The following is a 144,179-nucleotide window of genomic DNA, read 5'->3' on the forward strand; positions in this document are numbered from 1 at the left end:
ACAACGGACCAGATCTTTACAGTATGGCAAATCCTCCAAAAATGTCGTGAATACCAGGTCCCAACGCATCACCTTTTCATCGATTTCAAGGCGACTCACGATAGTATCAACCGCGTAGAGCTATGGAAAATTATGGACGAGAACAGCTTTCCCGGGAAGCTCACGACGCGACAATGGAAGGTGTGAAAAATTGTGTGAAGGTATCAGGCGAACATTCCAGTTCGTTTGAATCCCGCCGGGGACTACGACAAGGTGGTGGATCTTCGTGCCTGTTGTTCAATATTGCGCTAGAAGGTGTTATGCGGAGAGCCGGGCTTAACAGCCGGGGTACGATTTTTACGAAATCCAGTCAATTTGTTTGCATCGCGGATGATATGGACATTGTCGGACGAACATTTGAAAAGGTGGTAGACCTGCACATCCTGAAACGCGAGGTAGCAAAAGTTGGACTGCTGGTGAATGCGACCAAGACAAAGTACATGCTAGCTGGTGGGGCCGAGCGAGACAGGGCTCGCCTAGGTAGCAGTGTTACGATAGACGGGGACGGGGATACGTTCGAGGTTATCGACCTTGGATTCTTGCTGACGGCTGACAATAACGTTAGCGGTGAAATACGGAGGCGCATCTTCAGTGGAAGTCGGGCCTACTATGGCCTCCACAAAAAGCTGCGTTCAAAAAAGATTCACACCCGCACCAAATGTACCATGTACAAAACGCTCATAAGGCCGGTAGTCCTCTACGGGCATGAAACGTGGACGCTACTCGAGGAGGACTTGCAAGCACTTGGAGTCTTCGAACGTCGGGTGCTTAGGACGATCTTTGGCGGTGTGCAGGAAAACGGTGTTTGGCGACTAATGAAAAACCACGAGCTCGCCCAACTCTGCGGTGAAGGTGACCAAAGCTGGAAGGATACGATGGGCAGGGCATGTTGCAAGAATGCCGGACGGCAACCCTGCAAAGATGGTGTTCGCGTTGGATCCGGTTGGTACAAGAAGGCGTGGAGCGCAGCGGACTAGGTGGGCGGATCAAGTGCGCATCGATTTGGCGAGCGTGGGGCAGTACCGAGGATGGAGAGATGCGGCCACGAACCGAGTATGGCGTGAACCTGTTGATTCAGTGTTATCTGTTTAGATTCTAATTAAATAAATTAAATTGAGGCTTACTGTTTCGTTAGCAGACTGCCTATGTTTCAGGCGTGCTACAGTGATGGAAAAATGGAAGCATAGGGAAACAGTTTTTTTTGTGTCCGTCTCTGGTTCTGCTATGAACTGTGATAGATAAACTGTGTTATATTAAGAGTGGAAGATAGAAGCAAGTGAAAGATCTAACTACAAAGTATGAGGAAAGGGACGGGCCTGATATTGAACCCATGACCTTTTATTTATAAAGCAGAAACGGTAGCCTCCAACCCCGTCAGTTCAAAACGGTGCGCTAATGATAAAAAAAAGGCTATTCTGACGAAATTCAAAATGGCCGCTGAAATTTGTTTAGCTTCAAATGGAAGCTGTATCCTTCCTCTGTACGATGCCACCAAGTTTGTTATGTATTCCAAAGGGAAATATAACACACGTGTAAAAATATCTAATATTTAAAAAAATCAATAAGCTTTTTCGCAAATCGTTTAGCTAGCTGGCCCCAGCTAGAGGTCCATCAATTTGAGAAAACTGAAATGATCACCCTTTAGTTTTACCATATACTAGCATTTCTGTAAGAAATGCTATCAGTATTCATAAGCTGCCACAGGTTACAAAATTCAAATGTATTAGCACAAAAATTGCTGGTACACTTGAATTCAGTATGAATTCATATTTGGATTTTTTTCTTGATTCTAAATACTGAATATTAGCAGTTCCATAATCCATTATATGACAGACAGTGTTTTCAGAATTTGATAAAATAGTTAAAGTTTATGCAATTCTGAATTTATATTACACACAAAATAGTTTACTAATACAAGTTTCAATTTTAAATATTACAATTAACACTTCAGTCGTCGCGCTGTTGTATTTTGTACAACACTTTTAAAAAAACCTCGCTTTGCATACACCACAGCAGCGTGGGGGTTTTACGATGGCAAACTGCGCAACGACCGGAAGGTTAATTGAAATTAATGAGTTGTATTCGACACTAATATATCCATAACTATGGGGTCATGGAATATCATACTTATTTGATATATTAAGCAAATGTTTTCAGTGTGCATATTGCGAGCTATCGTTCAATCATCTTACTTTCTTCTATCATTAAACTTTAAAAAAGTAATTTTGAACAGTATGATGGTTCTATGTCTTAGACATAGAAAAAGCATTCGACAGTGTTCGGCACGAAGGTTTGATCGTGAAATTAAAAAAAAAAACTTTTATTTTCCAACTTTCATTGATAGAATAATTCGAAGTTGTCTATCAAATCGTACACTTTAGGTTAATTATCAGAACTCCACGTCTGCAACACTTCCTGTAAGAGTTGGTTTTCCTAGCAGAGCATTTTGAGACCAATATTGTACAATATTTTCACATCTGACTTACTTGAGCTGAGGTATGTAATTGGATGTCACAACTATTTGTTTGTGTATGACGCAGGACTCTCCGGCATAGGACGAAACCTACGTGTAATCTGTAATACATTGCAAAAAAGTTTGGATATTTTTTCTTCATACTTACTGGAAAAACTGTAAGATTTCTCAACAAATATATAAAATGTATGTATTCACTTATCAACAGAAAATCAAAACTTTGTCTTAAGAATAAGCTTTTGTTCTTCAATAAAATTTTCAGGCTGTTCATGTTGCGTAATATACCTATTTAGACTAGTTGTTGTAATACCAGGAAAAAAGCTCCACAGAGGATTCAGAATAAAATTTTGAAAATGGAGTGGTATAGTACTAATGAGTTTCATAGAATATCCAATGTCGATACATTGGAACAAATGTAGAGCAAAACTATTGATATTTTTAAACAAAAATCATTGCAATGCAATGAATGTAGTGATTAAAAAGTTACTTGTAAGAGAATAAGAAAAAGTGATTAAATATCACACTTCGTTTTGAGATGCCATCAAAGTTGCAGACTGTACTGTATATCTTTGGAGGCCATAGCAGCGACGAATTTTCACGCTTCGAAGGAGGAAGACACAACAGAAAGCACCGAACGATGCTGATGGAATTGGTTGCGTTGCGTGAAAAGGTCTCCCCTTTAGCGATAGTTTAGTGTCAATAGGGAGGCAAGGAAGAAGCATATAAACACACCGTTGAACCTTTTTAAGATTTTACTTTCTTAAAAATCATACTTAGGCTGGTACACTTTAGACTTTTTGTCTCCCTCTATTATTTATTTTTAGACGACCATTACACCCCCTGCACAGTTCAAAAATGTTCAGTAAAAGTTTTCAGTAATTTTTGTTCAAAGCGAAAAAAATATGTGTAAAATAAACCAATATTGAAAAACTATCGAAGAAATTTGCGTGTACTAAATGGCGTCGGAATTTACCTTGAATTTTATTCCAACAATTACTGTAACATCTTCGCTTATTCTAGGCATTACGTCTCCGCTGGGACAGAGCCTGCTTCTTATTTTAGTGTTCTTATGAGCATTTCCACAGTTATTAACTGAGAGCTTTCTTTGCTGAAGTTGTCGTTTTTCGCATGCATATATCATGTGGCAGGTACGATGCAACTAGATTCCCAGTGAAGTCCATTACGAAAAAATCTTGAACCGACTGGGAATCGAACCCAGACACCTTCACTGCGGACTTTATCACTAGGTCAAAGAAGGACCCCAATTACTGTTATAATGGCAATGAATGAAATCATGAGGCAATAAGGTTGGGCAACATCAGAAGACAACATGTTTCATCAACAGGTTTCCAATCACGTGCGTTCAATAAACTTCAATAGGGTCCTAGAGCCCTATCCCAATTTTAGTGCCAAACCCTTAAGTTTAGGCTAAAAACACATCTTCAATCAATTTTTAATGTTTTTCGTATGTTTAAGCCCAAAAATCGTAGTTTACGTGGGCTTTTACTATGTATAGGGCCAAAGAAACGAGCCTTTGTAAGTAGTTAGGGTTAGAGTTAAAAACCGTCAAAAAATTTGAAACGAAACTATTCAATTTATTTATAGAATTCCCTGAAGAAAGTTTAATATAAACCGAAACCGTCGGACATTAAGGCAAAACTGTTTCTCTGCCGTCTAAGACTGCAAAGGCCGAAAGAACCTAAAACCGTTAGGTAGTTCTCCTTTAACACCAGCGAAAAAAACAACTCAGTGCAAAGAAAAAATCTACCCAGCGTTAGCTTTCGAAGTCTCCGTAGTGGGTAAAAACAACTTAACGTTAGGTAAACTCGAAAGAACCCAAATTTGGCTTATTCCATTGAACTTCGACGATGCTTCGGTGCGCCTCTCTCTGTTTTTGACAACATTGCTGTTTCGAGAGAGGCAAAACAACCCAACCGTGGGTAAAAACTAAATGCAGTTTACCCAAATTTGAGTTTAAAGAACTTATTTTTTGGGTAGTCTGATTTCTCCGTGCAGTGTTAAAATTAAAACCCCTGTGGTGTTTTTGTCGACTAAGCGAACGTCAAACATGATCAGAAGTGTCAAGGTTTATTTATGGACCCAATTTTTTAATTTAAGGTTTAAACGTGATATAGGGGTTATTTGAGCGGAAAAATAATGCTATAGTAGTTGCAGTAACATGCTCTTTCGTGTTATTAAATAAAAACAAGATTTCATTAAATATTTTAGGACCCTATTGAAAATCTTGAGTCTATTTCTGTATTATTTCTTCGTTTGATTGATATTTCGGTAGTATAGGACGATATATCTTGAAATTGTTATAAGGGTGAGCAGAGTCATTTGTCTTTTTTATTTTTTCGGATCACCCTATGAAAGGGTATCGGATACATTTATAAATTAATTTGGTGCACTGTTGTTACCTTTGTTTTTACGCTTTATTTCCCCATACCTTCCCGGTTCCGCATTATAAATACACGAGAAGTAGATTTCCATCACTGATGAGATAGTGCTGCAATTTCCATCGAAGTATATATCAGGAGCAAAATAAAGCAGCAGTTGAACTCTGGCGAACCAGAAGAACCACTATGGTTCATGATCAGCGATGGAACATGGTGATATGTTTATTGCACTTATGTTTCTTGTTCTACATTTTACAAAAACCCACTTTTGTGCCGTTTGTCGGATGATGGCAATGAAAAGTGAAGTTTTCGACCCGCAACCAAACGAGTTTTTTTACACTATCAATGCAACAGTAAACAACATGAGTGGAAGGTTCATTTCCCCCTTGCCGATAGAAAGTAGAAGATTTTTCTTCATTTTGCCACCCTTTAGTTATGGAACTAACGATCTATCAGAAACGCGTACTGCCAGTGTGAACAGAACTGGTTACACACGAAGTGATTTCAATGCAATGAAGACAAGGTTCGCTGCCGGTAACCGATAGTAGGTTACTTTCCTTTCTTAAAAACACACGTTGTCATTGAATTAGGGATAGAAGTAGTTCATGTTATAGAACATAAGCATGAATGAACGAAGAATGACCAGATTTGTTTATTTGACATAAAATCATATGAATATCCTTCATAAAAAGTTGTCACTTCATACCACTAGATATAAAAATGTGAAAATAGTCGATTGGCTAAGAAAACTCCCAGACAATAGTTGTGGAAGTGCTCAATCATTAAACTAAAATCAGGCCCTTTCCCAGTTTCAGTTGATACGAAACAGTGAAGGAAAATAAGAAGAAGAGGAAGATAATAAGGAATAATAAGACAAAGAATTAACAATTGAGTTGAGTATATGTACTCCAAAAATAGAAATATTAGTAGTAGAACGCTAATGGCGCTGTTCTCACAAAACTGAATTAGTTTATTATCACCTTTAACTGTATATTTTCATTGTTTGCTCGATGACATGTTGTAGTGGATGATTTTAAAATTTATTTGACACTTTGAGGACCGGTACTCAAGCTGTCAGCGCGTGGCAAACTAGATGTTGGTAACACGAACAGTAGCGACATTAGCATTCTTAGGTTAATGCTTCTACTACTCCAAATCATTCGTTACTTGCCTGTTCATTTCATCAAAATTCAATTGTGAACAATAGTTTGTAGCTTCCTAGTAGTGTCTTATTTTATTGAATAGATTCTGAACGTACTGATTCTCATTGGCATCAACAGTTTCAAAAATAACAGGATCAAGAAGTCATCATTTTTTTTTTCGCTTCCACACTTCCTTGGTTTTTCTTTTTTAGTTCGCTTCCTTTTTTTCATTTCTTTGGTGAAACTTCCATTTGAGTCAACTTCAAGATTCTTGTCCTCTGGGCTATCTGGCTCAACCGGCAAGTGCATGTCATTCTTAGAGTGAAGTGAATTGAAGTTGGAAGATGAAACTGTGGCATTGTCTAGCCTTTAAGACGATGCTTCGTGTTCGATACGGTACCTACGATGTTCGTCCTGAAGAGTAAGTTCTGCCTAGGGTGGAACTTTGTGGGAATCTCAATATTATACAGGCACCAGAGTTTCGTCTTCATTTTCACTATCACTTGGATAGCATGGGAATAATTCAAGCGACATTGCGTCTAGTAATTGGAAACTTATTCCATAATTACAGATTTACGTTACATACGTAGACAACGTTCGGTGGTGTGTACCCAGACAACCAGAAATCGCATGAAAGTTCACGTTACAATTCATACTAATTACATCAAACCCGCAAAACACCGTGGATAAACTCGTCAGATTGATGAGCTTCCTCACATAAAACACTTATTTTCTGAGTTCATTTGTACATTTTGTTTCGTCACGTACACTCGTACAAAGTAAGTCGAATCAATCCGTTGCAGCTGTCAAAGTTGTAGCTGAAAGAATTTCACATGAGAAGAGTGTGTTCACTTTTCCATAAAATATTATGACGAAGAGATAGAGGGCTGAACACAAAAGGTTGGCGTTTTCCATAGTAATCTCCATATAAACTTCAAATGGCGTGTGCACAGTCAAATTTCTTCCAAATTATTTCAAATTTTGGGAGGATGCTTTTTACCATAATTTAAATCGTTTAAGCATAGGGGAGCAAAAATTTCGAAATTTGCATCACTCTAGTGTGACATCCATTGTTACTAGAGACCGAGATCACCTCTACATCTCCATGGTTGTCATGGAAAGGAGTATTGTTAGTGGGAGGGATCATAGCTGCATGATCAGGATTCACCTTGGTAAGTGATGCGATTCATGCAACCTCAGTTCAAAAAAATCACCTATCAGTACTCTAAAGACATTGACAGTAAATTTGGAATTCCAATTGGAACATTTCGTTTCTTTTCTTATAGTTTCTTTAGTACGGACCTGTTTTAATAGTCCTATTCACAAGACGTTACAAAACAGCTGATCGGGAAGCTCTTTGACAGTTCTTCTATAGGCCAGGAGAAGTGGATGAACTTGTCATTCATTTTTCTGTCAATTCTCATACAAAATCTACTTTTTCTCTGACATAAATTCACTCTAGGTGAACCACTTCCCCTGCCTGGCCTATGGAAATGACAGCCTCGTGTTTGCAGCGATCCTCCACCGATGTAAACAAATGCATAGACGGACATGTCACATGAAAAGGTCTATAGGATACCGCGCTTGCAGAGAGCTAGTCAGAATAAGGCTATCCATGAGGACTTTCCGCGATAGGACTGACAGCTCAAAGTGTGAATGCAACCGAAACGAATGAGTAAACAAAGCATGCGAGTGTTGCCGGAGCTTTACATTTTCCTTTGTAATCGAACGGTCACTCCGATCGTGAAACGTCAAAAGCTCTTGGTAAACAAAAAACCAGCTGATCGCAGCTGTCTCATGGGTTGCCTTATGTTTTGCTGTTAGCTCCGATGCACGAGTTCGCTATCTGACGTTTAGGCGGTGCCGTGTTATTTACGTGACCATGACAACGAGTGAATCCGGCACCGCTCAAACGTCAAATTAGTGATCTCGTGCATAGATCAATACGTTGTATTGTCACGCAGTAAGCAGGCTATGAAAACTAACTTAACGCCAAAAGATATCTGTTGGCTTTTCGTTATTATGTTATGATTTTCCATTGCTTAGGTAATCCACTATTGGCACCGGCACCCTGTATATAAACAAAAAATGCACAACTAGAAGTCCAGCAATTCCACTCAATGTTTCATCGCAACGCAATCGTTTGAAGCTTCAGCCCGTTTGTGTCAAGTCACGAATGATTGTATGACACTCTCCATTTTCACATATAATTTTCGGAGCCCATCTACGAGACCGTCTTTCATTAGGCGCCCTTCATGCTTTCATTATCTCAAGCTCAACAACCCGCGCACCATTAGGAATAAAAATCAGTACAAACAAAAATCAGCGCGTTTCTCACATAAATTACATTTAGTGAAAGTGGCTATGTTTTAACCCATGCTTCCATTTTTTAAGGTTTCGGTTGTAGTTGTCTTCTTTTCAAATTTGACTTACGAATTAAATTAGTTATACAGGTAGGTCAGCTCACCATGATATTGCTTAACAGTTTTATAGACAGTCCCTTACAATTTCATGTTTTGAAATTTTTGTTCCAATAAGATTGCCTGTCCACTAAAACTTGCACAGCTTCACAATTACAGACAGCGAGACAGGCGAACTGAATCATGGTTGTTGCGTTGCCTCCACCGACTACCGCGGATTTAGTTCGGGTTGGGTAGTTTTCAATGTAAATCGGAAAGAAGGCATTTGCGGCTTAATTCATTTCTTCAAGCAAGCCTGCACGTATAAATGCAAAATGTTAAATGCGCATTTCTTCATGATGATGAAGAGTCTGGAAACTGGGTGACGGATGACGATTGCTTCAGTTAAAATAAAATCGCAGTGAGATGTATGCTGCTCGGAAACCTAGTTCGTCAATCAGGAACATAAAAGAGCAAACACAATAGGGCTTCACAATATTGGGGACACATTTAGTCGAAAATGAAAAATCAGGGCGATTCACTATTCTTCGAATGCGAATGAGTTGTTTTAGTAGCTGCTTGATTCAAACAAGCATTAGAGGAGGGTGTTTCTTTAGGCTAACCAAGGGGATATTACAGAAATGATATATTCCCTGATAGGTTCTAGCTTAAGGAATTCTCATAACGCTCTTAAGGTACTTTCTTAAAAGGATTTAATAAATGTGGTTAAAATTTCGAATCACCCTCCAACTAAAAGCATACAAAATTCTATTATGTAGTAGGCGACGTATTTCTATTGTATAGCTACAAGGGGGAACCCTGACGGCATCGATTAAGATCACAGACTGTGCTTAAACTGCCGTTAATACGTAAATTCCCCTATATTTGTAGGGTAATTCATTTGTTTGTATTTCTATCTCTGTTATTTTATAAGAGAATAAAAAATCGAATCCACAAAGCTGTAATGCTGCCATCTAAAAATACAATATGACTTGATGGCTTGAACATCGAAAATTTTCCATGGCGAGGTATACTGCCGTTATACGCATAATTGTCCCATGTTGCTTTTTGTGCATTTAGACTTTTTGTCATCAAACAGTTTATTTTTACGCATAGTTTTGGAAAACACTTACCAAAAATTAACTTTGTTCGGAAACTCAATGAAAAGCAAGCCAAGTCAAATTTTCCCATTGTTGAATTTCCACGCATAACTGTCCCACTTCTGTATTTCTACGCATAACTGTCACACTACACAATTCGCTGCGCTGATCTCGAACAAAATATTCAGTAGGCCGTTTTAATTAGCTGGTGTTTGGAAAAATCGTTTTGAACATCTTCTTAAGTTGACTTTACATCCCATGTGGAACACAACCTGTTTTATGTGTTTGTATTTATGTGAACCTGACGTCAAATTTGACAAATTTGATAGAAATTTTCAATATCAAAATATTATTTCCCATCCGTTTTCAATGATTTTCAATTGAATTTTCAGGGTCGATCACAAAATTCTTCTAGTTTTTGAAACCGCAGTCACCGATTAGAACTTTACCGTAATTTTGGATTCATCACTTCAGTACTAAGTAATCCCACTTGAAGAATCAGTAACCACTTTAATTTCGAGTCCATGGCTTGTGACAAATCAACTTCATGATTTAGCAAACCAATTCTAAACAAAAATAGTTCGACCGTTTTTTGATAACTTGGCCACATGCTGGGTTGTTCCGAATGCCGGTTCACTGGTGGAAGTGGCCATTATATTGGCGAATCTGAAACCTGGCTTGCGATATATCAATTTTCATGAATTTACAAATCAAGTCAAAAGGTGGTTCAAATGTATTTGAATGACTTGACCACAAGTCGGATTGTTCCGAATTCTCGGTTCCCTGGGAGAAATGGCCACTAAACTATCAGTTCTGAAACCTAGCTGGCAACATCAAACTTCATAAATTCCCAAATCAAGCCTAAAGAAGGGTAATTCAAACGTTCTTGGATGACTTGATAACATGCCAGGTTGTTTTGGATACCCTGTTCCCCAGAGGAAGTGATCATTATATTGGCGGTTCTGAGATCTATCTTGCGACACATCCAACTTCATGAATTTGCAAATCAAATCAAAAGAAAAATAGTTCAAGAGGTTTTGGATGACCTGGGCACATACTGGGTTATTCTGGATAACTGGTTCTTCTGTGCAAGTGGCGAATATGTTGGCGGTTCAAAAATTTAATTTGCGATGTATCAATTTTGATTTTGTAAACTAAGTCCAAAGAAATATCAAATCGTGTGAAGATTTGTGTAGTGAATTTTGAGTTAAATATTTACTCCGTATAACACCCTTGAGTTCGCAGATGAGTTTCTGACAAGCCTGCAGCTGAAAGAGTCGATATAGGAATTTATTACATCTTATAAACTCTCTACCTTAATCATCCACTCTTTCTTTCACTAAACTCATACATTTTCTCTTTATCACACATACAGAGAACTTTGCTTTCCATCCCAAGCTATAAAATCGTATTTCTTCACTTATTCACACGTGGCTCCGTTTGGCACATGTCACTTGAGCCTTCATTAGGTGCCTTAACATAGTCTTGAGAATATGCGTCCTCTACATTCGGTACAATATATACGTAAGAACGGTTCATCTACAGCCGTATGCTTAGCACACAGTGGGACTGTTATGCGTAGAAATTCATCAAAAACTCCGTATTTCTAGGCATAACAGTCCCACTTTGAAATTCGTAGCTAAATTTACTTTATTCCCATAATACAAAATCTTGACTCAAATGAACACGCTATTCTTTATACTATTGTAAAGATTTCAATTTAATTTACCACACACCTGGTCAATACAAGGCCTAAATGTGTTAAAATCTTTAAACGCGTTTTTCTCGATTGCATATTTTGGAACATGGGACAATTATGCGTATAACGGCAGTATAGTGCGTATAAAAGCATAATTGTCCCATATGGATTTGGTCATCCCAAATTCACGTTTTAATATGTGCTTTACTATGCATATGAGAAATTAACACACTTTGTTTGAAAATGTTGTGGACAAATATAAAGTTGGTGCAGTCCAATTTTGTAAAATAAAGGCATAACATTCTCGATTCATTCAACATTCAACCCAAATAGCAACAGCAAAACGTGAATTCTGTTCAAGTTTATATTTTTTGCTGATCAATAGAAGTAAAATGAGTTACCGTAATTTCGGGTGAAATTTATCATTTTTCACAGTTTTTCTAGTCTATAATGTTAACAATCCCAAACAACTAAATGCAGGAAAACAAGTACGAAGGTGAGCTTCATCGACTTATGTACCGAAATTTTCTAACAAATGTCATTTTAGTATTAACAAATACCTCTAAAATAAAAAATCAGAGGATCTCATTTCGGGGTGAAATTGATCACTTGTCAATGCCATTATTGTTAGTTTCCAAAACAACTCTATATGATAAATTTGAGCACCCTGAATCCGAATATGCTTGTAAAATTCTTAACAATGCAAATTTATATAAATAACGAATAGTTAAATTTCAAGAATTACGCTGAAAACGCCTAAATGTATGCAATTTCCTAAGGAATTCAATGATATCTAACAGAAATTCAATTATTTCAACCATATGAGCCAATTGGTACGAGTTTTGGTGATGAAATCTGGTTTAGGGATCTATCTCAAGCATGTTCACAAACTTTCATGTTTATACCATGTTCAAATCCTTGCTTATAAATAGAAGTTCATAGGTGTTTGTCAATACTGCACCGTGCATGATTTTGAAATTTTACGTTATTTTCATAGTAATAAACATTCTTTAACGCAAAAAACTTCACAACACACAATTTGACAATAGTTACGACAAGCAACGTTCATTTACTGCAGCTTACATCAATATTTGTGCTCCATTATTACGAGTAAATAAAATCGTGTGATGCGATGATTAATTTCACCCTTCTGATCAATTGGCTTGTTTAGGGGTATCAATTTTCTTACATATTCTGAATCTACGTTAAAATTTAAACTAGAATCTAAAGTTTCACAATTTTCCGTTACCTGGAACTATTTTTGAAACACATTTGAAATTAGTATGGAAAACACTTTTGAATCACCCCTCGGCAAATTTTACTTCGGGACGTACTGTCATTGTGTAAATTGAAATGTCATTGATTCGAAGGATTGAAATCTTTTTTAATCATTTATAAAATCAACATTGAGATATAGAAGTGCAATAAAATCGTGTTATACTTAGAAAGATGAGCTCTTTCGATCAAGCTGGAACAAACAGTGAATTTTTCTTCACTAAACAACCCAATTACACCCGATTTTACGGTATCTATACGATGGCGCCAAAAGAATATGGCATGCACAAAAGTATTAGAAAATTATGAACATTTGTATGAGCGGATAAACTTGAAACTTAAAGTGCTTTTTTCTCAATATTCACTTTTTCCATATGGGACACTTATGGGTCAATGGAGCGGAAAATGTGGGAAGTGAACGTTGTTTTAAAATAGCTTTAAAATTTATTTCAAAAGATGAGGCTGATTCAAATATTATTTTTCCTTTATGTCAACACCCCCTTATTAAAAATAGTGACTGTGAGAAAAAAAAGATTAATTTTCTGTTTAAATTCATTAGGGTTCTATGTCAAAGAATTGTGTAGAAAAGAGTTTTGCATACTGTCAATACGTAAAGCTACAGAAGCAGGAAATATATAAAAAGAACTGGTAAGAATCACCTATACGCCTTTTTTAATCTCGGTTCGTGAATTCGCCAACAAATTTCGGGCTTGGCGAATTCAGGAACACATTGACGAAATAATGTGAAGGAGAAACATTTCAAAGAAAAATAAATATTTTCTGTTATTTCTTCAGAAATTTTTAAGTTTCTAAAAATATTGCCACATTATTTTAAAGTGCTTCAATAAACATTAATCGATAATTCGGATGACAAATAGTGACAATATGGCGAATAATGGAACATCTACCATACACTCCCGTGCAAAAGTTTGGGTTTACCGCCTAAAAACATACAATCTCTATGGCGCATTAGGCAATGAGTTCGTCAGATCATAATATTACGATTCTTACGTACCTTAACAGTCAGACTAATATCTGGGTGGCCTGTGCTGTACGTAGGAGATGTCTCCATTCGACTCGGTCCAAGGCTGCCCGTCGCCAGCCACGCAATCTGCGAAAAGTCCGTAGATCGTCCTTAATTTGATCGACATATCTTGGTCGCTGCGCACCACGTCGTCTTGTGCCGGTCGGATTGTTTTCAAGAACCATTTTCACCGGGTTGTTATCCGACATTCTGGTGACATGCCCGGCTCACCGCAACCTGGACGATGGTTCTCCCATCAGCTGGTGCGATTCATGGTTCATTCGCCTTCTCCACGTTCCGTCTTCCATCTGCACTCCGCCGTAGATGGTCCTCAACACCTTCCGTTCGAAAACGCCAAGGGCGCGTTGATCCTCTGCGCATAGGGCCCATGTTTTGTGCCCATAAAGTACCGGTCTAATCAGCGTTTTGTAAATGGTTGACTTCGTGCGATGGCGAACTTTGTTCGATCGGAACGTTCTGTGGAGTTCAAAGTAGGCACGATTCCCAGCAACGATGCCTATCTGGATTTTTCTGCTGGTGTCATTGTCGGCGGTCACCAGTGAGCCCAAGTACACGAATTCTTCGACCACCTCAATTTCATCAGTATGAACTCGAGGTGGGGGGCGTGCCGTGTCTTCTCTTGAGCCCCTCGCTATCATGTACTTCTTCTTCGACACATTGATGTTCAGTCCAATTCGCCTAGCTTCAGCCCTTAAGGCCCAAACGCAATGATAGCGGAACGGCAACGGAATGCGGTACCGGTTCGCCAGGATGAATCACACCATCTCGACTGAGCTGACAACGAATGAAATTGAACTAACACTTAGTCGACAAGCTTGTTGTAGTTCATGCTGGCGAACCGGTTCCGCTTTCCGTTGCCGTTCCGCCATCATTGCGTTTGGGGCTTTAGTCGTTGCGTGCAACAATATCAATGTCGTCGGCGAAACCTACTGCAACCCTCTGCGAGATTCGAAGGGACTCGAGAGTGTCCCTGATACTTGGACTACGCACATCACTCGCTCCATCGTCGCCTTGATCAATCTTATCAGTTTGTCCGGGAAACCGTATTCGTGCATAATCTGTCATAGTGGGTATATTGTATTCGCGGCATCAATATTAACCTTCCTGTTGCATTCAAAAAAAGTTACACTTAAGGCATTCCGGGTCATATTGACCCGGATTTGGCACAGTAATATCGCAGGCATTTTTCAACCAAATTTCAATGTTTTTATACTCAAAATAATCGTTAGTTCATAAATTTTTTGAATCTGGGCCGGACACAAGGATTGACCGGGTTTGGCCGCTCAGAATCGACGCCAAACAGATCAAGGTTTGGCCATTTTTGTAAGGGCATGCTTTTCACGATAGGGGTCGTGAAGTTTATCTGTATTGGTTTACAAATGGATGCATATGTAGAAGCTTCCTATCAGAACTGAAATTATTGCTATTATCAATCATTTGGAGCATCTAAAACTGTCTGGTGGCCACGGAACAGGACTCAGAGCCCCCAGACAGACACCAGAGATATCCGGATATGTGGTCAATTTACACTTACCGCAGAACCCAAACATGCGACATATCAAAATTTGCAGAATTTTATGAATAAAAAACATCTAAGGGAATCTTAGCTGTCATAAGCCATATTGACCACGTTGTGGCCACAGAAACGGTTCCAAAGGCCCCAGCGAAGTGGCCAATTTTCGAATTATGTACAACCCAGCCATGTGACATATCAAAATTTGCAGAATTTCATGAAAAGAAAACTTCAAGCAATAATAGCTATCCTGAGCCAAAATGACCACCCTGTGGCCACGGAATCGGTTCCAGAGGCCCCGGTAAGCTGGCCAGCTTACGGATTATGTACAATCTAGCCATGCGACACATCAAAATTTGCAGATTTTCTTGTAAAATACACTACAGGTAATCCTAGCTGTTTTAAGCCAAAATGGCCACCCTGTAGTCACAGAACCGGTTCCAAAGGTTCCGGTAAAGTGGCCAGTTAACGGTTTATGTACAATCGAGCTATGAGACATATCAAAATTTACAGAATTTGGCAAGTTTGGAACTCGCTTGGCCATGTATATTGGCCAACGAGCGCCGGAGGTGTTCCCGGTTCCCTGAGGTCATTGCCAAATTACATTTTTCATGTCGGTTGTTATTTTTGTGTGGTGTGAAGTTCCCTAGAAACTAGAACTTATAGAAAGTTAAATGCCAGTGGACGCATACGGATTCGTTGGAAATCTTCCGAAATATGACCATTTCCGTAAAACTTGTTCCGGAAAATATGGTCAGTCATGTATATATTATCCGGAGCTTTATCCATGTAAGCATCAAGCTTCAAGATGATGCTCCCAGCAGCATATTCAGAAGTTTTAGACGCACTGACTACTCTATAGTAGGTTCCGGGTGCCCTGGGGGAAGTGGTTAATTAGGAATATGAGCATTAAACTTCCGAAGGTATTTCAGAACCACCAACTGCCATGATCAATATATAGTAGGTTTCATGTACCCCGAGGAATGTGGCCAAATATAAGTATTAGGTATCAATATTTTAGAAGGTAAGGGGGGTCTGTAGCCTTGAGGTTACGCTTTCGCTTCATAGCCTTGAGGTTACGCTTTCGCTTCGGAAGGTCATGGGTTAGATTCCCAGCCTCTCTACAAAAAGACCCGTCCAGCCACCAGAAGACGCCTCACGGAGGATCGTGTTTTGGGGAGCACATTCATCCTCCGTCAGTATCAGATGGTGACTGAGACAAACTGACCCTCTTCGCAGGCAGCAAGCCTCGCTAACAGCAGAGCTCTCTCCTACCTGCTCGGTGTGAGAGTAAAAGAATAGGAGAGAGTGAATCTACTTATCTAAATATAGATAAGTTGAAAATAGATCTGTATCGGTAAAGAACCTACAGATCAGCTGATTCCGGCAATTATAGTTTTTCTGTATTTTAACACTATTTTAACGATTTGTTCATTTCTTGAATAAAGATCACTTATGCGATTCTGGTTTCCACATGGTCCATGTGTACAAATAGTATACATAAAGCTTATAAAACATAATTTAAGATATTTCAGCAATAAAAAGTGTATGGAACGCCTGTCACAATTACCTCTTACGTGACATCGACTTGTGGAGAAATCGATTTATAGAAATATCGACTTTTGGAGAGCACGATGTATGGAAATTTAAAGGGACTGAAAAGTCCATCGAGATAGAGAGGATATCGAGTTAAAGAAAATCGAGTTGTGGAGAGTGGACTGGTTACATCAAGTGACTCTTTCATAAAATCCATCAAATATTGATATATCGCATGGGTGAATTCTATGGAAAGTATAAATTGACTACATTACCGGGACCTCTTGAAAATACGGAACGAATTATATGGCCACAGAATGGCTGATACATGGCACATTACTGCTTAGATTAGCTTAGATGATTTCTTCATAAAATTCTGCTAATTTTGATATGTCGCATGGTTGGACTCTATGGAAATGGAAAATTGGCCACATTACCGGGACCTCTGGAACCTACGGAACCAATTATTTGGCAATCTAGTAGCCAAAACAAGGCCCAGAGCTGCTCAGATTACCTCGGATGTTTTTAACACGAAATTCTGCAAATTTTGATATGTCGCAAGGCAGGATTCTATGGAAATTTCAAATTGGCCACTTTACTGGGAACTCTGGAACCTACGGAACCAATTATTTGGCCACCGAGTAGTCAAATAATGGCCCAGGGCTGCTCAGATTACCTCGGATGTTTTTTGTATGCAATTCTACAAATTTTTATATGTCGCATGGCAGGCTTCTATGGAAATTTCAAAATGCCACTTTACTGGGACCTCTGGAACCTACGGAACCGATTATTTGGCCACCGAGTAGCCAAAACATGGCCCAGGGCTGCTCAGATTACCTCGGATGTTTTTACATGAAATTCTTCAAATTTTTATATGTCGCATGGCAAGCTTCTATGGAAATTTCAAATTGGCCTCTTTAATGGGACCTCTGGAACCCACGGAACCAATTATTTGGCCACCGAGTAGTCAAAACATGGCCCAGGGCTGCTCAGATTACCTCGGATGTTTTTTGTATGAAATTCTGCAAATTTTGATATGTCGCATGGCAGGCTTCTATGGAAATTTCAAATTGGCCACTTTACTGGGACCTCTGGAACCCACGGAACCAATTATTTGGCCACCGAGTAGTCAAAACATGGCCCAGGGCTGCTCAGATTACCTCGGATGTTTTTTGTATGAAATTCTGCAAATTTTGATATGTCGCATGGCAGGCTTCTATGGAAATTTCAAATTGGCCACTTTACTGGGACCTCTGGAACCCATGGAACCAATTATTTGGCCACCGAGTAGTCAAAACATGGCCCAGGGCTGCTCAGATTACCTCGGATGTTTTTTGTATGAAATTCTGCAAATTTTGATATGTCGCATGGCAGGCTTCTATGGAAATTTCAAATTGGCCACTTTACTGGGACCTCTGGAACCCACGGAACCAATTATTTGGCCACCGAGTAGTCAAAACATGGCCCAGGGCTGCTCAGATTACCTCGGATGTTTTTTGTATGAAATTCTGCAAATTTTGATATGTCGCATGGCAGGCTTCTATGGAAATTTCAAATTGGCCACTTTACTGGGACCTCTGGAACCCATGGAACCGATTATTTGGCCACCGAGTTGTCAAAACATGGCCCAGGGCTGCTCAGATTACCTCGGATGTTTTTTGTATGAAATTCTGCTAATTTTGATATGTCGCATGGCAGGCTTTTATGGAAATTTCAAATTGGCCACTTTACTGGGACCTCTGGAACCCACGGAACCAATTATTTGGCCACCGAGTAGTCAAAACATGGCCCAGGGCTGCTCAGATTACCTCGGATGTTTTTTGTATGAAATTCTGCAAATTTTGATATGTCGCATGGCAAGGTTCTATGGAAGTTTCAAATTGGCCACTTTACTGGGACCTCTGGAACCTACGGAACCGATTATTTGGCCACCGAGTTGTCAAAACATGGCCCAGGGCTGCTCAGATTACCTCGGATATTTTTTACATGAAATTCTTCAAATTTTTATATGTCGCATGGCAAGCTTCTATGGAAATTTCAAATTGGCCTCTTTAATGGGACCTCTGGAACCCACGGAACCAATTATTTGGCCACCGAGTAGTCAAAACATGGCCCAGGGCTGCTCAGATTACCTCGGATGTTTTTTGTATGAAATTCTGCAAATTTTGATATGTCGCATGGCAGGCTTCTATGGAAATTTCAAAATGCCACTTTACTGGGACCTCTGGAACCTACGGAACCGATTATTTGGCCACCGAGTAGCCAAAACATGGCCCAGGGCTGCTCAGATTACCTCGGATGTTTTTTACATGAAATTCTTCAAATTTTTATATGTCGCATGGCAAGCTTCTATGGAAATTTCAAATTGGCCTCTTTAATGGGACCTCTGGAACCCACGGAACCAATTATTTGGCCACCGAGTAGTCAAAACATGGCCCAGGGCTGCTCAGATTACCTCGGATGTTTTTTGTATGAAATTCTGCAAATTTTGATATGTCGCATGGCAGGCTTCTATGGAAATTTCAAATTGGCCACTTTACTGGGACCTCTGGAACCCACGGAACCAATTATTTGGCCACCGAGTAGTCAAAACATGGCCCAGGGCTGCTCAGATTACCTCGGATGTTTTTTGTATGAAATTCTGCAAATTTTGATATGTCGCATGGCAGGCTTCTATGGAAATTTCAAATTGGCCACTTTACTGGGACCTCTGGAACCCATGGAACCGATTATTTGGCCACCGAGTTGTCAAAACATGGCCCAGGGCTGCTCAGATTACCTCGGATGTTTTTTGTATGAAATTCTGCTAATTTTGATATGTCGCATGGCAGGCTTCTATGGAAATTTCAAATTGGCCACTTTACTGGGACCTCTGGAACCCACGGAACCAATTATTTGGCCACCGAGTAGTCAAAACATGGCCCAGGGCTGCTCAGATTACCTCGGATGTTTTTTGTATGAAATTCTGCAAATTTTGATATGTCGCATGGCAAGGTTCTATGGAAGTTTCAAATTGGCCACTTTACTGGGACCTCTGGAACCTACGGAACCGATTATTTGGCCACCGAGTTGTCAAAACATGGCCCAGGGCTGCTCAGATTACCTCGGATGTTTTTTGTATGAAATTCTGCTAATTTTGATATGTCGCATGGCAGGCTTCTATGGAAATTTCAAATTGGCCACTTTACTGGGACCTCTGGAACCCACGGAACCAATTATTTGGCCACCGAGTAGTCGAATCATGGCCCAGGGCTGCTCAGATTACCTCGAATGTATTTTACACGAAATTCTGCATATTTTGATATGTCGCGTGGCAGGCTTCTATGGAAATTTCAAATTGGCCACTTTACTGGGACCTCTGGAACCCACGGAACCAATTATTTGGCCACCGAGTAGTCAAAACATGGCCCAGGGCTGCTCAGATTACCTCGGATGTTTTTTGTATGAAATTCTGCAAATTTTGATATATCGCATGGCAAGGTTCTATAGAAATTTCAAATTGGCCACTTTACTGGGACCTCTGGAACCTACGGAACCGATTATTTGGCCACCGAGTTGTCAAAACATGGCCCAGGGCTGCTCAGATTACCTCGGATGTTTTTTGTATGAAATTCTGCAAATTTTGATATGTCGCATGGCAGGCTTCTATGGAAATTTCAAATTGGCCACTTTACTGGGACCTCTGGAACCCACGGAACCAATTATTTGGCCACCGAGTAGTCAAAACATGGCCCAGGGCTGCTCAGATTACCTCGGATGTTTTTTGTATGAAATTCTGCAAATTTTGATATGTCGCATGGCAGGCTTCTATGGAAATTTCAAATTGGCCACTTTACTGGGACCTCTGGAACCCATGGAACCAATTATTTGGCCACCGAGTAGTCAAAACATGGCCCAGGGCTGCTCAGATTACCTCGGATGTTTTTTGTATGAAATTCTGCAAATTTTGATATGTCGCATGGCAGGCTTCTATGGAAGTTTCAAATTGGCCACTTTACTGGGACCTCTGGAACCTACGGAACCGATTATTTGGCCACCGAGTTGTCAAAACATGGCCCAGGGCTGCTCAGATTACCTCGGATGTTTTTTGTATGAAATTCTGCTAATTTTGATATGTCGCATGGCAGGCTTCTATGGAAATTTCAAATTGGCCACTTTACTGGGACCTCTGGAACCCACGGAACCAATTATTTGGCCACCGAGTAGTCAAAACATGGCCCAGGGCTGCTCAGATTACCTCGGATGTTTTTTGTATGAAATTCTGCAAATTTTGATATGTCGCATGGCAAGGTTCTATGGAAGTTTCAAATTGGCCACTTTACTGGGACCTCTGGAACCTACGGAACCGATTATTTGGCCACCGAGTAGTCAAAACATGGCCCAGGGCTGCTCAGATTACCTCGGATGTTTTTTGTATGAAATTCTGCTAATTTTGATATGTCGCATGGCAGGCTTCTATGGAAATTTCAAATTGGCCACTTTACTGGGACCTCTGGAACCCACGGAACCAATTATTTGGCCACCGAGTAGTCAAAACATGGCCCAGGGCTGCTCAGATTACCTCGGATGTTTTTTGTATGAAATTCTGCAAATTTTGATATGTCGCATGGCAAGGTTCTATGGAAGTTTCAAATTGGCCACTTTACTGGGACCTCTGGAACCTACGGAACCGATTATTTGGCCACCGAGTTGTCAAAACATGGCCCAGGGCTGCTCAGATTACCTCGAATGTATTTTACACGAAATTCTGCCAATTTTGATATGTCGCGTGGCAGGCTTCTATGGAAATTTCAAATTGGCCACTTTACTGGGACCTCTGGAACCCACGGAACCAATTATTTGGCCACCGAGTAGTCAAAACATGGCCCAGGGCTGCTCAGATTACCTCGGATGTTTTTTGTATGAAATTCTGCAAATTTTGATATATCGCATGGCAAGGTTCTATAGAAATTTCAAATTGGCCACTTTACTGGGACCTCTGGAACCTACGGAACCGATTATTTGGCCACCGAGTTGTCAAAACATGGCCCAGGGCTGCTCAGATTACCTCGGATGTTTTTTGTATGAAATTCTGCAAATTTTGATATGTCGCATGGCAAGGTTCTATGGAAGTTTCAAATTGGCCACTTTACTGGGACCTCTGGAACCTACGGAACCGATTATTTGGCCACCGAGTTGTCAAAACATGGCCCAGGGCTGCTCAGATTACCTCGGATGTTTTTTGTATGAAATTCTGCTAATTTGGATATGTCGCATGGCAGGCTTCTATGGAAATTTCAAATTGGCCACTTTACTGGGACCTCTGGAACCCACGGAACCAATTATTTGGCCACCGAGTAGTCGAATCATGGCCCAGGGCTGCTCAGATTACCTCGAATGTATTTTACACGAAATTCTGCCAATTTTGATATGTCGCGTGGCAGGCTTCTATGGAAATTTCAAATTGGCCACTTTACTGGGACCTCTGGAACCCACGGAACCAATTATTTGGCCACCGAGTAGTCAAAACATGGCCCAGGGCTGCTCAGATTACCTCGGATGTTTTTTGTATGAAATTCTGCAAATTTTGATATGTCGCATGGCAGGCTTCTATGGAAATTTCAAATTGGCCACTTTACTGGGACCTCTGGAACCCACGGAACCAATTATTTGGCCACCGAGTAGTCAAAACATGGCCCAGGGCTGCTCAGATTACCTCGGATGTTTTTTGTATGAAATTCTGCAAATTTTGATATGTCGCATGGCAGGCTTCTATGGAAATTTCAAATTGGCCACTTTACTGGGACCTCTGGAACCCATGGAACCAATTATTTGGCCACCGAGTAGTCAAAACATGGCCCAGGGCTGCTCAGATTACCTCGGATGTTTTTTGTATGAAATTCTGCAAATTTTGATATGTCGCATGGCAGGCTTCTATGGAAGTTTCAAATTGGCCACTTTACTGGGACCTCTGGAACCTACGGAACCGATTATTTGGCCACCGAGTTGTCAAAACATGGCCCAGGGCTGCTCAGATTACCTCGGATGTTTTTTGTATGAAATTCTGCTAATTTTGATATGTCGCATGGCAGGCTTCTATGGAAATTTCAAATTGGCCACTTTACTGGGACCTCTGGAACCCACGGAACCAATTATTTGGCCACCGAGTAGTCAAAACATGGCCCAGGGCTGCTCAGATTACCTCGGATGTTTTTTGTATGAAATTCTGCAAATTTTGATATGTCGCATGGCAAGGTTCTATGGAAGTTTCAAATTGGCCACTTTACTGGGACCTCTGGAACCTACGGAACCGATTATTTGGCCACCGAGTTGTCAAAACATGGCCCAGGGCTGCTCAGATTACCTCGGATGTTTTTTGTATGAAATTCTGCTAATTTTGATATGTCGCATGGCAGGCTTCTATGGAAATTTCAAATTGGCCACTTTACTGGGACCTCTGGAACCCACGGAACCAATTATTTGGCCACCGAGTTGTCAAAACATGGCCCAGGGCTGCTCAGATTACCTCGGATGTTTTTTGTATGAAATTCTGCAAATTTTGATATGTCGCATGGCAAGGTTCTATGGAAGTTTCAAATTGGCCACTTTACTGGGACCTCTGGAACCTACGGAACCGATTATTTGGCCACCGAGTTGTCAAAACATGGCCCAGGGCTGCTCAGATTACCTCGAATGTATTTTACACGAAATTCTGCCAATTTTGATATGTCGCGTGGCAGGCTTCTATGGAAATTTCAAATTGGCCACTTTACTGGGACCTCTGGAACCCACGGAACCAATTATTTGGCCACCGAGTAGTCAAAACATGGCCCAGGGCTGCTCAGATTACCTAGGATGTTTTTTGTATGAAATTCTGCAAATTTTGATATATCGCATGGCAAGGTTCTATAGAAATTTCAAATTGGCCACTTTACTGGGACCTCTGGAACCTACGGAACCGATTATTTGGCCACCGAGTTGTCAAAACATGGCCCAGGGCTGCTCAGATTACCTCGGATGTTTTTTGTATGAAATTCTGCAAATTTTGATATGTCGCATGGCAAGGTTCTATGGAAGTTTCAAATTGGCCACTTTACTGGGACCTCTGGAACCTACGGAACCGATTATTTGGCCACCGAGTTGTCAAAACATGGCCCAGGGCTGCTCAGATTACCTCGGATGTTTTTTGTATGAAATTCTGCTAATTTTGATATGTCGCATGGCAGGCTTCTATGGAAATTTCAAATTGGCCACTTTACTGGGACCTCTGGAACCCACGGAACCAATTATTTGGCCACCGAGTAGTCGAATCATGGCCCAGGGCTGCTCAGATTACCTCGAATGTATTTTACACGAAATTCTGCCAATTTTGATATGTCGCGTGGCAGGCTTCTATGGAAATTTCAAATTGGCCACTTTACTGGGACCTCTGGAACCCACGGAACCAATTATTTGGCCACCGAGTAGTCAAAACATGGCCCAGGGCTGCTCAGATTACCTCGGATGTTTTTTGTATGAAATTCTGCAAATTTTGATATGTCGCATGGCAAGGTTCTATGGAAATTTCAAATTGGCCACTTTACTGGGACCTCTGGAACCTACGGAACCGATTATTTGGCCACCGAGTTGTCAAAACATGGCCCAGGGCTGCTCAGATTACCTCGGATGTTTTTTGTATGAAATTCTGCAAATTTTGATATGTCGCATGGCAGGCTTCTATGGAAATTTCAAATTGGCCACTTTACTGGGACCTCTGGAACCCACGGAACCAATTATTTGGCCACCGAGTAGTCGAATCATGGCCCAGGGCTGCTCAGATTACCTCGAATGTATTTTACACGAAATTCTGCCAATTTTGATATGTCGCATGGCAGGCTTCTATGGAAATTTCAAATTGGCCACTTTACTGGGACCTCTGGAACCTACGGAACCGATTATTTGGCAACCTAGTAGCCAAAACATGGCCCAGAGCTGCTCAGATTACCTCGGATGTTTTTTGTATGCAATTCTACAAATTTTTATATGTCGCATGGCAGGGTTCTATGGAAATTTCAAATTGGCCACTTTACTGGGACCTCTGGAACCCACGAAACCGATTATTTGGCCACCGAGTAGTCAAATCATGGCCCAGAGCTGCTCAGATTACCTTGGATGTTTTTTTACACGAAATTCTGCAATTTTTGATATGTAGCAAGGCAGGCTTCTATGGAAATTTCAAATTGGCCACTTTACCGGGACCTCTGGAACCCACGGAACCGATTATTTGGCCACCGAGTAGCCAAAACATGGCCCAGGGCTGCTCAGATTACCTCGGATGTGTTTTGTATGAAATTCTGCAAATTTTGATATGTCGCATGGCTGGTTTTAACGGGAATAGCAAATTGGCCACATTTCCGGGGTCTTCCAAGAATGGCTAAACCTTAAAAAGACGGCTCGGTGGCTTAGTTGGTAAAGCGCTCGTCTAGCATACAAGAGTCCTGGGTTCAAATCCCAGCCGAGCACGTGGATTTTTTTCATAATTTCACCCATAATTTGTCCATCTTTACCACGCGTAATGAGTTAATTAATTTAATAACCATGCGGATTGGATTACCGAATAGCTCAATATAAGTGTCAGTTTATATTAGAGTGTACTGCCTCTCTGTAGTAGTCATGTCGTCACTTGAGTGAGAACGACACGTTGATAGCCTTCCCACATCTTTACTCTTCCACAATACAGTTGTTGTGGAAGCGATGTAGGTACGATAGGCAAACAGTTTCAACACTAAACAAATCGCACTCGCTCGCTCCGCGTGTGTAGGAACATGAGATGGATGGATATTGGTTATGAAAGGGGTCCGCGTGGTCTGTAGGGATTTGAATTCTAAACTTGTAACCAACTCAGTTATTGGGTCACCAAGTGGCTCGGTAGCTTAGTTGGTAAAGCGCTCGTCTAGCATACAAGAGTCCTGGGTTCAAATCCCAGCCGAGCACGTGGATTTTTTTCATAATTTCACCCATAATTTGTCCATCTTTACCACGCGTAATGAGTTAATTAATTTAATAACCATGCGGATTGGATTACCGAATAGCTCAATATAAGTGTCAGTTTATATTAGAGTGTACTGCCTCTCTGTAGTAGTCATGTCGTCACTTGAGTGAGAACGACACGTTGATAGCCTTCCCACATCTTTACTCTTCCACAATACAGTTGTTGTGGAAGCGATGTAGGTACGATAGGCAAACAGTTTCAACACTAAACAAATCGCACTCGCTCGCTCCGCGTGTGTAGGAACATGAGATGGATGGATATTGGTTATGAAAGGGGTCCGCGTGGTCTGTAGGGATTTGAATTCTAAACTTGTAACCAACTCAGTTATTGGGTCACCAAGTGGCTCGGTAGCTTAGTTGGTAAAGCGCTCGTCTAGCATACAAGAGTCCTGGGTTCAAATCCCAGCCGAGCACGTGGATTTTTTTCATAATTTCACCCATAATTTGTCCATCTTTACCACGCGTAATGAGTTAATTAATTTAATAACCATGCGGATTGGATTACCGAATAGCTCAATATAAGTGTCAGTTTATATTAGAGTGTACTGCCTCTCTGTAGTAGTCATGTCGTCACTTGAGTGAGAACGACACGTTGATAGCCTTCCCACATCTTTACTCTTCCACAATACAGTTGTTGTGGAAGCGATGTAGGTACGATAGGCAAACAGTTTCAACACTAAACAAATCGCACTCGCTCGCTCCGCGTGTGTAGGAACATGAGATGGATGGATATTGGTTATGAAAGGGGTCCGCGTGGTCTGTAGGGATTTGAATTCTAAACTTGTAACCAACTCAGTTATTGGGTCACCAAGTGGCTCGGTAGCTTAGTTGGTAAAGCGCTCGTCTAGCATACAAGAGTCCTGGGTTCAAATCCCAGCCGAGCACGTGGATTTTTTTCATAATTTCACCCATAATTTGTCCATCTTTACCACGCGTAATGAGTTAATTAATTTAATAACCATGCGGATTGGATTACCGAATAGCTCAATATAAGTGTCAGTTTATATTAGAGTGTACTGCCTCTCTGTAGTAGTCATGTCGTCACTTGAGTGAGAACGACACGTTGATAGCCTTCCCACATCTTTACTCTTCCACAATACAGTTGTTGTGGAAGCGATGTAGGTACGATAGGCAAACAGTTTCAACACTAAACAAATCGCACTCGCTCGCTCCGCGTGTGTAGGAACATGAGATGGATGGATATTGGTTATGAAAGGGGTCCGCGTGGTCTGTAGGGATTTGAATTCTAAACTTGTAACCAACTCAGTTATTGGGTCACCAAGTGGCTCGGTAGCTTAGTTGGTAAAGCGCTCGTCTAGCATACAAGAGTCCTGGGTTCAAATCCCAGCCGAGCACGTGGATTTTTTTCATAATTTCACCCATAATTTGTCCATCTTTACCACGCGTAATGAGTTAATTAATTTAATAACCATGCGGATTGGATTACCGAATAGCTCAATATAAGTGTCAGTTCTTAAAAAGACACTGACACGTTAATGCTTCCAGTGGGCATTTATGCCCTTTGAAGGAAGCACCACACTAGACAACGGACTAGCATGCAACGCCCAGTGGCACAGTCGGAAAACATTCCTCACGAAAAGTTTACCGGCCTGAGGCGGGAATCGAACCCACACTCCCTAGCACGATGCGCCTAAATGCCTGGTGACACTAACCGCACGGCTACGAAGCCCACACCTTGATCCGTTTGTCGCCGATTCTAAGCCGTTAAACCCGGTCATTCTTAGTTTACCGCTCAAATTCATAAAATTCATGAGCTGACGATTCTTTTGAGTATAAAAAGTTTGTAATTTGGCTGAAAAATACCTACAAAATTGCAATGTCAAATCCGGGTCAATATGACCCGAATGCCTTAAGTGTAACTTTTTTTGTGGCGCCCTTCAGAAACATGCTAGAAATTTGATTTTTTGCCAAAACACAGTTTTCCTGAAAATAGGAAAAGTCACAAAGTTTCGAAGCGCTAGGTGATTCCGTTTAAAAGTTACAAGTGCTCAAAAGTCGGTTTCGGGTCATATTGACCCGAATGCAACAGGAAGGTTAAGGTTACGATTGAATTTACGGTTCTAATGACGCATAAATTTAAAATTTTGGTCGATCCAATGGTGAAAATTAGCTATGGTTTTTCAGTATGTTTTTTGAAAAATGTAAACTTTAAGTAAAAATATAGTGAATTTAGAAAAATGTTTTTGGGAAAATACCTACGAAGTAAGAGTGCCTTTCAAATGTGCCATAGCGAGTTTCAATTCGAAGTGTAATCACAGAGATATGGACGGTACACTTTTGTATGATTTTAAGCGGGCGAACCCAAACTTTTGCACGGGAGTGTATACCGGGTACCCCCATTGGTTTGACCTCATTTAATCTGAACACTTTTTAATCTGTACCCCGCTAATTTGCACGTCGTTCAGATTAAAAATGGTTCAAACGTCATTTAGCTCATGGAACGGAGTGAAGTGAGATGGAACACTGTGGAACGGAACGCAGAATCAAAACAAAACAGAGAAAGAGGTAACCAGAAACACGTTTCTAGGGTGACTAGATGTTCAAATTAAAAATGAACCCCGATGGTTTGCATGAGGTACCGTTCAAAATAACGGGGGTGCACGGTATCTAAATACCTACACTGAAACTAATGTTAGAGTAATTACAGTGGGGATTCGCTGGTTGGAACACGACTGCCTTCCATCTAGCGAATCCTATCCGTTAGTTGGAACAACTGACAGCTGGTGAAAATGCTCCACACTAACGCATCTGGAGAGCAAATCGTCACAAAACGCACATATACATACGCATTTGTTCTATATATGAAGAATGCAATGCGACAGTATTCAGACGTCAAAGTCAGTTTGACATTTTCGGTTGACACTTGAGTGCTTTTTAGTTGGAATATTTTCCAACCAGCGAACATCCAACCATCGAGTCATTCCATGTAGCGGACCCCCAACGAGCGAATCCCCACTGACAACCGCCGCATGGTTTTTAAAATTACTATTTAGAATTGTGTTAAAATTTAATGTATTTTTATTTACATTTATTGCAGTAAAGTGTAGTCCATCACTTACACTGAAAACAGCATTGTGGTAAAAATACCATGTTGATGGTTTAAATTAAATACGCCGCACCACTTGATTTGTGCAGACTACGTTACATATTCATCTCAAACGGTAAGTGTGGTCTTTTTTACCATGCCATGCTTCAAATAAAGCATCAGTCAAAGTTACCATGCTACACGGTAATCTTAAGAACGATTCATTGTCAATTTTTTTTTACCATGCGTTGCGTTTAGAATGACAGCTATCGAGTAATAAATTTGAAGATGCTCGATAGTTATTTCTACTTATTTTTCATAAATATACACACGCAAAAAAATTGTGCGGTAAAAACTACCATTTTAGGGGGTTAACTTAAGCGCTCGCACCGGCAATTTTCAGCAGACCAGAAATGCGATTGATTTTACCATGTCTGTAGTAGGAATCAGATTGTTGTAAATTATTTCTGTCAAATGTACCAGTTATGCGGTGGGGTGTACCGTAAACATAGTAAATTGGTCTGAATTTCCATGGTAGTTTTAAGAATGGGCGTAGTCAGCTAAAATAGTAATTTTTACCACAGAATTTTTTTCCGTGCATATTCAATTATGTACAAAGATTTTAAATATTTATTTAGGAATCATTTCTATAATAATTTATTGTGTATAAGCCAATTAGAAGCAAACATTTTGGATATTTAAGACGGGATTTGTATAGGAGTCCAGTAGTGAACTGTATGTTCTATTTGCTTCCATCAATATGACGGCTACTCCACATCGCAAGAATTTTCTGTAAAAAAATTGCATGGTTAATGTCGTGTTAATTGAAAAAGGTAACAAATCGTTCATTTATAGAAAACTAACCAATAAAAATAGTTCTGTTTCTATTTTAGGTCACTTTTTCGGATCTGGAAATAGCACGGTGATATCTGCAACATGAAAACAAGTTTTAAGTCAATCGCTATACGCTTTATGTACTAAATTTTAACATTTTTTTACCTACTCGGGATTAACAGTAACATGGGTACAATAATATGACAAATATTGCTTGATATTACGTCTAAAACACTAAAAAATAGTACTTTCTATGTCCGAGCTGATGTTCATCCTTCACAAGCTGACGGAGAAAAATAGCCATGTTGATAGATGCATTATCACCACGATTTTGTTGTTGGAATTACCATGCACATGGTAAAAATGATAACATTGCTCATTCAATGTTAATGATCTTGTATTTATCATCAATGCAGAACAGTAGTGCTCTTGACTCCTAGTAATAGTAAAATTTATCCATCGCTGGCATAGTAATTTGAACAATATTGCAGTAAATGTAAAAAAAATACATTAAATTTTAACATAATTCTAAATAGTAATTTTAAAAACCATGCGGCGGTTGTAATTACTCTAACATTAGTTTCAGTGTAGTTTTGTTTTAACCCTCTCTTTCCCATGGTAGCACAGGTGATCCACCGATTTTCAACGAACACGGGCAAAACCGAATAAGGCAATCCATGAGACAGCTGCGATCAGCTGGTTTTTTTGATTACCATGTTCTTTTGACGTTTCGCGATCGGAGTGACTTTCGATTACAAAGGAAAATGTAAAACTCCGATAACACTCGCATGATTTGTTTACTCTTCCATTTCAGTTGCATTCACACTTTTAGCTGTCAGTCCTATCACGAAAAGTCCTCATGGATAGCCTTATTGATATACGAGTAGCTTATGTCGAATTCGTTTTTGAACCTAGGTTGGAACTGGCGCAACCCGTTCTGAATCACAGTTTCAACCCCAACCCGATTCAGGTTCGACCGAACTACAATTTACTTGACATTGGTTTGTTTATGTGTTGATCACCGACCCAGTTCCTAAAAACGAAAACGACATTAGAGTGCCTGTAAACAAGAGTGACGTCATGTTCCAGTTTTGACAGGTCTCCTGCTCGATTGGAACGCGGATTTTGTATGGAAATGACAGTTTGCCGCTGTTCCAATTTTGACATTGACGCCACTCTTATCTAGATCCACTCTGGAGTAGCTCAATAATAATTGGAATAAATTTATATGCTCATTTGTTTTATCAAACATCGAAATAAATGACCTAAGGGTCAAACTATTGAAAAATAATCAACTAACTATTGAAAAACAATAAATTTTTTTTATTGTGGATTTGAATAATACAGCTTATTTGGAACAAGTTTTGTTCAAGCACTTTTTTTAGAAACGCCATCATTTATTTAGTTAACATCTAAAGCACCCGACGTTCGAAGACTCTAAGTGCTTGCAGGTCCTCCTCGAACATCGTCCACATTTCATGCCCGTAGAGGACAACCGGCCTTATGAGCGTTTTTTACATAATATATTTGGTGCGGGTGTGAATCTTTTCTGACCGCAGCTCCTTGTGGAGGCCATAGTAGGCCCGACTTCCACTCATGATGCGCCTTCGTATTTCACGGCTAACGTTATTGTCAGCCATCAGCAAGGATTCAAGGTAGACGAACTCGTCGATCACCTCGAACGTATCCCCGTCTATCGTAACACTGCTACCAAGGCGAGCCCTGGCGCGCTCGGTCCCACCAGCTAGCATGCACTTTGTCTTGGTCGCATTCACCACTAGTCCACCTTTTGCTACCTCGCGTTTCAGACGGGTGTACAGGTCTGCCACCTTTTTAAATGTTCGGCCGACAATGTCCATATCATCCGCGAAGCAAACAAATTGACTGGATCTCGTGAAAATAATCCGGCTGTTAAGCCCGGCTCTCCGCACCTTCTAGCGCAATATTCCCCGAAAGCTGTTCTCATGAGCTTCCCCGGAAAGCTGTTCTCGTCCATGATTTTCCATAGCTCTACGCAGTCGATATTTTCGTATGCCGCCTTAAAATCGATGAAAAGGTGATGCGATGGAACCTGGTATTCACGACATTTTTGGAGGATTTGCCGTACAGTAAAGATCTGGTCCGTTGTTGATCGGCCGTTAACGAAGCCGGCTTGATAACTTCCCACGAATTCGTTTACAATAGTTGACAGACGACGAATCATCTGAGATAATACTTTGTAGGCCGCATTTAGAATGGTGATCGCTCGAAAGTTTTCACAATCTAACTTGTCGCCTTTCTTATAGATGGGACATATTACCCCTTCCTTCCACTCCTCCGGTAGCTGTAGTACTCGTGTTCGAGCTGCGCGTGAAAAGCGTCTTTATCATCATCAGTGCTTCCGGAGTGAGGGCTGTGCACGTTTATTATGCTGAAGTTGAAAACCGGCTTTTGAGCCTCAACTTGCACATTCTCTCATTGATCGGCCAACACCCGATCACGCGCCTCTGTATATCACCCATCACTATGAAAGCTGTTCCCAGCTCGTGTGTGTTGCCGCAGCTCTGGTAGATGGTATGGTTACCTCTAAACGTTCGCACCATTGAACTCTTCCAACACACTTCCTGCAACACAACGATGCCGAATCCGCGGTCCTTCAGCACATCGGTGAGAAAGCGTGTCCTCCCGATGAAGTTGAGAGATTTACAGTTCCACGTACCGAGCTTCCAATCGCTAGTTCTCTTGACCGATTGTCTTTAATTTTTCAGAATACCAAACAAAACATTTTCGCCATGTTCAATTTATTCCAATTGCGCTCTAAATCCAAATGCCCTCAGTTTTCACTTATCCTTCATTAGATTTTTTACAATATTAGTAACGACATGTTTTTGTATATTGGCCCATACCTTTTGTTTTGACTGTGGGGTTTTTGGAGGATTAAGGTCCGCTGAAAGATGTACGTTTCATCATTCATTGCGCAACACATTAATAATATTTTTGTCACATTTTGCGGAAGATTTTTACTGCCACTTTTTTCTGGTCGTTGCAATTAAGTGCCTTCTGGACTTCAAACGGTCATGTTTCAGCCCGATGCTTAACTTAACATTTTTTCTTAAAATGATAGCTTTTTTGCAATATCCCGGATAGCAGTATTTGGTTGTCGCCTGATTCAACTACTCTTCTTTCGTCCTTAGTACTCTTAAAATGCTCTAGAAAATAAAATTTCCACTTAATTTTCATGAAATCTTGGAAAAAGACCATATAATTGTCGTATAAAAATACAAAAATGTTTTGTAAATAAATAGTGCAAGTTAGTGTTTCTACTTTTTCGACTCGACTCGACTCGAAAAATGACAAGTTTTGAAAAATCATTCATTTATTCGTGATCAACGGACAAGACAACGGAAATCATGCAGATCTAGTGTGCTGATCCAAAAATATTTGCAAATCATGTAAAGGTTCCATAATAATTTCAGCACTAAAAACAATTCTTACAGATACCTGCGAGGGATTTTCGCAAAATGTCACGCATGATTCTCATATTACACTAGGCAGAATTTTCAAATAATGGTGGATGGGATTCTAGTAAAAATCAGAATAGGATTTTTATAATATCTTCGACATGTTTGAAATACAAAATTTAAAGCAGAAAGATTCCGGAACTTAATTTTGAAATAGCCCTGAACACAACACCTTCGCAAGAGCATTATATAATACTGAGTGGGATTCTTATCAAATCCTTAGTATGATGCTTAAAAATAATTAGGGTCAGTGTTCCCTTAGTGGACAGTCTCCTATAGTCGCACTAGTGGCTTTTTACGGCCGTTTTGCTATGAATTTTTTCAAAATATTTTTTGACATGAAGGTCAGGAGCTATTTATCTAAGTACCAATGATACACAGCTTGATTTTCAAAAAATGATCGAAATAATTAGTTTTGCTTAAAATTTGAGCTCCTTTGCGCCTATAGTTAACCTATTGTTCCTATAGTAGCACTACTGAGAGAAACTATGTTTTATTATACGAAATAATTAATGAATGAAGTACTTTTTTTACATCAAACGAAAGCTTTTGATCCACACATTGAAGGAAAAATATAAAAGCTTTGTAAAAATACGGTTTTGATTAGTATTTTGCCAACGCCGTGATGCTAGTGCTAGTGGAACAGAAATTAGAAATAGTGCTACTATAGGCACATGTATTCCTATAGTGGCACAAGCGATAATAAATGCAAACGGTTGTAGGACAAAAGGTCGAATGACAAAAGGTCGAAGGACAAAAGGTCGAATGGACAAAAGGTCGAATGGACAAAAGGTCGAATGGACAAAAGGTCGAACGAAAAAAAGGTCGAATGGACAAAAGGTCGAATGGACAAAAGGTCGAATGGAAAAAAAGGTCGAATGGACAAAAGGTCGAATGACAAAAGGTCGAATGGACGAAAGGTCCAAATTGTACCTTTGAAAGAATTATCGTACATTCAGTTGCTAACATTTTAATCACAAATTCCTCCCTTCTCATCTGAAGTTTTTCCTTCTTTTAGATGATAGCTGTATTTCAGAACTAATGTTTGAAGCAATAATTTGTATTTCCAAACAAAAGATTAATTTTCTGAATGTCGATTGTTATTATTTTGATACTCCTAAGCATGAAGTAATTATTATTAGCTTTTTATTTGATACATTTTCAATAGAGATTTGTCCTTCTTTGAAACATTGGCTGTTCTTTTGGAGTTATACATTATAGTGGTTTTATACTGTTGTAGACAAAGTGTCTACAAGGTATCGACGATTATTCCTTCTTTTATAATTGACTGTTCTTCATAGATTTCACTTTTACATCTTGCCTGTATTTTTTTTTTCTTCAATTGAAATGTTGCCTTTTTATAAATATTGGCCGTTCTTCATGCTTTACACAGTTTATAAGCATTTCAATTGCACTTCTAACAAAGGATTTTCCTTCTTTTAAAGTTTTACTGTTTTAGGGCTATGCATTAGGGTTTTATCTGACTGTTTGTTTCGACTGATTTAAATTAGCATCAGGGAAAAATAATCATCCTCTTTCTGAAATTAGGTCCCAACTAGGGTAGAGTCTGCTTCTCAGCTACACTAGCATTTACTGAGAGCTTTTCTGATAATTTGATCATTTTTGCATTTGTGCTCATGCTTTTTATTAGGAGATGATCTGCAACCCGAACCGATGCAACACTTTTACATATGCAGAAGAAAGAGCCAAGGAAAACTGCTTCTCCTAGCCGTCTTGAACATTGTTACAGGAAACCAGCCTCCACAGAGCGAACCCTCTGCTCTGCAGTCAACTCATGGCGGCACGCCATAGGTGCTATAATTCCAGTATGATCTGAATGACAGTCGTAGTTACTGCATTCCAGCACTCGGCATCCCAACACATAGCACATCGAGTGGCATGCACCTTGATGCACTTAGAGTTACATAATTACCAGGAGAACATAAATGAACTAACGAGTCTCCAACCAAATCGCCTTTCAACGCATCAGAATCGTAGTGTGCTGCGCTAGGTTCACAAATATTCTGAAAGCGCGCGCTAGGGTAGATTCAACACATGCGCTGCTCGGTGCTACGCTCGCCATCGGTATCCAAGTTGTAAAACAACTGCTCAGTAACGATGAGTCTCCACAGCTATTTTTACCTTATTATACAGGTGTCTAGATGGTCTACATGGTACGGTCGAAGACGCGCGATCCGGAAGCTAAAATTTCGATTCTCGTTTTTAATTTTTTTCCTCACATCAATTATTGTGCTGTTTTTGAACAACGTATGGGACGAAGCGCATGAGACGCATTGAGAAATTACCCTAAAAAAAGCGAGGAACACCAACATAGGTCTCAAAATGTACAGTGCACGGGTGAGCATGAGACGAATGTGGCTCTTGCAGATAAGGCTACAGCACGTACACAGTAACTCTGGATGCACTACGACCTGAAAAGTCTAACAAAATTTCACTCTAAAAAGATCGTTGACCAGCTGAAATTGAACCTCCCTCAGTATGGTCTTTCTGAAAATATGCGCGTTTTCTTCGCGTCTATTTTAGCTGTAGCGCTTGCTTTTTTATCTAAAGAGTAAAGCCTTTTGTTCTTCCTAAATTGTTGTCCATTAAACCTTTTTCGTCATTCGACCTTTTGTCCATTCGACCTTTTTTTTCATTCGACCTTTTGTCCATTCGACATTTTGTCCATTCGACCTTTGGCCCTTCGACCTTCTGTCATTCGACCTTTTGTCATTCGACCTTTTGTCATAGATTCAATGCAAACATATGAATTTTCGCAGTTTTCATATTTTTCCCACAAAACCAAGATAAAAAGCTTTCAGATGATGTAAAAATAATGACGCTAGCGTTATTTTTCGATTTTATACGAATATTTGTTCTTAGCTATGCCGCTATTGGTACATCGGCCCTATCGTGTCAATTTTTCCGAAAAAAAATTGTTTTTCCAACTCGTAAAAAAAAATGTAGGAATGTTTTGCCCCGTTGCAACGTTGCGCAATATTATTTCGGAGATATGGCCCGTGGTTCAAATAGGTTGGGCGGGCAGGCTAAGTCTAAACCAACTTTTGAAGCGATATTCAATAATGTCATCATTTTGAGGAAACGGTTAACAAATTTTGGTAACAAAAAAAAAACGTATCGTAGATTATCTGTGATATTTTGTCGGTCAACTAGTCATTTTTTAATTGATAAAAATCATGATAATGGATTGCTTGATTAACATAAAAACGACAAAAGTCTATTGTTACACACCTTTTCGAAGACATTATACTTTGATAATGAATAGCTATTACACAATTATCTAACGACAATTTAGCAATCATTTGTTATCCATCAGTCGTTATACAATTTTGCAGACTCAACAAACCATAAAACTACAAATCGCACGTCTTTGTACAGTGAAGTTCATTCACGAGCAAATCATTTACCTACTATTGATGAAGAAGCTTATCGTTAATCCGCCAAAGTTTTTACCCCTGTGCGTAGCATTGTTGTCGAATACTCACGTTAGAGCTTCTTATAAAGACACTAATGTCACGCTCTGCACCTTCGAAGACAACTTCGAAAGTGCTGCGCGGGGTACCTATTGCATTTGGTTGAGTTTTGGCTTTTTTCTTTGGTTGAGTTATTTACGTAAAACGCTAGGGACAGACAAAATCAACCTAGCGAGTCGAATGCAAAATCTCCCATTGAGATGCATGAGTATTGTTTCATTGTGTTTTGTTTTTCTCATGCATTTTCACAGGCTGATGGTGCACCGATTTTTCGCCACTTTTCACCTTATTTTGGTGTGGTTTGGGGATGGGAAGGTTAAGGGTTGTCCATAAACCACGTGTAACTTTGATTTAGGAATAATATACCTTAATTTTACTGGCGGACATTTTTTACAAACATTTTTTTAAAGATTTGTCGTTAGTCTTCGGTAAGACTTCTTCTTCTCCTAAAAGGCTGTATAGTTTAAGGACGGTTCTTTATACGTCGAGACGAACGGCAATACACCTTTGAATATGTCTATTGCAGTACCAGCCTAGGCGTTTTGCTTGTGGATTTCATGCTAGGCTAAAATAAAACGTTGCAATAGCGACAGAATGAAAGCAAAATTTCACAAAACTTGGGGCACAAAGAGGGGGCGCGTAATTATGCATTGGGGTTAAAGTCCCAGACAAAGTGCGCATCTTAGCCTTGAAAAGTTATCCAGTGTGTGGAACGTTCGGATTGTTTGAGCACAGCAAGTAATTAAGAAATAAGAACTTAACGTCTATATTCTCAGTTTTTACTGCTTTTGCTTTTACCTTCTACTCATAGTTTCATATTTACACATAAATGACTTTTTCACAGATTGTATCTAACATGTTATAGAACTTACAAAGCGTAGAAAAGAATGTGAGAGGCTGTTCATAAATTAAGAGCATGCTTTCTTGCTTATAGTAAAATTTGCTTTGATTGATTTAACAGTTCAAGAAAAAATCTATCAGTATAAACTATATTTGTCTATTTGAAATAAAAAAAATAAATTTAATCAATAATGTAGGCTACAAAATAACTTATTGCATCAACATATAACACGAATGGTCGGAATCACGCGAAAAAAGTAAAGTTATCAACAAAAACTGCATGAATATTTTTAGAAGCGCTAAGGCACTTTAAGTTGAATTAATATGTTTGACAGAAGATCCTAATGAGGCTGAAAGATGAAAAACATACATTTTGAGCTTCCAGACATGCATAAGGTGATAGAAATAGCGTCAGACTCAGTCGTTTCTGAAACTGTAGATCTCTTTTTGAGCTACGAATACACATAATTTATGAAGTGGGTGAAATACCATTTCATTCTTTTCTCGCTTTGTCGAGACATTTTTCATAGTTTTCTCCGCTGCTCTTTATGACAACCCTTCTGAATTTGTGTTAGTTCGTTTAGTCACATTGCGGAACAATGCATAGAACAACAAAACAGCATGTAAAATAGATTGATATAAATATCACTTGCTAAATAATCTTTTAATTTTGATGGCAAAACGTTCAAATGAAAAAGAGAATTTGATAATAATAACATCTCAGAATAATCAGAAATAATCGAATTGGACCTTATGCTTAGGATATTTAAAGTAATTTAGACAGGCTGAATTTAATTTTACTTTGACATTTGATTTTGCCATAAATATCCGAATTATATACGCGTAACGCTCTGGCCAAAATGCATTTACCCTATTAATGGTGTCTTGTTCGATTTTTTTAAGGAAAATTTATCGTACCAGTACCTCACATCCGATTAGTGTTATAAAAAATTGACATTTGGGTAAAGAAATAAGGTGCGATACACTTGATTAAGAACGCGACTTTATTTTATGTAGTGAGAAACATAATATTTTTGACAGTAAAATTCTTCGGCGTTAGTATTGGGAAATGTTATTATTCATTAACTTTTCTTTGCGACAATCGTTTCAAATGATCATCATGATTAAGAGTCGCAGACACATACCTGTGAACATCGTGGAAGACAATCCGAAGGCAATAATTACGCTAGGAAGAGTTGCGCAAGGTACGATAATTTAATATGCCCTCTCCAAGCCGAGAAAATTACTATTCCAACCACCCACAGCTTTGTTTTATCTTACCTCACGCAATCTGTGGTTTTCTCTCGCAACCTATTACAATTAGCCTGGTATGTATCGTTTAGTCTTCCGATATGCAATAAAACTTACACAATTCAAATCTCTCTCTTTTCCATTTGAACAACTGATTCTACACCCCCGCTCAGCTTACTATTAAATAAAAATCCCGCAATTTGGCTAAAACAACTCCTGACTTCAAAAGAGTCTTCGTAATTGCTGCATTCTAATGCCTCCACCAAAGGCAACACAAAACAAATATACACATAGGACTCATATCCGTTTAATTATTTCTTTCGTCGAAACTGTGAAAAATAAATAAACGGCACACCTAGTCAATCTTACTGAGCCGTAGGTTTCGCTCATTCCAGTTCGTCCAGAAAATCTCGATCCACTGAAGAGCGTGGCTGGTGCTGCGGTTGTTGTTGCAGCTGGTGCTGTCGGATGATTTGTGATATCGCTGCTGCAGTAACTGCTGCCGTTTCAGATGATACCACACTCGCCGAAGGAGGAACCGGCGACGATACGGCTGATGATGATGATGACGAAGAAGCTGCCACCGATGAGGGATTTGGGATTCGGAAACCGCTCACTGTGAGCGCATGGTTCCGACTGTGATTGCTATTACTGCTTGTGCTACTACTGCTACTGCTGTTATTCACAGAAATGGCGTTACTACTAGTAGAACTAGTAGATGTAGTGGCACTCGATGAGGTATCGGTTTGTGCGTTATTTGTGCTGTTTGCCGATCCCAAAGAACCTGGTGCTGAATTGGAATTGGACATTTGATTGACGGTCTGCAAAAAAATGATCACATACAATGGATTAACGTTTTGAACACCTGCGAATAGCACACAAATTTACCTGTTCGTTTTCATCTTCATTAGGCTGTTCGCCGTTACAATCGCCATTCTTTCCATCTTGATTCATGATAATTTCGTGACACAGTGGACAACGGTCCTGAACGTATAGCCACTTCCTTAGGCACACACCATGGAAATAATGTTTGCAACGCGTAATTTTGGCCGATGTCATTTCCTGCAAAAGAAATTTTAAAGTTATTTTACATTCCTGCAAATTAAAATTTTAGTGGCAAATGAAACTTTATTAAGGCTTATACAAGCATTATGTTTCTGTTATGTCACCTTCAAAAAACTAAAAATATTGAAGGGGAGAGAAAAAGATCTATCATTTTTGGACCCAACATGGGTCAACTCGGTTCAACGACGATCCAGAGGACGTTCAAAATAAGTAAGAAGATTAACGTTTCTTCGTTGCCATTTTTTAGCAGAAATAAAAATTAAAAATCAACGACATTTGTTCTATTGATTTTTCCCTCCATTTCCTACATATAAATTGCATGGCCCATATAAATTGCAAAAATCAGCATATCAGTAGTTTTTATATAAAAAATGAAAACGAATTAAATTAATCTCTTAAATAAAGATATCTATCTCTCTTTCTATATATTTAATTTATTAGTGGATTTGTTTAGTTTGTTTAGCATCTGCTTTCCATTTTGGACACATTCAATTTTCTATTTACCCTTAGGATACAGGATTTGGGAGCATACCTTCTAAATTTATATTGTGGTCATCGTGTTCAATAATTTGTGATGGAAGCTTTTAAAACGTCAACGATATAGTGAAATTCTTCGCAGGCTTTGTCTAAAACATTTGCACTTTTCCTTGATAGATTTTTTTTTATATCTAAAGCGCTGGACACAAACGTATTTCAGCCTAAACTGAAGAATAAATATCTAGGTTTTATTTAAGTGTGATAAGCGGCTCTGCATTGCTTAAAAACTTTGTACCGCAACAAACTTCTTTTTTAAAAGGTTCATATAAACCTCTGTATTTACGTTTTATTAAACTTTGAAAACACGAAACAAACACGTTATACAAATATGACGCATCTGATTCCAAAACCATGACTCTAGCAAAATATTTTTATAACGATTAACGACCAAGAACAAAAAAATTTCTTAGACCTTATTTAGGAGAACAAACTTGTTTTTTGGTAATAAGATGTGATTTTAGCAAGTGTATGCGACAATTTCAAAGGCTTTCTTCGGAGAAGATTTGCGTCAGGGAAAGGACCAAAATAGTACACATTGGTTAGTTTGGGGTATGATGGCGCTAGCTTAGAAAATGTTACTATGTAGAGCTTACATGTTTGTTATGACGTCTCAAGATGCTTAGGATTTGGAAGGATGATTACTTCAGCAAAGTTGCTCATTAAATCAAGGGCTATAAGCTGCATGTTCTTATCACAAAAAAAACAGCCACTAGGAGGCGCTGGTGAGTATCAAATATTTCAAGCTTGAGTTATATTAGAAGACTAGTGTCTTTGGCAATGTTGTGCACTTGTTCGACGGCTACAAAATGCTTTTTCAGTCGGTTCCATATGTTGCCAATTGGAAGAGCTAGTGAGCATTAAAATTAAAAACTCACATATTCCAGGATGAATATCAAAAAGCTGTCTGTGTTTTCAGTAAAGTTGCTAGTTATGCCAAGTACATGGTACATTTGGTGCGGGGGTCAATCTTTCTCGATCGAACTCATCAACCACCTCAAAAGTATCCCCGTCTATCGTAACACAGCTTCCTAGGCAGGCTCAGTCGCGCTCGGTTCCACCTATCAGCATGTACTTTGTTTTTGACGCATTAACCAAGCCGACTTTTGTCGCTTCACGTTTCAGGCGGGTGTACAGGTCTGCCACCGTTCCAAATGTTCTGCCGATTTCATCCATATCACCCGCGAAGCAAACAAATTGGCTGGATCTTGTGAAAATCGTACCTCGGATATTGAATTCGGCTCTCCGCATGACACCTTCTAGCGCGATATTGAACAGCAGGTACAAAAATCCATCAACCCATCGAAGTCCCCGGCGGGATTTGAACGAACTGGAATGTTCGCCCGAAATCTTCACACTATAGGCCTTTTCATGTGACAGATCCGTCTATGCATTTGTTTACATTGGTGAAGGACCGGTGCTAACACGGGTCTGTCATTTTCATAGAAGAACTGTCAAAGAGTTTCCGGATCAGCTGATTTGAAACGTCATGTGAAAAGGCCCATTCATCGTTGCTCTTATCAGTCTTGTGAGCTTTTCGGGAAAGCTGTACTTGTCTATAATTTTCCATAGCTCTTTGCGGTCTATGCTATCATCTTCTTCTTCTTTCTGGCATTACGTCCCCACTGGGACAGAGCCTGCTTCTCAGCTTAGTGTTCTTATGAGCACTTCCACAGTTATTAACTGAGAGCTTACTGGCCAATGACTATTTTTGCATGCGTATATCGTGTGGCAGGTACGAAGATACTCTATGCCCTAGGAAGTCGAGAAAATTTCCTACCCGAAAAGATCCTCGACCGGTGGGATTCGAACCCACGACCCTCAGCTTGGTCTTGCTGAATAGCTGCGCGTTTACCGCTACGGCTATCTGGGCCCTGTCTATGCTATCATAGGCCGCTTTAAAATCGATGAACAGATGATGCGTTGAGACTTGGTATTCACGGCATTTCTGGAGGATTTGCCACTGGAGGATTTGGTCCGTCGTCGAGTGGCCGTTTATGAAACCAGCTTGCTAACTTCCCACAAACTCATTTGCTGTTGGTGATATACGACGGAAAATAATCTGGGATAGCACTTTGTAGGCGGCAATCAGGATGGTGATCGCACGATAGTTTGCACATTCCACTTTGATGCCCTTCTTGTAGATGGGACATATGACCCCTTGCTTCACTCCTCCGGGCCCATTTTGACTAATTCAGATCCAATACCATCCTTACCAGTTGCCTTGTTGTTCTTGAGCTAGTTGATGGCACTCAACTTCCCTCAATGTGGGAACAGGTTGGTTTCCTTCATCCGCCGTTGCTGCATGGTAACTTCCTCCGCTGTCGTGACCCTTTGTGTTCTCCGTGCTATTCAGGTGTTCATCGTAGAGCCGCTTCCACCTTTCAATCACCTCACGTCCGTCCGTCAAGATGCTTCCTTCCTCATCCCTACACATTTCGGCTCACGGCACGAAGACTTTTCGGGATGCATTAAGCTTCTCGTAGAGCTTTCGCGTTTCTTGTGAACGATGCAGCTGCTCCATTTCTTTACATTCCGCTTCTGCCAGGCGACGCTTTTTGTCCAGGAATAGGCGGGTTTGCTGCTTTCGTTTCCTTTTATATCGTTCCACGTTTTGTCACGTTCCTTGCTGCAGCATTGCAGCCCGCGCTGCATCCTTCTCTTCCAAAACCAGCTGGCATTCTTCGTCGAACCAATCGTTACATGTCTTCCTTTCCACGTACCCGACGATGCCTTCGGCTGCGTTGTTGATGGCTGCTTTTATGGTGCTCCAGCAGTCCTCAAAAGGGGCTTCGTCAAGCTCGCTCACTTCCGGCAACGCTACCTCGAGATGCTGCGCGTATGCGGCGGCGGCGACGTTCGGTTGGGCCAGTCGCGCTAGAGTATACCCAGGCGGGCGTCGATACCGTACATTGTTGATGACGGATAGTTTCGGGCGCAGTTCCACCATCATTGGATAGTGATCAGAGTCAATGTTAGCGCCGCGATAGGTTCTAACGTCGGTTATTTTGGTAGAAGTGCCGTCCATCGATGAAAACGTGGTCAATTTGAGATTCAGCAGGTGTATCGATAAGGGAAGCTGTGCTGAAAGTAGGTGCTCCGAATGACCATGTTCTTGGAGGTGGCAAAATCTATCAGTCGTAGGCCGTTCTCGTTCGTCAGTCGGTGGGCGCTGAACTTTCCAATCGTCGGTCTGAACTCCTCCTCCTGGCCAATCTGAGCGTTCAAATCACCTATGGCGTCATCCTCAAATTACGTAACGCTCTAGGGGGAGGGGGAAAGTAGACTCAAGCGTTACGGCTCATACAAAAATTTGAAATTTTTCATACAAAAAGAGTTACGAACGGGGGGGAGGGGGTCGAAAATTCCAAATTTTAGCATTACGACCAAAGCTCCCACCGAGGTTGGTTAAGCATCCTGAAAAAAAAACTGGTACTGTTCTAAAAAAAAAATACCTGAAATAATCCCTTAAAGACTTTGCGCAATCACTTAAGGTTTTTTCGAAATAGCTGGAAGAAATAATGGAGAACTTGTAGCTCCTGGAGGATTTTTTGAAAATTTTCCGAAAAACCCTTCCTGAATTTGTTTACAGCAAATTCATTGGAGCTGTCATATGGGTGGCCAATATCCTTGGAATGAGTCCGCTTGACCATGTCAGAAAACGTTAAACAAACACAAGAAAACAAAACTTTTTGAAAATTTTTAAAACCCAATTGTAAGTATTCAATGAAATTAATCGTTTAAAACAATCCTTCATTCGTTAAATTTTATCAAATTTATATTTTGTGTAGAGATTAAATTTTTTTGTTCGATCTCTTGTATGTTATTTTATTCCCTCAAACAAATTTAACATTTTTTACTTACCTGATAGCAAATTGCACAGACATCGTCGAAAGTGCGCAACTGTAGCGGTGTCGCTTCTGGCAGCGAGCTTATTTTGTGCACCGCCGTGCGCCGCTTCATAAAGACACCCCAGCCGGCACGTGCCTCACACCAGATGTTGAAGTACGCGTGGATGCACATCATCAACGCTCGGATGGCCCCGCCTACAGGAATGGTAGCTAAGTGTCAAGTCGTCATGTTGTTTTTTTTTTTTTGATTTTGCAAGAATCGTTTTTTTGGTTTGTACAATTTTGTTTCGAAAACCGTAAGATTGTTTTTTTTTCGAAATATAATATGAATGAGTAGAGGGAATGAAAGGATGTAGGAAGAGCAAAAATAAACTTTTTGAAAACAATTAAGCCAAGACAGAAAATACACAAAAAATACATAAAATAACGCATTTTACAGGAAAGGATACTTAAGAATGGGAAGAGGTTAGTAACGAGGGTGCGTGGGAAAAGCAGTCAGAACACAAGAGTAACAACCACAAGTTCAACCACAGTGATATACCTGATTCAAATATCAGAATCCATGCGCCGTTGAAGAAGAGGAAAATCCCGAAGCAGAATTCAACTGAGTTACCAAAAGCACGAATATAGTACACGTAGTCATCCAGCTTTTCCCAGAAAGTCTGCCGCCTAGCATCTAACAGGAACAATGTGTAGGTAGCCAAGCTTACTAAAACCTAAAATTTGAAACAAAAATCTTCAATACACGGATTATCAATTTATAGTAAACAACCTTACCTTTACTATTACTTCCACTGAGAAAGCCGTCACTGCTAGCAGCCATGTCGATGGTGAATGACGAGTCCATAGAACACTGAGAAGACCGACGGGGGTCAACAGCAGAAAAGCGCACACCATCAGTGCCCGAGCATGTCGTTTTCTATTAGAAAAATAAAATAAAATAAAATGAATTTACGTTGAAGACATTTCTTTTGTGTAAAATCAAGTTGGCATTCCGGAATTATCACGGTATTCCTTTCACGAATTTTGGAATTAACACGGTTTTTACAAATGGTTTGTTAACAACAAAATACGCTGCATGAGTGTTTTTCATTGATGTTAACAAATGAACAGCCCAAGTAACCAGTAAGCACGACAATGCGGCACGGGACAGCATTATATGCGCATATAGGGTAATCGTTTGATGCATGTCAGGTTTATATACGCATATAATGCTGTTATAATGCCAGAAAAGGCGAAATAGCGTGCCACTATAATGCAAAGATATAACCGTGCTTCTCTGCACCACTAATGCTAATATAAGACCACGTGAGAAAAGTCAGTTGTTTTCGCCAGTTTTTTGGGGCGAATTTTTTGTGCTTTTGCGTACGCAGCCAGAGAGCTTTCGCGTATGCGGCCAAGCAGCTGGTATACGAGGTAAATATATGAATGAATGAAAATGGATACCTCGAATAGTATGCAAAATATAATAAAATGATTCAGTACTTCTCTGTATCAGACTTATTCATTTCGGCGGTTTTTATCCTTTTGAGGGTTTGCCAATGCCACATTTTGATTCTTGTTTTATGATGAAATGAATAAAATTCCTCATTTTGCGTCTCGAACCTGCGACACCCGTATTGTTGAGTTGTTGAAGTCCTGCTCCTTTGCTCCTTCGGCCAAATAAAATGAATATTATTGGGAAGAAAAGTGACTAATTTAAACCATCAATTTACCCCGTCACAAGATTTATGTTTGACACTCTCTTACTACTATATGCAAACACAAAGCACGTTGTATATCTGTCAAAACACTGGAGGACATATAAACATGCCCTATATGCGAATATAGAGCCAATATAGTGCGTATTTAATGCCTGTATGCATCAGGCTTAGAAGCATTAATGATGCAGTAATAGGGTTTCTATGCAGTAAAAGTGCTGTTATTAGGCTGTAAGCATTAGTAGTGCTATTATAATTCATGTATGCATCTATGATGCTGATTAAGGGCTTATTATTAGTGCTTATGGTTACTTGGGAGTGCTAATCTGGTTCACTACGCATAAGTCGGAGTTTTTAAAAGTTAACCCAAGTTAGCAGAACCCGAAATTCAATATAAACTTTAAGCACATTTGTATTCCATAAACATTTTGTGCTATAACGACTTTGCTCTGGTACTATTTTAATTACCTTCGTATAGTTTACACTATAATTTCAACAGTATTAAGCGTTTACTTAGCATAGATTAGCTTGAAAAAACATATCATGTAGGAAATGCTTTGGATTCCGTTGTTCATTTTAATAAACGAAAGAAAAAAAAAATGTTTGCAAAGGATAGGCTGCTGAGCCAAGAGCATTGAAGGCACTCCAAAATTGGAAGTTGAAACCATAAGTTAAGTATCATGCCTAGTTTTGGTACTGTAAGCACATTGTGAATTCACGTTATCTCTATGATCGAAACTTCAATGAGACGACAATGTTGAGAGATTTCTGAAAAGCTCGCGCTTGAACTAATTCAGTGAGTTCCATGTCGATCTCACTACGGTTGCGGGTGGTTGCTGGATTTTATAAAAGATGGTCAAAACAAGAGACAAAATACGCTAGTACAAAATTTCTCGCATGAATTTTAGGTAGCCCCAATGCGGTATTTGACGAACAAAGGGAGTGCAAATTATTAAACCGCCAAGGCCATAGGCTTTGGTTGAGTTGCAGAATAGCCATCGTTGGTTTTTGATTTATTTAATTGAAGACCATCATCTCGACAAGTTCGATAGTGTTCGATGTAAGCCAAGTCAAAGGCCACTCTTAAATTATTTGAAATTGTGCTTTTCGCAAACCACAGTTACATTTTATGAAGGCTAAAATCGCTGCGAAAATCGAAATTGTAATAGAAGGTATCAATATCTTAAACGATGTAGATTGTGAATACTAAATTATGCAATTATAGTTAGGGACAAATGTAAATATACGAAATCGTGAATCAGCGCACAGAGGTGCATGGCCGGACAAAACCTCAAACATTCATGATCTCAAAATCACTAGGTAATATTTTCTATAGATTTGTTTACCATTGAGTGATGATTTATCAAAATTTGAGCTTGATCTGTTTTGTTTTCGATTTTTGGCAGCATCGTAAGTGCGGGAAAGTCAGCTAAATTGGACTGCTTCAAATTATCAACTATGGTTCACCTAACAAACTTCAAACAGCTGTATCTCATCTCAACAAAATCATTACCGATTTAAGCTCATTAGGCTTCATTTGAAAGCGTAGTCTTAAGCCTTAGACTTGGCTATAATAACATAGATTTCAACACATTACGTTGTTATTTGTAAAAAAAATGTTTTTTACAATCTTTCTTCAAAATTTTGATAAATTTTCAAAACTTCGTCCGTTTTATGTGAAGTGTTTCGAGAAAATGATTCACTCACTATGACGTAGCAAATCATCCAAACTTTCTAACGTGCAATAGTTTTTCTTGCCCTTCTTTGCCCCTAGAGGTGAAAATTCCATTTTCAATTTTATTATAATTTATCTATTCCATCATTCAAATCTGTATAATGTGTCATAACTCGTTTAAAACTTCATTGAAATTACAACGAGAAACTTAAATATGCATTTCTAGTTTAGGTTTATACAGAAGTTTCTGCATAATTACATTTTATTTGTGATAAAAGCCTTTTTATTCGAATGGATCAAAGATCTTATTTTTGACAAATTTCACTACAAAATCGAATTTTTAATTTTGCAGTTATTTCCATCGGGATGATATCAGGTATCCAAGATAGTTAATAGATTACCATTATCAAGCGATTTGGGACGTATTTGAGGTTTTGTCCGACCTTTATATGAAAGGCCGCCACTGTGCAACGTTCAATCTCAGTAAATCCGGCCCTGGGAAGCACGTAGAGGATTTTCTCACTGCACGACATCTGCTCACGCCGCCCAGCCGAGAAGCGACTGATTCATCTTCGCCCACCTCGACTCTCCACACTGGCTCGAGCATACAACTTACACCGTGAAAGCTCGTATATGTGTCTATGCTCAACTGTTCGAAGCTCCTGGATGACGGTTACCAGCGACTCGAGGTAACGCCAGCCTACCGCTGTTCATGAGTATAGCGTTATAACGTCGTAACTTGCCGATTGGTCGTTTGGTTGGAGCTCTGACTGATAGCACAAACGGATGGTGAGCAGTGGTTGACAACCGCAGGAAAACGTGCCACAGTGAGGTGAATCTGTTAGAGCATGCGAGCTGAGTTTTAATTCGGAATAAGCAAAGATCGGTCATCGTTGGAGCAAAGGCGTTGCATCTTAACACCGTAGGGTGGCCCACCCCACCGAAGCAGGTCAGAATTATCCGTTTTTCTTTTACGAGCTCGAAGAATGAAACATGTACATAGCTTTTTTTTCTCTGTTCGAATGCGCCACTGCGACCAGTATTTAGATCTATTGTGGCATTACCCGTATCCTTAGTGTATAGTGCATGTCGCATTACTCCATTTCCATTGATAGGTAATGAAGCATCGATTTCTGTACAGTTCTTGTTTTGATTCCTCAGATATTGATACAAATCGACTATGATGAAAAGGTCCCGCTATTTACACCCTTCATAGAAATTTACATCTCAGCGAAGGCGCGCCCCTTAGCAAACATAATCGATTAAATTTCTGAGAAACCAAATCGGTACTACTGATATTTGACCATGCAACAGAACTCTAGTCCCATCCTTGTTTCGCTTTTAGTTTAGTCCCAGAAAAATACTAGAAAAAAGGGGCTTTATGCTAGCAGCAAAACCGAATCAAGCTAGAAAATTTGTTTAGTAATCAGAATTCACGTGAGTCCTTGAATTACCAGTACTTACAGTCCTTGTTGAGTTAACACTCGTGATCAGGGCTGTTAAGAATCATGACCGGCTTGCGACACTGACAAAACAAGCCTTCTCACTGTCGCTAGGCGAAGCTATATTTCATGAGCTCACTACATCAGGTCGCAATGACGGGGCTCTCATGAGAGCATTTTTTTTTTGGGCACTCCGTGCTCGTGGCCACTACTGTGCCGGACTCAGTTGATCTGTAGCTTCTTTATCGATACAGATCTATTTTCAACTTTATCTATACAGCCATTCCATGAAAAACCGATCTAGTGGGTCTCCGAATTCCGTGAAAATTTGCTATTTTGTTCCTTATCCGAAATAAGGATACACGTATTTTTGAATTTTTTGATTAGGGTGACCATTTCCGAAATAGAGTGACCAGAAAAAACGCGATTTTGCAAAATTTTTATTTAAAAAAAATTATAACTTTTGAACCGTTCGACCGATTTTCAATCTTTTTGGACGAAATGAAGGCTAAAGATTTTGACTTTTCAGGAAAAATATCAAATTTCACAAAAATTGTGTTTTTACATGAAAAAACTCAATAGTTTCCGTTTTTTCGTGTTTTGAAAACCTCGGGACCAAAGGGGCTTTCGCTGTTCTCATTTTTTCTTGAAATTCAGATTTATATTTTTATCAGATTTTTCAATTTTGTCTGAAAAGTTGAGACCTTAAGCTTCCATTCCATAAAAAAAGATTGGAAATCGGTTGAGCTGTTCAAAAGTTATGATTTTTTTTTTTAAATTACAAATCTAATGCGCTGAGAACTCAGTGTGTGCCGATGAAAAATGACTGATTTTTTATTTTCAAAAAAATATATCTCAAAAACTTAAAAACATACATCGCTGAAAATTTGACAGTTGACGTAAAATTTTCTGAACTTTTAAGAAAAAATGAGAGCAGCAGTAGCCCCTTTGGTCCCGAGGCCTTCAAAACACGAAAAAACGGAAACTATTGAGTTTTTTTTTTATGTAAAAACACAATTTTTGTGAAATTTGATATTTTTCCCGAAAAGTCAAAATCTTTAGCCTTCATTTCGTCCAAAAAGATTGAAAATCGGTCGAACGGTTCAAAAGTTATAATTTTTTTTAAATAAAAATTTTGCAAAATCGCGATTTTTCTGGTCACCCTATTTCGGAAATGGTTACCCTAATCAAAAAATCCAAAAATACGTGTATCCTTATTTCGGATAAGGAACAAAATAGCAAATTTTCACGGAATTCGGAGACCCACTAGATCGGTTTTTCATGGAATGGCTGTATATTTACATCTAGTTTCACTCTCTTCTACTCTTTTACTCTTACACCGAGCAGGTAGGAGAGAGCTCTGCTATTAGTGAGGCTAGCTGCCTGCGAAGAGGGTCAGTTTGTCTCAGTCACCATCTGATACTGACGGAGGATGGATGTGCTCCCCAAAGCACGGTCCTCCGTGAGGCGTCTTCTGGTGGCTGGACGGGTTTTTTGTGGAGGGGCTGGGAATCGAGCCCATGACCTTCCGCTTATGAAGCGAAAGCGTAACCTCAAGGCTACAGACCCCCCTATGAGAGCAATTGTAAAGTTGTTTTGCTTTTAAAATTACTATCTAATTTTGGAAAATTTCGGGAAGCAAATGTGTTTGATAAGTAAAGTGGATATCCTTTCATGATTCTGGCTCTATAAATAACAATCATATCTGATAATGAAATAAAAATGGTCTAGTTTACAATTCTATCACAAACCGTAGTGACCGAAAAATCAAGGAGAATTTGAAGAAAGCTTCTGTCATTGTCTCACCGTCCAATGACAGTGAGAGAAGCATCTATGTAAAAGTCGCGCGACACCCTCTATTTACGTTGACGCTTTCCAGCACTGCTCATGATTGTTATCCTGGCTTCAAGTGTAGTCTCGGAACTGACCAACTCCTAGTCTTTAACCATCTGCTAGGTAAAATAGATTAATTTTCAGAAACTGTTGCCAGTAACAAGGACTTTGTACCGCGAATCCTTGAATTACCAGAACATATTACCACAGACAAACAGACGTAACACTGACGAAATTTCCATCGACCACTCTTTTAACGATCATTTCAAATTCGCTAGGTTACAAATATCACAACCAGAGGCGCGCGCATTGTTTTTCTTCGCGTTTGACGTTTCACACTACCGCCATCTGCCGGTCTTGTTGCACGAAACACCTTTTCGTGCAACATGCTCACCAGATGATGATGGTGTAAACTGGGCGATGGATTTTGAAGATATTTGTTCTAATTGTTACATCTGTTTGTCTGTGATATTACCCTAGCCCGACAAACAAGATGAGACTAGTGTTCAAATTGTTAGATCTTACCACGTAACGCACCACGAAAAGTGATCTACCCGCGTTACGGGTAATGTACATAGCACAGACAAACAGACGTCACACTCTGATCATTGTCCATCGACCATCTTTTTAACGGTCATTTAAAAAATATTGTAGGTGGCCAATCCACCACCCGCAGCGCTCGCATCGTTTTTGTTCGTGTTTGACGTTTGCACACTACCGCCATCTATTGGCCGGTCGGCCAAACACACCGATTTTAACATTGGGCGTACATGTCCTCGAGACTATGATTTAGATTGAAATTTGTTCTAAGTGTTACGTCTGTTTGTCTGTGTACATAGCTTAGTTTTAAGCTGAGACGAGACTCGCGAAGAGGAAAAAAAGCAACGTCATATGCAGCCCAGATTTCGCTGTCAGATGCAGCCAGTTGATTTTGTGGGCGAATATGTGGAGAGTATTGGAATCATTAATAAAAAAAAAATAATTCAGCGAAATATTCCATTTGATTTGCGCTGACGAAACTAAATCGAAACAAGCAAAACATTTGTTATTGCAATGTTTACTGCGTTTGCGGATGTAAAATTTAACTTGAAAAGGTTTTCTGAACTTGGAACGATGCAATCGCAATTCATCTTTGCCATTGAGTTCATGTAAAAGCTTGAACATCTTGCTCACAAATTTGTGTAAACACAGAATCGAAGAAGAAAATCTTAGCAACCGTAGAAAAAGAAGACCGACTTCGCGAGTCTCGTCTCAGGTTTTAAGCAGTGAATAAATTGTCACCCAACACCCAGCAACTAAGAAATTGTCATCTCCTATTCTTGTTGCAACAATTTTATTCCGCAACATCAGTTTATCACCACTTGAACATAATATGACAAAGATCGATCACCACGTGCGCAGCGATTTTCTGGGCTTCGAATTGCAGTTTTCGAGAACTTTTTCTGCGTTAGTAAACATTGGCGCACTATCGAACAGCATGCATAACAAAAATTTGATTTTGTGTTTAAAATAATTGATTAATCACGAGTTGAAAAGGTTGCAACAATGTTGTGCCCTGTGATTGTCATGACAATTTTGCTTCTAATTGTATCCCAATCCGCAAAAGTATGGATAAACGGGTTGTGAGCGACTTGCTTTGTTGTTTGTTTTTCGTCTCCTTTGATGACAATTTGATTCACTGGTTTTAAGCTAAAATTGAATTCGAATATACGCGTATAACAGAGTAGTTAAGCTTTCAAATAAGACAGTCGTTTATTCTTGGAATTTTTAGAGTTGATGCCTTCATTTAGGGTAATAGGGGAAAATTGATCGTGCATGTTTAATAATTTGGAATTCCCTTTTAGCTTTGGAATCGCATTTGATTTAATAAATTTGTTACGGTACCGTGGACGTACCATATTTGACGAGGTTAAGGAAATTCTAAATTCAAACATTTGTCATCAAAGTTGAATTTTGTTGAAATTTGAAGCTATGTTAGCTCAACTATTATAAAATAAGAGAAAAATTAGTAATATATTAAACGTTTTTGTCTTCATGTTTCAATGACTTTTCGTGGAACACATTATGTTCCTTAATTGACGCAGCAATTTCTCAATGTGCCTAATTTGACGCACTAAAAATAATGGCTAAAGTTTAAAATATACAAGTGTTTCAGTATTCAATAGCTTCTTCTTCTTCTTTCTGGCGTTACGTCCCCACTGGGACAGAGCCTGCTTCTCAGCTTAGTGTTCTTATGAGCACTTCCACAGTTATTAACTGAGAGCTTACTATGCCAATGACCATTTTTGCATGTGTATATCGTGTGGCAGGTACGAAGATACTCTATGCCCTGGGAAGTCGAGAAAATTTTCAACCCGAAAAGATCCTCGACCGGTGGGATTCGAACCCACGACCCTCAGCTTGGTCTTGCTGAATAGCTGCGCGTTTACCGCTACGGCTATCTGGGCCCCATAAATAGCTTAATTAATTGAAAAATGCGCTTTAGAGAGAACACAAGAGTTAGAACTTTTGAAAAAGTTTGAATGACATCATCCGGAGTACCTTTTGCTGTGCGTCCTATTAAAGTAGAAAATTGAGTTCACTCCATAGTCAAGCATTATTGTTCATCCAAAGCCAAGCATTATTGTTTAGTTTAATGTATTTTCGTCGAGATCTATAACAATGGAAACGTTTAAAAACTACGTTGCGTTGAACCTCCCCGTCCGTTTCAGTTGCAAAAATTACGAAAAATGAGTTAAAAACAAGAACGAAAACCAGTTCCAAAAATTGCCGTTTGATAATTTCATTAATTATAACACCTAAAATGAAACCTTTTCACCCTTCTTCTCTTTGTACGCTGCTTTTTGTATGGATCTAGAATTATGTATGGGATCATCCATTAAGTTCTTCTTCTTTCTGGCGTTAAGTACGTCATGCTATTAGGAAAAAGGGAATATTCTGCAAGATTCACATCATACATTTTTTTAAGGTTCTATATAAAAAAGTGTGACGTAGGGCGGATGGGCGAGGTTGTTGATTTATTAAAGCTCCCTTGAAACATTAGTAGACGTCTATAAATCGCGTTAAATTTTACCATTTTCAACGCCTCTCCTCCTTGCCCACATTTTTATATGAAAAGTGGGAAAATTTTGTATTAATCGTTGTTTCCCTGAAGGGGGGGCGTTACGTAATTTATGGATGGCCCTTTACATGTGATTACATAAAGCATTGCGTTGTCCTGAGCACAGATTATTTTGATTCAAGCACCATAAATATTTCTTTTCCTATTTTCGATTCAACATTGTGTTAAGCAAATAATAAGCAAAATTACGTGCCTAACTTGACGCACAAGATTTTAATACAAAAATATGTCTTAACCCTAAATAATAGAAAAATTTCGACGTCAATTCATTAGTAAAAGAATATACCTGACTGTTATTGATGATAGTGTTGTAAAACAGCACAATATTTTCACGAAAATTGATTAACAATATTTAGCACATTCACTAAGGAATGAAAAAAATGACGCACTTGTCGGATGCATTTTCAAATAAATTTTATTTTTTACCTATTAATAACTAAAATTAAACTTTTTTCGATTGGAATCCTTCAATGACACGTAAATGAAGATAAGACAATTAATTTTCGAGTGGTAGTCTGAACTAGAATTAGTTTATGATAAAATTAATTACAAAATGCGTCAAGTTTGGACCCGCGTCAAATATGGTACGTTCACGGTACAACTGACCCTTCATAATCGCTAATTGAGAGCGTCAAGTTTTAGCATTTTTGACCCGCCCTGAAGAGAGCCTTAAGCCGGGCCTCTAAATCAGCATCAGCAACCTCTTGAAAAAGAGTGGCGCTTAAGCTGTTGCATGCAAAGAGCATAAAACATACGTAACAGTACAAAAACTGAAATGTCCCATAATACAGGTATCTCATATGGTCATTACTGGGTTATTTCGGTAGTCAAAAGAATCAAAGTCTCGCATAATCTGGGATAACGCCCTAAAAGCCATTGGTAACTACGTGTGTAGCTCGTTGTTTCTGAGCAAATAAATGAATATGCATCCAAACAACACCACTGGCAGGCCCTTTCTTCACTATAGTGTTGTTAAATAACGTGTAAATCCATTCAAATGCTCAAAAACAATGAGCTACACACGTGGTTACAAATGGCTTTTAGGGCGAGATCATAAGTTATGCGAGAAGTGATCATTCATCTATAATTGGACTAGAAGAGTCACAGGTATACAAAATCATAAAGACTGAGCCTTCGCATGCCTAGTTTTGGTACACAAACTGAAATATCCTACCATACGGGTATCTCCGGTGGTCATTCCTGGGTTACATCGGTAGTTAAAACTAGAGATGTACCGAATAGCACTATTCGGCCTTCGGCCGAATGCCGAATAGTTGGAAAATTATTATTCGGCCAAACGAATATGCGGCCGAACATTCGGCCGAATAATGACCTAATAATCGGCCAAAAAAATCCTAATATTCGGCCGAATAACACCGTCTAATTTCTCTAAAACTATATTTTTTATCCTGGATAAAGAAAAAAACGAGTTTGCTTAAGTAGGGAAAGCTTCTACGGTGAAAATTTGAACGGATTATGAATGAAAATGAATGATCGTCCTCTTGAGCAGTGATGAGAAAAGTACTGGAGCAAACATTTACCGCCTCTACATTTACATCTTTCTTCACGACCATCAAAATCCAAAGCAATGGGGACGGACCTGGTGTAGTGGTTAGAACACTCGCCTCTCACGCCGAGGACCTGGGATCGAATCCCATCCCCGACATAGTCACTTATGACGTAAACAGTTATAGTGACGACTTCCTTCGGAAGGGAAGTAAAGCCGTTGGTCCCGAGATGAACTAGCCCAGGGCTAAAAATCTCGTTAATAAAGTCAAACCAAACCATCCAAAGCAAACCATGACCGTTCAAAACCAAAAAATGTCACGGCTCTTCAAAACTGTAATCTTCTTCTTCCTAACGTTTTTCAACCCCTAATGCGAAATGACTCGAGCACAGTGGTGACACGATTTTTGCGGTTTTCGGGGTTTTGCATTTTTGCATGCTACCTTTAGCATGAAATTGAACTTGTTTATATGTATCGCAACGGAATGATTGTGCTTTTTCTGTTAGAGCTAATAGATTTCAATTAGTTGAAAACACTAGCGAAATATTAGCGATTGAATGATTTAACACTTTTTTTAATCATTCACCTTGGAATGGATGCCCGAAAACGGTCATAGTGGAGAGACAAAAACAGTCAAGCAGTGTGTGAACCGTTGGCAGCGCAACGCCTGATGGTATTGTTGCTGCTGCTGCTTTGTGTTTTGGTTGAATGGCAGAATCGATGAACTGTGGTGAATTCTCGCATAACTTATGATCTCGCCCTAAAAGCCATTAGTAACCATGTGTGTAGCTCGGTGTTTCTGAGTATTTGGATGGATTTACACGTTATTTAACAACGTTATGATGAAGAAAGGATCATTATCTACCTGCCGGTGGTGTTGGTTTGATTGCCTATTTGTTCATTTGCTCAGAAACAACAAGCTACACACGTAGTTACCAATGGCTTTTAGGGCGTTATCACAGATTACGCGAGAATTATGGTCACAGTTCCCAAGACTGCTCTTGAGCTTTTGAAACCAATTTGTAGAAATAACAAAAAACAGTATATTTCAAAGATCTTTCGTATTTCTAAAGTAAAGGATTTATATTCTATTGCTAGCACTTTTTATCCATCTCATGTTTTGTTAAAATATAACCGAATATACGTTACTAGATTTCTCATCCGACTTTTGGAAGTGTTTCAAAGAAATTGGAACAAACAGACTGCAGACCACTTTATTATGCTAAAAGGAAGAACTTGAGCAGGTGTCTCAAACCAAACAATATCGAAAGAATGGGATGTGCTAATATATGTTATCGGTTAAAATTACAAGCATTGAGTCCATACGCGTCAAACTATTTAGTTCCTTACAGCCCCAGAAAAATGATTATAAAGCTATCAGTACACTATGGCAAATATTTGGCATGGATTGATACAGTGCCAAACAAATGTTTGTCATCGCATAGATTTGGTTGGTGTTGAAACCTATGTTTGTCTGTTGATTTATGCCTAGCGAAATATTTGCACAATTAGCAAAGCTTATAATGTTAGCTTAAGGCTCATTTGCAGAGAATGCCTTATGTATTGAGCAGCACCGTAGTCACCTTAATGCCATAGATCGGAGAAATTCTCACATTTTTTTTTTATATTTGGCATCAAACTCCTTTCATAGAATGCATGAAACGAAAATTTTAATGTATCATCATTTGAATAAATTCTTTGATTTTTTAACTATTCTTAATTATTTAATTTTGTTACTATTCGGTCACTATTCGGCCTATTCGGCCGAATAACAGAATTCATTATTCGGCAGACCGAATATTCGGTACATCTCTAGTTGAAACGAATCAAAGTGGTCATTTATCTATAATTGAACTTGAAGAATAACAAGTAGGGTAAAAGCACCGGTTTTGACCAGCCTAAGAGAAATTGTCGATAAAAATTAAATGGGAAGCCGTATTTAAACTACAAATATGTCAAATGCAAGCTTTCAATCCATATTATGAGAGTAAAATGTCAAAACTGAGCTAAAACCATTTTTTCGCTTTGAAAATCCCGTTGGTCAATATAGGCCAACGGAATCAGTTTCGGCCAGAGATTTAATTTCGGTTCCTAAATTGGCCAATCGCATTGATTTCTCATAAGAGTTGCCAAATTAGGAGTGCCCTGGCCAAATAAGGTGTATGGGTGTTAAAATTATAAGGAAAATTAATTGTTTTTCTTGTGTTTTGAATCAATTTGGACGAGTAAATGACTGTAGTGATATCATGTGAATGTGATCTACTGAACACAAAAGGTTTAATGCTGATTGGCTATGTAAAACGATTTATAATCCCCTATTGCTACAACTGGCGTATGGCCAAAACCGGTGCTTCTACCCTACTCAAAATCATAAAGATTAAGCCGTCCCATGCCTAGCTTTGGTGCCGAAACTTAGTGGTCCGCGTTTAACGGTGGCCATTCCGATGCTCCAAAAGGACCAGAATAACCATCCATATTTCATAGCTTTGGCAAAACACATTCAAACATTAAGAATGATCATGATTTGGAAGCTATTGATTTGGGTTTGGGCATAAATACGAGTAATTTCAATGACTGTCCTGATTGGTCACCTTCCAGGACTCCAGGAACCAGTTTCGTATACTGGACCATACTGGACTGAAATTTTCAAGGGATGCGCTCCGCTAACTTGTTGCTTATTGTAGACCGAATAGTACCGATGTGAATTACATATACAAAACTACGATGAAAACTTACTTTTCGGATGTTCCAGGTTTCTGGAACCGGGTATGAGTGCGGAAAGGCTTTGAGAATTTCTATTCAAAGTCTACGTGAATATCTATTCAACCATTTATGGACGATTCAGATTACTTGTTTGGTTATGAAACTACTGGATGTCAAATTTAGAGGTCTCTAAAGAGAGTTTTTTTACAGATGTAACAGGTGACTATATCCGGATTTCCTGGAGGGGTTTTTGAAACTGGATATGTGTGCCTTTTATTAAAACCCAACAGAACTGAAATCGGTGAACACACTGGTTTTTGCAAACTGTTTGAATTTTCAGGTCGATAACGACCTTAAGTAACATTTTTTTTTATTGGAGCCCCCTTCTGTATTTGCAAAAAAAAATCTCACAGAAAAATACTTGCAAAAAATTCAAATTGCTGAGTTATTTCAATCAAAAGTTACATTGATTTGAATTTTGAAGTGGGTCGAAAAAGACGAAAAGTCCTGATTAAGGTTAAACAGATTTCTCAAGTTTTATTAACTTGTTCAATTTAGGAAATAGGCTTTTTCGATAGCTCATTTATCTTAACTTGCATATAATCTTTCAAAGATAAGAATACCGTCAATATTTTTTGATTACGACCTATATTTCATAACATTATATGTGACAGAAATGAAAAAAAAATTACAATGTACAATACTTTGAGATCTAGCAAAAACATTAGTTGACATTACATGGAAACTAAAATGTACAGTCGCTAAACTTTGAAAAAAGATGGTCAATTCATAATTTAAATTTAACTTCCCAAAAAAAATCCAAGAATTCCGGGAAACAGAAAAATATTTCTTAGAAATCTGGAAACCATATTCTATAAGCAACCTAAATAATAGAAAAAATAATTTACACTGAATCTATTTTTTAGGTTTTTTGTTTGTTACCTCAGAAAAGCCCTATTTCGTGAGACTTTTTTTTAGAGACTCTAAATGCGAAATTCTAGTAGTGAATAGTGAAGGCGACAAACCTTTAAAGTAATGACAATAATACTAGATGTAATATGTCCATTTGAGGGGCCCAGATAGCCGTAGCGGTAAACGCGCAGCTATTCAGCAAGACCAAGCTGAGGGTCGTGGGTTCGAATCCCACCGGTCGAGGATCTTTTCGGGTTGGAAATTTTCTCGACTTCCCAGGGCATAGAGTATCTTCGTACCTGCCACGCGGTATACACATGCAAAAATGGTCATTAGCATAGTAAGCTCTCAGTTAATAACTGTGGAAGTGCTCATTAGAACACTAAGCTGAGAAGCAGGCTCTGTCCCAGTGGGGACGTAACGCCAGAAAGAAGAATAAGATGTCCATTTTGTACTAATTAATGTGTCTAACTTACCTTGATGGGTTTCTTGCAGCACTGAGCGACATAAGTATTGGAGCAACGATGTTGTGCAAGAAATGCAACAGTGCTGTTATTAGCAGACAGAGGTTTCTGCATAAACGAATGAATCGTTTGTCCGGCGATAGCGAAGTAAGGCCCGTCTGCAGAGCTAGGATATAGAAAAGTATCGCCGAAACCGTTCCTATCGATTTGTCTTCGTCATAGTCCTCCGACAGAAGGAACAGTTGAAAAGCTTTGCCGATGTAGTGACAGATTAGGGATATGATGCTGGTCATTCCGAGCACAGCAGTCAACGTTTCACAACCACTGACGAGTAAGCTTTGAACAGTTGCTGCAAACCTTAGTGGTACATCTGAGTTCACGAGCAGGCTTATCAGCTGTTCGGATAACCGGATGGTCCAAAATGCTCTTAAAACACAGGGCACATTCAGTCTTTGCCACTCGTTTTCTATAAGAGCTGAGATGCCAAAATTGCTAGCAAAGTTACGAGCGTGCTGATAGCCATTTAGGATAGTTTTGACTACATCGAATGATGAGCTCCAAAGAGCGATCTTTGACAACACTAACGGCAAAATGGCGGCGAACGCGGGGGAATGTTTAAGCACCACCGTTGGCAGCGGTAGCATCGCCAGGAATAGTGGCATCAGGAAGCTAAATGGTAACGCTTTCTGAATAAATTTGTATCTGAAATAAACAATTTAAAAACAATTAATATCTAATAATATGTTATCAAACACTGCATACTTACTTTGGTCCAAGATGAATGTATGCAAAAATAACCCCCATCAGCCACTGTGCCAGCAGATGGGGTAGTATAGAAAGGGCGACACCTCCGGGATCTAATAGTCGTTCCATGTTGAGGGACAGAATATCCTCCAGCAGACTCGGCCCATCCGATATTACCGATAGGGCTGAAACATTACTCCAGTAGGATAGAAAGATGAGGCCTACCGATACTATGTACATGTAAACTATGACTAGGTGCCGTGTCCACAGCATGAATACGCACGCAGCGCTGATGCAGCCTGGAAACAGAGAGAAGGATAAGATTAGGTATGATTTTCGGTAAATTTAATTCGGTAAGATTTCGATGTAAAAATATCAAAAGAACAAATTCCCCGTAAAATAATATAATTATCCATCTTAACAAATCAGAAATAACTAAAAAACATCACACGATTGTATATACTCCTTGGCTCTGAGGACGATACCTGTTGGAGGAGGCTGATGAGATACAGTGAGGATAGGTGCGATCATTTATTTATCTATTATTTGCCAGATAATTTTTGAGAACTTCTGGGAAGTCTTGAGAAGTCATCAACATTCTAAGGAGTGTTAGGTCTTCAATTAGGGATTCATGCAGATTCTACTAGAAAGGGTTATAACCGCTTGAGAATAATTGTGGAAGGCAGAACAAGTTCAATTTTGGAGGCATCTGTTCAAATGCATCTGTTCAAATGCGGTGTACCCGGACAGAATCTGGTATCTAAGCTTATCGAAATGATATCAAATTTGGTTTTTGCAACATTTTCTGATATCCATTTTCTGGACCAAAAATTCACTGTAAAAATTGATATCATTCTAAACAAAAATAGATATACAACTTATTTTTGAAATACCAGGATTAATGCGAATAATTATATTTATAATTGAATAATATAATAATAATAATTATACATCAAAAGAATGCTAAATTTTGATATTTCCTGAAATAATTTCAAACACAAATATTACTAAAAAGATATTGAAATCGATTTCTAACTTTAAAATCACAATGATTTTGATTTTTTTGCATTATTGTGAAACAACAAACGACTAATTGAACGTTCATTTTGATACTTTTTAAGAACAAATATCAAAAAACTGAATAAGGTCCCGTCCCAATTGAGTGAAATGGAGAAACATTGTAACGCAGATACGGTCATGAGAGCCGTATTTAATGAGGGCCAAAGGGGACATAGCCCCGGCCCCCCAAAAAAAATCACATAACAACTAAATCTTGTGTAATGTAGTAACACCAAATACTTTTTGAAAAAAAAAAGAATACATAGGGTCGATGTACCAATAGCCGCATAGCTAAGAACAAAAATTCGTATAAAATCGAAAAAAACGCTAGCGTCATTATTTTGACATCATCTGAAAGCTTTTTATCTTGGTTTTGTGGGAAAAATATAAAAACTACGAAAACTCAAATGTTTGTATTAATTATCGCGTGTGCCACTATAGGAATACATGTGCCTATAGTAGCACTATTTCTAATTTCTGTTCCTATAGTAGCACTAGCATCACGGCGTTGGCAAAATACTTATCAAAACCGTATTTTTACTAAACTTTTATATTTTTCCTACAAAGTGTGGATCAAAAGCTTTCGATTGATATGAAAAAGTTCTTAATACATCAATTATTTCGTTCAATAAAAAATAGTTCTTCTCAGTAGTGCTACTATAGGAACAATAGGTTTACTATAGGCGCAAGGGAGCTCAAATTTTAAGCAAAACTAATTATTTCGATCATTTTTTAAACAAAATCAAGCTGTGTATCAACGGTACTTAGATAAATAGCTCCTGATCTTCATGTCAAAAAATGTTTCGAAAAGATTTATAGTAAAACGGCCGTAAAAAGCGACTAGTGCGACTATAGGGGACCGTCCACTAAGGGAACACCGACCCTACGTTCAGAGGCGCGTCCCCGTTCAAAACCATGAGTAGGACAAACATTGAAAAGTTGAGTTGAGGAAATGGTTTTTCCGCACAATAGAAAAAATAATACAATTTTCAGTAGACTGGCTTGTTTGTTTTTTACTCTTATATATTTGTTTTAAATTAAAAATTGTTGCAAAAACTTCAAAGTAGATTTTCTTAGAATTAAGTTTTGCTTGTAACCTCCTCATTTTCATGCCAGTTGTTACCACAAGACGTCTTTACTGGGCTGGTAACGACTGAGTTTCTTAAAAATAGGAAGTTTAATACCTCTTCCCTGAAAAAAAAAGAGACCAAACAGGAACTAAGAAAACAAACCAAACCCAATAGAAGCCAGGAGATAAGAATTTGATTCTTTATTACATCAGAGCAGACATTTTTCTAAGATCTAAGACCTTGTTTAGAATTCCTCGTGACATTATGAAGAGTATTATTTTACGCGTTTTTCATGGTTTGCTTTAGGAATTGCATCAGAAATTTATGCAGATGCCCAAATGTTCAGATATTATTCCGGCAATTTCTTAAGGATTTTATTCAATTAATATTTTCCAAGGAATTTCTCCAAGAATTACCTCATGAATTTAACATTGATTTTCCCAAGGATAACCACAGAAATGAAATTGTTTCGAAGATTATTCCAGAAATCATCTGCATTACTGCATTACATTCTTTGACAATTTTTTCAAGAAAGTCCTAACTCCTCCAAGATTTCATCCATTAATTTCTATGGGACATCTTCCAAGATTCCCGGTCAAAACGCCTTCCAAAATTGAATAAAAGAATTCTCCAAAAAAATTTAAGGATTGCCTATAGATTTGCATTTTAGGATTTATATAAAATTTTAACTTTTTCTCTAAAAATACCTTTAGCAATTGCTCCATATATTCATCCTAATATTTCTACAGAAATCCCACCAGTAAGCCTTTCAGATTTTCTCAAGTAAGTCTTGGATTTTTTTTTCAGAAATTCTTCCATGAATTTCTCCAAGGAAATGCAAAGAAATTCTTTCCAAAAAGTAAGTCCGTAAGTATTTTTAAAGAAAATCTGTGAAATAACTCCTGGACTCTTGGGGAAGTTTTATAAGATTTCCTAGATAATTTGCAAAAATATTGAAAAAAAAAAAATGGAATCTCGGGATTCCGCTGGATTTTCTAAAGCAATTTCTCGAAAAACAATGAACAGAATCTCTATATGAGGTCACAAAATTTGTGTAGGAATCACCGGAGGAATTATTGGAAAAAATACTGTAGTATTAACTGGTGCAAAAACAAGAATAAACTATTGGAGATAACATGTTTTTTTTGAGAAACTTAATAATACTTGCATGAACTGCTCGATTTATTCGAACGAAATGCAAAAATCGATTTATTCGAAGAACCATTCAAAGAATTTTAGATTTTTTGGGAAGAAATGTGGATAATTACCTTCTTTCTTAAGTATTTTTTTTCAAAACCTGGAATAAACCTTTGTCGTTTTTCTCGGAAGAAATTATGTTGTAATCATTGGAATATTTCGTAGAATAACAACTGGTAAACCCGGTTAAAAAATTCGCGAAACAATAATTGCATGAAATTGTAGTATAGTTTTAGAAAAAAAAATCAAAGTAATACCTGTGGAAATCACTGGAGGTGGTAGCTTTTAAGTTTTCAAATATTTCCTGGACCAACTACTGGAGAAATCCTTCTAAGCATCCTATGAAAAATTGCTGGAAGAATTTTTGGGATGATTGGTAGAGAAAACTCTAAAAGAATTTTCGGGTAGATCCCTTTGGGAGTATTCTACATAAAATCACTTATAATTCCCATAGCTTTTTCTCTGGAAATCTAAAACGAAATTCTTGAATAGCTTGTTTATACCGTTATATTATTTGAAGGTTTCTTTTGAGCCTGTGTAATTTTGCATCAGGATTCAATGCAAGCAGAATAAATAAAAAGAGGCTTTAGAGACTATTTTGGTAAAAATTTATACTTAAGAAACCTTCCATTAAAAATGGAGATCTTTTAAAGGCTTGTATTAGAATAGAGACCAAGGTTCTCAAAAGAAGCCTAGTATCAGTCCTATCTTTAGGAAATTTCATTGGAGCAACTTATGTTAGCAGTCATATTAAAAAATATAAATATCCTTTATACATAATTATAATTATATCGTTTTTAAAACAATTTCATCAAACAAATGTTTTTCTAGCTAACTAATAGATGAACAGCTAAATTTCTGTGATTTGTGTAGTTTTTTGTCTTTGCACCGAAGTGACCTGACTAATCGAAAAAAAAAAAATCAGGAAACTCTGGTGATGCAGAAACTTCATAGAATATTTCGCTGGAATTTCTGCAACAAGTCTGCAAATAACACATAAAATTGTCATAATCTGCTCTAAATATTTTCATGAATAATGTCACAAAATATCAGTAGGAATTTGAATCAAATCTTTTTTCAGGAATTGATTAAGAACTACTTCCAGAAATGTCTACGGCCATTCTGAATCAGTAAAAAACTAATCGTCAAGTGATTAAGCAATGCTTTGATAGATTAAATCAATAGTGATCGCACGTTCAGAAATCGCTAGCAGCATCACACTCGTGCTGTTTATAATATGCTACGACTGGTATTAGGCGGCATCCACAAATTACGTAACGCTCAAGGGGGAGGGGGGGAGTAGGCTCAAGCGTTACGGCTCATACAAAAATTTAAAAATTTTCATACAAAAAGCGTTACGGAGGGGGGGGGAGGGGGTCAAAAAATTCCAATTTTAGCGTTACGTAATAAATGGACGCCGCCTTAGAGTAATCAATTATTCGTTCCAAAGACTCTTCAATAATTTTCTATGGATTTTCTAGAAATTTCTCTCAAGAATTGCTTCCAAAAATTCTCACGAACATATACAGGGTTGGCCGTAGTTATTTTTAAGAAACCATCCATTTAATCATCTAGAAATGCCAAAGAGGATTGCTCCATTTCTCGAAAACTTATTCAAACAGTCTCAAGTCAGAAAAGTAAGCAAACTTACTCTAAACCAACTCGATTTTTCACTTTTAGGACGTTTAATTTTCGGATTTACAAAACGACGTAAGTAGGATTTTCAACTTTCGCAACCTAACCGCTACTTTCACCGCTCCGTTGTATGGAGAGACAAGTGACTTAACCACGAATCAAAACAATACATTACTTGAGTCGATTTTACACTCGTACAAAAACGTCGTAAGTAACTGAATGAAACGGATTATCATTTTGTAATATTTTTTGTGGGAAATAATATTCCCCAAAAATAGAAGCCACCGATCGATAGAACCTGTTTGATCGCCAAACAGTATTAGGGGGCTCGAAACATCCTTCCTTTTGGCTGTCTTGGTAGTGTTATTCTAAAAACACGCTAAGCCGTTCCCAGAGGGGACGTCAGCTACAAGGAAGGACGTTTCATATGGTATGCCCTCTTCAACATCTAATCCATCTAGTATTCATTGTTTTCTTCTCCATGCTCTCTCGTATTCCGAGCAAAACAGAGAGAGCTGGATATGCCGGTAAACAAATTAAAAAAAAGGAAATAATAGGAACTACCTAGTTTTTGAACGCGAGCTGACTGTATGCAAAATTTAAGCGATGTACACGGCGAAAAAAATGTGATTCATTTTAAAACAGTTTCAGAAGGTAGGTTGTAATTCTTCTTGATTAATTTTCTCAATCCTTCGACTGTCCTACCCAGGTTTTTTTTTGTGCCTAGTACATGTCCCAGTCCCACCTGTCCTATCCACTTCCCGCGCCACTGCATACGTTATACCACCAGTGCACCAGTTGCCGCTCATGCCCCAATTACCGCTCACTAATGTAAAAACTGATTTTTCGTGTAAAATTCAATCTTTTTCGCACGGATATTTTCTAACATCACCAACATCTTTCAAATGAAGTCGCTTGACATTATTTTCGTTTGTCAAAGTATTGTTTTGTTTTAAAAGCACAAGACCCTGTGAGCAGCTTTTGGATCAGTAGGTATTTTTGTGTGTTCCAATAACCGTTCATGCAAAAACCAAACAAAATACAGCCTTCCTTATTGCTTTTGTAGCTATGGTTTGACCATAGAAATATCAGGATAAATGACGAAATTTGAAATAATGTATATTCAGAATATGCGTCATATTCGAAATTGGAGACAAAATGGTACTTCAATAGTCAAGGTATAGTTCCTAAGATATGAGTTCAGCATATACTCGAACGAAATTTTCCAACTAGGAGATTACAGTTTATAAAAATTTTTAGGAGTGTTCGAATTTATATTGCTGTTTGCATTTGAGCTGCAAAGCTTGACTAAACATCCTCCAAATGCGGTAACACAAAACAATCAAAGGACACCTAGCAACGATATTCTAAATCACCGCCGACCTAGCAAGAAAAATGTATCTTTGACATCGCATTTCTTGTGGAAAATCTTACCGCGTTTGGTGTTCCCGCATTTGATATTTGCATTTCAAATGCACACAGCAATATGTGAATTAAGCATGTCCGCATTAAGATGTGAATTGTTATTTAAGAGACTTCATTTAATTAATTTATAACAGCATTAATGAAAATATCTTAGAAATTGAACATTGTTGATGATTATAATAAATTGTGCAATTGTGATGTATTATCATTATATACAGATAGCAGTATGAATGAATTTTGAAATTTTCCTAAAATTTTTAAAATATTGTACCCAATGTACTGAATTAGGGCACTTTGCGGAAAAGATATTGCTTTTAACAAGGACCTACACCCTAAATAACTTCTCCGAAGAGATCATATCTCTAAAATCAACGTATCGGAGAAAATAATTTCGATGACGAATCAGGACCTCAAGAAGCAGTCTGCAATCGATGGACCAGAAGCTAAGATCAAAGATTCCTAGAACTGGAACGGTGGCCAGTACTGTATAAAATTTAGAATTGTCCGATGTTGAATCGGATTGGCGCGGAATCATTAAGTATTGGATCATGGCTTTTGTTTGTTCTTGATGTTTGATTGATAGTGATCAAAGTGGTGAAGGTAAATACTAACAATGCTGTATTAGTTTTCCGAGCGCAAAAAGCAGGTGCCTCCATCTACGGAAACCACATCAGAAGAACAACCAAAGAACCGATAAAAATTCCAATCATAACTCATCGAAGCGTTAAATAATTCTTCGACGGTGATCTAAACTATCATTTACAGATCTATTACTATGTTTTTACCAGCAAGCAAGGCGAAATAAGGCCACTCATTAAATACGTAATATTGCTGAGTTTGTTAAGTCCAAATGGTCATCCCAACGCAACCAACTAAACTCCCCGATGACAGCCTCGACTGTCACCGGTTGACGTCATGTCTTGGAACATTCTTTGTTATCAATTGATTATTGTATTGTGGGATGAAGATAGTAGAGCCATGTCTTATCACTGTAAAATATTAGTTTTTATAGTAAACAGACTCATGATTTCATACTCTTAGCCGTCTTTGTACATCACTGCATTATCGAATCATATTTTGGGTTTAGTGGAAGAATAGAAGAAGAATGCGATGTTGTTTATGAATGCCCCCAAAGCTACATTGAAAGTGCTCTGATGGTTATCCCCTTCCAATCATCTTGAGTCGCGTGCTCTGCAACGACCAACTTAAAGCAGGTGTGCGTGTAGCCAGTCACTATCATGCTATTTACCATGCACTTTGTACGCCGTGTGGAAGCGGCTGATTCAGTCCACTGCGCTGACATTGCTAATACACTGCCAATGCCGATTCACGTCGCAGGGAATTGGGGCAAACTGTCTAATATATAAACCCATAGAATAAAGAGACAACTATTAGATGTTAGATTATGTATAAGAAGAGTAAATCAACATGCAAGCGGATTTATTCAAAAATTCATAAAGTCCACTGTACAAAATTGAGTACCGTAATCCGGGGGCAAATTGATCACTGGGGTGAATTTGATCAAGTCGGTACCAAATAGCATTTCCTTTCAAGGATGGTATTGGCATAACAGACATTCAGTGTTTTCTAGTTTATAGACGTATTATGATGATTTTAAACTATTTTATTTTTATTATGATCAGTTTTGCATAGAAATATTCACAGTTTTGGAAGGTGTTAGCAATACTGTTGGAAATGTCGGTACTAAACAATCTGCTGGTGCTAAGCCTGCATGCAAACTATGAGTGTTAAAAATGTTGTGTAAGCTTCAGTGTGAACTGCTGAACTCATTTTTGAAATCGTATAGCATTACAAGAATAGTTTTTTGCGTATAAAACCGTTTATTGTTGAGTAACGTGCTTATTTCAAGAGAAATTGCATACATTTAGGCGAATTATGCAGATTTACAAAGTTTAATTTTGCAATCAAATAATGATATATACGAGTTGTAAGAATTTTGACATCATTTTCGGATTCAGGAGACCCAAATTTAGTAAATAGGGAAATTTTACATTCTAAAATTTGCTTTATTATATAGTGATCAATTTCGCCCCATTGTGTCATTTTCAATTTTTGATATTAAAACTGATTCTATGATATGTAAAATTTTATTTCATAAGAACCCGATTATATAAACTGATAGAGATCAATGGAGTACTGATTTTACCGAAATAAATTTGACAATATTTGAATTCCAAAGAATAACATTACAAAAAGTTGTGAAATAATGATCAATTTGCCCCCGGTTTACGGTAGCTATGAAACGCAACTAAATTGAAGTTTTCGGTTCAACGGTATTGATCATTTCCGATTGAAAAAAACTGGATCGGATGTTAAACCGGAGACTTTATCCTGACCAGTTTGAGGTTCGTGATCTACCTGCACCCATTGCACTCCGTAAAGTTCTTATGTAAGTTCAAATATTTACACAATTTCCATAAGTAGGTATACCTAAGGTAGTTTTATAACCGAAGTGCGTGGCTTTATTGAGTTCTTTCTATTGAACTACGAACCACGAACAATTTCTTACGTCGATCTGGTGCCGCCAGCAATATCCATATAATAAAACTGTTAACGGTTCGTGATGTTGGAATTCGATATATCAATCACCTGAAATGCTTGATTTGTTCGGAGGAGTGCGAGCTGTATTGTGCAATAGTTACTGTCTAACATTAAAAAGTATTGTAGTTTCTGGATATTGAAAACAATTCAAAATATTTTTGTTTTAATTTCATGGGCTCAAAACATTCATTTACAAAACTAGGAAACAATTTTGAGAAAAATATGTGAGTCAAGTTGCAATAGGTAAATTTAATTGAGATCAAAATGCAAACAAAAACATTTAACAAACTATCTAGGTTCAAATTGTTGATATTTTTTATGAAAAAAACTTGTTTTTGAAATCCCGTTTCATACTGGAAAACTTTTTGTTGAGAGTTTTTTCGACTGTGGTACTGAGTGTTGCATGCGAGTGCGTGGTTTAGTATGGTGTTTCCCAGTGAATAAATTGTCACCCGACACGCAGCAACAAATACATTGTCATCTTCTATTCATGTTGCAACAATTTTTTTTCGCAACATCAGTTTATCACCATTTGAACAGGATATGACAAAGATCGATCACCACGTACGCAGCGATTTTCTGGGCTTCACATTGCAATTTTCGAGAACTTTGGTCTCCATGGGTTTGGGGTCCTTGGTTCACTTCGGTCACTTGACACACACAAAATCTTTCATCTCATGCATTAACAACACTTTTATTTGAATAAAAAACTACAATCTACACACCGTCGTTGGGGGTGAGAATGGGTCAAAAAGGGATATGTGCGATTTATTTCTTGAATAACTATCGCAATTTAACTCCAATAAACTTCAAATGTGGTGTGTATGTACTTTGATGGTACATTAACAACTGTTCAAAAAATTAAAGACAAATATTTATTCACAGCGGCACCACAAGTGGACGAAAAATGACCCAATCTCACCCCATAGAGGGGGTGACATTGGGTCACTGTAATTGAAAAAACTTGTTTTTGAGAATATGATTGCAAAACCATTCACAACTGAAAAATATTGATGAAATACGATGCAAACAAGACAAAAAGATATCTAAGATGTTTCACAAGTATGATAAACCCACTTGAAAGAACGATTATACTACAAAATTGAAGAGCTATGAGAAAAACTATGTAAATCCAACATTTATCGTCAAGTTAACATAAGGGAAAAACTCCCTCACATAGTCTTCAAAGTCTCATCCTTATTGCTATAAAGCTCATTCAGTTTCCCCAAAAGTGTACTGAAACAGTGGTTATTTTAATCCTTCGCAAATAGTTATATTTCGGTGCAACATTCCACGATCAATACGTTTTAGGCAGATGTTGACGTCATAATCCCGGTATTTCAGCGAACCAACTCATTTGTACTTCTGTGAGATGTTTCTATAATATGAAAATACTGATAAATAATAAAATTAAAAAATATATATATTTGATAAAATTTTAAGATGTTGCTGCGCACGAAACACAGTTGCTGGTTTGAGAAGTTGTCAAAATGCGTTGCATTGTTATTCAATGCAAGGAATCTTCAAGTAGACTTGTATGATGTTTCATAAATACTGTATTTAGAAAGAATAAACACAAGTAGAGCAAACGGATTGATTTTACGGCAACAGACCCGGCAACGAATAAAGGACAACGATTGGAAAGTTGGATCTTGGAACGTGAGAACTTTGAATGAACCCGCGCGTGTTGGGCTCCTGGCTCGTGAACTGCGGAATGTCGGCGTGAACGTGGCAGCTATCCAGGAAATACGCTGGCCGAGAACCGGAGAACGCGAATTCCGAGCGGTGGACCCCATCGCCAACACTTCATTCAAGTACCACATCTACTACAGCGGTGGCGACAGAGCAGAACGTGGAGTTGGCTTCATAGTGATTGGAAAGCAGATGAAGCGAATTATTCGGTGGAAACCGGTAAGCGACCGAATCTGTGTGTTGAGAATGAGGGGCAAGTTCTTCAACTACAGCCTGATCAGCATATATGCGCCAACGAACGATAAGCCCGATGACATGAAGGATGAGTTCTATGAGAGCCTGGATAAGGCCTACGGAGAGTGCCCAAAACAAGACGTCAAGATAGTCATTGGCGACGCAAATGCGCAGATCGGAAAGAAGATTTCTTCCGACCCGTTATTGGAACGGAAAGCCTTCATTCCGTTACCAATGATAATGGTCTGCGGCTAGTAACCTTCGCTGCTGCTAGAGGGATGGCAATCAGCAGTACCTACTTCGCACGAAAGAATATCCGCAAACACACCTGGCGACACCCGAGTGGCGATGCCTGCTCCCAAATAGACCACGTGCTGGTTGATGGGCGACATTTCTCAGATGTCATTGATGTCAGGACCTTCCGAGGCCCTAATATCGACTCGGATCATTATCTCGTTGTAGCTAAAATTCGGGCGCGGTTATCCAGCGTCACGAGTTCCGCAACGCACAGAACGCTACGCTTCAATGTACAACGCTTGTCGACTGATGGGGTAGCTGCGCAGTACCGTCAGCAACTAGACGAGAAGTTGGGAAGAGTCAACGTTGCTGGAGACGTCGACAGCCTGTGGGACCCTATCCACGAAGCTGTGACAACAACGGCGCGGGAAGTGATCGGCACTGGTCAACGACGAAGACGGAACGACTGGTTCGATGAAGAGTGCCAGAGGGTGACAGACATGAAGAATGTTGCCAGAAGCCGTATGCTTGTGGCCGGTACCCGACAGAACAGAGAGCGGTACAGGGCAGCGAGAGCCGAAGAAAAGCGAATCCACCGCAGAAAGAAAAGGCAGCACGAAGAAAGTGTGGTAGCTGACGCACAAGAAAGCATGAACCGAAATGATATGCGGAGATTTTATGCAACGGTCAATGGTGCGCGGCACAATACCGTACCAGTGCCCGCCATGTGCAATGACCGAGAAGGGAATTTGCTGACCGATAAAACGGCGGTGGCTGCCAGGTGGAAGGAGCACTTCCAGCAATTGTTGAACGGTGAGAATGGAAATGTAGCGAGGAACAGGATGAACATAGATGATGACGATCAAGCTGTGGACCCACCGACCATAGGAGAGGTTAAAAAGGCTATCAGCGAGCTGAAGAACTGTAAGGCTGCTGGGAAGGACGAGATCCCGGTCGAGCTTCTCAAGCACGGAAGCGAGCAGTCGATCCACCGAGTACTTCTGAAGGTATGGGAGGACGAAGAATTGCCCACCGGCTGGTTGGATGGCCTCATCCGCCCTATCTACAAGAAAGGGCACAGACTGGAGTGTGCCAACTACAGAGGAATTACCCTGCTGAATTCGGCGTACAAAATTCTGTCGCGCATCCTGTTCAACAGACTGAGACCGCTCGAGGAGTCCTTCGTCGGCGAATACCAAGCTGGTTTTCGTGAGGGCCGTTCGACAACGGACCAGATGTTTAGCTTGCGAATGATCCTAGACAAATTCCGGGAGTATAACTTGCAGACTCACCATCTGTTTATTGATTTCAAGGCGGCGTACGACTCAGTGAAAAGAAATGAGCTTTGGCAGATAATGTCTGAAAATGGTTTTCCGGCGAAACTAATTAGGCTGATACGTGCTACGCTGGATGGTTCGAAATCAAGTGTTCGGATCGCAGACGAGGTGTCAACCTCGTTCGTTATGTTAGACGGATTGAAGCAGGGAGACGCACTTTCGAATTTACTGTTCAACATTGCACTTGAGGGTGCTATTAGGAGATCTGGCGTGCAAAGAAATGGCACTATTATCACAAGGTCGCACATGCTCCTTGGCTTTGCGGACGATATAGACCTGATTGGAATCGATCGCAGGTCAGTGGAAGAGGCCTTCGTGCCTCTGAAGAGGGAGACAGTGAGGATAGGCCTGACCATCAATTCTACCAAGACGAAGTACATGGTTGCAGGTAGAGATAGAGTCAGGCATGGTGGTGTAAGTGCTGAGGTAGTGTTTGATGGGGATGTGTTTGAAGTTGTTGAAGAATTTGTTTACCTTGGAACACTTGTGACATGTGACAACGACGTTTCCCGCGAAGTGAAAAGACGTGTTGCGGCTGCGAATAGGGCCTTTTACGGACTACGTAACCAGCTTAGGTCCCGCAGCTTGCAAACCGAAACTAAATTCGCCCTGTATAAAACATTGATTCTTCCGGTGGCTCTCTACGGGCACGAAGCGTGGACGTTGAAAGAGTCAGACCGGAAAGCTCTCGGTGTTTTCGAGCGTAAAGTGCTGCGGACAATACTCGGTGGGAAACTCGAAAATGGTGTGTGGCGCAGACGCATGAATCACGAGTTGTATCAAGTGTACAAAGATGCGAATATTATCAATCGTGTAAAATACGGCAGACTTCAGTGGGCTGATCACTTAGTGCGAATGTCGGAAGAAAGAATTGCGAAAATAATATTCAGCAGGGAACCAGGTAGAGGCCGGCGGCTTCGGGGAAGACCACGAATACGCTGGCTGTACGCAGTGGAAGAGGACCTGGCGACCCTAAACGTTCGGGGCAACTGGAGAAGTTTCGCCCAAGACCGACGAAGATGGAGCTCTACAATACGCCCGGCAATGGCGTGATGCTACGCTTTAGCCATCAAGGTATCAAGGTAGGTAAACACATCTTAATGAAAAAAGAGAACACCCGGACAGTAAAATGTCAAAAAGTGGACTTGCAATTTCAATTACTATCGTTCTTGCTTGACCCAATCTCACCCCCATTTTTAATGTTTTAGACTCCGCACCGGAAAAACTTTTTTTTGTGAAAAAATCAAATAGATTCCGGAAAATACGTGTGATGTGTAATGAAAAGACTTTCATTCTTCTACTTATATAACGATAGAGGTTAGAGTACATGCGTGATACTTTGTACAGGAGAATTGTAATGTTGTAAATTTTATCTAGTTTCAACATACAAGTTTATTTATATAGTAAACAAAAACTACTATTTCTAAAAATGTATATTGTTATGAATTATGTGTAATTATATGTGCCCTAATAATTGTATTATTAATTTTAGTAATATCAGCGTTATAAGCTGAAAAATATTCACAAAACCTATTTTTCCGTTTTGACCCAATCTCACCCTCTAGACCCATTGTCACCTCCATCGACGGTACTACATTTATTTCATAAACTAGACCAAACACATAGAACTATTGCTGTGACATATACCCGGCGGAGATCGAATTGTACTGGCGGTAGACACTCTTTTTGGTCATCAGTTGGGTTGTAGCTTCTGGGGGATATTCGCACACTGTCTTTAGTTAAATTATAGACAAAGGGGTCGTCCATAAATGACGTAGCATTTTAGGGGGGAGGGGGGTCTTCACGAATTTGTGACGATATGTGACGAGGGGGAGGGAGGGGTTCCACCTAGTGGACGTAGCATTTTGAATAATTTTGGTAAAAAAGAGTAGAGCTGAAAAAAATTACAAATAGTTTTTTATCAAACTTTTTTGCCTGACTTATTAAACTTGGGTTATAAAATGATGATTCAGCTTTAAAACATTAATATGGCAAGAATATCTTTTTTCTAATAAATTTTAAATTTTCCTGATAAATGCAATCAAACAAATTTTATGAAACTTCAAATAGTTATGTGAATATTAAACTGTTTCCGTGTCTAACTATTAAATTTATAAATGAAAAAAAAGATTAATAAGTAAAATAATAATCAATGCCTTATCGACATCCATTTGTTAACAAGACATAGAATCATCCGTTTTAATTTTATTCATATTTACTGTTGGAGTTTCAATTCTTCAATGGAATAAAATATGCACATTTGGGCAAATATTAACATTGTTATAGAAAAACAAAATATTGATTAAGTGCGTTCCATATTGCAGGAGATTTCCACTAAGTCAACTCATCGGTTTGTTTTGATATATCAATGCAACATGGATGGAACAGCCTGGATAATAATAAGGTATAAGAATGCTACGGTATATCAAAGCATCATTCGTTAGATTATCCTTATGTTTCAGTCAGTAAATAATATCAGATAATATCGAACTTTGTTTTGAATTTCTGGATTTTATTGATTCATTTTAGCCCAATCGCTGAGAGCAAAATATAAAAAAATGGAGGGGGGGGGGTGCTTGATTCGCTACGTATTTTCCAAGGGGGGGGGGGTATCAGCATTTGTGTATAAATGCTACGAGGGGGAAGGGGGGTGTAAAAAATCAGTGAAAAATTGCTACGTCATTTATGGACGGCGCCTTACAAGCCCTGGAGTCTTCCAACGGGGTGTGGATGGCGAAGGATGAACCACGAGCTTGTAGCATGGTCACTTAGGTGATGGCCGCTCTGTCGGAACGGTTTGTTCCCTTCCGGCTTTCCCCTCAAACCGGGACTTTTGAACGCTGAAGCGTGGGTCGAGAGCAGCGTTTAGCGAGCAGATGCGGTGTGTCGAGCTTGGGCCGTTGATCGCTAGATGCAGATCCTGGATAAAAAACCGTCGAACGGCTTTTCTTATTCACAAACGCACACACAAACTAGCTTGACCGCACGTAACCTTTTAACATGGCTAACGAACTTTACTATACAATTTAAACACACCGCGACACTAAAACATTCACGCACTCTCGCCTCTTCCAGGGTATCCTCTACTAAAGGTACGAAAATTTGATTGAAATTGAGAGAATTTCAATCAAATTTTCGTAGGGTTCAAGCCCGAACATTAACGATCGTTATAAATAGATCGGAGTCCAAAAATAGACGGAACGATACAGGTCATTCAGATGGAATTGAAGCGCTATCTCTTTCGCTACCATTCCTTCTGAATGACCTGTATCGATCCGTCTATTTTTGGACTCCGATCTATTTATAACGATCGTTAACGTTCGGGCTTGAACTTTGAACCTTAGGCTTATTCGTGTTTCGTGGTGTAGTGTGTAAGGCAACCGGGACTTTTATTTGATATAGTATTGGTAGAAGGCGACTTGTATGCAAGTTTTGTATGCGGTTTTGGAAAAATGCATTTCATTTTGAACGGTGATATTGAATATCGCATATATTTAAGTGAACTATTGAATTTGTTAATTTTGACATTGAAATAATATATGATTAAATGAAAAATAAATTAACACGAATAATAAATTAACATTGAAGAACATGAAAAAAACAATACAATTATATAACAATTTATGTACATCTATATTTATATTGAATAAATCTTTAAATAATATTTACAAAAAAGTGACCATGCTACAAGCTCGCCCAACTCTACGGTGAACCCAGTATCCAAAAGGTGGCCAATGCTGGAAGGATACGATGGGCAGCGCATGTTGAAATAATGCCGGACAGCAATCCTGCAAAGATGGTGTTCGCTTCGGAACAGGTTGGAGCGCAGAAAGCTAGGTAGGCGACAGGCTTGATAGAAACTCCTCTGCGATACAAAGAGGAGGCGATTTTGCCGCTTTTCTGAGGAGAAAAAAATGAACTCAAAATTTTCAACACAGATCCTCAAGCGGTTCGAGTGCGAGTGCAAAGAAATGCGAGGATTTTTTCAGGTACTCTCTCTTTCTCGTTGCGATGCTTACCCTTACTCACACTTCAAAAGAACTCTTGAGTCTGCCGCCCGAACAAACAGTCCTCGGGGAGTTGTGAGAGCACCCTTTTTAGATGGAATTTTACTCTTTTGTGTTTTGTGCTGCATCTTCCTCGCTCATTTTTCGTTGCCTCTCTGCTTAGCATTTTTTCGCTCCCTCGCAAAGAGGAAAAGTATGTCACCGAACTCTGATGATGTTGAGGAGAATTATCAAGCCTGGTGGGCGGATGAAGTGCGCATCGATTTGGCGAGCGTGGGGCAGAACCGAGGATGGAGAGATGCGGCCGAGTATAGTGGTGTAAAAATGTTGTTTCAGTGTTATCTGGTTAGATGTTAACTAAATAAATGAAAAAAAAAAAATGAAATGATGGTCCGGAAATCTGGGAGGTTTTAAAACACATCAGCACAGGAACGTCAACGGGAGATCACGGATCAGAACAATCCGCAAAGACAACAGCGACTGAAATGGACTAGCGAACGGAAACTTGGTACGTGGAACTGCAAATCTCTCAACTTCATCGAGCATACGCGGTTAATCCCCAACAGTCTAGTACCGTATACGGAAGGTGCGGACGGCCTGTCCAAAAAACAGTTTGGATTCAGGAAAGGTAAAGGTAATCCAGTCGGTCGTTCAGACAACTGAGGTGGCAATTGAGAATAAAAAGAGCGGCTTCCGTTACTGCGAGGTTGTCACTCTGGATGTGGAGAATGCGTTCAACAGCGCAAGCTGGGCAGCGATAGCTTACGCACTTTATCGCCTCAAGGTACCGGTGCAGTTGTGTAAGCTTCTAGAAAGCTATTTTGATGTTAATGCATGGGCTGGTTTTAGAAGGACGTCGTTGATACGATATCCCCACATTTCCTGACTGACCTTCTTAGGGGTCTGTTTGCAGATTTCTCCCTCGGTAAAAAAAAAACAACAAAACACACCTATTCCGGGACAAAAAGCGCCGCCTGGAAGAGGTGAAATGCTGAGAGATTTAGTTGGTATACCGTTCTCAAGAAACGAAAGTTCTATCAGAAGGTCAACGCATCCCGCAAAGGCTTCATGCCGTGAGCTGAAATGTGTCGGGATAAGGATGGGAGCAACTTGGCGAACAAACGCGAGGTTATCGAAAGGTGGAAGCAGCACTACATCGAAAACCTGAATGTCGCAAAGAACACAGGCACAGAAGGTCAGGAAAACGAAGATGATGGCTACGTAAGCACAGCAGCCAGTGGAAACCAACCAGCTCCCACGATGGGAGAAGTTAAGGATGCCATTCAACAGCTCAAGAATAAACAAGGCCGCTGGCAAGGATGGAATCGAAGCCGATCTCATCAAGATGGGTCCGGACAGGTCGGTCGCTTGTTTGCATCGGCTGATAGTCAGAATCTGGGAAAAGGAACGACTACCGGAGGAATGGAAGCAAGGCGTTATATGCCCCATCTGCAAAATGAGCGACAAACTGGAGTGTGAAAATTATTGTGCAATCGCTATCCTAACTTTGTAACTTTGTTTCCTTATGAGCAATCGGTATGAAATTTTGACAGAGAACTACAAATATCCCTAATACAGGGTGGCCATCAAACACTAATTTTGAAATTCCCGCTTTTTCCGGTATAAATTTATTTTTCGGTTTTTTATCAATGGGCCTAAATGCAAATGAATGATTTTGAGTTGAACATACTGAAAAAGTCTACTTCAAGCTTTCCAACGGTATTTCAAGGTGATTTTTCCGTCCAATATGAAAAATAATACTGTTCGCCGAAGATTGGCTTGTTTGTTGGCTTCCATACATTTAGTATGATATGAAATGAAAAATTGCTGAAAAAACTTAAAAGTCGATATCTTAAAACTACGCACTCTGAAAAAATCATGTGATTTTACGTCTTTCGGATGCACATAAAAGAAGCGAGCCATATGACGTGAATTTATGTCACATTTCAAATACCATAGCGTCTGATGCGGGAAATGCCGATCATAGTGACATCGTTTTCGTGTCCTTTAACGTGTAAAATTACATTTTTTGTTCAATACATCTTCAAGGACACATTTTTGTGTCGTTTTATCATTTACATCATGTGTTATTCAGTCATACTATGAATTACGTCCACAGTAATTTCCAATATTTTTAAGAGTGTAGGTTTCTGTCACTTACCTCCCTTTGCTTCTAACCCCCCAATTGTGCTAACAGGACGGTTTTTATTATTGGCACCTTTGATTCATATCGAAAGGAGTTTGTTTCAAAAGCCACCAAGCTCATATTTATCAACAACTAGCTGTCTCGGCAAACGTAAGCCGAACAGCAAGCTTTAAAAAAACTGAAGTTTATGTCATATTTGTATTTCTTGTTTTCTCAACTCCCTCGGAGGATTTTCAGAATTCACGTCGGAGCCCTCGAGGACACAAAAGTAAAAGAATTGTTCTGAGGCAGCTTCCATTTTTATGTAACGCTAAAATTAGAAATTTTTGGACTCCCCCCCCCCCCTCTTTTACGCTTTTTGTTTTGCAAATTTTCAAAATTTTGAATGAGTCGTAACGCTTGAGGTGACCCCCTCTCACCCCTTCGAGCGTTATGTAATTTATGGACATTTTGTTTTTGGAATTTGCCAAAGTATTACTCGCCTATCAAAAAGCAACTGAAGGTCAAACAAATGCTATCAATTCCTTAGTGCAAAAGTGCTTCAAAGATTGTGTTTTCATTCTGGGTAGCCACTCTGGAACCGCTGAAAAGTACCGAAAATTGAACAACTTGTGTTAGTGGCGCTGAGGTGATATAATTGTACATTCACGACGCTCGTATCTGCAATCACAGTTGACTAGTACTGATATTGCTAAATTTGTTCTGCTTGTGCATTTGCACGCTTCATACAAGCGGTGCTGTTGTGTTGGATAGAGGAGCGTGTCTTGGTGCGTTCGGTGGTCTCAAAAGCCGAAACATCAATTGATGTGCATGATCTGGTTCGACACCGGCTTTAGCGAACAGTACTATACAGTGGAACAATAACAGCTGATTTCGGGAAAGCAACACATTGCTTGGCACAGCTTAATAGTGTATGTACTTATATCATCGTAGCAATACTACTCTTGTTTCTTCTTTTGGTTGGGAAATTCAAATCCCGTGTGGACTTTACTTAGGGTGGGGCATACTTTTTTGAATCATGGATGCATGTAAGGCTTGCGGTAGTAATCTTGTGCGATCGGATAGGAGCGTTTTGTGCAGTGGGTTATGCGGAAGCGTTTTCCATCCTGGATGCGTTGGCCTTAATGCGACGAATTTCAAAGCTTGGACCGCCAACGTCGGACTCCTGTGGTTTTGCGAGTCATGTCGAATCAATTTCAATCCTAGCGTGATGGATCGTGAAGCGCTCATTATCAAGACCATGCGAGACCTTCTACTGCGCGTGGATTCGATGGACTTGAGAATTGGACAATTTGGCGAAAATCTGAAAACACTCAATAGTGTACTTTCATTGACAACATCAGCGCGACGAGACTCGGACGTTTCAACAAGGGTTCATCGTTTCCTCTCTGGTACAACTGTTCATGATCATACTGACTTTTACAACAGTATTAATCGTCTGAACCTCGACTCATCCTTGCACTCTAATGCTGCCAACAACACAATAGTATTTCCTGAGGAAGATCAAGGTGCTATGTTGGATGATTCAGTGTCAAATGCTCCTGTTGAACCAAGAGGTGTTCGTCCTAAAACGTATGCATCTGTCGTTTCCAAGACGACTGCGAACGTTACCAACTCTGCCTCTCCTGTTACCACCGCCAACATCTTCGCCACTACCGCCGTCACCTCTGTCTCTCCTGCTACCACAGCTAACGCCATCTCAACTACCACTACCATTGCCAACGTTATGCCACCAACCACCGCCACCTCTGCCACCGCCTACATCAATGCTACCTTAAACCCTGCCAAAGCTACTGGTGCCCCAACCGATACTATTCCTGCATTCCCTATCATGCGAACCACACTTCCTGCTGGAGATAGTCATCCAACGTCCCATGCTTCGGTTTCTAACGGTGTACCGCAAACGAACTGCCGTTTGAAAGTTGTCAGCAAACATCGTCAAACTCGGAATCGTGAATCTACTGAGGAACAACTTAAATCATTTTACGTCACTCCATTTACCATTGAACAAACTGAAGACGACATCATTGAATATCTACGGGAAACCATTAACACAAACGAGTCCATTGTGAAATGCGTTAAACTTGTTCCGCGTAATAAGAACATTAACGAATTGTCTTTCATATCATTTAAAATTAGTGTTTCAGAAGATTTAGTTTCTTTAATTGGTGATAGTTTTTATTGGCCAGAAGGTGTAGAAATACGCGAATTTCAGTCAAAAAACGAGATGCGATCAAATCAAATGTTGTCGATGTAATACACGTAAGTGACTTTAATGCTAATGTACCTTTGAATTCTAATTTTACACTGAATAGCGTCCTCCCACATCCTGCACAAACTAAGGAAGTTATTTACGAGAAAAACATAAATATGCATTACTTTAACTATTTGCAAACTAAAACTTTCTTTGAGAAATATTCTCGAAATTTTTTAAAAATTGGTGTTCATAATGCCAGAAGTCTGTCAAATAATATTGACAATTATCGAACGTTTCTAGAAAAATCTGAAATTAACATTTTAGCAATTGTAGAATCTTGGCTGAAACCATCCATAACAAACAAATCAGTCGAACTGAATGGGTACAAAATAGTAAGATCTGATCGCTGCAACAGTAAGAAATCACGTGGTGGAGGAGTAGCCTTTTATTTGAAATCAAATACCAAATTCTCTATTTTACGCAAATCTGGAAAAGACAGTGACGTCGACTATCTGTTTATTAAACTGAATCTCGCTAATTTAGTATGTGGTGTTGTATACAAACCTCCCGATGTTAACATATCCAAGTTGGATGATATATTTAATATTGTTTCTGAAATTTCTTCCACTGAACCAAATATATTAGTGATGGGTGACTTCAATATCAACATTTTGAACTATAATTCTCCACAAACTCGTAGACTAATTGATGAATTGAGTTCCCTATCTCTAAAATTAATTGATACTTGGCCAACTTGTCATAAATCTGGTTGTCAACCATCAGTTATTGATTTACTAATGGGTAACTGTACTGGTAATATATGCAATGCTTATCAATCGTCTCTGGGTGGTATTAGTGACCATGATTTTATCTGTGTAGACTATAGATTTAAAATTTCAAAGTCAAAGCCTGAAGTGTACTGGGCTAGAGATTATCATAAAATAAATAATGAGACTTTTCTATCTGATTTACGTGATTGCAGTTTCGACAGATTATACTACTGTTTAAATGTGAATGAGAAACTTAATTCTTTTAACGAAATTATTTTTTCTGTTCTTGATAAGCACGCTCCTCTGAAGAAAAAAACGGCAAGAGATCCCGTTAGCCCTTGGATCGACAATCATGTCCGTAGAGCTTTTAAAAATCGCAGTGAAGCATATGAATGCTGGAAACGTGATAAAAGTAATCGTGGAAAATGGAATAACTTCAAATGTCTACGTAATTTAGCCAATAGAGAAATCAAACGAAAGAAACATGAATATTTTACATCAAAACTGAACATTGATTTACCTGCAAAACAGTTATGGAACAATATTAAACGTTTAGGCCTTAAACAAGTCAATACTAAAGCGGGTGGCGGTGATGTCACTGCTGCATCGCTTAGTACTTATTTCATTTCACATTTTGTTCCAGAAACTTTTGTTGAAAACCCTGGTGGTATCGATGCTCAATCAAGATTTTCATTTCGCGGAGTAACAAGTAATGAAATTCTCACTGAATTCACTTTAGCGTCGTGTGACTCTGTTGGCAATGATCTCATTCCTCTGAATGTTTTGAAAATGTCGTTATCGGTAACTTTACCGTACATCACTGATATTATCAACTGTTGCATAACAACCTCTGAGTTCCCTGAGATTTGGAAAGTAGCAAAAGTTGTACCTATTGGCAAAACTGATAATCCGACTGTTGAAAGTGAATATCGTCCTATTAGCATTTTGTGTGCGCTCTCAAAGATATTTGAGTCTATAGTCTCTAAGCAACTTAATGAATACTTAGTTTCTAACAAATTACTATCTCCCCTTCAATCAGGATACCGAAAATCTTGCAGCACAATTACAGCCCTGATCAAGGTTGAGAATGATGTGAGAGAAGCGCTAGATAAAAAGATGATAACTGTTATGGCCCTTTTAGATTTCAGTAAGGCATTTGATACAATTAGCCATCATCTGCTTTGCAATAAATTAAAGTTTAGATTTAAAATGGATTCATTATCAGTAAATTTAATTTATTCTTATTTATCAGGACGAAGCCAATATGTTGATTTTAACAACACGATGTCGGACAAAATATCGGTTCCTTGTGGTGTACCCCAGGGATCGATACTTGGGCCTCTTCTGTTCTCTATGTACATTAATGATTTACCTCTTGTTTTGTCCTTCTGTAAGCTTCATCTTTATGCTGATGATTGCCAACTATATATTTCTGAATCTATATATAATTTAAATGATAGTGTCCAAAAAATAAACAATGATATTCAAAACATCTTGAACTGGTGTGTGCATAATGGATTAATACTGAATGCGAAAAAAACTCAAACGATCATCTTTAGCAACAAACGTATGAAAGTAATAAATCCTCCAAAAGTAAAAGTAGATAATGATTTCATTGAATACTCTGATGTTGTTAAAAACTTAGGAATACTCATGGACTGCAAATTGACTTGGAACGATCAAGTCAACGCTGTTTGTTGCAAAGTGTATAAAGCTCTCCATTCACTCGTTGCTCTCAGAAAGTGTACTCCTCAACATACTCGATTTCAACTAGCACGTGCTCTTATTGTACCCCTGTTTGATTATGGGGACATACTGTTTTCTCTAGTTTCTAACAACAACTTTCGTAAACTCAATCATGCTTTCGTAAACACTATCACGCGATATGTTTTTAATCTTCGAAAATTCGATCACATCTCTAGATATGTCAATCTACTGCTTGGTCGTAGTTTCAACAATCATCTAAGTTTAAGGGTTTGTACACAAACTTTCAAAATTTTAAATAATCCTCCATCATACCTTGAAAATTTCTTCTCGTATACCAGATCACCAAGAACACCATTATTAGTTGTACCCAGAAGTGCCTCTGGCAATTTAAAACTTTCGTTTCGGCACCGAGCAATTAGTGCTTGGAATAAACTACCTAGAAACTGCAGGAGTGCGAGGAATTATTCTTCATTCAAAAATAATATTGAGCTGTTTTATAATAGTTAGTCTAGTACATTAGCAATATTGTCGCATAGTAGCATATACTTTGAAAACCATTAGAAGGTTATTTGTGTTATTATTGTTATGATGTAAATAAATAAATAAATAAATAAATAAACTCTTCATGGAATTCAAAGACTTTTAAATAGGGTAGTTCAAAAGTATTTGTATTCCAAATTCTTCATTTTTTTTCTTGGAGAAAATGAAGAGATTACTAAAGGAAACATGTTTAAGGTAAGGATTAAACAAAGTCGATTGGATATCGAATGACACATAAGAAGCTGTTATAAATAAAGTATTGTTCTCAAGAATAATCGGATTTATTGATTTATTATTGAACACCTAAAGAAAATTTTGGGTACCTAAATTTTCTGCAAGAATTTTTATAACCTTGATTCAAAACTTCGAGTCATATAATTAAGGGGCCAATTTTGTAAATCGAGCAGATTCATGTGACTCGTCTGTATTCATTGTCGATCAAAGCAAGCATGCATATTTCAGATGTCACCCGTCGACTGCCATAGTAATCCAGTCACATAGAATGACAACTGTCGAAAAACTCGAGTGACAGAGCTGAGTCGAGCGATTTTTTCGGTCGACAGTGACTCCAGTCGAGTCATTTTGATCGACTCAACTTATAAAATAGACCCCTAAAAAAATAGAGAAAAAAAATATTTTGTTTTTTCGATACATTGCCAACTAATGAGAAACGTGAAACATATCTAAGAGGTATAGTGTAGTAACGTAGACTAGTTCTACAAGAAACTAAATCATGTGTTCAAAAGTTATTTGTCCAACATTAAATATGCTTAATGGCAATATCATCAACCGTAACAACTTTCTACACTTATTTATGGTGGATTTGTAGATTATGAACTTAAAGATGTTCGTTCAAAATTTTCCCGGTGATCAAATTCCCGGTTTTCCCCGTCTGATGGATTCAAATTCCCGTCTTTTTCCTGCTTTTCCCGTTTTCCTGGTTCTGCGACACCCTACTATTATCATTATTACAAAATATGAAGTTTTTCACACTACTGGTTAAATATCTGATGTATATTGAGTTTTTTTAATTTTCTTCTCTCATCGTTTTTTTTTTACAAAATTGTTGTTGATCACAAATTTACAAAAGAAGAACTACTATTATTTTGAGCGATTTATATTATTCACACAGTTGAAAACTGGAATTTTTGACACGCGTAAAACGGATTTTCTCCAAGGTGTGTCCCGCATTTTTTTCCGCTGCCAAAAAGCGTTTTAATGAATTTCGGCTGATGGCGGCAAGGATTTCCGCTGTATCTTGTGTTTCATTGAAACTGTGTTCTCCAACGGTTAAAGTGTACTTCGCGTCCGTTATAGTATATAGGAAGAAATTGTTAAACTTTAACTGTTGATAGTTTAGTGCAACTGTGAAAGTGTATGGATTAGCGGAACATTCTGCAACTGCCCCATTGGAACGGAATCAGAAGATATTATCTGAACAAGTGAAAGGAATTCCAATGTAAAATGCTGAAATTGGTGAGTTTGTTCCAGTTGGAAAGCTTAATTGTTATCCAATTATATTTTTTTAATGTGATCCAATGACCATCAAGAATCTGGTTGGAAAACAAATACATTTCAGTTATAACCATTCTATGTTTCGTTACATTCAAAGTTTTGTTAGTCTCAAAGTTTAAATTAGATGCCTCGCGATTTGCCGGAGCTTTATTTTGTTCCTTTTTTATTCCGATGACCCTGGGATAGGTTCTGCTTAAAAATCGCAGAGCAGAAAATTACTCCCCTACTTTTTGTTTCAAGCACTACATTAACATATTTCTTCTTTTGTTTAGTTACACGTTAATCGTACCCACGCGATTATTTTATTTATTGTTATTTTTTTGTTCCGATGACCCTAGAGGGATCGGATCTGCTTTTAATGATTACTGAGCAGATAACCAGAGCTTACACTACTTTCACAAAAACGGTTGATAGTACTATTCGATGCAATATAATCTATACGATAAATAAAACACATGTTTTCTTTTTTGAATGCCGGCATTCAAAAGATTAAAACTTAAAAAAATAAACAACAAATGCCCTCGGTCTATCGCCAGCTTTTCAGGCGAATCCTGACAATATACCTATCCCAACCTCCACCTCCGTAGCACTTATGAGGGCGCCGCTGAGTCGGTGGCCTCTCATTAAGTAAGTGCTACATCAACATTTCCTTCCCCTATCCCAAGTTACGGTAAGGATGGGCGTGGCCGGGAATAGCGATGTTAATGCTATTGGTATTCTTCTTCATGATTGGATCAAGGTTCACTCCCCAGCCTTGTTCCTAAAAGCAATCTGGATTAGATTATCAAAAATAAACATTAATGTTGCTAGTATCCAATCTACGAAGTATACCGTAACTACGCTAACGCTAACGTAAAACGGATTTTCTCCAAACCTATGCGTCGGAGGTACGTTGGGAAGTCCACCAGATCCGCTGTCCAGCGCACTATGCCGGACGTTAGGTTCAACGCATAGATTTTGAAAAAAATCGATTGTCGATGATTCCGGCTTCCAACTGGAGTCGAGATATTTTGTGATAATGAAATTGAGTATATTTGTAGTTCTCTGTCAAATTTCCATGCCGATTGTTCATAAGGAAACAAAGTTACAGCAAACGAGTTTGTGGGAAGTTACCATGCAAGTTTCATCGACCGCCGCTCGACCACGGACCAGATCTTTTTCGTGAGGCAAATCCTCCTGAAATTCCATGAATATCAGGTCCCTACGCACCATCTGTTCGATTTCAAAGCGGCGTACGACAGTATTGACCGACTAGACTGGCCCAGCTCAGTATGAGAGAAAAATAAAGTTGTATAATTCCACGGGGCACCCCCCAGAATTATTCCTTAGGGATAGAGGAAGATTTCCTGAAAATTTCAGCTCATTTGGTGGTTCCATGAGCTGGCGCATTTGAATTGAAGATAATATGGGATTTCCTGCTCAAACTTATGGGAAACAGCACAACATATCCAGTTTGGTTCGGGAAAAATGCTGATCGGGTTCAATTGAACCCAGAATGTCAAAAACTCTACTTGATACAATAGCAAACAATATTGTAGAAGGTTGTATCATGATTAAAATTGATAAAGTTGGTGTTTTAACTATCTGAAATTAATCTGCAGTACTACTCTGAATTTCTTCAACATAGCATGATGGTCACCACTAGGCGCATCATAGCCACCTATGACGCTGGGCGAGCGGCTGCGCAAGGCGCATACGATATGTGATTGTACAGGAGTTCTGATTCTAGCCTAACTTTCAACAACTGAAATGTTATTGAAAATGAGCTTGAATCCGGATACAACCTTCTGCAATTATGTTGATTAGGGTATCAACTAATGTATTTGTCATTCTGGGCCCAGTTGAACACGATCATTCAGTGTACAGAACGAAACAGTGACAAAGGGTTAATTTTCAATATATTTGAAACGAATATCCCATACAAACTTCGAATTGAATGCGCCAGCTGGTTGCGCAACCAAATGAGTTGAAATTATGAGAGACCTTTTTTCTTATCGTAAGGCACATATCTAGGGGGTGCCCCGTTGAGTTTTACAACTTTTTTGTTTAAGGGCCAGTCTAGTGTAGACTGTAGAGCTATGGAAGATCATGGTCGATAACAGTTTTCCCGGGAAGCTCACAAGGTTGATTATAACAACGACGCATGGTGTGCAAAACTGCGTGAAGATCTCGGGCGAACACTCCAGTTCGTTCGAATCCCGGAACTACAACAAGGTGATGGACTTTCGTGCCTGCTGTTCAACATTGCGCTTGAAGGTGTCATGCGGAGAGCCAGAATTAACGGTCGAAGTACGATTTTCATGAGATCCAGACAATTTGTCTGCTTCGCGAACGACATAGATATTATTGGGAGAAAATTTGAAACGGTGGCATATTTGTTCACCCGCCTGAAACGCGAAGCAAAAGGAGTTGGACTGGTCGTGAATGCGTCAAAATTTATTTTACAACATTTCATCCAAAAACGCCCAAAAGTGTTTAGTGAATCTCTGGAATCCTTGAAGAAGTTGGTGGGAGATTCCATCATAAAGATCAATCTAGAACAAATCTCTGCCACATTTATTTGAAGAAATTTTACTCAAATCTAAGGAATTTAGTAGAATCTGTGGAAATATTCCTAACACTAATACTAGAAAGCACATAATCAATATGGATGTTTTGAGTTAAGTTCTATTTCTGGGAGGATTTTTATGAGTACCCCTGTAGAAATTGAAAGGCACACTTTATTTTGATTTCTTAAATGGAATGGCCAACGAACAAAAATCATGTATCACAGTGATCCAAAAAAAACCGTGGCTTGATTGTTTCGATGAGCACCCGATTTACTCTACGTTCCCCGTGTAGTAAAGGCCACGCTGTTCAAAGGTAAGACGGAGTGATGCACTTAGTGCATTACAGCTGCAATGAAAAACCGGAGGCCGGCCGTCTATTACTGAGCCCAACGCACCGATAGCTTTGAAGTGTGTGTTGTATTTTGAATAGTTTAGTCTGGCTCAGACTTGCTTTTAAATTTTCTATACGCTATAACTTCATCGTTTATGTTGTTTGTTTTGTTTCCGAAAGACTTGGTAGTATACGCGAAGCCGCCTTCAACTTCTCTGGTGTTAGCTTGTTATTGTATTGGTTTGTAGTGAACCTCAAACCAAAGATGCAAAGGCAAAAATAAAATATAAACATATCAAGCAAAATTAAAGCTTTGAATGCTGTGATCAATAACTGATCTTTGATTTCCGAATTTTTCGTTATAGATTTGATGACATAGAACATAAACATTAACATATTTCATAGGTACTAAACAACTGCAAAGTTTTTATCGAATACGTGGTTATCGCTTTTAAGTGTCAACGGAGGGTCAATCATAAGCAATTGTGAAATGTTTTGTGGCTTGCTTCATAGATAAACCGGATTTATATGCCAGCTTTACGCCGACTACTTATTGAAAGTGATTCTAAAAGACGGTATGTTGAAACCATAGCGTTCATGTGGTATTTACCTCATAGTTGCAACAGAAGAACCTATTTGATATTAAAAAAAATATCATATTTTGCGGCGCAGGAAATTTTAATTTTTCAATTTCTTATGGCGGATGAGGTACATTAAAAGTAGTGGGCAGTTGCACTAGTGGCTTTGAACTTCTTTTTTTTTTGCAATAAACAGTCACACTTTTATGTTAGGAAAGATAGATGCCGTTAAACTTTGTCAAATCTGTCGATTTCATTCAAAAATTAATAGTCATTATTTTTGTTGAAGCTTGAACTTTCTTGTGGTGTATAGGCGACGAATTAATAAACTCGATGAACCATCAAACCCTCGTGAAGGTGGACCCGATTCTTCAGATTCCGGAAATTAAAAAAATAGACATCATCTAAAAATAACCTATAAAATTATGAAGATGTTCAAGAATTAATATAATATGTGATTATTTTGCGAACTTCATTTCATTGGATTCCGGGAATAATTTCCCGAGATTGCAGTTTTCCGGGAAGTATTTTTTTGTCCCTCGGGATTCTCATTTCATCCCGAGAAGATCTATCTCAATAATGTATTGACCATCTATATTCAAACATCGTACAATTTAAGGACTGCGACGAACTTTCAAAATTCAAACAATGATAACTTTGAAACCAATGCATCTATGGACTTCAGGTTTGTTCCGTTTAATAACCAACAGTCTTAAACATGTTCCAAGCATGTCGATAAAGCTTTTCATAGCATTCCCAGATAACCAGAAGTCGCATAACAATTCACGTAAAAATTCGTTAACTTGTGCGAATTACATCACACGTGAACATGATGAATAAAATCGTTTGATCGTATTGATCCCTTTACGATCCTTGTTTGGACCCGTGCCTTCGATTTTTCGTTGGACCCGTTAGCGAAAGCTAGCGGTGGTAATTCTTCTTGGACACCGTCTTGGAAAAAAAAACCTGTCACTAAACGTGGCAAGAATGGAAGTAAGGACGTTTATCCGGAATGCGAACTTTCTTCCAAGGGTGAAATACCTAGATAATGTTTTTTTTAGTATCATTCCAAACATTACATTCATTTTTTATATCTAGGTGTTCTGTGTTATCAGACAACACTATCATCTTAATTTGGTAAAACAAATTTAAGATTTTTTTATATTAAACTTTGGGAGGGATTATTAGAGTATGTTTAAAACTACAAATGAACTTTAACACTTCACTTTTTGCAAAAAAGTCACTAAGGTGAGCAAATACCTTTAAACTCTAATATGTGTTGCTTATCTTGACAGATAGGCCTATTTCGTCTGCGACTTACAGACTTCTTCAGTGTCGAGTGCTCGACTTGAAGAGAACATCGCATGGATCTATTATTTATACTAGAAAAAGTGTGTGGGTATGTTAGAACTAGATTCTACCTAATCGTATACAGGAGGTCATTTTTTAATTGTGTACCTAATCAAATGAAAGGATTGTCAAAACTACAAATTCCTGCTTGTTTCAATGTGTTTATGTATTGTGTGTGTGAAGGTTAGGTATAAGTCTAAACAGCCAAGAGTACCCATTTCCTTGATCTTTGTTTAGTAATTTATTGTGGTTTTGTTTGAAAATTTCTATGCTTTCCGCTACGTCAAGTTTCCAAGGATTTGAAATATGTCGTAAGAGTTTGATATTTTTTGTGTTAAGGAAATGTTGTTCATTGTAAATATGTTCTGCAACTTTTGATTTGAAATGGTGTACATGTCCTTTTTCTGTGTCTTTGTGTGCTTTAGTAACTTCTGCTACGTGTTCTTTAAAACGTGTATTGAGAGTCCGTTTTGTTTGTCCTATATAAATTTTATTGCAGTGGTCGCATGTAATTTGGTGAACGCCTGATTTATATAAACTGTCAATTGGGTCAAGATAAGCAACACATATTAGAGTTTAAAGGTATTTGCTCACCTTAGTGATTTGAGTATTATTTTTTTTTTTTGCAAAAAGTGAAGTGTTAAAGTTCATTTGTAGTTTTAAAATTTAAGATTTTATTAACATTTTGTTAACAACATATTACATTTCATTTGCCGTAGCAGTTCAGATTTTTTTTACAGGTGGGTTGATTTCACCTGCTTATAAGAGAAAAAAAACGCTTTGAATATACTTGACCTAATTTAACCTTAACATATATATGCATTAATCGTGGCAATAGAAGATTGTAACGATTTTTGCCTGAAATTATTAATTATTTTATTTGACATTTGTTCCAATGTTTCAACATTGGATATTGCCTCAGAATCATTCTCAAAATTTTATTTTGAATTCTCTGCAGAGCTTTCTTCCTGGTATTACAACAGCTAGTCCATATTGGTACAGCATACAACATGGCCTAAAAATTTGTTTGAATATCAAAAGCTTGTTCTTAAGACAAAGTTTTGATTTTCTTTTAATAAGGGGATAGCGACATTCTACATATTTACTACATTTGGCTTGAATGCCCTCAATGATTTTTGAAAGTTAAATTCTTATCTAGCATGAGCCCTAGATACTTAACTTCATCTTCTAATGCATTTATTGGAACCCCTCTCATCGTGACAACATGTCTAGTTGAAGGTTTCAAATAAAGAGCTTTGGGTTTATGTGGGAATATTATTAGTTGAGTTTTGGAAACATTAGGAGAAATCTTCCATTTTTGCAAGTATGAAGAAAAAATATCCAAACTTTTTTGCAATCGACTACAGATGACACGCAGGCTTCGTCCCTTGGCGGAGAGGCCTGTGTCATCCGCAAACAAAGATTTTTGACATCCCTGAGGTAACTCAGGAAAGTCAGATGTGAAAATATTGTATAATATTGGTCCCAAAATGCTGCCTTGATGAACACCATCTCTTACAGGAAGTCTTTCAGACCTGGAGTTCTGATAATTAACCTGAAGTGTACGCTTTGACAGATAACTTTGAATTATTCTAACAATGTATGTTGAAAAATTAAAGTTTTTTTAATTTTACGATTAAACCTTCATGCCAAACACTGTCGAATGCTTTTTCTATGTCTAGAAGAGCAAGACCAGTAGAGTAGCCTTCAGATTTGTTGGAACGGATCAAATTTGTTACACGTAAAAGTTGATGAGTGGTCGAATGTCCATGGCGGAATCCGAACTGTTCATTGGTAAAAATTGAATTTTCGTTGATGTGGGCCATCATTCTGTTCAAAATAACCTTTTCAAAAAGTTTACTGATGTAGGAAAGCAAACTGATTGGACGATAGCTAGAAGCTTCTGCAGGATTTTTGTCTGGTTTTAAAAATGGAACAACCTTAGCATTTTTCCATTTGTCAGGAAAATATGCTAATTGAAAACATTTGTTAAATATATCAACTAAAAATGATAAGCTACTTTCTGGAAGTTTCTTGATGAGGATGTAGAAAATTCCATCATCGCCAGGAGCTTTCATATTTTTGAATTTTTTAATAATAGTTCTCACTTCTTCCAAATCAGTCTCCCAGGCATTTTCGAAAACGTTCTCTTGATTGAGAATATTTTGGAACTCCGGAGTAACTTGATTTTCAATTGGACTAGTAAGTCCTAAATTAAAATTGTGCGCACTTTCAAACTGCATAGCAAGTTTTTGAGCTTTTTCGCAATTAGTTAGTAATAATTTGTTTTCCTCTTTCAATGCCGGTATTGGCTTCTGAGTTTTTTTTCAAGATTTTAGATAATTTCCAAAAGGGCTTAGAGCCAGGGTTCAATTGAGAAATTTTATTTTCAAAATTTTTGTTTCTTAATTGAGAAAAACGTTTTTTGATTTCTTTCTGCAAATCCTGCCATATAATTTTCATAGCAGGATCGCGAGTGCGTTGAAATTGCCTTCTCCTCACTTTTTTAAGACGGATCAAGAGTTTAAGATCATCGTCTATAATCACGGATTCAAATTTTACTTCACATTTTGGAATTGCAATGCTCCTGGCTTCAACAATGGAATTTGTTAAAGTTTCAAGAGCATTGTCAATATCAAGTTTAGTTTCTGAAGAAATGTTAACATCAAGATTAGAGTCAACATACGTTTCATATATATTCCAGTCGGCTCGTAAATAATTGAAAGTGGAGCTGATAGGATTGAGAATCGCTTCATGGGATATTTGAAATGTAACAGGGACATGATCAGAATCAAAATCAGCATGAGTAATTAATTGGCTACAAAGATGACTAGAGTCGGTTAAGACCAAATCAATCGTAGATGGATTTCTAGAAGAGGAAAAACATGTAGGGCTATCAGGGTATTTAATTGAGAAATATCCTGAAGAGCACTCATCAAATAAAATTCTGCCGTTGGAATTACTTTGAGAATTATTCCATGACCGATGTTTGGCATTAAAGTCACCAATGACAAAAAAATTTGACTTATTGCGAGTCAATTTTCGCAAGTCAGTTTGGAGCAAATTAACTTGCTGTCCAGAGCATTGAAAAGGCAAATAGGCAGCTATGAAAGTATATTTACCAGACTGTGTTTCAACAGAAACACCTAGTTTCAAAAACTTTAGTTTCAAATGACGAAAACAGTTGATGTTTTATACGCCTATGAATGATGATTGCAACTCCCCCACATGCCCCATCAAGTCGATCGTTACGATAAACAAAAAAGTTAGGATCTCTTTTGAGTTTAGATCCAGGTTTTAAATAAGTTTCGGTAATAATTGCTATATGCACGTTATTAATTGTAAGAAAATTAAACAGCTCGTCCTCTTTACCATTCAGAGAACGAGCATTCCAATTTAAAATATTAATTTTAACATTAAATTATTATTTGGATCCATTAGAAAAAACGTAATCCAATAACAATTTGACTTGTAAATTTTACACCAACTTGGACTGCTTCAGTCATAGTGGTGGCTTTGATTATTGCGTCAATTATTAGATTCAATTGTTCAGTTAGAAAATTAAAATCTGAGGCAGACATATCACTTGAAGTGGGTACATTTGATGATTTCCCATTAGAATTTTCGGTAGACGAAGAAACTGAGTAGGAGTTACCTGTGGCGGTAGGGTTTTTTCCATTTGATTTGAAACAAGTAGAATGGGTACTCATGGAACGAATAGGGGAAGAGTTCAAATTACCTGCTACGATATCGGCAAAGGATTTACCGTGGGTAGATACATTCGAAATTGAAAGATACGCACGGCTACCCGATGAATTAAATGAACTTGGTGGTATCTTCCTTCACTGGACAGACGTCCTTGACGTGAGAAGAACCTCCACAAATCATGCATTTAGGATCCATGCGACAATTTTTTGTACCATGACCCCACTTTTGGCACCGACGGCACTGAGTGGGGTTCTGGTAATTTCCTCCAGGTTTCTGGAAATGTTCCCATGTCACACGGACATCGAACATAATTCTTGCTTTTTCTAAAGCTTTAATATTATTTAGTTCTTTTTTGTTAAAGTGAACTAAATAATATTCTTGAGAAAGCCCTTTCCGAACAATGCCAGATTGGGTTCTCTTTTTCATAATGATTACTTGGACTGGGGAAAATCCAAGTATATCATTTATTCCATTTTTGATCTCTTCAGGTGATTTATAGTCACTTGAGAGACCTTTCAAGATAACTTTGAACAAACGTTCAGTTCAGTCTTCAAAAAATCCCACTCCAAGAGCTGCTGAGATCGAAAATCAACAGAGCAAGATTGATTCCGCGCGCATCTTTTGTAATAATCCAGGCATGCAATGAATCATGCCACGTGTATGAGATGATTGAATCCCAGGATTCAATCTTTGATCGATTGATGATCGGGTAAGCGAATCAAGCAAGCATTGATATTTTATTCCATATCGGTTGAACATTGTTGTCTGACAGGACACTCTTGGAATGTGTCTGAAAGATTTTATCATGCAGAGCTGTTTCCAGTGAACTGTTCCTGGAAACTAGCGAACATTTTTTGGTAACATTCTGACCTGACTTAATGACTCCTAATATAGACGTCTCTGTGAGCTCTTAAACAAAATGTGGATCAGGTGCTATCAAGAGTCATAAAATGAATTTCCGTTTAACCATGTCTGGATTGGATGAAATTCCGGCGTTAAAATGTTTGTCTAAATAAATTTCTCCAAGAGTGAAAACAACCACAAGTAGTCCCAATTTGCAGTGGTATGATACCATTTCTACTCTATCCTTAATTGCTGAATTTCATTGCCTTCCATACTAATTTGTCTCTGCTAGATAGCTTAGAAAGAAGGGGTTTTGAAGTTGTTGGATGCGCAGATGACGTAGTCATTATTGTACGAGGCAAATTTGACAGCGTTATTTCATCAAGGATGCAAATTGCTCTCAATCACACACTCTCCTGGTGTCAAAAAGAGAAACTAGGAATAAACCCTACAAAAACAACAATTGTACCTTTCACAAAAAGACGAAAGGTACAACTCCACCCTCTTTTCTTGAACCAAATACAATTAGTTTACTCAAATGAGGTCAAGTATCTTGGCATCACACTTGACGCAAAACTAAATTGGAACACCCATCTTCAAACAATCATAAATAAAGGTCTCAATTCACTCTGGGTTTGCTCAAAGACCTGTGGTAAAACATGGGGTCTAAAACCCAGTATGATCATGTGGATCTATAAAACAATCGTTCGGCCTAGAATAACCTATGCGTCCCTTGTTTGGTGGCCTAAGACAAAGGAAGCTACGGCTAGAGCTAAGCTGAACAAAATTCAACGTACTGCCTGTATTGCCATAACCGGTGCAGTTCGTAGTACCCCCTCGTTTGCCCTAGATGCTATACTCAATCTGCCCCGGCTGGATCAATTCATAAAGCTGGATGCTGAGAAAAGTGCTCTTCGGCTAAAACGATCAACAGTCCTACTGTCAGGGGACTTAACAGGTCACCTCAGTATATTAAACGAATTTTCGATAAATCCTATTGTTGAAAAATGTAGTGACTGGATGGAAAAAGTGGTAAACTATGACTCGCCATTCACGGTGGTCTTTCCTTCTCGTGAGGAATGGGAAGGAGGTGGACCCACCATTTCACCGGGATCTATTAAATTCTACACAGATGGTTCAAAAATGAATAATTTGACAGGGTCTGGAGTATACGGACCGAAAACCAAAATCTCTGTCTCTCTTGGACAGTGGCCTACAGTATTTCAAGCAGAAGTCTATGCAATCAAGGAATGTGCGCAGCTGTGTCTGAAAAGAAATTACAGACATGCCACCATCTGTATTTTCTCTGATAGTCAAGCAGCGCTTCAATCTTTGAAGGCTTTCACTTGCAACTCAAAACTTGTGTGGGAATGCATTCTTGCACTGAAATCCCTAGCTGAACGCAATCGAGTTAAACTATATTGGATCCCAGGACATACGGGTCTAGAGGGTACACGGTGTCTGTGTGGAGTAACTTTATTACAAAAAAATAGGTAAGTCTGAAATTTCGAACTAAAAACAATTAGACTTTGCTCTTTCAATTGCGACCAAAATCAAAATAATCGGTCGGGGGGTCCAGAACATTTTTTTTTTATTTTGTGTGAAGTATTCATCAATATGTGTTTTTGTACCGACGCACATTGCGTTGAACGTAGATACGGCACAAACTGCAAGATCAAACCATTTGGCTTGGAAGGTAAAGTTGTTCTTGCTCAAAAGAGCTGTAATAAGCATTAATAACATATGATATACGCATAATTGCAAGACTGTCTCAAACGTCATTTTAGTTATTCTCCACGAAAAACCTTGAAAATCGTACTTAAATTGGTCATAATGATGTAAGAAGTTATTAGGAAATATTTCTCGCAAAACTTATGATCTCGTCCTAAGGTGAAGATGCATCGATATCTAACCTCGAATTTTCAAGAGCTTGTTTGTAGATTTGTATCTTGAGAACCTGACAACCTTTTGCGTTGAACATTTTATTGATTAGTCGTAACCAGCGAGTGACCAGTGAGTTACTGGTTGTCTGCTTCTCTAGTCTTGTGCTTTGGAAAATTCGAGGTTTGGCTTCTATGTATATGCACCCTTAAAACCATTGATAACCGAGTGTGTAGCTCGTTGTTATTAAGCAGATAAACGGACCAAAATAAAAACTGTCACCGCTGGGAGACAGAGGAGGATCTTCTCTTCATCATAGCATTGTGAAATAAAGTGTAAATCCATTCGTTTGCTCAGTAATGACAAGCTATGGCTTTTAGGACGAGATCATAAATTATGCGAGATTTCTCTTGTTACTCGTAGATACAAAAGTGACTTATCCGCCTTTCAAACAACACAATTTCAGTTATTCGAATTAACTAGTAGAGGGCTTCGCATGTGATAAACCTTGCTATAAGGCATGTAATATACTTGCCCCATGGTGCTGAAAAATACGCTAATTTGGATGGTATTTGAGAAGTTTCAAATCTTATATTTTTTATGTTATTTTCTTAATGGCACAGTGCTTATGAAAAGATCACAAACTAACATCATGAGGCTAAAATGGGTTTGGGATTTTTGTACTTGTTTGCTGGGCTATAACCCCATATTAACCCGTCTATCGGCAGCTTAATTTTTTTCAAAATATTCAAATCACGATAACTTTTTTGTTTCTCAATATTTTTGAAAAAAAATTTCACAATTTCTCAAAAAACTCTCTTATTTTCTGAATCTGTATCGGTTTTGAGCATTGGTCATCTATATTCGGAGATATTCGAAAATTCCTTGGGGGACCGACGCATAGCCATAACTCTCGTAATCATCTCTGGCTACAGATTTTTTCTCATATTCGGTTATTCGCTTTACAAAACTATACTTTGATGAAAATCTAAGTGAAGAAATTAAACAAATCGGTGTAACTGTTTTTGAGCAATGAGCTTTTATGTTTTTGGTACCACTCTGGCCGTAACGAGATCTTGAAAACTTCTTAAAACATCATATTGAAATTTTATATGTGAAGTGTCGGTCCCCCAAGGAACACTGAAATATATTTAAAACCAGTTGACCAATGGTCAATACCGACATAGATTCCAAAAGTAGAAGAGTTTTTTGAGAAGTTGTGAAAACATTGTGGAAAAATATAGAGAAACAAAAAAGTTATCGCGATTCAAATATATTTTTGTGCTGAAAAAATGAAGCTGCCGGTAGAGGGGTTAAGCTAAATAATAGCAAACAAACTCATGAATATCTCTTCTGCTATCTGTCGAATTGAATTTCTCTCCTCAGCAAATTTCTTTATTATGGTTTGAAGAATGAGCTTTTACAATGGGATAATAAATTTGTACTTACATTACAGTACAAGCGTGTTTGGAACATACCTCAAAATTTCTTCATAGTTATTTCCATATAAACCTACATTGTCTTTGGGCCACCTTAAATCACCACCTAGAAAGCTGCGAATTTCACAGAACACTATTTTTATAGTGAGGATGGTAAGGAACATATGGGAGATTGGATTCTCAAACATTTTTTAATTTTGAACCGCCCTAATGTACATAAACACATAGATAGGCAAATTCAAACATATGTGCAAGTCTCTCGAAATCAAACAAAAAAAAAATTACTCTGGACCCCCCGACCGATTATTTTGGTTTTAGCAGCAAATGGACGCGAGAAACCTAGACTTTATTGTGGAGAAGTTTCAGACTTACCTATTTTTTTGTAATAAACTTGTTCTACGAAACACACCGTGGGTAACGAAATTGCCGATCAGCTAGCAAGGAATGGATCAACCAATATGTTCATTGGTCCAGAGCCATTCCTTGGCATTTCAAACTCTGCACTAAACACGGAATTGAACAACTGGTTGTTCGGTCAAATTCAATCAAATTGGAATACAGTTTCCAATGCGAATCAGTCCAAAAGGTTCGTAACAATAAACACGACACAAACACAAAAACTTATAGGTCTCAACAAAAGGGATCTCAGAACATACATCGGTCTAATAACTGGTCACTGCCCAAGCAGATACCACTTATACAAGATCGGTGTCGTCCAAAACACAAATTGCCGTTTCTGTGACGAGACGGACGAAACCTCACAACACCTTCTCTGCTCTTGCAGTGCACACATCCATCGTAGGTTCAAAATATTTGGCAAGCACTACTTACAGCCAGCTGATATTTGGAACGCATCCCCCAGGGAGGTGGTTAGCTTTATTAGGCTGATCACGCCAGATTGGGGGAACTACAACACTGCAACCTAGGACTTCTGCCCATCAATGGCAGATGGTTCAAAGTTCAGTCAAATGCGCAAAGTATTCCGGAGGCACATTTGCTACTGGAAAACATTGTGTACATAGAGTAATAGGGTATATCACAATAGTCCTAAAAAATGGACGCAGTGATCCCACACCCGACAGAAGAAGAAGAATTTGTCTCTTGTTCGGTAGTCAGGTTTTGTTTGTCCCAATCCCCTTTTCCAAACGAAGAGCATTTTACCTTCACTCGATTGCTTATGAGCGTAATGATAGAGATACAATCTTGGGTTTCAATCCTTGCATAAATCAAGCACGCTAAGATTGGAAAAATCAGGATTCGAAACGATCCCGCGCATTGAGATGATTTCAAAGCATGCTTGTTTGAATCTGGGAGCAGAAGAATGCTCTTAGAAGACTGGTTCAGTTTTGTCGTCATAAGTAAAAAACTTGTGCTTCTTCTCATCAAGATGTTTGAGAAGAAGTTCGCGAGTCTCCTTTCTTTGCGATTTGGAAGGAACCTTTGATTCCCCTAATGGAGTTCAAGATCCTGCCCTGCTAAATCCCCCAAATTCGGAACAACTGGCCACGATAGGCGGCACTCTTTGCTTCCTCACTTGAATCAAAGAGCCTGGGCAAGAGGCTGCTTCGATTTGGTGTTCGGAAAATTTGTCTAGAGCATCAAACTGATTGCTCATTTCGATACAATTATTCATTTCACTCTTGGAAGAAAGTTCGCATTCCGGAGAAACGTCCTTTCTTCCATTCTTGCCACGTTTAGTGACAGTTTTAATTCCCACTTTTTTGGAAGGAAGTTGTGAATTCAGAGATTCACCCTTCCTTTTGTTTGTTGTTGACACCATGTTAAGTTAATAAACGGAAGAAGACGTGACCACCTGAGAGGTTTTTTTTCCCAAGACGGTGTCCAAGAAGGATTACCACCGCTAGCTTTCGCCAACGGGTCCAACGAAAAATCGATGGCACGGGTCCAAACAAGGATAGTAAAGGGATCAATAGTAGAAAAAATAGTACTGAAAAGTACTGTTTTTGTAGCACTGAAAAGTACTGTTTTATTGCTTTAGGTAGTTTTTGAGAAAACTTCCAAGAGCAGAGAGAATTCGTGTACGCACAGCACGAAGGTACGATGCGCACTGATTCTGTCGTTCATTAATTTACGCTTCTACCCTATCAAATTAGTATTGCGTTTGCCGATAAAAGCTTTCTTACTCGGTATTCCCCCTAACTCGATGAAATGCGCGGCCCCTTCAATCTAGCATACTTTGGTCCCTTTTTAAGTCAGAGGTATCGATTAACTCGACGTTTCCCTACTCGATGCGATCAACAACATTCAATTAAAGGGCTCTATAAATTTTGATACAGAGTGCTCGTTTGATTTTGGCAGCAGTCCAAAATAAACATGTTGCCAAATCAAACCGTATTAAAATTAAACAATTGTTTTTATTTAGAATTTTATCAAAGTAATAATGACCACGGATTAAATTTAACTTTTTTAAACATGGTAACCCTTAAAGAGACCCAAAGAAACACTTGGAAACTGACCTATGATACATTTTTTGTATGGACATTTCAGTAGTATCAAAAGATAATTTAGTTGCATTGAGTAATGAATAACGCTCAACTAATCATAATATATCTGTAGATTCATATACAAATAATTTTCAACAGTTTTCGGCTCTTTCAGTCTAGTTAAGCAGCTAAAACGCCTCTTTCATTTACATTTCGGTGTAAATTTCACCTTCGTGTTCCGATTCCGGGGTATCCGGAAGTGGCCAAAACCTCATATTGGCTTGTGGCATTATAGCTATGATGTTCAGGATGAAAATCATGAATTTTGAGCCGTCGCACGATAGGGGGAATAAGTAAAAATAAGTGTCCATTTAGGGCCCTGTCTAAACCGATTCCGGGGTATCTGGATGTGGCTAGAACCTTATATTGGTCCATGGAATCATAGCTATGTGGCCAGAACCTCCTATTAGACCATGGCATTATGATGTTCAGCATGAAAAATTAAGAACTTTGAGCCGTCTCACGATATGAGTGAGTAGGATTACAAAAGTGTTCCTCTGAGGCCCCGCCAGAACTGATTTTGGGGTATCCGGATATGGCCAGAACCTCATATTGGTCCTTGGCATTATATCTATGATATTCTGGATAAAAAGTCATGAACTTTGAGCCTTCACACGGTACTATTCTTTAAGTTTCAGAAAATTTCCTCCTTGGGTACATTCAAGAACCGATGCCAGGTGACCGGGTATACGAAATGAGAAAATAATGTTATTCGACTTTCTGGCAGCTTTTCTCTAATAGAAAGTACACAATGAATATTTTTCTTACCGCTTATCTTGGAAATTCTTCGTGAACCATCACTTCCGGAACGAATATACCCGATTTGAATCCGAAATAACTCCGGAACCAAGTGTCCAATCTCATTTCTTCCGGAACACAATAAATCTTGAAAAGTATGCGGTTTGTCTGAGACCAAAAGATCCAAAATCGGTCTATGACTAGCCAAGTGATGATTTTTTAAAGTTCATTTTTTATGAAAAGTCAGACGTTGGGGATTTGAGAGTTAATAGCAGCGCATAAATGATAGGTATCTTCTGATATACAAAAGGAATCTCTTATGCATTCTGTTACAAAGTTTAAAAACGTCTATATGGTTGCAAATATTCGTAAAAGCGACCGAGCCACTGACGCAGGTACCGATAGTATCTTCACATAAAACGAATAGTGATCCGATCGAGCGGTGCAAATTGATGCACAGAATCGGATCACGAAACGATAATGAACAGCCTGCTGGCAATGAAGACTGGATCACCAGTTAACACAAGTAGACTGCAATGAACAACGTGCCAGTCGAACGATGCTGACTCTCGCGCAATGTTCATTTCAACGTTCTCTTTGCCATGTCGTCTTTCGCCTGAGATGGTGAACTCGGTTGCCTCTCCAAGTGCAACAATCGATTAGGTAAAAAATTCAGATTGAGTGTGCATTGAGGCGAGAGAAAACATCCTTGATGATATGATGTCAAATCTGATACCTTTAGAATTCTTTTTGAATGGGTTACAATAATTAATGGATATATTTTCGGTTATGCAATGCAAATTTTCAGAAATATTTGTTTTGCTCACGTTTTTTGCATGGTGTTCATTTTACTTTTTATTTACCCCAACAGTACCCCAATACTTTTTATTTACCCCCCCATTTTACTTTTCATTTTACCTCCAACAGCTGTTCATTTTACCCACATAGTGCAGGTAAAATTAACATTTGCATAATTTTTTGCTTGCGATAAAAATATGTGAAAATTTAGCTATTTTAGTCTGAATTCGTGTCGCTGCTATAGATAACATCCATATATTTGATGGGGCCCAGATAGCCGTAGCGGTAAACGCGCAGCTATTCAGCATGACCATGCTGAGGGTCGTGGGTTCGAATCCCGCTGGTCGAGGATCTTTTCGGGTTGGAAATTTTCTCGATTCCCAGGGCTAGAGTATCTTCGTACCTGCCACACGATATACGCATGCAAAAATGGTCAATCGGCAAAGAAAGCTCTCAGTTAATAACTGTGGAAGTGCTCGTAAGAACACTAATCTGAGAAGCAGGCTTTGTCCCAGTTGGGACGTAACACCAGAAAGAAGAAGATATTTGATGTTGTGCGATAGAGCTCTCCAAATTGCTCGTTTTTCTATCAGAAACAAGATGATATCCTCAAGATGTTCATTTTACCACCCCTTCCCCTACTAATAAAAAAAAATCAAAAAAAAAAGAAGCTCCCAGGCACTGCAGAAAATAGTTGTTTTTGAGAATACATCTCAAAATTCGCGATCATTTACCAAATAGTTTGATTTTGATATAAATTTAAATTGATGTCCTCCCCACAGATGTGGATCAGTGGGAGGGGAGGATCCTTATTATGGATCAACTCGCCTCATATTATGGATCAAAGCACTAAAACAGCAATAAATTTATCTGCGAGGTAAACGAATGGTGTGCTAGTGAAAGCATAGGGGAAGGGGTGGTAAAATGAACACCTTAAGGATATCATCTTGATTCTGCTAGAAAAACGAGGCATTTTTATAGTTCTTACGCACAACATCAAAAATAGGGATGTTACTTATAGCAGAGACACGAATTCAGACTAAAAGCTAAATTATCACATATTTTTACCGCTAGCAAAAAAGGATGCAGATGTTCCTTTTACCTGAACTATGTGGGTAAAATGAACAGCTGTGGGTGGTAAAACAAACATCATGCAAAAAACGTGAGCAAAACTAATATTTTTGAAAAAAGAAATCTAATGGTATTAAATTTGACATCATATCATAATAATATTCAGGGCCAGATTTACAAATGGCCCCGGGGCCATTGTTTTGTGGGGACCCTTTTCTCAGAAAAAAATGATACTTTAGAATAGACTAGATACTTTTAATGTTCTTTGCAAGGGTTAATTTATCAAAGTTAAACTATGTTATAAAGTTCAAAACATGTTTTAAATCCCTAATGAACGTAAACTAATTTTAAATTTAAATATTTTTTTCTCTAATATGTTATTTTTTTTGATTTTATGTTTTTGCAGACTAAATTCATTTTTTTGGGATTATTCGTCAACAACAAAATTGATTCCCTTTTTTGGTACCTTAATTCATGCTCATTCTATTCATGTTTTAATATTCAAGATTTTGAACATACAGAATTATTTATTAGTTTTGAGTCGAAGAAATTAGTGTAGGGCTAGGAGCAGGCCTTTTTCTATAAACTAGGTCTCTACTTTCAAAGGAAGGTCTCTATTTTAGTCACAATGGTCTCTAAAGTTTTTTTTTTCTTGACGAAAAACTTCAATAAATCTTCTAGCGATTTGTCCAGAGACTTCATCTAGAATACTTCCAGAGACTCATACAGAGATCTCTTTCGAAATTCATCTAGAGATTTCTCTACCAATTTTTCCAGCGATTTTTCGAAAGATGCTTAGAAGAGTTTCTCCAGGAAATCCTTGAGCCCTCCAACGAAACAAACTGCAGTTAATTCCTTAGGGATAAGCACGACGTTTTTTCAAAGACTATACAAGTAGTTCCTCTAGATAGTCTTTGATTTTTTACTAATCCTTCAAACGAATTCTGCTATTGTTATTATATGAGATCTTACAATGAATTTTTGAATATATTCGAAACGTAAATCTGGGAGGATATAAAAAAAACGATGGAAGAATCACCGGATACAATCCAGGAGAACTTGGGACTTCCTTAAACAATATCTAAAAAACTCTTTGGAGAAATTTCTGAACGAATCTCTTAGGTAATTTATATGGTCGGCCCTTAGAAAAATCCAGGTTATATTTTTGAGATATACGAAACAAAATTCTTGTAGGAATTCCTTAGGAGAATTCTAGAAGGAATCATAGAGAAAATAATGACCAAAAAATGTAGGGGAGGGGGTGGTAAAATGAACACTTTAAGGAAATCATCTTATTTCTGATAGAAAAATGAGGAATTTGTGTAGTTTTATCGCACAACATTAGAAATAAGGATGTAATCTATAGCAGCGACATGGATTCAGACTAAAATAGCTAACTTTTCACATATTTTCATCGCTATCAAAAGCGATGCAAATGTTCATTTTAACTGCACTATGTGGGTAAAATGAACAGCAGTTGGTGGTAAAATGAACACCACGCAAAAGACGTGAGCAAAACAAATATTTCTGAAAATTTTCATTGCCCCACCGAAAATACATCCATTAATGATTGTAACCCATTCAAAAAGAATTATAAAGGTATCAGATTTGACATCTTTTTTTTTTGTCGGTAGCGATAGGGGTAGTACTGGCACTCTTAATCTGCCCTAAGCTCCTTCCCAGCATTTGCTTTTATAAGCCTCTATTGCGTTCATCACACAGACGTTCCTAAGCAATGTTGCTCAAATGGTCACTGTGTACGCTAGCAGCAATCAGCCCTTGCCGTAGTTTTGCAGTCTAGTAGTTCAGACTACTATCCAACTATGATAAGGCCTGAAATGCTACTAGAGTGGTTAAAGTGAAGAACGAAATAGTTTTATCAAAAGGTCCTCATTCCCCATTTCATTTCATCACTCACTATCGTCACTTTTATTTTTGACACTATCACGTATATCACCGATTATCACTCATCAACTTTCGTAATACACTTCAGATATACTTTCTATTATATCACTTTTCACATCACATCATTTTCATATAAATCTGTTAGCATTACCATCTGTTAGCATTACTAAGTAAATAAAAGATATTCAATTTAAATGTATCATTATTTTTGTTGTTGCAGAGTCATTACTATTCAAACTACGATTTAGCACTATGATCAAGAAAGTTACATTAAACAAAATCACTTCGATCCATTCTTTTGCACTCGCTGTCATTAACACTTTTATCATGCACGTTTAAAGAACTAGGCAATTAAGTTTATATTCAGAAAAATGATTGCACAATGTATTATGGCCATTATTAAATTAGTAGAGTTCACATCATTATTATTATATTTTTAACAAAACTATCAGAATCACTTCCACCTTAATTTTCAAATTTTCATCACTATAGATTTAATTATAAAATCACTATTAGCACCTTCACAATCACTAAATTTAATAACGACGTATGTAACGCACAGTTCCACCAAACACCCATTCTTATGTTGCATTATAAAACGATTGATCACACGTTGGCTTCGAAACTTAACCACCATTGCTGATTAGTACAAAGGATGCCACAGCTCGTGTAAACGAATTGAAACATCAAACAACCAGCACTGGTTTATAAGTAACTAATGAGCCCTGGCGGTCCCTCCGTTCGAAGAGGACCTGATAATATGCCGAAACATATTAACAGATCCTCCACCTGAATGCAGCCGTTTCATGATAAATCATGAACCGTTGGAGGTGTGCCAAAGTATTGGGAAGGTGATATGTTTCACAGACGGGTATTATTATGGTGCACCTTCTACTTTGGCACCGTCAAACCCTGTGATCGTGGCCAGGGATAAAGGTATCAGATTTGACATCATATCATAACGATATTCACCTCCCTGAAAAACCTCAAGCCTTCCGAGCTTAAAGTTACGTCAGTTCTAATTTTCAAACGTGGTTTTCTAAAATCTTAGTTTTCGTTGATATTTTCACTTCAATTAACCTCCGTATCAACTCGAACACTCAGATTTATGCTCTAAATCGTCCGTGCGTGATAAAAATTTATCGAAATTTGTTTTTTCTTGGTAAAAGGAACGGTGTTCATTTTACCACCCCTGTTCATTTTACCACCACTTCCCCTATTCTGTAATACGGAGCAGTTTTCATTATGTAACGATAAATTACAAAACAAAAAGGAAAGGCTTGGCCTGATTCTATGATGAAGAATTAAACTACAGTCAATCCTCCATGAGTCGATATTAAAGGAACCATCGACTCATGGAAATATCGAGTCATGGAACAGCTATTCTTTGGAAAGCTGTTTGAAGGGACCATCATAGTAACCATGATTTTATGTTTTTAGAATGGTTCTATGAGTCGATATCGAGTAATGGAACATCGACTCACTGTTTTATTCCTATTAGGTTACGTTTTATTATTCTGTTTGGTTAATTTTCGGTATCTTTCTGGTTCCTGTCTGGTCTCTTTTTTCAAGCTAGAGGTTTCTAAAGTTTTCACAGCACTTAAACATTACCAGCCCTGCAGTGTGATCGAAATTAATTTTCAAAATAAATATTAAAATAATTAAGTCTTATTGCTTGATCTGCAGAAATATAAAAACCTATTATTTGATCTGCAGATATATATAACTTGAACTTAGTCTTAAGCTTCGATGAGAAAGCTTTCGTTACAGTTGGAAAAGTCAGGCCAGAAAATCGTTAGGAACTTAAGCAAAAGGATGACACTCTACTTGTTTATCCATATCGTTTTTGAATGTTTCCTAATCTTCTTAGCAGTGTTGTGAAAAACTCAATTTCTCACAACTCGCGCTTGAGATTTATCATGCGTGAGTTGTCAATCATGCAACTCAGCAGTCAAAAAATCATGGATGAGTTGGCTCACCTTTTTGGCTCATTGTCTCGTATTTCCACAGTTTACCCACACAAGGCAATAATTTCTTGTTAGTCTGGTAAAATTATAGTAATCCCTTTTAACGTAAACAACAACATTCGGGTTTCACAAGTTTTTGCCGGGTTTTGCGACTAAATCATTTTTTACGGTTTGAGTTGATTGAGTTGATTTTGCATCAAAATCTCAAGCGTGAGATTTGCGAAGCAGATCTCTAATGAGTTTGCTCTCACGGGAGAGCGTATTAATTGAGATTTTGAGTGTGAGTCTATCAACACTGCTTCTTAGTTTTAGTGAAGTCAACAAAATCACATTCTGCATGTTCTCATATTTTGTTTTAATAATTTTATGTGAGTTTATTTGCATACATTTCGCCCGTTATTCCGGGTTTTTTAAAAGAAGTTGAATCTTTCAAATCATATGATACGATTCCAAAAAGTATGTACTGTGGCATTGAATCTTATTATGCGTAAAAATTTAACTATAAATATGTTTGTCGGAATTTGTGGGGCCCGGGGGCCATGGCCCCCTCGGAATCGACTTATCTTTGATTCATAACTGTGGTATAGTTTTCAATGCCCCACAGTTATGAATCAACTCTTCTGGGAATACGGCTGACATTTTATTTCCTACAGACGGAAAAAAATATGTTTAAGCATGTTATAAACGATTGTGATGCTGTACACTTTTTTTTGGATCACGAAGGTAAAATGTGTTCTGCGTAATTGCAATACTATTTGATGAGATATTCCTGTTTTAATCCACATCTGTGTGCTATCCATAACTGTGGGGTGACTCTACTAGACTTGGTCAACTCTGATATAACTTTGACTATTTAATCTTCTGTTCTTTGTGAAAATTTTGAATTGCCCATTGCACGGTGACGACATCAGAAAATCGCTCTCTTCCCCTTTTCCGGGAAATCTGAAAACAATGGTGCCAGTACCTGTCAAAGGGTTCATTCACAAATTTCATAACGCTGTTGGGGGTGGGTGGGTATTTTAAAAATGTTACAGTTCACACAAAATTCGAAAAATATTTATACAAAATGCATTACGAGGGGGTGGGTGGGTGCCAAAAATGGTAATATTCAGCGTTATGAAATTTGTGAATGAACCCTAATATTTCCGCCTTTTGTCTTACTCACGGTTTTGAACGTGGTCTGTATGGTTGCGATTTTAAACTGTTAGAAAAATAAAACTCAGTTCGTTTACATTTCTCAGTTACGCCGTTATTCCAGTATTATAATGCATTTTTCTATAACTATGCTATTCCACCATCATGGATGTAGTAAAACGAAGCTAACAGAAGAACGCAACAAGTTCATAAAGGCAAATTCAAAAAGGCGAAAGCTCTATGCCATAAGCCATGAAGCAAACACGTAGTTATAGGCAAACAGCAGGGAACAAACAGTCCTATTTGTACGTAGCTAACCAACTATATTCAAGGCTACTGCTGTCAAACCATTACATGGAACGGAATCTCCTTTACTATGTCTTGTCTCTTAACTGCAGCTAATCTTGTAAACGGAAAGGAATAGTGTACAAAAACAGGTTTCGAAATCCTTAACATTTTACCCAAATACGAATGAAAATGACGACTCATGTATTATGATTTGCACATTTGTACCAAGCGTGTAACTTCTAATCTTAATACTATACTTACCAAATAGGCACAGCAGAAATTTGAGCGTCGTCAGCGAAATAAACTTATAGAACTCAATATCATCTCGGAGGGCATTGTCCGCGTCCGGTCCTTCCATTCCGGAGCCCCCCGTCAGAAAATCCGTAGCAGCTGCGGTCGCCGCATTCAAAGTGGCATTTAGGGTTGCATTGACCAGCGATTCCGGTTCCCCTACAGCTGCTGTCGAACTGGCCGTTGATGGAACGGAGACTACGGTGGCCGTTGGGGACGAATTTGGCAGTCCCATGCTAATCTTGAGGATTTCATCAATGATGAACAGACTTGGGACGCGCATTATGACGTCCACCAGCCCAAGGACTTTGGTACGAACCACCGACATTCTGATTCAGACTTTCGAATCCTTGAGCTTGAGAAAACCTTCCGGAAGAATCGAGCCTCCTACCTGTCGCGTCAATCTTCAGGGCCACGACACTGATTTTATTCTCTTCACTGCTGCTGCACTTCCCTTTCCTCTTTCTCTTCCCGTGTCAAAAAATGATGAGAGAGGACTTCTTATATTTTTCTTTCGGCCAGTGGATAAGAAAAAATAACTTTCACATTTGCTGCATCTCTGTGGCCATTATTCGCACAGCCACTTCCGAAAGGCTTCCCGCAAGCCTAGCGGGCACTTCTTTCTGCTCAATAACCAATTTCGAGTGCCGCACTACCCTATCTACCGTACTGAGATGAAAATTTTCCTTTTGAACCAAAGTTTTCACTTTTCTTGTAATTGTTGCCCCGTCGCGTAAAAAGTTCGAAATCGGACTGAGAAGCAAAAATGTAGAACGAAGATTTTGACGTTCGGAGTTTGATGGTGTGCGTGTGGTTGGCGTCGTCAGATGATTGGTTGGTGATGTCTAATGAATCTATAAAATCCGGAACTATAATCTATAAATCATTGTAGTGCACCCTGAACAAATTTCACTCATGCTCAATAGGGTCCTAAAGCCCTATCCTAATTTTAGTGCCAAACGCTTAAGTTTAGGTCAAAAACATATGTTTACTCAATTTTTTAATGTTTTCCGATAGTTTAAGTCCAAAAAACATTTTTTAATTTTTTTTTTAATTTGTTCACACCTCCTGGTTTAAACTCAAATTTTGGGTGTGTTTTGTTTTCCGTGTCCCTTCCGAAATGTCAGAAAGGAACAACCCCGGTGTTAAAAAGTTGAACCCCTGTGGTATTTTTGTCGACTAAGCGAACGTCAAACATGATCTCAAGTGTCAAGGTTCATTTATGGATCGAATTTTCAAATTAAAGTTTCAATATGATATATCCGTTATTTGAGCGGGAAAAAATGCTAAAATAGTAACAGTAACATGCTCTTCCGTATTATTAAATGGAAACAAGATTTCATTAAATATTTTAGGACCCTATTTGGATTTAAGAGTTCGGTATCGTAATTTCAAACGAAATTGATCATTTTCCTCCTTTTTTTTCACGTTTTTTTCTGATATATTTTTTATTCGTCATCAAACGTCAACATCCCACCGCAAAATCGCTAGTGTTTGGAGGGGATTTTAACCTCCAAATTGCCAAATAACCTCCAAACCATCACCTCCAAGTTAGTTCTAATACACTCCGTTTTATGTAATATGGTGGCGCGTCGATCGTCGCAAGTTTATCGTTAAACAGTCAGTTATAGCCTGATTTGCTACTGGAAAGGAATCGCTAAAGAAATTTCTCGTCGATTCCTTGCAGAAATTTTCTACATCGACTCCCATTTGAACTGACAGTTCTTTTTAACTGCATATTGCGGCGCTCATTTTAAATCCACATCCAGCGGCAGCGGTAGCGCGCAGAAGATATGCGCGCAATTCAATCGCAACGTCAAAATTCAAGTAGGCTTGGATTTTTTCATTCTTCAAGGACGCAAATGTTTCAAGTTTACTAAATCTGAAACATTTGGTGATTTTCATTATCACTGCGACGGTATATCGACATTTTCAGATAATCGCATTACGTGGATTTATCTTGCAGAGAATACTGCGATCAGAAAAAAGCGCATTCTTGAGCGATTCCTTGCAGAAATTTCCCAGGCCTTTTCATGTGACAGGTCCGTCTATGCATTTGTTTACATCGGTGGAGGACGGTGCTAACACTGGACTGTCATCTCCATAGAAGAACTGTCAAAGTGCTTACCGATCAGCTGTTTTAAACGTCTTGTGAATAGGCGTATCAGGCTTATGTTGATAATGTCAAACATCTAAATAGGGTCCTAAAATGTTGAATGGAATCTTGTTTTTATTTAATAACACGAAAGAGCATGTAACCACAGACAAACAGACGTCACACTCTCATCATTGGCCACCGTTTTAACGGTCGGTTCAAAAATATGGTACGTATGGCCGATTCACCACCCGCAGCGCTCGCATCGTTTTTGTTCGTGTTTGACGTTTGCACACTACCGCCATCTGTTGGCCTATCGGCCAAACACACCGATTTTAGCATTGGGCGTACATGTCCTCGTGACTATGATTTTGATCGACATTTGTTCTAAGTGTTACGTATGTTTGTCTGTGATGTAACTGTAACTACTTTAGCAATTTTTCCCGCTCAAATAACCCATTAAAGGGTATAAGGCAATCCATGAGACAGATGCGATCAGCTGGTTTTTTGTTTATCATGAGTTTTTTACGTTTCACGATCGGAGTGACCGTCCGATTACAAAGGAAAATGTTAAGCTCTGGTAACACTCGCATGCTTTGTTTACCCTTCTGTTTCGGTTGCATGCACACTTCTAGCTGTCAGTCCTATCGCGGAAAGTCCTCATGGATAGCCTTATTCGCAAACTACCGTGCACTGCTTGTTACTGTACTGAATAGGGTCCTAAAGTCCTGTCCCAATTTTAGTGCCAAACGCTTAAGTTTAGGCGAAAAACACATGTTTACTCAATTTTTTAATGTTTTCCGTTTGATTAAGCCCAAAAAACAGTTTTTTTTATTTTTTTAGATTTTGTCACACCCTTTGGCTTAAACTCAAATTTTGGGTGTATTTTGCTTTCCGTGTCCCTTCCGAAATGTCAGATAGGAACAACCCCAGTGATAAAATTATAACCCCTGTGGTGTTTTTGTCGACTAAGCGAACGTCAAACATGATCAAAAGTGTCAAGGTTCATTTATGAACCTTATTTTTAAATTAAAGTTTAAATATGATAAAGCCATTATTTTAGCCGGAAAAATTGCTAACGTAGTTACAGTAACATGCTCTTTCGTGTTATTAAATAAAAACAAGATTTCATTCAACATTTTAGCATTTTAGGACCCTATTGAACGCGAGCCAAAAGTGAATGGATCCCGAGCCAAATTCACACGAGAACGCAGTAGTAATAGAGGTAATAAACTATAGAGGAAGAATGTCGCTGGCGTCGCTGCAGGAACATCTTTTGCTGGCGGAGATAGGAGGGGCTATAAATGTCAACGCGAAAAAGTATGCAGTTTGACACTTATGTACCCGACATGTTTCTGAGCGAGAACAAAGGGAGCAGCAGCGACATTCGTCCTCTATAGTTTTCTATCTCTATTGCAGTAGTCAATGAACCTGCGACCAAAGCTTGCCGTTCAGTTGGCAATGGATCAATAAAATAGCCAAAATGGCCGCTATGGAAAGCATAGATAGCGCCACCGTAGCTTTGTGTTTTTGACAGAACAGCAATGCTGTCACAATGTTAAATCCCATATATTCTCGATATTATGCATATCAAAAACATAGTCAGAGGTGAATGAACCTATGCAGGTTTAAAACCTCTTAAATAAAACAAAAAATATCAAAAACATAGCTTTGGCATAGATTTTTGTCAATAATCAGTCATCATTTATTGGGTGCAATTTTAAGCTCGCACGGGTTCGTAATTTTGAACTGATCAATGTTCAAGCACAGATAAACAGACGTATCACTTAGAACAAATGTCGATCAAAATCATAGTCACGAGGACATGTACGCCCAATGCTAAAATCGGTGTGTTTGGCCGATAGGCCAACAGATGGTGGTAGTGTGCAAACGTCAAACACGAACAAAAACGATGCGAGCGCTGCGGGTGGTGAATCGGCCATGTACCATATTTTTGAACCGACCGTTAAAAAGGTGGTCGATGGCCAATGATAAGAGCACAGGTAACACTTAGAACATATTATTATGAAAATTTATTGGCTTTTTTCGGTGAATAACAATACCTATACTCAGAGTGGAAGGGAGTAACGAAAGTAATGAAATGATAAGATGGATAGAATCGCAAGCGAGCGACGAGAGAAATGAATAGAAGTTGAAAATTTGTTTTAACAGAGGGCCATATGTGTGAACAACACAATCGAAACGACAAATCGTTGCCTAACGTCCTGGTCTTGAACGGCTAGATGTTGTAGTGTTGGTCACTACTAACACTAGACAGGCAAAAATTTGTCGCCTCGACCTGTTAACTATATTGTTCGGCGTATGTAACAGTTCTATCGATCGTTGGCATATCGAACTGTTACATACGCCGAACAATATAGTTAACAGGTCGAGGCGACAAATTTTTGCCTGTCTAGTGTTAGTAGTGACCAACACTACAACATCTAGCCGTTCAAGACCAGGACGTTAGGCAACGATTTGTCGTTTCGATTGTGTTGTTCACACATATGGCCCTCTGTTAAAACAAATTTTCAACTTCTATTCATTTCTCTCGTCGCTCGCTTGCGATTCTATCCATCTTATCATTTCATTACTTTCGTTACTCCCTTCCACTCTGAGTATAGGTATTGTTATTCACCGAAAAAAGCCAATAAATTTTCATAATAATAAAGTCATGCGGTGATTAAACCTTATAAATGTAGAATACAATTGGCAAAGAAATCTAACTTCAGTTCGAATGATCACTTGGGCAAATTAGGGGTATGCGATATTAGACGCGAAAAAATCCAATAAGTAACGTCAATTTCGTATCAATCTCCGAAAATATGCCAACGATCGATAGAACTGTTACATACGCCGAACAATATAGTTAACAGGTCGAGGCGACAAATTTTTGCCTGTCTAGTGTTAGTAGTGACCAACACTACAACATCTAGCCGTTCAAGACCAGGACGTTAAGCAACGATTTGTCGTTTCGATTGTGTTGTTCACACATATGGCCCTCTGTTAAAACAAATTTTCAACTTCTATTCATTTCTCTCGTCGCTCGCTTGCGATTCTATCCATCTTATCATTTCATTACTTTCGTTACTCCCTTCCACTCTGAGTATAGGTATTGTTATTCACCGAAAAAAGCCAATAAATTTTCATAATAATAAAGTCATGCGGTGATTAAACCTTATAAAAAAAAAAAAAAAAAAAACTTAGAACATATGTCGATCAAAATCATAGTCACGTGGACATGTACGCCCAATGCTAAAATCGGTGTGTTTGGCCGACGGGCCAACAGATGTCGTTAGCGTGTAAAGCCTGATTCGCTGCTGACAAGTAATTTCTTGGCCTATCTTGATGCATGGGAAATTGCTGCAAGGAATCGATCAAGAATGCGCTTTTTTCTGATCGCAGTACGCAGTTGAAAAGAAATGTCAGTTCAAATGGGAGTCGCTGTTGAAAATTTCTGCAAGGAATCGGCGAGAAATAGACCATTTCCGTAAAAAAATTTTATTGGTTTATATGATTTCTGACAATTTACTGAACAAACTTTCCTGAGGAACCGATATGTTTTGGAGCCTTTAACTAATAGAAAACGATGAAAAACTTGCGGCACGTTAGTTCACCCCTCGGTCCCCTGCAATTTGTTTCACCTCGAAAAAATGCAGACCCCTTTTTCCCCTATGGTATTGCCACCACGTTGTGGTGAATTTAAGATCAGCTGGCATGACCAGATGATTTTTGTTTATAAACATCAATGTTTTCATTCATCATAATGGGCTCCGCTGGTTTCGCTCCCCCTTCCTTCACGGTTCCTGAATCACCGCGGAAACCACCTTCACCGCTTCGACCGAATATGACCGCACCCGGCGGACACTACACGGTTCTGTAACGCAAGGATTGTAGTCGACAGATGCCTGATCTCTCTGTTTTCTGCCGACGAGGATTGAATAAGCCGGAAGATTCCCGCCTAGAGGCAGCAATAGCCGCGCAAGGAAATTTTGAGCGGCTGTTGCTGCCTCTAGGCGGGAATCTTCCGGCTTATTCAATCCTCGTCGGCAGAAAACAGAGAGATCAGGCATCTCAAAGTTTCCTTGCGCGGCTGTTGCTGCTTCAAGGCGGAAATCTTCCGGATCAACATCCAACAGATAGATTTAGGCATTTGCCAGCATGAATAGTAAAAATAACCTTCTACAGAACTAGCGGTACCGTAACTGTTGGGTGGATGAGAGATTTGTTGTTAGGGGGTGGTTTTGAATATTGAATATGTGGAGGAAAACATATTTTCCTAAACCTGAATCGGGTTGGAGTTTAAACTGTGATTCAGAACGGATTGCGCCAGTTCCAACCTGGTTTAAAAACGTTTGTTTGAGTACTTTCAAGTTAGTTTCGATGGCGCTCCTGTTTGGGGTGCCCTGACCGGGATCACGGTCAGTTTGAGCGCGCACCTGATTTGACGTTTCCAAATGTAAACAAGCATCCCAATGCAGGGGTGGATTCGAAAAAGTGTTGCAAAATCACCACGCTGATTCCCATAGGGTTGAACAAACTGTGCCGCATCTTGAATTATTTTTCAAAATGTGGTGAGTATCCATGTTTTCAAAAATTTGTAAGAAAATCAGGAGTGCATATAAACAAAATCTGAAAGCGTTAACATTCATTAAAAATGATTGCCTTTCGAAGAAAAATACAAAAACTGGGGGTTAGATCTGACGGAAATGGTCTATTTCTTTAGCGATTCCTTTCCAGCAGCAAATCAGGCTTAAACGTCAAACGCGAACAAAAACGATGCGAGCGCTGTGGGTGGCGGATTGGCCACCTACCATATTTTTGAATCAACCGTTAAAAAGGTGGTCGATGGACAATGATGAAAGTGTGACGTCTGTTTGTCAGTGATAATACATTTATTTCCAAAAATATTATTACCTGAAGTGAGTGACATCTACTCACTTTCGCAAATTTCAGATTAAATTAAGTGAGTAAATGTTACTCCCATATTGACATGTGACAATATCATTTACTCTAAAGTGAGTAACGATGGTGTTACTCACTTTTGAGCAGTTCCACTTTGTTGAGTCGAAACTCACTTTTGAGTAGATCCGAACGAGCGTGTGACGACCTGCAACAAATGTCAAATTTTGAATCCCACCCGCCATCAAGCAGCACCTACAACACGCCATTCCCGCTCGCGGATAAGTGGATATGGTTGACATTTTATTTTTTACGGTCGGACAAAAATGCTTAGGCAAATTATAATTGATTGTATAGTTTTAAGGTTCACCTAGGTAAGGGACTGTCTATTAATTACGTTAGACAATTTTAGCGGATTTTAAAACCCCCGCCTGCCATGATAAGAAATCTCAAACATTCAAATATTGTCAAATAAATTTTGACTAAATCAGTACTTCATTGATCTTTATCAGTTTCTGTAATCTACTTTTTATGAAATAATATTTAACATATCATAAAATAGTTTTCTTATTAAAAAAAATAAAATGACACACTGGGCGAAACTGATAACTATATAACAAAGCAGGTTTGAATATAAAAAAAAATCCTATTTACTAAATTTGGGTCTCCGAAATCTGAAAATGATGTCAAAAGCATTTGATTATTTATTGCAAAATTAAACTTTGAAAATCTGCTTAATACCGCAAATTCGTTTGAAATTGATCAGTAGGGTGAAATTGTTCATCGTGTCACTCGATTTTATTTCTTCCTCATGGAGCACAAATATCAATGTCACCTGCAGTGAATGAACGTTGTTTGTCGTAACTATTGTTGAATTGTGTGTTGTTAAGGTGAAGATGAATCTAAGCCAAACCTCAAATTTTCAAGAGCACAAATCTGGAGAACCAAATATCCGTTCAAACTGAAAACTAAATCGATTGGTCACTAGCTGGTGCTGATCGATCAATTAAATTTTCTGCTCGAACGGGTGTTCGGTTCTCCAGATTTGTGCTCTTGAAAATTTGAGGTTTGGCTTCGATCCATCTTCACCTTAAGTGTTTTGCGTTAAAGAATGTTTATTTCTATGAAAATAATGTAAAATTCCAATATCATGTGCGGTGCAATATTGACAAACATCCATAAACTTCTAGTTCTAAACAAGGATTTGAACATGGTATAAACCTGAAAGTTTGTGAGAATGCTTGAGATATATCCCCAAACCAGATTTCATAACCAAAACTCGTACCAATTTGGTCATTCGGTGGAAATAATTGAATTTCTGTTAGATATCGAAATATTCCTAAGGAAATTGCATACATTTGTGCGTTTTTCGCGTAATTCTTGAAATTTAACTATTCATTATTTCTATAATTATTGTATTGTTAAGAATTTAGCAACCATATTCGGATTCAGGGACCTCAAATTTATTATATTGAGTTGGTTTGAAAACTAACAATATCGCATTGACAAGTGATCAATTTGACCCCGAAATGAGATTTCCCGATTTTTTATTTTAGAGATATTTCTTAGCACTAAAATGACATTTGTTAGAAAATTTCGGTACATGAGTCAATGAGACTCACCCTCGTACTTGTTTTCCTGCATTAAATTGTTTGGCATTGTCAACATTATAGAAAACGGACAAGAAAAACCGTGAAAAATGATCAATTTTACCCGAAATTACGGTACGCCTAAATATAGGAAATTTGCCTTAAAATAAGTGTTGGGTAGATTTTTCGGACTTCGATAGAGAACCGCACGATGATTTAGTGTGCCGAATTCTTGAAGCTGAGAGAAGAATTTATTAATAGATTGTTCTTATGCTTCACGCTCATACTACTTACAATCTACTCTTTTCAAATTTTAATCTCTCCCAACAAATCTTATTTTACGCGGCGCTTTAGAGCAATAAGGTTTGGTATGCCTACAGAGAGATTTTATTGAGGTTTAATGCTATTCAGAAAAGGCAAAACATAACTTACTCTACTATTCGCTTTACCGCTGGTAGTTTAAGGGTTAACAATTCTATCAGAACCTTTCAGGTTAAGCTAGTCCGAATTTAAGGTGAAGATGAATCGAAGCCAATCCTCAAGTTTTCAAGAGCACGAATCTGGAGAACCAAACATCCGTTTAAGCTGAAAACTCAACCGATTGATCACTAGCTGGTGGTGACCAATCGATTAAGTTTTCAGCTCAAACGGGTGTTCGGTTCTCCAGATCCGTGCTCTTGAAAATTTGAAGTTTGACTTCGATTCATCTTCACCTTAAGGTGAAAATAAATCGAAGCCAAACCTCAAATTTTCAAGAGGACGGATCTGGAGAACCGATTACCCGTTTGAGCTGAAAACATAATCGATTACCCAAGAAACAATTTTTGCTTTAAAAAAAGTTTCTCAGAACTGTTTTATTAAGCTGTTAGTTGCCTAATGATTGACTTAGTTAATATTAAACTATTATTCAAGCCTTATTCGCCCAGAAATGGAGAATCTATTCAACAACAACAATTTTATTAACGTATTTTAGTACATGTTTATTCAATGACCTTACCTCGGCTGTTAAACAGTAGTAACATTATAAGTAGACTTTATAATGTTTATTCAACATTTTATCCACCAGGTGTACAGCGAACATCCAGAGATGCTTATTAGGCGTTTGTTTGACAGGATTTCGTAACGTGTTATTTCTAAATTGTCGAAGAAAAGTTGTAGATGCCATTATTACTCATGGTAACAAGTGTACAAAATAGTAGACTTTGTTCAGCATTAGTTCAACAACAACACATGCTGAACACAATCTGTTTAAGCGTTTTGTTCAACTGAATTGGACATCATATTTATTTATAGAATTAATTGTATAAACGTACAAAAAGAGGTTTGTTCAATGTTTCTTCAACATTTATTTTATAATGAAAACAGCAAAAACATTGGTAGTTATTTGCGCACTTCATCAAATACTCATATCTGGATGCCTAGGAATTTGGCACTTTATTATTAAATCAAACATTGTTAGGATGTCGAGACTCGAACTCAGGACCTTCCGATTTACAGGTGCATGCTTCTCCACTGCTCTAACCAAGGTTACATAGAACAGCAGATAAAGAGCAGTATTTAAAGATATAATAAGATAATCGAACAAATTATCGTACATATGTTGTTTAAACATTGTCTAACTATTTTGCTCGCCTACGGTGTATGTAAACATCTTTGTTGAACATTGCTTGTGAATGGTCTCAAACGTAAGACTTATTCAAGCTATCAGTTTTATTATAGTTTAATAACAGATGAATAATCACCTTATCAAAACATACTGTTGAATTAACACTGTACAAAGGCTATTTTTGGAATGACGATGATCATAAGTAATAAGGACTTCTTCAACTGTTCTTCCACGATTTAGTTATTACTCGTTATAAATCCCTGTTAAACAAACGCTGAACAAGCATTTCTGAATGATCGATAGATAACTGGTGGTTTACTTGTTGAATACACATTGTAGAGTCTATTTATAATGTTATTAATGTTTAATAGCCAAGGTAAAGTCATTGAATAAGCAAGTACAATATTGCGTTAATCAAATGGTTTATTATTGAATAGATTCTCCATTTCTGGGCCAATAAAGCTTGAATAATAGTTTTAATTTCATCAAGACAATTATTAAACAATCAGTAAAACAGCTCTCAGAAACTTTTCTCAAGGTAGTAATTGTTTCTTGGGAAGTTTAACAATACTTGTGAATCAAGTTGTGATTGAGAATTTCAATCTTAGTCGGTAATAATGGTTACTACCACACTTCTACAAGGTTTGAACAAAGATGTACCTACAACTATGTTTAAGAGCTTTTATATTACTGGTGGTTGAAAAGTTGAATTCAAAGCTTTTCAAAGCAAACATATTTTCACTGCAGTTTTGTCCCATTTAAGTATTGTTGAAAAGTGACGAAACAAGTGTTGCTAAAAATTGTAAAAGCTTGTTATACAATTGTTTGTCGCATATGGAACAACAGAGTCTGGATCTTGAGAAACAGCACATCTTCAATTACTATAGAGAGGCTCTTATACAACCATACTAAATTATCAACCAACGTTGCTTCAACTTTGGTTCTACTTGCTATTAAAATGCCATGAAAGTGAGGAACAAAAGTGCTGCTAATAATATATGCAACATTTGATCATCACTTTTTACAACTTATACTTTTGTTCAACTACCACGGCTGCTGTAAAGCTTTAGTTAAGCAGGCAAGTTTATTAATCGCCTACAATTGTTTCTTGGGTAATCACCATCAGCGAGTGACCAATCAATTAGGTTTTCAGCTTGAACGGATGTTTGGTTTTCCAGATCCGTGCTCTTGAAAATTTGAGGTTTGGCTTCGAATCATCTTCACCTTAAGCGAATTCAATCATTATTTAGAAATATATCGAAATAGTTCAGCAAACTTACGGGTAGATATCAGTTTAACACACTTATGCTCAAAGTAAGGGGTAGAATTTAAGGTATTCGAAATGAAATATTACAATCCGCAATAGACCATTTCCGTAAAAAAATTTTATTGGTTTATATGATTTCTGACAATTTACTGAACAAACTTTCCTGAGGAACCGATATGTTTTGGAGCCTTTAACTAATAGAAAACGATGAAAAACTTGCGGCACGTTAGTTCACCCCTCGGTCCCCTGCAATTTGTTTCACCTCGAAAAAATGCAGACCCCTTTTTCCCCTATGGTATTGCCACCACGTTGTGGTGAATTTAAGATCAGCTGGCATGACCAGATGATTTTTGTTTATAAACATCAATGTTTTCATTCATCATAATGGGCTCCGCTGGTTTCGCTCCCCCTTCCTTCACGGTTCCTGAATCACCGCGGAAACCACCTTCACCGCTTCGACCGAATATGACCGCACCCGGCGGACACTACACGGTTCTGTAACGCAAGGATTGTAGTCGACAGATGCCTGATCTCTCTGTTTTCTGCCGACGAGGATTGAATAAGCCGGAAGATTCCCGCCTAGAGGCAGCAATAGCCGCGCAAGGAAATTTTGAGCGGCTGTTGCTGCCTCTAGGCGGGAATCTTCCGGCTTATTCAATCCTCGTCGGCAGAAAACAGAGAGATCAGGCATCTCAAAGTTTCCTTGCGCGGCTGTTGCTGCTTCAAGGCGGAAATCTTCCGGATCAACATCCAACAGATAGATTTAGGCATTTGCCAGCATGAATAGTAAAAATAACCTTCTACAGAACTAGCGGTACCGTAACTGTTGGGTGGATGAGAGATTTGTTGTTAGGGGGTGGTTTTGAATATTGAATATGTGGAGGAAAACATATTTTCCTAAACCTGAATCGGGTTGGAGTTTAAACTGTGATTCAGAACGGATTGCGCCAGTTCCAACCTGGTTTAAAAACGTTTGTTTGAGTACTTTCAAGTTAGTTTCGATGGCGCTCCTGTTTGGGGTGCCCTGACCGGGATCACGGTCAGTTTGAGCGCGCACCTGATTTGACGTTTCCAAATGTAAACAAGCATCCCAATGCAGGGGTGGATTCGAAAAAGTGTTGCAAAATCACCACGCTGATTCCCATAGGGTTGAACAAACTGTGCCGCATCTTGAATTATTTTTCAAAATGTGGTGAGTATCCATGTTTTCAAAAATTTGTAAGAAAATCAGGAGTGCATATAAACAAAATCTGAAAGCGTTAACATTCATTAAAAATGATTGCCTTTCGAAGAAAAATACAAAAACTGGGGGTTAGATCTGACGGAAATGGTCTATTTCTTTAGCGATTCCTTTCCAGCAGCAAATCAGGCTTAAACGTCAAACGCGAACAAAAACGATGCGAGCGCTGTGGGTGGCGGATTGGCCACCTACCATATTTTTGAATCAACCGTTAAAAAGGTGGTCGATGGACAATGATGAAAGTGTGACGTCTGTTTGTCAGTGATAATACATTTATTTCCAAAAATATTATTACCTGAAGTGAGTGACATCTACTCACTTTCGCAAATTTCAGATTAAATTAAGTGAGTAAATGTTACTCCCATATTGACATGTGACAATATCATTTACTCTAAAGTGAGTAACGATGGTGTTACTCACTTTTGAGCAGTTCCACTTTGTTGAGTCGAAACTCACTTTTGAGTAGATCCGAACGAGCGTGTGACGACCTGCAACAAATGTCAAATTTTGAATCCCACCCGCCATCAAGCAGCACCTACAACACGCCATTCCCGCTCGCGGATAAGTGGATATGGTTGACATTTTATTTTTTACGGTCGGACAAAAATGCTTAGGCAAATTATAATTGATTGTATAGTTTTAAGGTTCACCTAGGTAAGGGACTGTCTATTAATTACGTTAGACAATTTTAGCGGATTTTAAAACCCCCGCCTGCCATGATAAGAAATCTCAAACATTCAAATATTGTCAAATAAATTTTGACTATATCAGTACTTCATTGATCTTTATCAGTTTCTGTAATCTACTTTTTATGAAATAATATTTAACATATCATAAAATAGTTTTCTTATTAAAAAAAATAAAATGACACACTGGGCGAAACTGATAACTATATAACAAAGCAGGTTTGAATATAAAAAAAAATCCTATTTACTAAATTTGGGTCTCCGAAATCTGAAAATGATGTCAAAAGCATTTGATTATTTATTGCAAAATTAAACTTTGAAAATCTGCTTAATACCGCAAATTCGTTTGAAATTGATCAGTAGGGTGAAATTGTTCATCGTGTCACTCGATTTTATTTCTTCCTCATGGAGCACAAATATCAATGTCACCTGCAGTGAATGAACGTTGTTTGTCGTAACTATTGTTGAATTGTGTGTTGTTAAGGTGAAGATGAATCTAAGCCAAACCTCAAATTTTCAAGAGCACAAATCTGGAGAACCAAATATCCGTTCAAACTGAAAACTAAATCGATTGGTCACTAGCTGGTGCTGATCGATCAATTAAATTTTCTGCTCGAACGGGTGTTCGGTTCTCCAGATTTGTGCTCTTGAAAATTTGAGGTTTGGCTTCGATCCATCTTCACCTTAAGTGTTTTGCGTTAAAGAATGTTTATTTCTATGAAAATAATGTAAAATTCCAATATCATGTGCGGTGCAATATTGACAAACATCCATAAACTTCTAGTTCTAAACAAGGATTTGAACATGGTATAAACCTGAAAGTTTGTGAGAATGCTTGAGATATATCCCCAAACCAGATTTCATAACCAAAACTCGTACCAATTTGGTCATTCGGTGGAAATAATTGAATTTCTGTTAGATATCGAAATATTCCTAAGGAAATTGCATACATTTGTGCGTTTTTCGCGTAATTCTTGAAATTTAACTATTCATTATTTCTATAATTATTGTATTGTTAAGAATTTAGCAACCATATTCGGATTCAGGGACCTCAAATTTATTATATTGAGTTGGTTTGAAAACTAACAATATCGCATTGACAAGTGATCAATTTGACCCCGAAATGAGATTTCCCGATTTTTTATTTTAGAGATATTTCTTAGCACTAAAATGACATTTGTTAGAAAATTTCGGTACATGAGTCAATGAGACTCACCCTCGTACTTGTTTTCCTGCATTAAATTGTTTGGCATTGTCAACATTATAGAAAACGGACAAGAAAAACCGTGAAAAATGATCAATTTTACCCGAAATTACGGTACGCCTAAATATAGGAAATTTGCCTTAAAATAAGTGTTGGGTAGATTTTTCGGACTTCGATAGAGAACCGCACGATGATTTAGTGTGCCGAATTCTTGAAGCTGAGAGAAGAATTTATTAATAGATTGTTCTTATGCTTCACGCTCATACTACTTACAATCTACTCTTTTCAAATTTTAATCTCTCCCAACAAATCTTATTTTACGCGGCGCTTTAGAGCAATAAGGTTTGGTATGCCTACAGAGAGATTTTATTGAGGTTTAATGCTATTCAGAAAAGGCAAAACATAACTTACTCTACTATTCGCTTTACCGCTGGTAGTTTAAGGGTTAACAATTCTATCAGAACCTTTCAGGTTAAGCTAGTCCGAATTTAAGGTGAAGATGAATCGAAGCCAATCCTCAAGTTTTCAAGAGCACGAATCTGGAGAACCAAACATCCGTTTAAGCTGAAAACTCAACCGATTGATCACTAGCTGGTGGTGACCAATCGATTAAGTTTTCAGCTCAAACGGGTGTTCGGTTCTCCAGATCCGTGCTCTTGAAAATTTGAAGTTTGACTTCGATTCATCTTCACCTTAAGGTGAAAATAAATCGAAGCCAAACCTCAAATTTTCAAGAGGACGGATCTGGAGAACCGATTACCCGTTTGAGCTGAAAACATAATCGATTACCCAAGAAACAATTTTTGCTTTAAGAAAAGTTTCTCAGAACTGTTTTATTAAGCTGTTAGTTGCCTAATGATTGACTTAGTTAATATTAAACTATTATTCAAGCCTTATTCGCCCAGAAATGGAGAATCTATTCAACAACAACAATTTTATTAACGTATTTTAGTACATGTTTATTCAATGACCTTACCTCGGCTGTTAAACAGTAGTAACATTATAAGTAGACTTTATAATGTTTATTCAACATTTTATCCACCAGGTGTACAGCGAACATCCAGAGATGCTTATTAGGCGTTTGTTTGACAGGATTTCGTAACGTGTTATTTCTAAATTGTCGAAGAAAAGTTGTAGATGCCATTATTACTCATGGTAACAAGTGTACAAAATAGTAGACTTTGTTCAGCATTAGTTCAACAACAACACATGCTGAACACAATCTGTTTAAGCGTTTTGTTCAACTGAATTGGACATCATATTTATTTATAGAATTAATTGTATAAACGTACAAAAAGAGGTTTGTTCAATGTTTCTTCAACATTTATTTTATAATGAAAACAGCAAAAACATTGGTAGTTATTTGCGCACTTCATCAAATACTCATATCTGGATGCCTAGGAATTTGGCACTTTATTATTAAATCAAACATTGTTAGGATGTCGAGACTCGAACTCAGGACCTTCCGATTTACAGGTGCATGCTTCTCCACTGCTCTAACCAAGGTTACATAGAACAGCAGATAAAGAGCAGTATTTAAAGATATAATAAGATAATCGAACAAATTATCGTACATATGTTGTTTAAACATTGTCTAACTATTTTGCTCGCCTACGGTGTATGTAAACATCTTTGTTGAACATTGCTTGTGAATGGTCTCAAACGTAAGACTTATTCAAGCTATCAGTTTTATTATAGTTTAATAACAGATGAATAATCACCTTATCAAAACATACTGTTGAATTAACACTGTACAAAGGCTATTTTTGGAATGACGATGATCATAAGTAATAAGGACTTCTTCAACTGTTCTTCCACGATTTAGTTATTACTCGTTATAAATCCCTGTTAAACAAACGCTGAACAAGCATTTCTGAATGATCGATAGATAACTGGTGGTTTACTTGTTGAATACACATTGTAGAGTCTATTTATAATGTTATTAATGTTTAATAGCCAAGGTAAAGTCATTGAATAAGCAAGTACAATATTGCGTTAATCAAATGGTTTATTATTGAATAGATTCTCCATTTCTGGGCCAATAAAGCTTGAATAATAGTTTTAATTTCATCAAGACAATTATTAAACAATCAGTAAAACAGCTCTCAGAAACTTTTCTCAAGGTAGTAATTGTTTCTTGGGAAGTTTAACAATACTTGTGAATCAAGTTGTGATTGAGAATTTCAATCTTAGTCGGTAATAATGGTTACTACCACACTTCTACAAGGTTTGAACAAAGATGTACCTACAACTATGTTTAAGAGCTTTTATATTACTGGTGGTTGAAAAGTTGAATTCAAAGCTTTTCAAAGCAAACATATTTTCACTGCAGTTTTGTCCCATTTAAGTATTGTTGAAAAGTGACGAAACAAGTGTTGCTAAAAATTGTAAAAGCTTGTTATACAATTGTTTGTCGCATATGGAACAACAGAGTCTGGATCTTGAGAAACAGCACATCTTCAATTACTATAGAGAGGCTCTTATACAACCATACTAAATTATCAACCAACGTTGCTTCAACTTTGGTTCTACTTGCTATTAAAATGCCATGAAAGTGAGGAACAAAAGTGCTGCTAATAATATATGCAACATTTGATCATCACTTTTTACAACTTATACTTTTGTTCAACTACCACGGCTGCTGTAAAGCTTTAGTTAAGCAGGCAAGTTTATTAATCGCCTACAATTGTTTCTTGGGTAATCACCATCAGCGAGTGACCAATCAATTAGGTTTTCAGCTTGAACGGATGTTTGGTTTTCCAGATCCGTGCTCTTGAAAATTTGAGGTTTGGCTTCGAATCATCTTCACCTTAAGCGAATTCAATCATTATTTAGAAATATATCGAAATAGTTCAGCAAACTTACGGGTAGATATCAGTTTAACACACTTATGCTCAAAGTAAGGGGTAGAATTTAAGGTATTCGAAATGAAATATTACAATCCGCAATAGACCATTTCCGTAAAAAAATTTTATTGGTTTATATGATTTCTGACAATTTACTGAACAAACTTTCCTGAGGAACCGATATGTTTTGGAGCCTTTAACTAATAGAAAACGATGAAAAACTTGCGGCACGTTAGTTCACCCCTCGGTCCCCTGCAATTTGTTTCACCTCGAAAAAATGCAGACCCCTTTTTCCCCTATGGTATTGCCACCACGTTGTGGTGAATTTAAGATCAGCTGGCATGACCAGATGATTTTTGTTTATAAACATCAATGTTTTCATTCATCATAATGGGCTCCGCTGGTTTCGCTCCCCCTTCCTTCACGGTTCCTGAATCACCGCGGAAACCACCTTCACCGCTTCGACCGAATATGACCGCACCCGGCGGACACTACACGGTTCTGTAACGCAAGGATTGTAGTCGACAGATGCCTGATCTCTCTGTTTTCTGCCGACGAGGATTGAATAAGCCGGAAGATTCCCGCCTAGAGGCAGCAATAGCCGCGCAAGGAAATTTTGAGCGGCTGTTGCTGCCTCTAGGCGGGAATCTTCCGGCTTATTCAATCCTCGTCGGCAGAAAACAGAGAGATCAGGCATCTCAAAGTTTCCTTGCGCGGCTGTTGCTGCTTCAAGGCGGAAATCTTCCGGATCAACATCCAACAGATAGATTTAGGCATTTGCCAGCATGAATAGTAAAAATAACCTTCTACAGAACTAGCGGTACCGTAACTGTTGGGTGGATGAGAGATTTGTTGTTAGGGGGTGGTTTTGAATATTGAATATGTGGAGGAAAACATATTTTCCTAAACCTGAATCGGGTTGGAGTTTAAACTGTGATTCAGAACGGATTGCGCCAGTTCCAACCTGGTTTAAAAACGTTTGTTTGAGTACTTTCAAGTTAGTTTCGATGGCGCTCCTGTTTGGGGTGCCCTGACCGGGATCACGGTCAGTTTGAGCGCGCACCTGATTTGACGTTTCCAAATGTAAACAAGCATCCCAATGCAGGGGTGGATTCGAAAAAGTGTTGCAAAATCACCACGCTGATTCCCATAGGGTTGAACAAACTGTGCCGCATCTTGAATTATTTTTCAAAATGTGGTGAGTATCCATGTTTTCAAAAATTTGTAAGAAAATCAGGAGTGCATATAAACAAAATCTGAAAGCGTTAACATTCATTAAAAATGATTGCCTTTCGAAGAAAAATACAAAAACTGGGGGTTAGATCTGACGGAAATGGTCTATTCACTTATCACATGCGAAGGATTAACAATGTCTCCTTTAATCTTCACTGCAATGACGTTTGTCTGTCAGTGTTACTCTTTACTTTACTAACTCAGAAATTCACTATGTAATTTCAATAATTTTTTAAGAATAATAAGAAAAAGATGAAAAGAAAACTTGAAAACTAAAGAAATTAACACTAAGAAAAAACTTAAAAAAAACTTCAATTCAAAATTTAAAAAAACTAATTAGGAAGCAAATTTTTAAAAACTATTCACACTTTAGCTTTCTTAGGGTCTATCCGGGAGAATCGTTCAGGGGCGGACAAACAACCCACAATTGCTTCGCGAAATCAATGTATCCACAACGAAAGAGGGAGGAAATAAATAATTAGGCTTTAACACTACAAATTTCAATTTAAACTTTAAATCAATTAATTTATCAAATATTTACAAATTGGAAGGGAGTTCATTTGGTAATAGAGGAAGCACAATTAACATCACCTGGCCGCTTTGTCGATTCGTATCCTTGCATCGGTCACGTCGACTCTGAGCCACCTTATGCCGGATCTGGATGCCTTAGCTCCGCTCTCCTCTTCACTTGGGTGTTGGCTCCAATCGAACGAATATTCACAGCCTATGTTAAGGGCACTATTATGGCACTAGGTTGCACTCACGACTCGAGTTGGAAATCTATTGGAATTTAGTTACCGGAAAGATCCTTTGGCTCCTCTTGCATCGCCTTATATGCAAAATTCACTTTTCGAAATCATGGCGAAGCATAGTATACGGAACATTTCCCGGAAGAGTTTTGCTTCCGTATGGTTGGTATCTCGCGCCATGTTTTTTTGTGCATAAAGGGAATGGCGATACCAGAGGTTTTATAGGAAGGGTTTCAAATTCAAATTTAAATTATTTATATTTACAAATTCATTTTTTTTATTTAATTCATTTGTTGTATTAAGGGTAAGTGGTATCAAAGGATAGGGGGAAAGGGATTGTATTTACATATTAAGATATTTACATTTAAACTAGGGTTAAAGCATAATTATTTACAAATTTACGAGTATTTACAAAATTATGAAAATATAAACAAAATATGAATATTTACAAAAAAAGAAAATACATAAAAACAAAAAGAAAAAATACAAAAAAAGTTAATCTGGATTGTGACCTATCACATAGGTAACATCAGGGATTCCTTGATCTATGACATTTCCTGCTGATGTCATTTTAGTGCGCTCAGAGTTTGATCGGGGGGTTTTACCTTCTGATTCGACATGAACGCTTTCAGTGCTGCCAGTGTCGGCAACAATAAGCACATTATTTGAGAATAAACGGTTTTATGAACAAAAAACTATACTTGCTATGCTGTATGATATCAAAAGTAGTTCAGTAGTTCATACTAAAGTTTACACAACATTTTAAACACTCAAAGTTAACATGTAGGCATAGCACTAGTGGATTGTTAAGCACCGACATTTCCAACTGTATTGCGAACACCTTCAAAAACTAGGAATATTTCTATGCAAAACAGACCCTAATAAAAATAAAATAGTTCAAAATGGATCAAGAAATGGCTCAGTAAATAATAGATACCCTATGTAAATGAATGCATGGAAACCCATAATTTGAATAGCAAGGTTCATATTGTATTATTGTCGCACCGCAACCAAACCGGATCGCGCCAGTGAGACTCGCGACGCGCCTCAACTCGCACGATTCTGAAATCAGTTTTTTAGTGTGGCGCTGCATTCTTACGATTTTAATGAATACAGTGCACTATTCACATATTAGCTGCGACGCAGGGGCCCAAGAAATCAATAATTATAAATAAATGTTGGTCTTGATTTCTACCGGATACATAATATACTCTATTATACTCAGATCGAATAAATATCGGCTGGTTCGGTAGACGAGTCAGAAGTTTACTCTGGCACATCATGAAGTTCAAGTGTAGTGTATTTATTTCTGTTGTTTCCCCCTTTGGACAAATGTATGGATATTACAGTTTGGCGACGAGAGAAAAACTAACGACGCGTGTGAAGTGTAAAAAGCGCAAAAGTTATGCTAGCTCGGTAATCAGCTGTGATGCATGATTCGGTTTTACAGTTGCAATATGGTGATATGTTATAACATCTGTGATAGTGACCTATTATTGACGGCTAATACCCAGTTCAGCTTAATGGCTGTAACAATAGTTTGTGTTACCAGCTTAATGGCTGTAACAATAGTTGTCCAAGTATGTGCCGCATTTGTTTCCAAATGGAGAATTGCCACGGCGCACAGTGCGTTGCTCCATAGTTTAAAATCAAATTTCAAGTTATTTTATCCGGCGATAATAAGTATCTAAAACTGCTTATAGATAGCATCCGTTATTGGAACAAGTATTTATAAGCAATACAAAGCACTAAAACTACTACAACAATCGTCGAAAGTGACAGTTGTCGGAGTAGCAGAAAACTAAAATTTTGTGGCATATTTTCAGCATTCCTTTCAACCAGCACGGAGAGTGTTGAAACCAATCTATTCAATCAAAATCTAGAAAAGAGCATTGCTGAAGCTTGGTAAAGTATGTTTGATGTGATAAAAACACCAATTTTAACTTTGAGTATGAGAAATTGACACGTTGATTTGGCTATGCAATCAAACTTATAAAATACTAACGTGTATCTTTGAATATCGATTCAATAAAAGTTCCACCGAGTTCCACCTTGAATCACGCACAGGCATGTTCCTTAGAGTGTCCTCTAAGAGGTCTGAAAGATACAGCTGCAACTTCCTGCAACTCTTCGAGATTTTTGACTATTTTGAAGTATACTACTTAACCACCACAAGTATAAAAATGAGTTGTTTATGATAAAACATCTGAAAATCTTGCAACCTTATGTTGTCTCGGCTCAACCAGACATTACACCAGAGCCAGTTTATGCCTAAAATAATATATTTTAAAAGTGGTTTTGAATATTTTTTTCAAATTTTGCATTAAAAACAGAAAGAAATCAATAAAATGTTATATTTTTTTGCATAAAGGCGTATAAGTCACTTTTGCAGCTACGAGTGAGAAGAGACATATTTGTAAATAACTTCTTACGTCATCATGAGCAATGAAAGTACAAACTACAAGGTTTTTCTGGAACAAATAGGAAATTGGCGCTTAGGGCAGTTTTGCGATTATGCGTATATTATATGTCATTTATGCAAATTGTAGCTCTTTTGACTAGAAACAACTTTCCCTTCCATACCTAGGTGCTCAAACGGCTTGATCTTCCAGTTTTGTTTTTTGTCCCGCATCTCCATACATTCGACTGGCGCAGATTTTTGCGAAGAAGTTTTAATGTTGTGTATTGCCTACTGGCATATGTTATGAGCTGTAGTGCTATGTTACGCATCGATTGCAATGGCAATACCAAATATATTGAAAAAGGATTTTGTTTGAGAATGCGTAGAGTGAAAAAAAAATTAAAAATGCCTCATTTTGATAACAGTGTAACTGGGTAAATATCAATAGGGTCCTAAAGCCATGTCCCAATTTTAGTGCCAAACGCTTAAGTTTATGCCAATAAGACATGTTTACTCAATTTTCTAATGTTTTCCGTTGGTTTGAGTCCAAAAAACATTTTTTTAGATTTTGTCACACCCCTTGGCTCAAACCCAAATTTTGCGTGTATTTTGTTTTCCGTGTCCCTTCCAAAATGTCAGATAGGAACAACCCCAGTGTTAAAACTAAAACCCCTGTGGTGTTTTTGCCGACTAAGCGAACGTCAAACATGATCTTAAGTGTCAAGGTTCATTTATGGACCCAATTTTTAAATTAAAGTTTAAACATGATATAGCCGTTAGCGGCGAAAAATTGCTAAAGTAGTTGCAGTAAGATGCTCTTTCGTATTATTGAATAAAAACAAGATTTCATTAAACATTTTAGGACCCAATTGAATTACCATAACCCTGATTAGCTGTGTATCGAACGTCAAATAAAATGTCATTCGTTGTTCTTGTGCCTACTGCGAAACACGCGTTTTATTTCACTCTGGTTAATAGGTTGTGGTCCCAGCATAACCGCGTTTTTTTTCGATAAAGTTCCGCGGATGTGGAATGAAGTGAGCCAGAAGTCTCCGGATTAAGCCGTTCGACGGGACCGGATTTAACAACTGGTGCTTCCGTTTAAAAGCATATCTCCAGCAGCTGGAAGTGTTACAGTGCGTTGAGGTAGCGGCGGAGGATGAAGATTTCTGGATCATTCCGGGCACGGATGCGGCAGACGTGAAGGCGGTGAAGGAGGCGAAACAGAGAACGCCAATAAAGCAGGACAACAAGTGCCGCTCGGTGCTCATCCAAGCGATAGCTGACAGTCATCTCGAATACATCAAAGATAAACAGAGTCCGAAACAAATTTGGGACGGACTTCATGATGTGTTCGAAAGGAAGAGCATCACAAATCGTTTCCTGCTGAAGCGGCAGCTCCTCTCGATGCGGTACCAGGAAAACGATCGGCTTCAGGACCACTTTCTCCGCTTTGATAAGTTGGTCCGCGAGATCAAAGGTGCCGGTGCTCAGATGGACGAGGAAGACGTCATTTGTCATCTGATGTTGACAATGCCGTCGTCATACGACGCAGTCACCACGGCCATGGAGGCGGTGTCGGAAAAGCTCACCATGGATCTCGTTCGGCGTAAGTACCTGGATGTAGAGGCGAAGCGAAGAGGGCAGCAGCAGGAAGAAGTGGAAGAAGCGGCTTTTGCAGGAAAGAAGAACGCAAAATTCAAGTGTTTTGGTTGTGGGCAGCCGGGACATAGAAAAGCGCAGTGCCCCAAAAGTGGTGAAAACAAATCAGTATTTTCAAAGCAAGCGAAGAAAAGTGCGATGCAAAACGCGAACGTCGGTACGAAAGCAGTTTCGTTTATTGCGGCGGACAGTCGATCCAATGTTGTTGCGGCTAGTGCGATGGCGGGTTCAAAGTGGTATTTGGACAGTGGTGCATCCGAACATATGTCGAACAATAAGGCACTTTTCGATTATTTGGAGAAAATTAAGCCGGTGGTGATTCAAACTGCCAAAAGTGGAGTGAACATGATTGCTCAATACAAAGGACGTATCACTGCTTGTGCGGTTGTGGGAGGAAGCGAAAATGAAATCCGGATCGAAGACGTTCTCTACATTCCGGAATTGTCGCTGAACTTGTTGTCGCTGAGGCGCCTCGAAAACTCTGGTAAGAAAGTGATTTTTTTCGGGGGGCGCGTGACGGTAGAAGCTGACAATGAAGTGGTGGCTACCGGCCGACAACACGGCAGGCTTTACGGTATGGACTTCGAGTGTGTGAAGGTGCGGAATGGGAGTGTGTCATCCAGTGCGTTGGTGACCGGTAGGGTGAACAAGCATCTGGAACTGTGGCACCAACGTTTCGGCCATCTCGGTAATGAAAACCTGCTGAAGCTAGTGAACAAGAGAATGGTGGAGGGCATGAAAATCGTGGATGCCGGTGAGAAAAACGAGAAGCTACTGTGTGAACCGTGTATCACCGCGAAACAAACCCGCGAACCGTTCAAACCGCGTAGTGATTTGAAGCGCGCGTCGCGTCCGCTCGAGATCGTACACAGTGACGTATGCGGGAAGATAACGCCAGTGTCGTGGGACGGAAATGAGTATTTCGTGTCGTTCACGGATGATTATACTCATGTTTGACTGTCTTAAGGAATATGAGGCCATGGCCAGTGCTCATTTCGGCTCGAAGATTTCTCGCCTCAGAACGGATAATGGGGGTGAGTATTCTGGCCGAGCAATAAAGGAGTTCTGTCGCAGCAAGGGTATACGGATGGAAAAAACGGTGCCCTATACGCCAGAGAAAAACGGCGTGAGCGAGCGGCTTAATCGTACCATCGAAGAAATGGCCAGAGCGATGCTGCTAGCGAGTTGCCTTCCGAAGTGCCTGTGGGGTAAGCTGTGTACACCGCTGTGTATTTGATGAATCGGAGCCCTAGTGCTGCGGTTGCCGGAGATGTGACACCGTATGAGGCCTGGAATGGTCATAAGCCGGATGTTGCGAATTTGCGTGTGTTTGGTAGTGACTGCTACATTCACGTTCCGAAGCAGTTGCGCAAAAAGCTCGATGTCAAGAGCGAAAAGGTAAGCTTTGTAGGGTTCGCTCCGAATGGTTTCCGATTGTGGAACGGAACCAAGGTTTTCGTGGGCCGTGACGTAATATTCAACGAGGATGAGCTGCGTCTGTGTACGGTGAAGTCTGGTAAGAAGACAAGCGAAAACGATAAGGTGGTTATCAAGGATCAGGTTGCTGACGAAAATTGTGAACCAGAACTAAGACTAGGAGAAAGTGATACAGAGCTAGGAAGTGATTCGGAAAACTTTTTCTCGGACGATGACAATGACGATAGTGGAAGAGAAAATTCCGGCGGTGCCTCGGGTGGTCCGGTAGTAGATAACAGTGTTCGAAGAAGTGGTAGGAACATAGTCCCACCGAGTTGGCACAGTGACTACAATATGGACATAAGTGCGTTTGCTTTGAGTGCCGAAGAGTTTCTTGATAACATTCCGACTGATGTGGAGGAACTCAAACAGAGAGGTGACTGGTTGTCGTGGAAGAGTGCCATCAAGGACGAACTGGAATCACTTGAGAAGAATGATACCTGGCAACTTGTTGAATTACCCGCTGGCAAGAAGGTGATTGACAGCAAGTGGGTATTTAAGGTAAAGTGGAACAGTGAAGGCGAGGTGGAGCGGTATAAAGCCAGATTGGTTGCACGTGGCTTTACGCAGCGGCCGGGATTCGACTATACTGCCACCTACTCCCCTGTGGTGAAAATGGCGACGCTCCGGATTCTTCTAGCGATGGCGAACCAAAGAGGCTGGCATGTTCATCAGATGGACGTCAAATGTGCCTTCCTGAATGGCTCGCTTGATGAGGAAATTTTTATGCGTCAACCCGCTGGGTTTGAAAGGGGGAAAAACCTGGTTTGCAGACTCCGGAAGGCTATATACGGTTTAAAGCAAGCTTCCCGGAATTGGAACCAACGGTTTCACGACTTTATGTGCAAACTAGGATTCAAACGCAGCGAGTATGATTTCTGTCTGTACCAGTGGTCGTGTGATGGAGTAATCGTCTTTGTGGTTATTTACGTGGACGATATTCTGATCGTGAGTAACTCGGAGAAGGCGATTGTCGGAATCAAGAAGCGGTTTTCAACCGAGTTCGAGATGACGGATCTACAGGATGTGAAGAGTTTTCTCGGGTTGAACATTCAGCGAGATCGGCAAGCGGGAACGATGACCATAGACCAGAAGGCGTACATCCAGAGCGTGCTAGAGCGGTTCGGAATGGACTGTTGCAAACCGTCGCCCATTCCAATGGAGCCGCACCTGAAGTTAATGAAAGGCAATAAGGAGCAGACTACAGACAAGCCGTACAGGGAGCTCATAGGGTGCCTCATGTACCTAATGGTGACTTTGAGACCGGACATCTGTGCGGCAGTGAGCTACTTCGCTGGATTTCAGTGCGGTGCAACCGAAGAACACTGGGTGCACCTCAAACGGATATTGAGGTACTTGAAAGGCACTATGAATTACAAGCTGTTATATCGTCGAGCCGAATCAGCGGAGATGTTGGAAGCGTACGCGGACGCGGATTGGGGGAATGGTCCCAATGATCGACGTTCGGTATCCGGATATGTTGTCAAGCTGTATGGATCAACGGTGACGTGGGCGACCAAGAAACAATCGTCTGTGGCCTTATCGACCACGGAAGCAGAGCTGATGGCCTTGTGTCAGGCCAGCTGCGAAGTCGTGTGGATCGTGAATGTGCTGAATTCTGTTGGAGTAAAGGTAGTAGAACCGATTACCGTTTACGAGGATAACCAACCTTGTATTGCGGTCACGGTGGAGCCACGAAAACCAGGCAATGGACATGCTCTATATCAACTGCAGCGATTTGCAGTAGACAGGATGTCCCGGGCCCGATCTATCTGACAAGCCAATCGAGCCCTTTGTCACCATAGAAGATGGTGTCTCCATCATGTCGATAGCCTGACGAAAACATAAGCGAATGAAGCACGTCGAAATTCAAAACTTTTTTGTGCGAGAACTAGTTCAGAAAGGGACAGTAGAGTTGAAATATCTGGCGACCGAGGATGAAGTGGCAGATGTAATGACGAAGGGGCTGGCTTCGCCAAGATTTCATAAACTCAGAGACGTGCTTGGGGTAATTAATTGAGGGGGGATGATAACTGGGATGATAACTGGGTAAATATCAATTGAATTACCATAACCCTGATTAGCTGTGTATCGAACGTCAAATAAAATGTCATTCGTTGTTCTTGTGCCTACTGCGAAACACGCGTTTTATTTCACTCTGGTTAATACATTTAACAGTGGAGAGCTTCTTGGGTACGGATTGATCAAAAGCTGGCTATACAGAACACTTCGTGGTGAGGCATAAGGTACGTAAGATTGCCGATAACGTGTAAAGATAAAAATAACAGCGGGTGAAAAAAAAGCTTTTTTTAGTGTGAAAGGGAATAGAAATGTGTATTGTTTTTCGACTAGCAGAATAAAATTGAATAGTTTCATAATATTTCTTGTAATGATTGTAACGTAAAAGGTAATATTTATCTGTAGGCTTGCATTATTCGGTGGTAATGTTATTAGGCTATTTGAGTGTTGTTTTTCAATACGTAATGACTGTAATCAACATAATGATAGTTTTCATTTGGAAATAATCATTGTCAGATCTTTGTTTGATAGCCATTATGGATGATAGTTTTGTGAAAAAATAGTTGATTAGTTCAAAGTGATTTCGATTAATGATTGATTAGTATGTTTAGTTTGATATTAGTCGAGCTCTGAAGAATAAGAAAATAAATACGACAATTTCACCATCTTGTTTGTAAAATGTAGATAAGCATTATTATAGGGGGAAGGACTGTTGTGACCAAGAAATGGCTCAGTAAATAATAGATACCCTATGTAAACGAATGCATGGAAACCCATAATTTGAATAGCAAGGTTCATATTGTATTATACTCTATTATACTCAGATCAAATAAATATCGGCTGGCTCGGTAGACGAGTCAGAAGTTTACTCTAGCACATCATGAAGTTCACGTGTAGTGTATTTATTTCTGTTGTTTCCCCCTTTGGACAAATGGCTGGATATTACATTTAGTTGGAATTTTTTCCAACCAACGAACATCCAAATCCAACCATCGAGTCATCGAGTCATTCCATGTAGCGGACCCCCAACGAGCGAATCCCCACTGTAGTTTTTATAAACTTTAAAAGAAATATTCGAAAAACTGGGCAATGTTACCCCGGATTACGGTATTGATTAATGATTAATGATTGGAATTTTGATTATTAATAATCATCAATCATGATTTATTTTATGTTTAATTATTAACTCTCAGATTTCGTTGAACCAACATCCACACCAAGAAATCTTTAGCAACTTCAAAGTTCAGTATCGTCCATCGAATGATTTTTTTTTTAGGTTGGGTTATTTTTAACCATAACATCGTAAAGTCATGTTTGTGTGTATTCCAAAATTATTCCGACCACTAGATGGCGCAACCAATTTAAATCAAGGGTTGTTGCATTCGATACCGATACAGTTCCGCATTCTGGTGGTTATTTTCATAACTAAATGCTTCACAGCATGCTTACAGTATGCGGCAGGGTTGCCAAGCGCACAGTCTGTAAATTATTATGTGTTTAAATTATTGTTTGCAAAAGACGTGCCAATAATTGATTCTCCCCACTAGTTTTGTCTTGCATCTCTTCCTTAAAGCAAACGGGTAGTAGAATATTGCAAATTGTGATTCGTTGTGAGAGCCACACTTATTCCTTCTTCATCGTTTTCCTTCCGCTGAGGATGACTCCATTCAGTCAATGTGGGCAGCCAATTTCGTTGGGCTGCATGCATCGAAACGTGGTGGTTATGTATTTACAAGCAGCACGTCCTGGTCAACGTCAATTAGCGCGTAATTTATGATTCCAATGAAACAAAAGCGATTGGAGTTTTACACTTTTATGTCTTTTCTTCGCGCTTGTTTGTTTTGGATGCTTGCTTTTTTCATAATTCAAGATGGTCGATTTTATGTTTGATTGTATCTTATTTGTTACTGTTTTTTGATATATCGGTAAGCTTCACTTAAAAATGAAAAAAATGTAAATGTACACAAAACACACCGACGTCATGTTTGATATTTTATCAAAGACGCACTAGAAATCGAATTTGACGAATTATTATATTTAATGAATGTAGAATTTAATTTTTAATGAAAAAGACGAAGAAAAACTACTATATCATTAGCTGCTAAAATTGCATGATATTTCGATGCCAGTCAATGTGCATGCAAGCTTAGCAGTTTTTCTGTTCAAAACTGAAATTTATTCGACGAAAATGTGCGCACTGTGTTTCGGTTGAAAAAAAAAGAATACAGTGAACACATTTTCATGTAAAATTTCATAGTTTTGAACGAAGCAACTGCTTTTGAAAACAAATGGATGACGGATCCTGCCTAGGCCGTCCCTTATTTTTCGAAAATGCGAAATGTTATAAGTTCGTCATTGTAAAGTGCTCGTTTAGGAAAAAAAAATCAGGTAAAAATTTGAAGTCCGTACGTGGACGCTAAGTGGTCCCCCAACGGCCCTGAAGGTATTAGGTGAAGATGACCCCATGCGCAAAACCGAGCTCGCTGATCTAGTGCACGCAGCATGAGTACGAAAAGCCACCAGTAACAAATTGTCCTGCGCGCGTTGATAATCAGTATAGAAGTTTGTTTTCTTTGGGATGATTCAAATATTACGTAACGCAAAATTTGCCAATTTTAGACCCCCTCCCTCCCCCACACAACAGCTTTTGTATGAAAAATTTAATTTTTTTGTATAAAAAAACACACTATGGAAGACCCCTCCCTCCCCCTGTTATGTTACGTAATATTTGAACGAACTACAAAGGAGTTATGAATTTTATGTCAGCGTGCAGTGTTAGATTTTACTTAAAGTTCTATGCTGATTATCAATTTGTTACTTGTGGATTTTCGTACTCATGTTGCGTACACTAGAGCAGCAAGCTCGATTTGGCGCACGGGGGTCATCTACACCTAATACCTTTAGGGTCGTTGGGGGACCACTTAGTGTCCACGTACGGACTTCAAATTTTTACCTGATTTTTTTCTTACCAAAACGAGCACTTTACAATGACGAACTTATAACATTTCGCATTTTCGAAAAATAAGAGACGGCCTAATCCTGCCCCCTTAAATTATGGTACCTGAAACCGGATATGAAGGCCAAACTCTAATAAGTCATTTACTTCTTGAATTAGGTATTTTAAACTTAAAATATCTTGAATTGCAGAATACGCCTAAAGGTAGGCTATTCCCTGAAGGAACTCTACATTCGCCATAGTACTTACCTAACTACTTCAGAGAAATTCATTAATGTTGCTTAATGGGTTACATGCGAGGCCTGATTCGATACTCACCACATAGTAACGCACATGCGCTAGTGTCTATGCACGAAAAATCGCTAGAAGGTAACGCGAAAAATATTTGTATGGCGAAATGCATCTAACGAATTATTTCTCAAATTTGGGAAATATTTTCGAAAAAATATTTGGTACCGGTTATGCGTAATGATGATGGCTGTCATGTCTACCAAATATTTTTTCGATAACAGCTTTCATTTTCGAGAAATTTCAAGTTAGTTGCCTTTCTCTATACAAAATGAAATGAGAAAACTTCTGCTGATCAACTGTGGCCATGAGCAAAGCAGGTTATCCATTGAACGTAGTCATCATAAAATGGGGTGAAGTTGGTCACTTTTGAGCGGTTCTGTTCAATAAGATCTGGTTAGATGCATATATTATAATCCAAATATTTTAAAAACCAGTACCGTAATCTAGGGTAACATTGAAAAGTTTATTTTTATATTTATTTAAAAAATCATTTGAAAATGCAAATGTGGCAAGTTTTATATTTTTAAAACAAGTACTGGCAACCAACGCTCGTGACTATATACTGTATTTTGTTTTCTGAAAGATTTAGGCATGTTTAAAAAAATGTTTTGTGACATTTTTTGATTTAGCTGATATGGGATAACATTGATCACTCAAGTAAAAAATGATCGGTATTATTCAAATGTCGTTCCTTACTAAAATGATGGCTTCAGAAGCCGAATATGAACGCCAAACTCTTACAAGTCATTCAATTTATAAGTTATTTAAAAAATCAAAAAAACCTTGATCCGCGGTACACGCCTACAGGTAGGCAATTCCCTAAGGAAATTCTACATCCTTCATAGTAAGTCGTCAATGCTGCTGATTTGGAAATATTTATGGCAACGGAATCGTTTTTGGCGATGCCATAATAGGTAAAAACGGAATTTCTCTTGTTTACATCGTTTGCAGAACTTATGTTAGACATTATTTTTTGGTAGTGTCATCCATAATCTTGGTGTACCATTTTTATTAGATTTTTAGAAGAAAACATGAATATTTATGCATGTTGTTTCAAATAATTAAAATTTATATTTTTAAAACAAGTACTGGCATCCTAGCTATCTATTGCAGTTGATAGATTGCCAAAAGATTTATTTTGAATGGATATATAATTTTTCATATAATCGAAATTCGGTTTTCTGTTTTGGGGTAACTTTGATAATGGAGTATAAATCGAGCAAAATCCAATTAATTACGTAACATTTATAAGGCTTCTTCTAGGCGTTAAACTTCTTCTTTCTTTTTGGCATTACGTCCTCACTGGGACGAAGCCTGCTTCTCAGCTTAGTGTTCTTACGAGCACTTCCACAGTTATTAACTGAGAGGTTTCTTTGTCAAAGTTGCCATTTTCGCATTCGTATATCGTGTGGCAGGTACGATGCATAGTGCTTCGAATGTATGGGACCTCGGGACAAAAATCATAACTTCCGTTATAAGCGTTTTAGCTCAATGGTGTTTATGAGAATGTTGTCAGAAATCATTAGGGCTATAATTGACATGATTGACCTATGTGATAAACGTAACCGCATAAGTGAAATAAGCACCAATTTTGTATATTTGGTTTCATAAAGATGTGATCTCTTCTAAAAATTGTTAGAGATGACTAAATTTTATATTAGCAAAAAATACTAGAAATTTGTTGATCCCATGAGTGGCGTAAGCGCCAAACGATCATAATTTATTATCCAAATTATCACAGATAAAATAAAAATACAAAATCTCTTTAAAAAAAATCTTTTAAATCAAATTTATTAAGAGGTATTCTTTAGCGAATCAATCAAAGCAATGATCTTGACATTGCATTTGATGATATTTCTTCAGATTGTTTTTTGTTTTCCAGAAATTATAGAATCAAAGTGTGCAGCATATATTCCATTAAATCCTTGTGACTGTTAAAACCAAATATGTATGTCTATATCAAACAAAATGTAAACTCTTGTAAATGTAAATGTAAGCTCTCTCCAACCTGAGAGCGATGTTAATCAAACAATAAAAGCAGTTGATCTAGCAATGAAGTGCGTGGGTCTCAGAGATGCAATTTTCGGCGTTATGAAATATGTGAATGAACCCAAATGACTAGCAAGTAAATTTTCACCGCACAAATTCAAAGCAGACCAATGCAGGTTATTATTCAGCAATGGAAATTGTTACTAGAACGTTCACTGCATCTATAATAAAAAATGCTTCCTCCACCCTTGTTCAAAACTGCATAGGAAGTTAAGCAGGTGTTTATTGTGTTTCAAAAGATCAGCATTGCACATGCGTTCAAAAATCCTGGTTATTTATCGCAAGACCATCATCCGCAAAATCGAAGATTTCAATCGAAAGAGTAGACGGGAGCAGCTGGATTCATTTTCAGTGTTTAAAAGGCATCCTAAATTAGAGCTGATGCAAAAATCAGAGAGGTGTTTTGAGGTGACTTTTTGTTTAAGCTGTTTGAAGTTTTGATAGTTGTTTTGTTCTATGTGAAAAAGAAATTATATGGGAGCTTTAGATCTCACAATATTCCTGTATGAGGCAAATCACAATTATTTACAGTGTTATGTATTGAACTTATTGAGTTTGATGCTTACCATTTCGATTATCACTTAGGAAAATATCATAGAACAACATAAATCGCTACAAGAGATACGTCGTAATTCACACAAATTTACAGAATCCACGCCATTCAATCGAAATGTTCAATAACTTGGGTTGGTCTGGTCTCATAAATAATTGAGTTCACGATGATTTGCTACTCATTTAACACATATCAAATATATGCAAACAAAGTAGCATACTTGATTTGGTGCAATAAAATAGTTGTTTTTTTTTCACTTTTGTCCAAGGGACGCAGCACTGTGCGATGATACTTTATGCCCAGGGAAGTCAAGGAAGTTTCCATTACGAAAAGATCCTGGACCGACCGGGAATCGAACCCAGGCACCTTCAGCATGGCTTTGCTTTGTAGCCGCGGACTTTAACCACTCGGCTAAGGAAGGTTTTCTGACTTAGATTACAAAAATGGTCCCAGTTTGTGAAAATGCTTTTCGCTAAGAGATTTGAGACCATATATAAGTTTTATGATAACTAGGCTGTTAAAGATAAGTGACCAACTATTCAAAACTACATCAAATAGTGATCGTAGAACAGATTGTATGTAAGCGTTTCGAAAATGCTAAAATCGTATTAATTTTTAATATTCGTATATAAAGCCTCAAATGTTCTCGATCCAAATGAAACCAGCTCTTACATGAAGTATCATACTAATATTCTTTAGTTTTGCTTTCGTGTATGCTAAACCGATTAACAGAAATTATGATATTTCGTTTAGTATGTGGTGGGTAACGCACTACCAAAGTTACCCGCATTATCAAAGATATCCCGTTTTACGGTACTGTTTGATTGTTTAAGTTTATGATTCCGGGATGAAGTTGATCAATAACTGTGATGCGTTTCCAAAAATAAAGAGGCATGCTATTCACTAATTATGAAGTCATGAATCCGAAATAAATTTCAAAAATCTTACAACTTATCAACAAATCGGTAAGTTTAGGAATTTAAGTTTGTAAATTACATAATTAACAACTTTAAACGCCTACATGTAGGAATTTTCACGAAATTTGCAACCTGTTCATGAAAAGAACATATTTTTCCTCTGGGAATGATTTTTTATCCTCAATGCAAATTCTCAACTGGGTTCAGAGAACAATTCTGGAATATATGAGATAGTTTATTTAAATGATGTATTTAAGTGGCCTTAGTAATAGTCGATTGTTTGGAGAAGAACCTTTCATGAAGTGTTGAATGGTTCTTCTCCAAACAATGTACAAACATTTCCTAAAAATCCATGATGTCAATCCAAATTAAGGAAAATCAAGTGCGGATATCAGATAATGCAACGTCACAGAAATTTTGATAATAGAAATCGATTAATAGCTTGACATGCTAAACATATTGGTACTGGAATGATCAACTTCTCTTCACTACACCCCGAATTACGGTACCGTAATCCAGGGGCAAATTGATCATTGGGATGAATTTGATCGGGTCGATATCAAATAGCATTTCCTTCCAAGGATGCATAATACTTCGTTAGAATCACAGACATTATATATTTTCTTGTTTATGATTGTGTTATAATGATTTTTAACTATTTCATTTTTATTAAGGTCAGAAATATTCACAGATTTATTTTGAAGGTGTAAGGGATGGTACACAAATTATGTCACGCTAAATTTCAACTTTTTCGACCACCTCCCCCCCCCCTTTGTCACACTTTTTGTATGAGTCCTCTGAAAATTTTGTAAGGCTTGTCACGCTTGGCTCGACCCCCTCCCCCCCCCTTGGAGCGTGACGTAATTTGTGCATGACCCCTAAGCAAAACTGTTGGAAATGTCGGTAGTAAACAATCCACTGGTGCTAAACCTACATGCAAACGTTGGGTGTTAAAAATATTGTGAAATAGTGATCAATTTGCTTCGGATTACGGTACCGTAAAACGGGTTATCTTTGATAATGCGGGTAACTTTGATAGTGCGTAACCCACCATATACTAAACGAAATATCATCATAATTTCTGTTAATCGGTTAAGCAAAACAAATGCAAAACTAAAGAATATTAGTACGACACTTCATGTAAGAGCTGTTTTCATTTGAATCGAGAACATTTGAGGCTTTATATACGAATATTAAAAATTGACACAATTTTAGCATTTTCGAAACGCTTACAAACAATCTGTTCTACGATCACTATTCGATGTAGTTTTGAATAACTTGCCACTTATCTTTGACATCCTAGTTATCATAGAATTTGAATAAAGTCTCAAATCTCAGAGTGAAAAGCATTTTCACAAATTGGGACCATTTTTGTAATCTAAGTCAGAAATTTCCATATAGCGTTAAACGCCTAGAGGTATTCAATGCCCTGCAAATGTTCGTAATTCATTCAATTTTGTTCGTTTCATACTCCACTATCAAAGTTACCCCAAAACAGAAAAACGACTTTCGATTACATGAAAAATTATATATCCATTCAAAATAAATCTTTTGGCAATCTATCAACTGCAATCAATAGCTAGGATAC

The 144,179-nt window shown here is 38.4% G+C and overlaps 1 protein-coding gene and 1 non-coding gene across 5 annotated transcripts; one reads left to right on the plus strand and one right to left on the minus strand.

Annotated features, from left to right (window-relative positions):
• The first annotated feature begins 25,029 nt into the window (after positions 1-25,029).
• On the plus strand, positions 25,030-25,101 carry Trnaa-agc. Its single transcript has one exon. It is a non-coding gene; the product is annotated as a tRNA-Ala (tRNA).
• Positions 25,102-37,253: 12,152 nt separating this feature from the next.
• LOC5568155 (protein TRC8 homolog) lies at positions 37,254-109,628 on the minus strand. Of its 4 annotated transcripts, none has more exons than XM_021854418.1 (8): positions 108,821-109,628; positions 60,168-60,444; positions 59,414-60,103; positions 44,822-44,963; positions 44,586-44,760; positions 44,058-44,239; positions 39,483-39,656; positions 37,254-39,418 (listed from the first exon to the last, which is right to left on the minus strand). In XM_021854418.1, the coding sequence occupies exons 1-8, from the start codon at positions 109,176-109,178 to the stop codon at positions 38,981-38,983; spliced, it is 2,436 nt and encodes an 811-aa protein (XP_021710110.1). In that variant the 5' UTR covers positions 109,179-109,628; the 3' UTR covers positions 37,254-38,980. The 4 variants fall into 4 exon arrangements, with proteins under 4 accessions (XP_021710110.1, XP_021710093.1, XP_021710102.1 ...); XM_021854401.1 differs by having other exon boundaries at positions 44,058-44,254; XM_021854410.1 differs by having other exon boundaries at positions 38,913-39,415; positions 44,058-44,254.
• Positions 109,629-144,179: the final 34,551 nt, after the last annotated feature.

The sequence above is a fragment of the Aedes aegypti genome, chromosome 1, assembly GCF_002204515.2.
Source record: "Aedes aegypti strain LVP_AGWG chromosome 1, AaegL5.0 Primary Assembly, whole genome shotgun sequence".
NCBI lineage: Eukaryota > Metazoa > Arthropoda > Insecta > Diptera > Culicidae > Aedes > Aedes aegypti.

Excerpts from the sequence above, each read along its gene's own strand:
- LOC5568155 (XM_021854401.1), bottom strand. The coding sequence starts at position 109,178 with ATGTCGGTGGTTCGTACCAAAGTCCTTGGGCTGGTGGACGTCATAATG. Across the intron at positions 44,761-44,821 it reads CAGTGGAAGTAATAGTAAAG|GTTTTAGTAAGCTTGGCTAC; the intron begins GTAAGGTTGTTT and ends TTCAAATTTTAG. Across the intron at positions 44,255-44,585 it reads GATTCTGATATTTGAATCAG|CTACCATTCCTGTAGGCGGG; the intron begins GTATATCACTGT and ends CTTGACACTTAG.